The 112,195-nt window shown below is 39.4% G+C and overlaps 13 protein-coding genes and 1 long non-coding RNA gene across 18 annotated transcripts; 5 read left to right on the plus strand and 9 right to left on the minus strand.

Annotated features, from left to right (window-relative positions):
• Window positions 1-1,681: 1,681 nt before the first annotated feature.
• Window positions 1,682-4,431, minus strand: LOC133742131 (uncharacterized). Its single transcript, XR_009862376.1, has 3 exons — window positions 3,886-4,431; window positions 3,255-3,331; window positions 1,682-2,375 (listed from the first exon to the last, which is right to left on the minus strand). It is a non-coding gene; the product is annotated as an uncharacterized LOC133742131 (long non-coding RNA).
• A 20,931-nt stretch (window positions 4,432-25,362) lies between these two features.
• On the plus strand, window positions 25,363-28,430 carry LOC133725569 (O-fucosyltransferase 36-like). Its single transcript, XM_062152859.1, has 3 exons — window positions 25,363-26,746; window positions 27,611-27,860; window positions 27,961-28,430. Exons 1-3 carry the CDS (start codon window positions 25,479-25,481, stop codon window positions 28,135-28,137), a joined length of 1,695 nt encoding a protein of 564 aa, XP_062008843.1. The 5' UTR covers window positions 25,363-25,478; the 3' UTR covers window positions 28,138-28,430.
• A 418-nt stretch (window positions 28,431-28,848) lies between these two features.
• On the plus strand, window positions 28,849-32,533 carry LOC133742148 (uncharacterized protein C23H3.12c). Its single transcript, XM_062169833.1, has 8 exons — window positions 28,849-29,549; window positions 29,660-29,724; window positions 29,813-29,911; window positions 30,305-30,352; window positions 30,962-31,031; window positions 31,177-31,248; window positions 31,440-31,538; window positions 32,268-32,533. Exons 1-8 carry the CDS (start codon window positions 29,313-29,315, stop codon window positions 32,409-32,411), a joined length of 834 nt encoding a protein of 277 aa, XP_062025817.1. The 5' UTR covers window positions 28,849-29,312; the 3' UTR covers window positions 32,412-32,533.
• A 4,704-nt stretch (window positions 32,534-37,237) lies between these two features.
• Window positions 37,238-40,756, plus strand: LOC133725570 (26S proteasome regulatory subunit 7). Its single transcript, XM_062152860.1, has 10 exons — window positions 37,238-37,405; window positions 37,551-37,632; window positions 37,737-37,828; window positions 37,924-38,001; window positions 38,116-38,177; window positions 39,231-39,375; window positions 39,466-39,684; window positions 39,778-39,959; window positions 40,058-40,233; window positions 40,396-40,756. The coding sequence occupies exons 1-10, from the start codon at window positions 37,322-37,324 to the stop codon at window positions 40,551-40,553; spliced, it is 1,278 nt and encodes a 425-aa protein (XP_062008844.1). The 5' UTR covers window positions 37,238-37,321; the 3' UTR covers window positions 40,554-40,756.
• Window positions 40,757-41,429: 673 nt separating this feature from the next.
• LOC133725571 (protein STRUBBELIG-RECEPTOR FAMILY 7) lies at window positions 41,430-48,651 on the minus strand. Its single transcript, XM_062152861.1, has 16 exons — window positions 48,347-48,651; window positions 46,638-46,770; window positions 46,474-46,545; window positions 46,319-46,384; window positions 46,140-46,211; window positions 45,979-46,050; window positions 45,557-45,628; window positions 45,408-45,473; window positions 45,243-45,305; window positions 44,851-45,158; window positions 44,157-44,440; window positions 43,433-43,704; window positions 43,002-43,134; window positions 42,330-42,466; window positions 42,094-42,250; window positions 41,430-41,998 (listed from the first exon to the last, which is right to left on the minus strand). The coding sequence occupies exons 1-16, from the start codon at window positions 48,441-48,443 to the stop codon at window positions 41,846-41,848; spliced, it is 2,157 nt and encodes a 718-aa protein (XP_062008845.1). The 5' UTR covers window positions 48,444-48,651; the 3' UTR covers window positions 41,430-41,845.
• Window positions 48,652-58,020: 9,369 nt separating this feature from the next.
• LOC133725572 (triacylglycerol lipase OBL1-like) lies at window positions 58,021-64,044 on the plus strand. Its single transcript, XM_062152862.1, is given in 7 exon segments — window positions 58,021-58,327; window positions 58,415-61,425; window positions 61,796-61,970; window positions 61,972-62,044; window positions 62,147-62,180; window positions 62,288-63,024; window positions 63,372-64,044. Coding segments are annotated over 6 exon segments (1,647 nt in total). The 5' UTR covers window positions 58,021-58,327; window positions 58,415-61,049; the 3' UTR covers window positions 63,624-64,044.
• LOC133730957 (uncharacterized) lies at window positions 58,118-58,990 on the minus strand. Its single transcript, XM_062158453.1, has 2 exons — window positions 58,972-58,990; window positions 58,118-58,818 (listed from the first exon to the last, which is right to left on the minus strand). Exons 1-2 carry the CDS (start codon window positions 58,988-58,990, stop codon window positions 58,118-58,120), a joined length of 720 nt encoding a protein of 239 aa, XP_062014437.1.
• A 4,497-nt stretch (window positions 64,045-68,541) lies between the features above and the next one.
• LOC133730971 (triacylglycerol lipase OBL1-like) lies at window positions 68,542-69,430 on the plus strand. Its single transcript, XM_062158462.1, has 3 exons — window positions 68,542-68,614; window positions 68,742-69,037; window positions 69,197-69,430. Exons 1-3 carry the CDS (start codon window positions 68,542-68,544, stop codon window positions 69,428-69,430), a joined length of 603 nt encoding a protein of 200 aa, XP_062014446.1.
• A 146-nt stretch (window positions 69,431-69,576) lies between these two features.
• LOC133742157 (uncharacterized) lies at window positions 69,577-70,604 on the minus strand. Its single transcript, XM_062169842.1, has one exon. The coding sequence runs from the start codon at window positions 70,487-70,489 to the stop codon at window positions 69,800-69,802; it is 690 nt and encodes a 229-aa protein (XP_062025826.1). The 5' UTR covers window positions 70,490-70,604; the 3' UTR covers window positions 69,577-69,799.
• A 1,466-nt stretch (window positions 70,605-72,070) lies between these two features.
• Window positions 72,071-79,865, minus strand: LOC133725573 (ATPase 10, plasma membrane-type-like). The gene is made up of 22 exons (XM_062152863.1): window positions 79,706-79,865; window positions 79,163-79,245; window positions 78,960-79,079; window positions 78,027-78,125; window positions 77,800-77,937; window positions 77,579-77,713; window positions 77,194-77,373; window positions 76,841-77,047; window positions 76,452-76,571; window positions 76,163-76,282; window positions 75,947-76,069; window positions 75,707-75,811; window positions 75,295-75,439; window positions 74,924-75,088; window positions 74,378-74,616; window positions 74,222-74,254; window positions 74,045-74,126; window positions 73,531-73,691; window positions 73,234-73,407; window positions 72,875-73,057; window positions 72,580-72,752; window positions 72,071-72,475 (listed from the first exon to the last, which is right to left on the minus strand). Exons 2-22 carry the CDS (start codon window positions 79,226-79,228, stop codon window positions 72,382-72,384), a joined length of 2,862 nt encoding a protein of 953 aa, XP_062008847.1. The 5' UTR covers window positions 79,229-79,245; window positions 79,706-79,865; the 3' UTR covers window positions 72,071-72,381.
• Window positions 79,866-84,596: 4,731 nt separating this feature from the next.
• On the minus strand, window positions 84,597-87,083 carry LOC133725574 (uncharacterized). 2 transcript variants are annotated; one of them, XM_062152864.1, is made up of 6 exons: window positions 86,841-87,083; window positions 86,721-86,768; window positions 86,551-86,630; window positions 86,166-86,204; window positions 85,810-85,904; window positions 84,597-85,483 (listed from the first exon to the last, which is right to left on the minus strand). In XM_062152864.1, the coding sequence occupies exons 1-6, from the start codon at window positions 87,028-87,030 to the stop codon at window positions 84,790-84,792; spliced, it is 1,146 nt and encodes a 381-aa protein (XP_062008848.1). In that variant the 5' UTR covers window positions 87,031-87,083; the 3' UTR covers window positions 84,597-84,789. The 2 variants fall into 2 exon arrangements, with proteins under 2 accessions (XP_062008848.1, XP_062008849.1); XM_062152865.1 differs by lacking the exon at window positions 86,166-86,204.
• A 3,746-nt stretch (window positions 87,084-90,829) lies between these two features.
• Window positions 90,830-91,672, minus strand: LOC133730980 (uncharacterized). Its single transcript, XM_062158469.1, has one exon. It carries the CDS (start codon window positions 91,670-91,672, stop codon window positions 90,830-90,832), a length of 843 nt encoding a protein of 280 aa, XP_062014453.1.
• Window positions 91,673-94,367: 2,695 nt separating this feature from the next.
• On the minus strand, window positions 94,368-97,059 carry LOC133742175 (uncharacterized). Of its 4 annotated transcripts, XM_062169861.1 has the most exons (5): window positions 96,872-97,048; window positions 96,699-96,769; window positions 96,222-96,293; window positions 95,539-95,610; window positions 94,373-95,077 (listed from the first exon to the last, which is right to left on the minus strand). In XM_062169861.1, the coding sequence occupies exons 1-5, from the start codon at window positions 96,949-96,951 to the stop codon at window positions 94,692-94,694; spliced, it is 681 nt and encodes a 226-aa protein (XP_062025845.1). In that variant the 5' UTR covers window positions 96,952-97,048; the 3' UTR covers window positions 94,373-94,691. The 4 variants fall into 4 exon arrangements, with proteins under 4 accessions (XP_062025857.1, XP_062025851.1, XP_062025845.1 ...); XM_062169873.1 differs by lacking the exon at window positions 96,222-96,293 and having other exon boundaries at window positions 94,368-95,077; window positions 96,872-97,059; XM_062169856.1 differs by having other exon boundaries at window positions 94,374-95,077; window positions 96,699-97,008.
• A 5,428-nt stretch (window positions 97,060-102,487) lies between these two features.
• LOC133725575 (uncharacterized protein C630.12) lies at window positions 102,488-107,742 on the minus strand. The gene is made up of 11 exons (XM_062152866.1): window positions 107,346-107,742; window positions 107,088-107,223; window positions 105,679-105,775; window positions 104,910-104,969; window positions 104,725-104,825; window positions 104,515-104,552; window positions 104,339-104,396; window positions 103,794-103,868; window positions 103,563-103,720; window positions 103,213-103,473; window positions 102,488-103,030 (listed from the first exon to the last, which is right to left on the minus strand). Exons 1-11 carry the CDS (start codon window positions 107,690-107,692, stop codon window positions 102,793-102,795), a joined length of 1,569 nt encoding a protein of 522 aa, XP_062008850.1. The 5' UTR covers window positions 107,693-107,742; the 3' UTR covers window positions 102,488-102,792.
• Window positions 107,743-112,195: the final 4,453 nt, after the last annotated feature.

Here is a 112,195-nt window from a genome sequence, read left to right on the forward strand (position 1 = left end):
GATGATGGTAGATCCATTGATCTCAACTTTGGTTCCACCTATTCTACTGGTAATGAAGGATTTCTTGATTTAAATTCTGTTTCATATTCTTCCTCACACTTCAACACTAATACTAGTACAACTCTTTTGGCACAACAGGAGGACAAACATCCCTGCAACAACGAGGAGGAGATCACCAGGAGGTTCAAACTCTTCCTCTGTTCCCCGTGCACGGCGAGGACGTCTTTGGTAACCTGAAGGCTACTTCCGAGGAAGGTAGCGCTTTTGGTTACTATTCTGGTGGCTCAGGCGGTTACCACAGTGGCTCAAACGTTTCTCTTGAGCTCAGCCTCAACCCATCCGGAGCTGCTGACTAGGCTTAGTATAGCATAGTCCTCGTTTCCCTTTTTGTAATATAAAATCAATAAGATTGTGTGCATGTTTTCTTTTTCTTTTTTTGTTTAACCACAACAACACCAAGGATCGAACCTTGGTCACTTAATACTCTTTTCAAAACCATCGAGACTCTGCTGCACACATCTTTCAAAATGATTTATCACAAACAATCATTCAAAACCTAGCAATCAATTAAGTCACACAGAGGTCAAGCTAGTATCCTCTGAGTCAAACCAAACACAATAATTTCGTCGCTAGAATTAGGGATTAATAAAGCTAAACACTTCCTGAGTTAGCTAGGAAAAACCCACATCTTTAGAGTTACACTTACAACTCTAAAAAAAATCTCGATCACTCCATCTATCAATTGCTTCAACAAGCAATATGTACCATCTTAGCATCCACTAATCGATACTGGTACCACACTCAGTATCTCACCCACGAATCACCTCACTGCTCATTTGGTGGTAAGTCAACATCTAGTGGGTCAAAATTCTGTGATTATAGCACTTCACACTAACCACGTCATAATCCATAATCTGTCCTCACAACAGTATCTGGCCTCATAAATTAGTTATACAACCCTAGCACTCCTAGAGTTGAAAACAACGTTATTACCTAAGCTCATACATCAACACAATGTCTCTTCACAGTCAATCCTATCACGAGGTCATATCAATCTTCCCATAAGTCAACCATACACAAAATCCATCATAGTAACAACGAATTATGCATTACTACTCAACAATAGTCAGTGAACCAGCACTCCACAATAATTTCCAATACCATCCGCAGATCTCAAACCACACCCCGACATTTAGCTAATATATAGTAGCTATCCTAAACACCAAACAACTGTGCATGAATGAATGCTCCATTATAACACAATTCCATCACTAAGCAACCAATAACTGCTAAGTATTCTTCAACTCAAAACATCTGCATATCCAACTAATGGAAAGTATCACAACTACTAGTCAAATACTCGTAACGACTTTAGATACAAGCATTGGTCAAACACCATGACCCCAACAACCAACGACTACAATGCACATAAGGATACTGTTTTTCGTGAAAACCATCCTCAATAACTCCACCAGAGTTTAATCCAAAGGTTCCCATTCCTCAAAGGTGATAACTCAAAGAAGCTACACAAGCTCCACCACTTCACTTACAAAGTCAACCCATGCCATGATCACTTGACATACTACCCTTATTAAAGGTAACATAAGTATTTCCCAAATTACATCACTACACTCGAACACCAATATAGTCTTGAGAATTCTGTCTCATAATCTCTCACACTCCTATCATCTTGAGTTGGTGAGATCAATTCTCTTTTCAACTATTCCTAGGGTCTCAATCTCTTTCACCATTTCAACCCAAGAATAACATCCATCACATCAACTACAGGTAGACTAGGCAACTCAACCTCTAATGCCTCCACCTCATCCTCAACTGTCTCCATAGAAAGGTCATGTCCCTACATCAGACTCGACCTCTACCTCACCGACTCATCAGAGTTAAATCCAGAGGTTCCTATTCCTCGAAGATCACAACTCGCGGAAACTAAACTTATTCTAATACGAACTTAGTAGACAACTCTACCGTCCTACGGACTTACACGTTGTCTAGACCCCATACTAAGACATACCCAATGATTTTACCAGTACCGAAGAGTATATGATGGGGATCCGCTGCAGACGGGCCATCACTCGGGAGGTACTGATTATCACCAAATATGTACCTTACGCTCTGATACCAAACTGTCACGCCCCGGATTTTGAATGATAAATTCAAATCCGAAACCTGAATAATTACAATTACAAAAAAACCAAATCTCGAAACTTCGAGTTCATTATTACAATTCACTCTCACAATATATTATAAAGCTCAAATGAGCATAACACACCTCACAACTTACAATTGTTGTAAAACTCTAACAATTGCTCTAACCGCACGATCACCGTCCTGGTTCTCCTGTCCTGTAGGATTACCCGCTACACAATTTGAATAGTGTACCGGGAGTTGCAACAACACAAAACCCGGTAAGCTTTTTACAGCCAGTATGAGTAAACAAGAAAGAATTGTTGATTTATTAGATTTCAAGACTACCACAAACCCACGTTACTTTCTCACTCTCATATATATATATAGACACTTATGAGTTACTCTCAATTTAGCTCATAAGATCACTCACTCTCATATATATATATAGACACTTATGAGTTACTCTCAATTTAGCTCATAAGATCACTCACTCTCATATATATATATAGACACTTATGAGTTACTCTCAAATTTGCTCATAAGATTTCCCAACATTTGGTAGACAGACTCATATATATATATAGACCCTTATGAGTTACTCTCAATTTCCCTCATAAGGTTACCATATATATATTGACAATTATGAGTTACTCTCAATTTCACTCATAAGTTCACTCCACATTTGGCAGACAGACTAGAGCTCTAACTGAACGTAACCACTCGTCCGGCCACAGACGTGATTACGATTTAATACTATTAATAACCACCAGCCCGGTACGAGAGCGTGATTCACTAATAGATGCCATGGTCACCTCGTGACCTAGTGATCTCCACAGATCACAACAATTTATTGTTCCTCAACAATAAAACTCAACACCTCTCACAATATATTGTTTCTCAACAATAAACTCAATATCTCTCACAATATATTGTTTCTCAACAATAACTCAACACAACTCCAACAATACATATTATTTTACGTAATAATATATATACAGACATTCACACAGGAATGTCTAGTAACACCAACAATAGTTCATATGATTGCAACAAAATAAAGCAATTAATTGTATTGGGTTCGTAATATGAACCACGTGAGGTTTACTCACCTCTAATTCCCGTTGCGTCTTCTAAACAGCTCAACAACGATTTTACGAATCGTCCGCCAAATCAATCCGCCAATCACCTAATCAAATGTGACTTGAATTTAGCTAACAATTCCAAAACATACTTAAACGACAATCCAACGGTCGGATTCTAACTTATATAAAAATCCGACGGACGGATTCTCACGAATCGCCTCCCGAATCACTGTTTTGCAATTATACGAAGATCCAACGGTCGGATCTTCGCCCATGACCACACAAGGTCATTGGGACAGTCATACGATCAACATATCAAAACTACAAGTCCATCAGACGGTCCGATCTTCACAGATCATTAATCGAACAATCGAAATCGTTCGAAATCGTAAAATTCATAACTAAATCATACGATATCCGAAAATTGCGTATAATATATCGAAATGATCGTATTGAAATATAGAATCTAAAAATGCACAGAAACTATATTTTTGACCCCCGGAGTTGGCCGGAAAGGGTCGCCGGAGTTAGTGGCAGAGCCGCCGCCGACCACCGCCAATGGTGTCGGGGCCGGGCTGCTCCTCTTCATCTCATCAAGCCCAACCACTTTCCTAACTAGCATGAAGTCTAAAAATGACCGGAAGTGGTCGAAAATTACCTCAAGAAGAAAGAGGCCGAAATCGCCCAAAATCGCTCAAATCTGAAATTCGTCTTCCTCGGGTTGAATCGAGATGTGAAACTTGGTGAGTTTATAGAGCATGGCAAGGCGAACAAAGCCCAGTTGGTCTCCCCTCCTACCTTTGCCGGAGTTGGCTGGAATTTGAAGAAATGCATGAAAAATGGTCTGACCTTCTTTGCTTCGATTCGTTGTCTATGGTGAATGATAGGATGCAAGACATATATGAATGGAAAGCTGGTTTCAAGGCGAAGAGATTGATATCAATTTCATGGCCATAGGTGGCCGGATGAAGTCGTGGCGACGCCGTGAAGCCAAGGCAGCGAGGAGGAGAAAAATCTGGAAATTTTCGGGTTTCCTTATTGAGAAATCTGATTTTTTGTATTTATAGAAAATTCTCAATTTTAAAATATTCATAACTTATTCATACGAACTCCAAATAATGCGTTCCACATGTCCACGAACTCGTATCGACGAGCTCTACAACTTTCATGAAGGAAGTTTTCCCAAATTTTGAACGTATAAAAAGTCAACTTTGTTGACCCCCTAAAAACGTTCGTTTTCGAAAATAAAATCGTTCGAACTAATTCCACAACTTTTCCAAGCTTCGTACATCGCTCCTACTATCGTGAAATCATTTCTAAAAAACCATGGAATTTAATTTGGATTTTTCGGGGTATTACATTAGGTCCTCTAGTATCACACTTCGCCTTAGTAAGAAAAGTCTTAAGGCTGATAAGGCATCTCTATTCCCTACACCTTGCTAAAGTTAGCATCCATTCGTCTCCTAAACCCATAGTCTTGAGAACTCTATCTCATAACCTCTCACACTCCTATCATCTTTGAGTTGTGAGATCAATTCTCTTTCCAACTACTTCTAAATCCTCAACATTTTTCACCATTTCAACCTAAGAATAGAATTCATCACATCAACCACTAGTGGAACAGACAGCTCAACCTCGGCTGCCTACACCTCATCCACAACTGTCTCCATAGAAAGATCCTGTTCCTACATCAGACTAGACCTCTACCTAAGGGTCTACCTCAATCCTTAGTTATGCTTCCCAATTTGTCCATTACTTCGGAAGCATAGCAAAAATTGTTTAAAACTTGTATAACACTCAAACATAGCATCAGTCAATACAAGTACCTAATAACCAATATACTAACACACCAAGGGTATTTCATAACTCCTAATACGACCAAACGTCCTAGATGACTTCTAACACTCTCACATACCAATGACTTGATCAATACTGAAGAGCACACGATGGGGATCCGCTGCAGACGGGCCATCACTCGGAAAGTATTGACAAATCATTAAGTATGCACCTCACGCTCTGATACCAATCTGTCACACCCCGAATTCTGAATTTAAGTAATTCATATTCGAAGCATGAACCTCAAATACCCTGTTTATAATCTCAGAATTTTTTTCTCAAAATCAACAGCACATTACACCTCTCGATAATTACATAAACCAAATCCTCAAGCTACTTATTACAGTACACTCTCACCAAAACAAATTATAAAGCTCAAGAGAGCACAATTCTCCTCACAAAACAAATGCTATAAATCTAATACTAATACTCTAAACCGCACGATCACTGCCCTGATTCTCCTGACCTGTAAGACTACCCGCTACACAATTTGAATAGTGTACCGGGAGTTGCAACAACACAAAACCCGGTGAGCTTTTGACAGCCCGTATGAGCAAACAAGAAAGAACTGTTGATTTATTCAATTATATTTATTATAACTCAAGTAAACAATCGACGCACTCACAATGTAATTCCAAAAATCAAAGAAACATATATAAGCATATTTATTCTCGATACTTCTTTTAAAACTCAGCATTTGACTGATCACCACCAACAAATATTGCAACATTAATATGTGAAATAACATTAAAGCAAAGCATGCTTGATTCTCTTTCCACTAACACCTTCACATATTAACAATATATCACAAATAGATATTTGATCAAAATAATATAAGTACACTTTTCTTTTTAGTGAATTTTCGGATTAACTGGTAACAAATCATAAATACAAGTGCTAGGGTCCAACGTACTATACCCAAAGCACGAGTAAGCCAGGTTGACTGGTAACAAATCACAAATCCACGTACTAGGGTCCAACGTACTATACCCAAAGTACGGGAAAGCCGCAGCATACTAGGGTCCAACGTACTATACCCAAGTATGTATACTCAAAGTAAGCAACCTTCCTAAGAGTATAATAGTGCACTATCTGTAGGGACTAGGGCCCAAGGCTAATTTCCACATAACACCAAAACACATTTACCAGTAATTCACTTAAGCACGGGGTAGTAGATAACACCCGACTTCACAATTGTACTTCTCAGACATAATCAAAATCACCAAAATACAATCTTTATGATTTATAGATCGTATATATGTATATGTACACCCACATAAAGAGACATATTATTTCAAGACAAATCTTTATTTCTTAAAATAATTTCCACATATTCACCATTGGGCATATAAAATAACTTTCACATCACATTATCAACATTTCATTATTCAACAATTAAATGTGAGATTAATATCTTGAATAATATCCAAATCCATTCTCAATCATTTCATCACATCAATCACACGTCAACCAATATATATATTTCACGTAAATATATATATACGTAATCATCCGCTCAGGGATGACCACTAATACCAACTATAGTTCAAGCATAAAAACGGTGAAATTCATTTGTATAATAAAATCATTTTACTTACCTATGGACCGTAGTTGATCAAGTCCATATGATTTAAAACAAATATTTATTCCATAAATATTTTCACACAATTATGACAAAAATAAAGTAATTAAATTTATTCAGTTCGTAATATGAACCACGTGAGGTTTACTCACCTCTAATCCAGCTGCGTCTTCTTAACAGCTAAAACAACAATTTTCCCGAATTGTCCGCCAAATCAATCCGTCGATAACCTAATCCAATAATGATCTTAACTTAGCCAACAACTCATAAATGTAATTAAACGACGATCCAACGCTCAGATTCAAATTAAACGATGATCCAACGGTCGGATCCTCACGGATCGCCTTTAGGATCATCCTCCAAAATTATCACGAAGATCCAACGGTCAGATCTTCCTGAATCGCCTTTACTAACATCTCCACAAAATTATACGAAAATCCGACGGTCGGATTCTCACGAATCGCCTTCCGAATGACTATTTCTCAATTATACGAAGATCCAACGGTCGGATCTTCGCCCGTGACCTCACAAAGTCACCGGGACAGTCATACGATCAACATATTAAAATTTGAAGTAAAACCGATGGTCTGATCTTCGCAGATCGTAAACCGAAGATAAAACGTAAAAACCGTAAATAGTAACGTAAAAACGTAAATCCACTATTTATCAACTTTTTCTAACATGACCAAGTTATATATCAAAACGCTCGTATGGATGCATAGATCATCGCCTAGATAATGAAAACTCGAAATATGGTCTGATACGCCGCCACAAGCGGTGGTCAGTGGGCGGTCAACGCGGAGGTCAACGCCGGTCAACCACCTCCGATGGCAAAGTGACCAACTACAAACTGGTTCAAAATGAAAGGGTGATCGACTTCCATACCTGGAGCTAAGTCTGGTTTGGCCTAGATCGTCCTAGATCAAGCTTTGAAGTTGGATTAATCCGGAGCGTCTGATCTGATTCCAGATTGAATCAGAACCGTCGAAAAAGTCAAACCTTGATCAAGCGCTCTACACCCAAAATCGTCATGCAAGGCTTATATGGGGATGATCAGGGGGAGGAGGAGATCACGAAAATGGGGAGGATCGGCCCGTGCAACGCCGGCACGGCCAAGATCCGGTCGGGTCGAATGCTAGGCTCTGGGGGGCTTCGATCCACGTCTGGGGGCAGCGTCGATGCAAGGCGATGGCACCAGGAGACTGGACGGCTCACGGCGAAGCCAGGGATGGCCGGGTCGTGGCCGGAGAACGCCGGAGGAGGGAGATGGGTCCGGGTCGGGTCAGTCGGGTCGGCTGCGTAGGGAGGAGAGAGAACGGAGAGTTTCAGGGACCAAAATGCAATTTTGAGAAACTTTCGTCCTTCCGAAATAAATCAGATTTTCCACCTATTTATAGAAAAATCCCAATTTTTAAATATTCATAACTTATTCATACGAACTCCGAATATTGCGTTCCACATATGCACGCGATCGTATCGATGAGCTCTACAACTTTCATGAAGGAAGTTTTCCCAAATTCCAAACGTATAAAAAGTCAACTTTCTCGGCCCCCCTAAAAAAACGTTCGTTTTCGAAAATAAAATCGTTCGAACTAATTCCACAACTTCTCCAAGCTTCGTACTCGCTCCTACTATCGTGAAATCATTTCTAAAAATCCATGTAATTTAATTTGGATTTTCGGGGTATTACAAAAATCTAGTAAGATGATACTTGGCAACCCTAGATCTTGAATGACTGAAATGATAACATCAAAACAAATTTATAAGACAAGGATCTTTGAACCATACAGTGATGTCTTCTAATTAACTAGCAAATTTTTCCGTCATTCCTAAACACCAACATATAGGACATTCTCGATCAGTGAAATTGTTTTTTTTTTTTTCCAACCATTTTAATGTTTTATCCATATAGTAGCAATCTATGCCTCTAAATATCAAAGGTTATGCAACGCAAGATAGGTGATTTCAGATTTACACTTGTTTGGCTCCAATTTTGTTGCAGCTGGTCAACAGCCTCTTTTCTGCGCGGGCGTGCCAGCACCGTTCGGGTGCGGTCGTCGGGGGTGTCCCTTGACCTGACTTCTTTCAAGCAATTGTAGACGAGGAGAGCACCAACCTCGTCGTGGGATTCTTTATGCCTCGTGGCGAGGACTTTTACTGAGCTTCTTGAAAATCACAATCGATACTCGATGTTGTAGATCAAGCAGAGCGAGAACCACTGGGAAGTAGAGAGAACTTGCTAAAGCGTGACTTTAGCTTGGCTGGGTTGCTAGGGCGTTACCCATGCTTGGCTGGTTCTGTAACCGTTGTGGTCACGGCACTACCGTCGGCTCCCGAGGAGACTAGGACCGAAGCACGTTGACAGAGGGTTTGGTGGCACTGAAAGTCGGCTCTTGAGGAGACTAGGACTTAAAGTGTGATCACCTATAAGAGAAAGAGAAGGAAAGGAGTTGCTCTTAGAGAGATTGCTCTAGAGAGAACTTAGATCATCTTAGAGATGTTTTGATGTATGAATGAGTCTTTTGGTCGCGGCACTACCGTCGGCTCCCGAGGAGACTAGGACCGAAGTACGTTGACAGAGGGTTTGGTGGCACTGAAAGTCGGCTTCTGAGAAGACTAGGACTAGGAGTGTGATCACCGGTAAGAGAAAGAGAAGGAGAGGAGTTGCTCTTAGAGAGGTTGCTCTAGAGAGAACTTAGATCATCTTAGAGATGTTTTGATGAATGAATTGGTCTTTTGTGGTGTTTTTGGTCGTGGTACTACAATCGGCTCCCAAGGAGACTAGGACCGAAGTACGTTGACAGAGGGTTTGGTGGCACTAATAGTCGGCTCCAAAGGAGACTAGGACTTAGAGTGTGATCACCGATAAGAGAAGGAGAAAGAGAAGAGTTGCTCTTAGAGAGGTTGCTCTAGAGAGAACTTAGATCATCTTAGAGATGTTTTGATGAATGAATTGGTGAATTGTTCTATGTTGTAGCCTCTATTTATAGGCTACCAAGCAACACTATTTGGTCTTAAACAACTCATAATGGGTTAGGTTTTAGCACTTAAACATTAATGGAATGTTAGGTTTGAATACTTAAACACTTAATGGAATTTGTTAGGTTTAAGTCATTTTCTGCTCCCTTATCCCTCAATTTTTATCTCCACTAAGAACTCAGATTCAACCTTCGATTTATTCATATGAAATGATCCACCATGAATGTAGATTATTGAGGTAAAATTTCAGAATTTATTTCCATGTGGTTGGGCCGGAAATGCTGCTGGACCTCTTACAGGTCCAGTTTCCAAGTTTTGCTTCTGCAGAAAATTGGACTGTTTGTTTGAAGGTTTTCCACTCCGAACGAGCTTTGGCACTCTTCATAAGAAATGATCAATGGGATGTCTAGAATTAATCTGGAAAGTTTCAACTCATTTGGAGTTCGGATGGTTAGTCCGCCATCCCTCATTTCTTGTCTAGCTCGCTTTCTCCTAGCCGAAGTAGGAAAATGTGCTAAAGTTGATTTTTCATTTCCATGTTTGGTAGGCCTTATTTAGCCTCTTAATAATATATTTTTGAACTTATCGAAAATATATATGTGAGCCACTGATATTGGCTCAATTTCTCCAAGACGTGCCTTGTCAGGCCAAAATGCTCATTTTGGGTCCAAACATTGCCCCCCAGACCTCGAAGTCAAAGGTCTCCGTCTTGACTGAAGAGGTCTTGAATCAGCACTGCTCTTATAATGTTGTTGCTCCAAAGCCACTTGTATTGGCTTGACTGTTTCCATATAGGCCTCTAAATAGGCCATAAAGCTTGAATGCCACAATCTGGATTGTCTTTGTCATGCCCCGTGGCACCTCTTCCATCTCTTACATCTACAGAGCATCTGCAAGGTCCTACCATTCTAATAACGATCTCTGATGACGACTCCTCGGAGGATGAACTGACGCATCCTTTGCCAACTTTATTGCCCCCCATGGATCTGGCGAAACTTGGGCAGGTTGTAGGAGATCAGAACTTTAGCGTGCCCCCCATGTCTTATGCGAAGAAACTGTCTACGACTCCTCCGAGTCCCAGACATTGGGAAAGTATTTCTTCAAGTATCTGCCATTGATAGGGTTATGATGGACATCTCCATCCAGGTCCTTGAGATGAAAAGCTCCTTTCTCTAAGATTTTATAGATGATGTACGGACCTTCCCATCTTGGAGTCCATTTGCCGCGACAATCTAATTTTTTGCCAAGCGGGAGAACTCCTTTCCAAACTAACTCTCCTTCGCTGTAACTCTTTCCCCGCGTTCGCTTGTCATAGGCGCGAGCGACTCGTTGCTTTTCCATGACCAAACTATCTAAAGCCTCCAAACGCTTTTCGCTAAGGTCTTCATGTTCCTGCCACATAGCCTGAACGTAGTCTTCTCCAATGAGATGCTCTTGAACTCGTAATGATTGGACGTTGACTTCCAACGGCAGGACTGCATCATGGCCAAACATCAAAGCGTAAGGTGTTGTCGCGGTGGGATTCCGCTTAGAGGTGCGGTAGGCCCAAAGAGTTTCATAAAGTGTCTCATGCCACTGTCGTGGATCAGCTTCCAACATTTTCTTCAGCAAATTGATAATGATCTTGTTGCTGGCCTCTGCTTGACCGTTAGACTGAGCATAGTAAGGACTGGAATGGATGAACTGTATTCCCCATTCTCTTGCTAGTTTATCAACTTCACCACCCATGAAAGCTGCCCCCCGGTCCGAAACAAAAACTTCTGGGATCCCAAATCTGCAGATGATGTTTCTGAATAGGAATTGTCGCAACGTGCCACCAGATGCTTCCTTCAAAGGTTCTGCTTCAACCCACTTTGTAAAGAAATCAGTCGCGACGATGATAAACTTGTGTTGAAGTGATGAATGTGGGTGAATCATCCCAATTAAATCCAGCGCCCATCCTCTTGCGGGCCAAGGCTGTATAATGGGCTGCATTGGAATATTAGGAACATGTTGGACTGGCCCATGAGCTTGGCAGTCCAAACAACCTTTAGCGAACGCGATACAATCCTTCAAGATACTGGGCCAAAAATATCCATGTCGTCTGAGCAACCATCGCATCTTTGGACCTGCTTAGTGGGCGCCACAAATGCCAGAATGAACTTCGCGCATGAGTTGTTTCTCTTCGTGGCCATAAACACATCTGAAATCCACGCTATCTTCTCCTCGTCTGCGAAGTTCATCGCCTCTGAGGAAGTAGTTAAGGGCAAGATAGCGAATCCTTCTATCCGTGGTCTGATCAGGATACTTGAGATAATTGATCAAAGGGATGCGCCAATCCATGTCAATGGATTCCAGGGTCGCGACTGAGGTATCGTCTGGAGGATCTCTTCTCGCCATCCATGAAGGAAGCGTGCGACGCTCGACTTTAAGGATTCTCTCCCGCACGCCATATCTCAATGTTACCCCTGTTGCCAGCTGGGCCAACTCGTTTGCGGCAAAATTTCGCTCGCGAGGAATGTACTCAAGATGTACATTATCAAATTGGTCCAATAGTTCTAATGCCCTGTTCCAATAAGGGATCAACGTGAAGCTATTGCATCTGAACTCATTGCACAACTGATTGATAACCAAAAGAGAATCGCCAAGTATTTGTACATCTCTGATTCCCATTTCCAGTAGTACTTCTAGGCCTATGATTAAGGCCTCTTATTCTGCCTGGTTGTTGGTACATTGAAACTCCAACTGGAATGAGTACGAAAAGTGATCTCCAGCCGGATTCTCCAATGCAATTCCTGCTCCTGCTAGCGTATCCGTTCTTGACCCGTCAAAATATAACACCCAGGGCTGGAGTGAGACTGTGGCTTGATACAGTACAGCGTACTCTGGCACGCACGCCAAATCTGGGCGATCTAAAGTTGTGGCAGCGACCTCTAAATCTTTAACCGCGGGGACATCCAGCATAGGGTGATGTGCCAGAAAGTCCGCGATGGCTTGCCCCTTTACTGCTTTCTGTGGGACATACTGTAGTGAGAATTCTGATAATGCGAGCACCCACTTGCCAATACGGCCTCTCAGGATAGGTCGCGATAGCATATACTTTACTAGATCGGTTTGAGCAATGATGCAAGTAGTAAAGGACAACATGTAATGCCGCAACTTGCATGCTGAGAAGTATAATGTCAGACACAGCTTTTCCATTGGAGTGTACCTTGTTTCACAATCTGTGAGTGTCCTACTGAGGTAAAAGATGGCATGTTAGACACCCTTTTCATCATCTTGAGCGAGGAGGCTACCAATGGAAGCCTCAGCTGCTGAAGCATACAACTTTAATGGAAATCCAGCTCTGGGAGGAACAAGCACTGGTGGGCTCGCCAGATAGGCCTTGATTTTGTCGAAAGCCTCTTGATGTTTAGGTTCCCACACAAACTCGTTCTGTCCTTGCAACTTCAGCAGTGGGGAAAACGGCTGGATTTTGCCGGCAGAATTAGAAATGAATCGTCGTAAAAAGTTGATCTTACCCAGTAGTCGCTGTAATTCTTTCTTCGTTCGCAGGGGAGATGCGTTGATGACCGCGTTTGCCTTATCCTCAGGGACCTCAATGCCCCTTTGATGGACAATGAATCCCAGGAAATCGCCTGCCTGAACTCCAAAAACGCACTTGGCGGGATTCATCTTGAGCTTGTGTAGCCGCATGCGCTCGAAAACTTTCCTGAGATCCATGAAGTGATCTTCACTCTTCTTAGACTTCACGACGACGTCATCAATGTAAACTTCTAAGATCTTCCCAAGTATGTCGTGGAAGATCAGGTTCATGGCTCTCTGATATGTTGCTCCGGCATTCTTCAGTCCAAAAGGCATGACCACATATTCAAAAACTCCCGTGAATCCAGGGCAGCGGAATGCGGTCTTGTGTCTATCTTCTTCCACGACCGGAATCTGGTGATATCCCGCTGTGCCGTCCATGAAAGATAACAGTTCGTGCCCTGCAACTGCGTCTACCAACATGTCCGCAACAGGCATGGGGTAGACGTCTTTAGGTGTAGCCAAATTAAGGTCTCTGTAATCCACGCAGATCCTCATCTTGCCATTCTTCTTGCGAACTGGCACTATATTGGACAGCCACTGATTGTACTTGGCTACCCTGATAATGCCCGACTTGTGCATCTTTTCGACTTCCTCTTTGACCAGAACTTGGGTCTCCGAATTCATTCTTCGCGGCTCTTGCTTGAAAGGCCTCTTATCAGGCAGCGTTGGTAGTTGGTGGCATACCAAGTCTGGTGATAGGCCTGGCATGTCCTCGTATTTTTTCGCGAAGCAATCCTTGAATTCCAGCAATAATTCGACGAGCCTCTGTTTCTCGCTAGGCTCTAAGTAAGTGCTGATAGCCACTTCTATAGGCTCATCAGTTGTTCCCAGATTGACCTTTTCAGTAGGGTCCCTAACCTTCGGAGGTGTGTCATCCAATGCCGCTGGAGCAAGCTGAATCTCTTCTTCCTCCTCTTCTTGCTCTGTGAACTCTTCATTAACAATTTCTAAGGTCGCAACTCGATCATAGGCCTCTTTTTCCATCATATATGAGGATAGCCTCTCGTACAAGGAATTGAAAGCCTCTACCTCTTCCTTCATGAGTTCGTTATCCATTAATTAACATTTGGAGATGGCACCGCATATCCAGGCCTTTCGAGGTCGTTTTTTGCGACCGCGAGCCCCCATTGTGCCAATTCAGAGGTCGTCACCCCTGTGGGGCGGCCCTTATCATCAATACCAACGACTTGTAAAGGAGAGATTGGTTCTAGGTAATACCTTGCGTCCACGTAGCTGGCGGACACCGAAAAAGGTCGCGGGTCTGCTTTAACAATTTCCGCCTTGTTCGTGACTCTGTCCCATATGATCAGCTCCTGATGAAGGGTGGATGGGACACAATAACTCCTGTGGATCCAGTCGCAGCCCAGAATTGCGCTATATGCCGCATAGCAATCTGTAACAAAGAAAGCGTAAACCCCTTCTGCTGGACCCACCTTGACTCGTAGGAAAATCAAACCCAATGTTTTGGTCACAGTCCCCGCGAAGTTCTTTAGCGTAAGGGACGTGGATTGGATCTTTTCTTTCTTGATCCCTAGCAGATGCATGGTTCTGGTAGTAATGACATTCACAGCCGCGCCGGTATCAATCATTATCTTGCTGACCTTAGTCCCATTAATTTCTACTGTGATATACAAAGGTCGCATGTGTTGCACCATGGCAGGTGTGGGTCTTGTGAAGCTCATGAAGAAACCCTTGCTGTTAGCATCTTCAATCTCAAGGAACACTGCTTCTTTCACCTGCGTTGTTGCGGCTGAAGTGATCTGCAACTGCTGTTCTTCAATCGCGTCAGTTTCTACGCATTCCTGCGCAGCGACTGGTAACGCATACTTAGCAGGGAGCACATAAACCATATTGCAAGAGGTATCCACCATTTCTGTTTCGTCCATGTCATCATCAAGATTGAGCTTGGGTTCATCTGCTGGGATATCGGCGTTGAACCGTTTAACCATGAAAGCAACCAATGATTCCTCTGCGGGGTTTACCGCCTTGGCTTGTTCGTGCTCCTGTACCATGGGAACTTGGTTCAGCGACTCTGAAATTTGTTTCGCCGCTGGCACTTCCTCTGGGAGAGCGACCACCAAGCTTTGAACTTTCTTACGCCTCCACTGCACAGTCGCGGACCTATTGTCTTTGCCCCCCAACCTGTCAAATATTGAAGGCTCGCTATCTCTTCCTTCGAGAGATATTCTCCGCCAAACACTAGGTTTGCGGGTTGGTGGCGATTCTCGCTTCGCGGGAGCTAGGGACTTCTCCTGACTTTCCTTCTGGCGAGCGCTGGTTTTTGAAGCCTATTGCGACATCTTAGGAAGCTGCTGGAGAACCCGCGGGGCGATGAACCTTTTGGAGGTCAGTGCCTCCACCTGTCTCTGGTATTCTTCTGGAGATCTCACCAACTGCGATGGTTTAATCAACCCCTGATCCAGCGCTTCCAAGGTTCGCTTTGCTTCTCCAAACCTCCGCTGGAGTTTTCTCTTCCTTGAAGAGCTCATTTCCACTGCCTTGCCCTTCTTCTGGGTATACCATCTCCCTTCCTTGATAGTGGACGTCGGCACCGGAGGAATATATGGTCTGGTCATAACGTCTGACCGCTCGTTTGCTCTTTCTTCTTCCCTCGCAACCTTCAATTTCTTGAACAAATTAGAGTCCCTTAGATAAGAAGTTCCTGACCCAGCGTGCATTCTCGGACTACCTGGTTGGAAGCTTCTAGAATGTGCTGGTAACTTTATTGGTGGTAAAGTACCAAAGCGAACGGTCTGTTCTTCCTCTTCGTGCAACGCCTGGATATCACATTCCTCCTTGCACCTTGAACATAGCACGACAGGTGGAGCCGGCTTTGATCTCCGCTTCACGGACTGCTCCATCACCTTTTCTAAGCCCCTAGTGGTACGATTTGGGCTCAGCCTCTGTTGATCCTTTGTGTCCCAAACTACGTCAACCATGTTGACTCCAGTGTCTGGGAAAGGATCCAAATCTACTAGCGCCGCAGCTGTTGCTGGCGCTTCAACCTGTAAGCTACCATTATTCAACCAGATCTGAATCTGATCCTTCAACTTGAGACAGTCGGCTGTGTTGTGATTCCACAAATTGTGGAGCTTACAATATTTTTTCCCCCTTAATTGCTCCGGTTTGGGGAATTGTCCGAAGTCGGTCTTCACCATCTTCGCAGCGATCATCTCATCTAAGATCTCATGAGCTTTATTCGCATCATAAGTGTAATTTGCGAATTCAGGTTTGGTGAAGACCACCGACTTGAGTTTCATTGGCTCTTTACACAGCTTCAGCTGTTTTAGCGTTGACGCCTTCTTCCCAGTGAGCTCAAGCGCTGCTACCTCGTCCTCTTCGGACTCTTCAGCCTCTGCCAGTCCGGATTCCTCACACCTATAGTAAGGATCAAAGGAACCTGAGTAGTGGTTCACTGCTGCCACAGTCCTCCGTTTCCCCGGAATGTATGTCCCTTTGGAGGAGTTCTTCACAGCGTCCATTTCTCTAAGCAAATGCTCAAAGCTTCCTACTTCTGTAATCAGTTCCCCCATAGAGTTGAACATGCTTCCATGCTGCTTCTTGCGTTGGCGAGGCTCTAAGCCTTTGATTGCCAACTTTACCAGCTCTTTCTCCGGAAGAATCACGTTCAGCTTCCCTTTTTGGATCTGGAAACGCTGAAGGTATGCAACAGCGGATTCAGTTGGCTGCTGAGCCATCTGAGTAAGTGAAGCCAGATCTACCTGTTTGGACACAAAATGAGCATTTTGGTTTGACAAAGCGTGTCTTGGAGAAATTGAGCCAATATCAGTGGCTCACATATATATTTTCGATAAGTTCAAAAATATATTATTAAGAGGCTAAATAAGGCCTACCAAACATGGAAATGAAAAATCAACTTTAGCACATTTTCCTACTTCGGCTAGGAGAAAGCGAGCTAGACAAGAAATGAGGGATGGCGGACTAACCATCCGAACTCCAAATGAGTTGAAACTTTCCATATTAATTCTAGACATCCCATTGATCATTTCTTATGAAGAGTGCCAAAGCTCGTTCGGAGTGATAAACCTTCAAACAAACAGTCCAATTTTCTGCAGAAGCAAAACTTGGAAACTGGACCTGTAAGAGGTCCAGCAGCATTTCCGGCCCAACCACATGGAAATAAATTCTGAAATTTTACCACAATAATCTAAATTCATGGTGGATAATTTCATATGAAGAAATCGAAGGTTGAATCTGAGTTCTTAGTGGAGATAAAAATTGAGGGATAAGGGAGCAGAAAATGACTTAAACCTAACAAATTCCATTAAGTGTTTAAGTATTCAAACCTAACATTCCATTAATGTTTAAGTGCTAAAACCTAACCCATTATGAGTTGTTTAAGGCCAAATAGTGTTGCTTGGTAGCCTATAAATAGAGGCTACAACATAGAACAATTCACTCATTCATACATCAAAACATCTCTAAGATGATCTAAGTTCTCTCTAGAGCAAACCTCTCTAAGAGCAACTCCTTTCCTTCTCTTTCTCTTATCGGTGATCACACTCCTAGTCCTAGTCTTCTCAGAAGCCGACTTTCAGTGCCACCAAATCCTCTGTCAACGTGTTTCGGTCCTAGTCTCCTCGGGAGCCGACGGTAGTGCCGCGACCACAACGGTTACAGAACCAGCCAAGCAAGGGTAACGCCCTAGCAACCCAGCCAAGCTAAAGTCACGCTTTAGCAAGTACCAAACCCTCTGTCAACGTGCTTCGGTCCTAGTCTCCTCGGGAGCCGACGGTAGTGCCGCGACCACAACGGTTACAGAACCAGCCAAGCAAGGGTAACGCCCTCGCAAACCAGCTAAGCTAAAGTCACGCTTTAGCAAGTTCTCCCCACTTCCCGGTGATTTTCGCTCTGCTCGATCTACGACGTCGAGTATCGATTGTGTGAACAAGAAGAAACTCAACAAAAGTCCTCACCACGAGGCATCAAGAATCCCGCGACGAGGTTGGTGCTCTCCTCGTCTACAATCGCTTGATAGAAGTCAGGTCAAGGGACACCCCCGACGACCGCACCCGAACGGTGCTGGCACGCCCGCGCAGAAAAGAGATTGTTGACCAGCTGCAACAAAATTGGAAACAAACATTTTGGCACACCCGGTGGGACAACATCAGAAGAGTCTTTTCTCTTGAAGCACATTCAACCACCGGGCTTCAAAACAAACATTTTGGCACGCCCAGTGGGACAACATCAGAAGTTTTTCTCTTGAAGCACATTCAACCACCGGGCTTCAAAACAAACATTTTGGCACGCCCAGTGGGACAACACTAGAGTCTTTTTGTGTTCGCCATCATTGGGATGTCAGGGGAAAATCTTTACCAAAAGAAATTCCTAAAGTGACAAGATGGCCAATGTTGCCACCATTGGCAATATTGACATTGATGACGAGTTCGAACCACTCATCATTCCACCAGATGCTAGCCTGGATGAGAGGCTTCGCATCCTTACAGTGCATAGTGAAAATTATGGGAAGCATCTGGCAGCTTCGATCGTGAAAAGGGAGCAACGAATTCGCGAGTTTGAGCAGCGAATGAATCAGAATGCTCAGAAAGCTAAAGAGCAGTCACAAAAGTTTTTCTCGAGCAGAGACAAACAGACTGCCCAACCTGCCGCGAACATCACATCTGAGTTCACGACCTTACGCGAGGAAGGTTCTACCTTGGCTAATTCGCATCAAGGCGAATTCGAACGTCAAAAACCTGCACGCGAAGAGGTTGTTTCTGAGACTAACTTGCCTATAGGTGGCAATCAACCTAAGGGTCTCACTGGTGAGTCACAGCCTTACACAGAGGTTGCTTTTGGAGAAGATGATCCACAAGATTGTTCTTCTGACAATAAAGTTGTCTCTGAACAAATATCTGAATTCTCCACTGACCCAGCCATATATGTGGCTACTGATCAGATTCTTGGGGGGCAAGATGGAGCTCATGTTCATTCTGTTGATCACCAAAATGAATTTCTTAAAAATTCTAATAGCCAAGCGGTGATTAAATATGATCTAGGCGACCAAATTGTCGTTTTTGAGGCTCTTGATCATGAGAATTCAAACCAACAAGTGGTCGTCTATAATGGCCAATCTGTGGCTAATTCTATGCCAACAAAGATACTTGGGGGGCAAGATTACTCCTCCTACAAGCTAAATTTCTTCCAATTTTGGCACGCGAAGTATCTTTGTTGCTTTCCTTCAAGCTCTCACAAGGGGGGTTTTCATGCTATAAATTTTTACGCATCTGAGCTTGGAGTGAAGCATAGATGGCCTCCCCCGTGGCCTTCTGGAGGTTAGCCAAACATAGTATTGCTAACTTCTTTCTTTGTTTTAAATTTCCTGTCAATTTTCAGTTTTTACTTTTATTTTCGTCATTTGTGAATCATAACGGAATAGGTGAAGTCTCTTTTGTTAATATTGGCCTGAACTCCTTATTGGTGCCTAATTCAGGTCCCTTAAGGTTAAGGGAGGCTTTTATTAACACTTGTTGAACTGTCTTCACACTTATGACCTTTCTCATCTTAGTAAGTATAGCCTATGTGAAATGGTGTCTAGAAATGGGACAACGTTCATGACAGGTTCTTGAATCCAGAAGTGCGTGCAAATGGACCTAAACCACTATGTGGGAGTAGCTCATGCCAAAATGGATTCTGCCTCTCTTGTTCGCCCTCCCCCACCTGGCCATTTCAGTAAGGTTGCCCAAAGGATTTGAAAGAAAATTTGTGTCTAGGCGACTATACTTGGGCCGCATGTCTAAACCTTGATTCACATTGTCTTATTGAATTCAGCTACTTATCAAAAAAAAAAAATTATATATATATATATAAAAGAGTTTCAAATTTGTGCGTCGCGGAGGATGCAAAAAAAAAAAAAAAAAAAAAATTGTATTCTTGCCTAACAGTGGCTTGAACTTGCTAATATACTTAAGAGGCCATTGGTTTTGGTCTGGGCACATATACAAGAGGCATTTAATATGCCTAGTATGGTATTAGCAGTGGAGGAGGTCAAATCAATATTTTTGCCAATAATTATGGCGAAAGCTGGGTTGCTAATTGTTGGCAGCGAAGTGGCTTTAATTACATGGCCTCGCGAAGGAAGACTGACGATTAATATATGTATGCTCACTATTCATATATATATAATTAAGAGGGAGAGAGGCCACTGTTCAAGTAATTTCAATCAAGCCAATAAAAGTGGCTTTGGAGCAACGATGTTATAAGAGCAGTGCTGATTCAAGACCTCTTCAGTCAAGACGAAAACCTTTGACTTCGAGGTCTGGGGGGCAATGTTTGGACCCAAAATGAGCATTTTGGTTTGACAAAGCGTGTCTTGGAGAAATTGAGCCAATATCAGTGGCTCACACATATATTTTCGATAAGTTCAAAAATATATTATTAAGAGGCTAAATAAGGCCTACCAAACATGGAAATGAAAAATCAACTTTAGCACATTTTCCTACTTCGGCTAGGAGAAAGCGAGCTAGACAAGAAATGAGGGATGGCGGACTAACCATCCGAACTCCAAATGAGTTGAAACTTTCCAGATTAATTCTAGACATCCCATTGATCATTTCTTATGAAGAGTGCCAAAGCTCGTTCGGAGTGGAAAACCTTCAAACAAACAGTCCCATTTTCTGCAGAAGCAAAACTTGGAAACTGGACCTGTAAGAGGTCCAGCAGCATTTCCGGCCCAACCACATGGAAATAAATTCTGAAATTTTACCACAATAATCTAAATTCATGGTGGATCATTTCATATGAAGAAATCGAAGGTTGAATCTGAGTTCTTAGTGGAGATAAAAATTGAGGGATAAGGGAGCAGAAAATGACTTAAACCTAACAAATTTCATTAAGTGTTTAAGTATTCAAACCTAACATTCCATTAATGTTTAAGTGCTAAAACCTAACCCATTATGAGTTGTTTAAGGCCAAATAGTGTTGCTTGGTAGCCTATAAATAGAGGCTACAACATAGAACAATTCACTCATTCATACATCAAAACATCTCTAAGATTATCTAAGTTCTCTCTAGAGCAAACCTCTCTAAGAGCAACTCCTTTCCTTCTCTTTCTCTTATCGGTGATCACACTCCTAGTCCTAGTCTTCTCAGAAGCCGACTTTCAGTGCCACCAAACCCTCTGTCAACGTGCTTCGGTCCTAGTCTCCTCGGGAGCCGACGGTAGTGTCGCGACCACAACGGCTACAGAACCAGCCAAGCAAGGGTAACGCCCTCGCAAACCAGCTAAGCTAAAGTCACGCTTTAGCAAGTTCTCCCCACTTCCCGGTGATTTTCGCTCTGCTCAATCTACGACGTCGAGTATCGATTGTGTGAACAAGAAGAAACTCAACAAAAGTCCTCACCACGAGGCATAAAGAATCCCGCGACGAGGTTGGTGCTCTCCTCGTCTACAATCGCTTGATAGAAGTCAGGTCAAGGGACACCCCCGACGACCGCACCCGAACGGTGCTGGCACGCCCGCGCAGAAAAGAGACTGTTGACCAGCTGCAACAAAATTGGAACCAAACACTACCTCCGGCTCGATAGTCCCGAAAGTTTCTTTAAACAACTTTTCCATCGCGGGCCAACTCGCGACAGATCCTGGTTGCAGCTTAGTGAACCAGGTGAAGGCAGACCCTGACAAAGAAGTGGCGAAGATATTACACTTCAGGTTGTCATCGTTCTGGTACTGGCCACACTGTACTCGAAACCTGACCAAATGGGCCGTGGCACTTTCGACTTCCTCTCCCGAGAAAGTAGAGAACGTGATGTTCTTATATCCCCTAGGATAAGGTGATTGCATAATGTGCGGTGGGAAAGGCCCGTGATTGGCCTCCTCCAAGTTAGGCCTCTGGTTCGCGGCCCTAATCATCTCCTCTACCTCTTCTCGTCGCACATAACCTAGGCCAGGAGGAGGAGGTGCAGCCACCGTCTGATGGGCCGTTTGCACAGGAGGCACCGCGTGGCTAGTAGTTGCTGTTCCATCTTCCAGGCGAACGACCCGAGGAATACTGGGTTGTTGAAGAGTAATCGCTGGTGCGGACACATCCTTGGCCAAAGCAGTGATTTTGATTGGAGTGCCCGTCTGATCAATCCCATAGTAATTCCCTGGGAGCTCTTGGTAGACATTCTCTGCCCCATCGCTATCATACTGAGCAAAAACAACAGGATCAGCCAGGGTACCGTCACCGAACTTCAGAGTTTTGCTCTTTTGCCCAATCGATGGTGTTGCTTTGTCTTTGCCACCAATCAACAACGCTTTGTCCTTGGTTTTGGTAGACATTGCGGTGGCAGCTGCAGAGGGTGTGGCAATACTGCTGATAGCCTTCTCGCGGGCATTAGGCGGAATGTACTTACTGGATGCAGAGAGTTGGTCAAGGGAACCGACGATGGCGTTGGGATCTCCCAATGCTTTATTCAGAACCTCCTTGGCATGTCCCAATTCGGCTTGCTGCATGGCAACTTGGGTCGCGAGATTGGACCCCTCTTTGCGCACTGCCGCGATGTCAGCTGCAGTATCTTTGCTTTGTGTGTTAAAGGTGTTAACAGCACTCAGAAGCTCCTTATATTGCGTGAGATTCGTGTCAGCAATCTTATCTGCGTGAATCCTGGCTTCATTGGCAAGATTTTGTGCATGCTCCTCAGCCTTCTGGGCATTCTCGTTCATTTGTCGATTGTAATCACGAAGTCGTTGCTCAGTCCTCGCAATTGACGTGGCCAGGTGCCTCCTATAGTTGTCGCTGTTGACCGTAAGGATGCGGAGTCGTTCATCGATGCTAGCATCCTCTGGGATGACGAGGGGGGTGAACTCATCGCTCTCAATTGTTTCGCTAAACGCAACAACTACTGTGGTAACGGGGACATTGGCCACCTTGCTAGTAACAGAATTCTTGCCCTCAGTAGCGGGCTGTTGACTTTCTCCTCGTTCGGTCGTCATCTCTGTTGATGGCGTGTGGAGAAAAAATCTTTGAATTACTAATTCTTCTGAAAGACCACGACAGTCTGCACGCGAGTGCGGTCTGTAACTGGAGGTCTTGTGTTTCGGGCAATTAACGTAAACCTTTTGATAAGGGTTTGCGCTTGACTTCCCAATGGCTTCTGGATGTCTCAACTTCTTAATAGTGGTGTGGTTTACAGCTCATAGTAAGTCCCACTGGGCGAGCCAAAATGTTTGTTTTGAAGCCCGGTGGTTGAATGTGCTTCAAGAGAAAAGACTCTGATGTAGTCCCACTGGGCGTGCCAAAATGTTTGGCTCCAATTTTGTTGCAGCTGGTCAACAGTCTCTTTTCTGTGCGGGCGTGCCAGCACCGTTCGGGTGCGGTCGTCGGGGGTGTCCCTTGACCTGACTTCTTTCAAGCAATTGTAGACGAGGAGAGCACCAACCTCGTCGTGGGATTCTTTATGCCTCGTGGCGAGGACTTTTACTGAGCTTCTTGAAAATCACAATCGATACTCGATGTTGTAGATCGAGCAGAGCGAGAACCACTGGGAAGTAAAGAGAACTTGCTAAAGCGTGACTTTAGCTTGGCTGGGTTGCTAGGGCGTTACCCTTGCTTGGCTGGTTCTGTAACCGTTGTGGTCGCGGCACTACCGTCGACTCCCGAGGAGACTAGGAACGAAGCACGTTGACAGAGGGTTTGGTGGCACTGAAAGTCGGCTCTTGAGGAGACTAGGACTTAAAGTGTGATCACCTATAAGAGAAAGAGAAGGAAAGGAGTTGCTCTTAGAGAGATTGCTCTAGAGAGAACTTAGATCATCTTAGAGATGTTTTGATGTATGAATGAGTCTTTTGGTCGCGGCACTATCGTCGGCTCCCGAGGAGACTAGGACCGAAGTACGTTGATAGAGGGTTTGGTGGCACTGAAAGTCGGCTTCTGAGAAGACTAGGACTAGGAGTGTGATCACCGGTAAGAGAAAGAGAAGGAGAGGAGTGCTCTTAGAGAGGTTGCTCTAGAGAGAACTTAGATCATCTTAGAGATGTTTTGATGAATGAATTGGTCTTTTGTGGTGTTTTTGGTCGTGGTACTACAATCGGCTCCCAAGGAGACTAGGACCGAAGTACGTTGACAGAGGGTTTGGTGGCACTAATAGTCGGCTCCAAAGGAGACTAGGACTTAGAGTGTGATCACCGATAAGAGAAGGAGAAAGAGAGGAGTTGCTCTTAGAGAAGTTGCTCTAGAGAGAACTTAGATCATCTTAGAGATGTTTTGATGAATGAATTGGTGAATTGTTCTATGTTGTAGCCTCTATTTATAGGCTACCAAGCAACACTATTTGGCCTTAAACAACTCATAATGGGTTAGGTTTTAGCACTTAAACATTAATGGAATGTTAGGTTTGAATACTTAAACACTTAATGGAATTTGTTAGGTTTAAGTCATTTTCTGCTCCCTTATCCCTCAATTTTTATCTCCACTAAGAACTCAGATTCAACCTTCGATTTCTTCATATGAAATGATCCACCATGAATGTAGATTATTGAGGTAAAATTTCAGAATTTATTTCCATGTGGTTGGGCCGGAAATGCTGCTGGACCTCTTACAGGTCCAGTTTCCAAGTTTTGCTTCTGCAGAAAATTGGACTGTTTGTTTGAAGGTTTTCCACTCCGAACGAGCTTTGGCACTCTTCATAAGAAATGATCAATGGGATGTCTAGAATTAATCTGGAAAGTTTCAACTCATTTGGAGTTCGGATGGTTAGTCCGTCATCCCTCATTTCTTGTCTAGCTCGCTTTCTCCTAGCCGAAGTAGGAAAATGTGCTAAAGTTGATTTTTCATTTCCATGTTTGGTAGGCCTTATTTAGCCTCTTAATAATATATTTTTGAACTTATCGAAAATATATATGTGAGCCACTGATATTGGCTCAATTTCTCCAAGACGTGCCTTGTCAGGCCAAAATGCTCATTTTGGGTCCAAACAACAATTTCTCTTCTGCCTTCTCACCTTCATCTCTGTGATTTCAAATTTACGATTTCAACTATTCGAGGATTTTTATGCCATTTTACCCATTTATTCAAAGAGAACTCTAATTTATCATTGGGCTGATCGAATGGGCCAAGCGACCTGAATGGCAGGCCGGTAGAGGGTCATTTTCATCCACCGACAGCCCCATCATGATTGGGCCAATGCGTTTTGTTCACTCCAATTCCCTCCACATCATTTATTTGCTTCTCAAGAATCCCGATCATCTAACCAGAAAGCGCTTTTCCCAACCGCTGCTTTTCACTCCCATCCCAACTGTCACCCCACACACCCACATTGCCAGAAGCACTTTTCACTTCCCACAAATGGACCGGCCGGACTCCTCCTCTTCCGACGACGACGACGATCGCCAGAACCTAATCGACCAGAACGAGCGGAAGCATCAGCAGCTCCCCAGCCCTCGATCCGCCACCACTTTCCAAATCGACGACGGCGACGTCGACCACCACCGCCACCACCGCGAAATACGACGGCGTTTCGCCTCCCTCAAGCTCAGCGACTTGTTCAACAAACGCTTCCTCATCTTCTTCATCTTCATCCCTCTCTTCGTCCTCATCCTCTTCTTCACCACCGACATCAAGAGCCTCTTCTTCTCCCGCCTCTCCGTCCCTCTCTCCGATTCTCTCTCCGATAAGCTCCGCGAGTCCGAACTGCGAGCTCTCTTTTTGCTCCGCCAGCAGCAGCTCGGTCTCTTTGGCCTCTGGAACCAAACGCATCCCAATTCCACTTCGAATCACTCCAATTCCGAACTCCAGGATTTCAAATCCTCGATTTTGAAGCAGATTTCGTTGAATAAGGAGATTCAGCAGGTGTTGTTATCTCCGCACAGCTCCGGGAACTCATCATCGGAATCCGGAGATTTCCGGGATCCGAGCCTCCTCGGCGATCGGTGTGGAGTAGTTGACCAGCGGTTTTCGGAGAGAAGAACAATTGAGTGGAAGCCTAGTTCCGATAAGTACTTGTTGGCGATTTGCGTTTCGGGCCAAATGTCCAACCATTTGATCTGCTTAGAGAAACACATGTTCTTCGCAGCATTGCTGAACCGGGTTTTGGTGATTCCTAGCCCTAAAGTGGATTACCAGTACAGCACTGTGTTGGACATTGAGCACATTAACAAATGCATTGGGAGAAAAGTTGTGGTTACTTTCGAGGAATTGGCCGAGGAGAAGAAGAGTCACATCCACATTGATAGGTTCATTTGCTACTTTTCAAAGCCGACGCTTTGCTATGTGGATGATGAGCATCTCAAGAAGCTGAAGGCATTGGGAATTTCGTTCAAGAGTCGTGAGCCTGCTTGGGGGGAAGATGTGAAGAAGCCGAGCAAGAAGACTGTGCAGGATGTTCAGTCTAAATTTTCGAGTGGTGATGATGTTATTGCCATTGGGGATGTTTTCTTTGCTGATTTGGAGAAAGATTGGGTGATGCAGCCGGGTGGTCCTCTAGCCCACAAATGCAAGACTCTCGTTGAGCCGAGTCGCCTTATAATGCTTACTGCCCAGCGTTTCATTCAGACGTTCCTGGGGAAAAATTTCATTGCACTACATTTCCGGCGGCATGGCTTCTTGAAGTTCTGGTACACTTTCTTTGCTTTGCCTTACCCTGTTTCATTCTTTCGCCTATTTGGTTTCGCTTACTCTTGTTCAAAGTATGTTTAGTTTTTTTTGCATTTGATTACCCTTTACTGTATGCGATAGATAAGGACACATGCAAATGTTAATGGAACATTTTGGCCTCCTTAGATGCAAGTATTTCTGATGTTGCATTAGACATCTCCAAATTCCAATCTTTCCCAATTTATTTCTCAAATTGAGTGAAGAGTAAAAGCTCTGTCCAAATCATTGTATATGTACCTTTTTTAACCTAAAAATGTGAATTGGTTATGTTTCCTTCAAACTTTCATTCCATCCATGAAGTGGTCCTCCAGAATTTAATTTCAACTTGATTTGGGGAAAGTAATGGGAGCTCCAAATATTCAATATAATTGAGGAAAATTTAGACATTCCTCAAAGTTGGGTAAGTTTTAGAGACACATCAGAGCACAATTTCGAATCATGTTTCCCCATCTTTGCGTTTCGGGAAGGATTTAAGGGAGGATTGGAGATACTCTTAGTTAGTAGTCTATCATCGTACGGTTATATAGTCATAGTCTCATAGAGCATCAAGATCCCAACTCCAAATTTTGTGGTGGCAGAGCATCAAAAAAACGCAGGACAATTAATCTTCCTTTATTAATAAATTCCATGTTTGAACAATTAAGCATTTTTAAAAGTGACAGAGTTGGTTCTCATTGGATAGTTCAGATTCTGATGTTAAAGCATCTGTAGATACTCCAAAATGTAGTGCTTTTGTACTATCAGGAGCAAGTGCATGTTATTGGCATCTTTTGGTCTGTATGTCTTTGTGCTGTCGCCATCTAAAATGCTTGTTTATTTTCCAGCAATAATAAGCAGCCAAGTTGCTTTTACCCCATTCCTCAAGCTGCGGATTGCATCACCCGGGTCGCTGAAAGGGCCAATGCACCAGTTGTATATCTTTCAACAGATGCAGCTGAAAGCGAAACTGGTTTGCTGCAGTCACTAGTAGTTATGAATGGGAAGGCTGTACCACTTGTTAAACGGCCTGCACGAAATTCAGCTGAAAAGTGGGATGCTTTGTTATACAGGCATGGAATTGAGGGGGACTCTCAGGTAGGTTATGCTACCATTTTTACATTCTATTATTGCATTAAGGTAGAATGTCCTTGCTGCTTAATACCATGTAAGTTATATGTCCTTATTATGTTTATAGGTAGAAGCTATGCTGGATAAGACAATAAGTGCCATGTCAAGTGTTTTCATCGGAGCATCTGGATCCACTTTCACAGAGGACATCTTGCGGCTCCGGAAGGATTGGGGTTCAGCTTCTCTGTGTGATGAGTACCTCTGCCAAGGTGAAGAGCCTAACTTCATTGCAGAGAATGAATGAAAACACCATACTGATGATTGCTGGGTGATTGTTATTTTTTTGTGGTTTAACCTACCTCTTGTGTATGCACCTCTCAAAAGTGGTTGGTTTACCCTAAAATTCATTGACTGTATATTAGTGTATGATAGCAGGGCCTGCATTTTGAAAATGAGTCTGTTCCTGCCTACCTCATATTCCTTTTTTATTTTAGCTTCAATTTTGCTTGCTCCATTTATAAGTAGGGAGCACATATACATTCTGTGTGTCCATGTATGCAAATTAAAGGTATAACAGGGACAATGACCATTTGGCCTGTTGGAGTTTTGATTCATGTCATGTTGCATCTTATTCAAAGGACCAAGTCACTATCAGGCTTCGTGACTTGTGAGCTAGACTTTTCGAGCTTTTTTTTTTTTTTTAACCCCCTATTATACTATACCAATACGATGAAAAAACGATCTATATTTAAAAGAGTTGCTAATAGTTGATCAATATGGTAAAATCAGCAATGCTTTGTGGATTAACTTCGTCTTCTTTTTGTTGATACACAGATTAAAACATTGGATTCTAGCTCAAATTAGACATTAGGATCAGAATAAGAATCAGAATAGGAATTAGAATCGGATTGAGTTGCCAAATTGGGAAGGTAAAATCAAACCTTAACTAGTCACACCAAGAAAAAACCCAAGTGGATGGTATCAAATCAAATTAACCACTGAGCCGAAGATCTCCAAAATTCTATTTGTACGCCACGTGGACTGAAACTACAAGTCTAAGACGAGCTGAGTCATCGTCTTTGTTACTTCTTCGCTTCTGGCTCGCATTCTCACTCACAAACTCATATTTCTTCAGACCCAACACACGACCGCTACGCCGCCTCTCCTCCTATTACTACGATCTCTCTTTCTATAAATAGCAACTCCCTTTTGTGTGGTTCCCTTTTGCTTTCATGCTTCTGCATCCTTTCTTTCCTTTATTATAAATATATTGGGTTTCTCTTCTTCTACTCGATTGACGTCTTCTAAACACTAGTGTGTGGAGATTCTTGATCGCCATTGATTTGAATATACATTTTTTTGATTGAAAGAACAGAACCCAGATTGAAAGATTCAATTTATACGTTTTTTGAGGCGTGTTTGAGTGCTTTGTGAGCTCGGAGACGAAATTTACAGAGGAAGAAGATTAGGGTTGGTAGAATGAGAGCGAGATTGATAGTGTTTCCTGTTAAAGGGAGGAACTGGTGTTTTAGCAGATCAATTGATCCTCTGGTTTCGGATTCTGGTGCTGGTAATACTCCTTCCACTCTCAAAGATCTATGGAAAAGGATCTCTTTCAATTCAAATCCCAATGTTAATTCTAGTTCCAATGCCAATGCCACTGTCAATCCCTTTGCTGCTAATGCTGAACTGGTAGTCGATTTCGTATCTAACAAGGTTGGTTCTTAACCAAAAAGCCTCCATTTTTATTAGTATTGCTGTTTTGTTTTTGATTGGGTTTTCTTTATTTGTTTGAAATCTTGACACACTCTGTTGTTTTTGAATAGATGAACAAAGCTTGGATTAGTCTGGAGAAGGCACCTGAGGGAACCTTTAAAAGAAAAATTCATGGGTAAATTTTGTGGAGCCTTGGTTGAGTTTTTGTTAGCTCACTCAATGCTGTTGTGGTTTTTAACTTTGTGGAAGTTATGATGGTGTAGGGTGGGATTGAAGCTATTGGCTCGGGTGAAGCCGTCTGAGATTTTCTTGAAATCTATCACTAACGAGGTCTCACATGTTGAAGTTACATACCCTTCAAGGTTTCTTTCTGTCTCTTTCACTTGCACAGCTGCTTTTCTCTTTTGCTTCGAATACACCATCCTTTTCAACATGTGGTCTCATACAAGGTTGATAGATAACAGAATTGTTGCGGTGCTTTGCCTATTACATAGGCTGATAAGCCTGAAAAACTAGCATATCAACTTATAAGCTATTGCATTCTGATTTCTAAATCTGCCCAATCAAAACAAACAATGCACCTTAGTAATTTGCTGTTAGAACTTAGAACAATCATGGTTTTTATTATCTCACTCTGAAAGAATGATTGTGTGAAAGGATTGCATATTCACACATTCTGTACATAGGTGTACTCTTTTTATATTCCACCAAAAAATACTACTTTTGTGTTCTGACCATATATTAGGATTTTGCAGCTTAAATGCACGACTTGTGCGTAGGAGGTTACGACATATTGCCTCGAGGTATTGTTTTTCTTTCAAGTTACATAACTAGATGCTTGAAGCTATGTATTATTGCAAATTATTGGTGGTATCAAACTTTTTCTTTTCTATCCTTGAGAGTTGAGATTGAGCAAGAGCCGAAAGTTTGTCAAACCGAAACCAGGAAGACATTACAAAAGAAGATAAACCAGGAGTATAATTATCTAGGAAAGAAAAACCCTTCATTGATTCGGCTACACTGATTCCCTTTTGTTTCTTCTGAAAGAAAGGGAAAAAAAAAAAGGGCTACATACTGAACCCAGTTGGAATCAAGGAGGGACTTCATTCAGTGTTTATGATTTATGACTCACAATGCTGGAATAGTTTTGAAGGTTCTGTTGAATATGTATGGATATGCTTCACTTTCACTAACACTATAAGTAACTTTGGGCCTTATTTGCTCAAGAATCATGGTACTTTCTGAGAGATTCATGTATTACGAAGTGGAGGGTATTGTAGTAAAGCTTTATGTATTCCTAGTTGCATGAATATGAATGGGCTATCAGATATGCATTAGTTTCCCTTGGATATATTATATTAATCTATCATGGGACCAGAATTTATTGATTTGAAGTTTAATCTGATTATCAGGGGATCTATCATACACAAGAAGTACTTATACGGTTCGGTTACGTTGCTCCCTCTGACATCTGCATTTATGGTACATATGTGTTAACTTGAGTTTCACTCTGAATTTGTACAACCTTTGGGTTCTTTAATGCCTTTTGCACTTCTAAATTTGCATATCTGTTTGTTAGCTCCCTTGGTTCTCATTGTCTCTTGATTTATGTTTTAATTTTATACAGGTTTTGCCTTTGCCTAATATTCCCTTCTTCTGGTGTTTATTCCGTACTTACTCTCATTGGCGAGCTCTCCAGGTGCATACATTGTTTTTTGTGATGGAGACTCTGCAGCTTAAGTTTTTTTTATATAAATAAACCAATTATTGAGTTAAACTTAGCTGGAGAAACTTATTGTTAATGCTGCTAGATTGGTTGCGTATTGCTCCTATTACAATATGTGATATATTAATCTTTCTTCTTCTTATTTGTTTATGTTAATGGTCTAGGGAAGCGAGAAGCTTCTTCAGCTAGTCTCAGATAGCCCGAAGACTCCAGATAGAAATGGAGTTGAGCATGGAATGAAAAAGTTACTTAATTCTCCGTGGGTAAGTAATTTATGGTCCAGCAATTGGAGGCTGGGTTATGATTTTAACGGTCTAGAAAAACCCTGTACCAATAAATCTTGTTGGACTTCTTAGGGTTGTATGTTATCCCTCAGTAGTTTGTGACTTTGTGTGTTAAAAAACCTGATTACTGAGAGCCTTTGTCACTTTGGCCCTCTGGGAATTATGGGGTGGTTTCTTCACCACCAGTAACCTATTTTTCTGTGGATAACCAACTCAAACTATTTCCCTGTGTTCCATCGGTTTCCAAATTCAAAGTCTAGTCAGTTTGATAATTGTTTAAATTGGACCTTTGGTTTTCGTTAGCCAATAGCTGGCCTTTGAATATAAGAAAATATGCATATCCACCCTCTTTGATTAGTGATCAGAATGTCATCATTCCTGGTACTTCAACATATTTATGTGATTGTAGAAACTGTTGTATGCTTTTCTGTTTTCACTTAAGATCATCACTTTTGGTCTTTAATATTTGGGCCAATCTGGCCAATCACCATTTTTCGGTTACCACCATGTAGTTGGTTTGGCAATTGTGAGGATGTATGCTCCTTACACCCTTTTGGGCAAATATGCAAAGCTTGCACACAAACATCGCATGCTGACATGCATGCTTGCCCACACACACCTTTTCTGCGAATGGATAAGACAGAAACGTAGCATCCTATATTTTTCTCTCTTTTCTCTAATTACTTTTTTATTCATGAATGTAAACAGGTTTTGCAGCCATCCAAAGAACTTGAGGAACTTCTTCATCAGGGAGATGAACACGATGATCTGAATAAGCAGGCTATATTAAAAGTCTGCAAAGCCTTTGACTTGAACTCGAATGATGTTCTAAAATACAGAGATACCGTGTAATTAAATTGTCGCAATCTTTCCCATTTCAAATGTAATGTCACATTCTCTTGAAAAAGAAATTGATTATTGAACACTTAAGCTGTATGAAAGGAAATTTTGGAGGGATGCTTACACGAATGCATCAGATTATCAAGTTTTGCTCTTGCACTACCCCAGTAGGAGGGCTTAGTTCAGTAAAAATTTAGGTTCTGATTTCAACTCCCCATGGTATTGTCCAGCTAACTAGCCTGATTACCAAATAACGTTTGCTTATTTTGATCTTGAAAGTTAATTGGTTTGTGAGCAACTGGCTGATCTTATTTGACTTCTCAGGATATTGTTGTATTGACTCCGAGTAGTTTGTTACTGTTAATCATGTTATGAAGGACCTCTTTTATTCTGTGTTCCATTGGTTTCATAATAACTACTGATTACCATTTGTCCTATGTGATTGCTTGATTTTCAATTTTCACTATCATCAAGTATTCTCCTCTTGTTTGGGCCAATCTTCTGCTCTTAAAACATGCAAGACCTTAATCACCATTTGCCTTCTCTTAACTATTAGTTGTTGCAAACCTTCTTTTGAAGTGTTTGCAAAGAAATAAGAAGGGCTGTTGCAGGGTGTTTTGTTTACTTGTCCATCATGGTTCTCAAAAGACAAACGACCTACATTGCACCTTCACAGTCGTGATCATTACTAGGTAAAATTTCCTCAAGTTCCTCAATTTTCCCTGTTTTGGCTATTTTCTTTTTTGGTTTGATTCACAACTCTAATCATTAGTTGGTAAAATTCCAAGATTATTTGCACGAACACTACTAAAATTTTATCTACCATGAAAAAGTAAAAGTTCAATTTTTTCCAAACATTTTATCAAATTCGGAAAATAGGGAAAATCATGTAAAACAAATTCATTTCATAAAATGTGCGGCATAAATTTATCAATTCCATGAGTCATTTGAAATTGACCTCGGTCTTGAGCTCAACATTCATAAAGCATTATTTTAGAATATGGTCCAATTGTCGGAACTACAAAATCTCGAACGAATATTTTGAAAATTTATCGTATTATGACTTTAAAACATTGTAAAACAAAAATATTCGTTGGGATTTATGAGTTCTGTCAGTTTAAGAAGTGTCTAAAAACATTATTTGAGGGCTAATTTTAGGTTTGAGAAAATGAAAACATGCGCTTTTGGCCAAAAATCATATATAGTGCACAGTTTTGAATAGAAATATCAGTCTCGGAGAATTTTCTTTTTTGGTTGTTGAGAAGTTTCATGGGAATGGGACATGGACCATAGTTTTTTTTTTTTTTTTTTTTTTTTTTTTGAGGGAAATGAAATAGATTTCATTGACTTACAAGTCATTACAATCAATAGATATAAGCTCCACCACATTTGGAGGGGGTACAGTAAAGACCTGCATAAAAAACTGCCCATGTCTAGCATCTTGTGCTAAAGTATGAGCCACTATGTTTGCTGCTCGGCGCACATGATGAACTTTCGCAAAGGATGCTAGCTGCAAGACCTCTCGAAGGTCACCTAATAGGTAGCCCAGCTCCGAATGATCAAGGGAGGCATGCACCACAGCTTGTACCAAGTCTTGACAATCAGTCTCCACTATTAGAGGGACAAATTGATGAGAGATAGCTAGTTGGACGCCCACCAGCAGCGCTACCAGTTCCGCATGCCGAGCGGAAGAAGCTGCAGGAAGTGTGTGGCGAAAACCTCCCAAACAAGAACCCTCAAAGTCTCGAAACACACCCCCAACACCTACACTCCCATCCACAGTGCTAAAAGCCGCATCCACATTTAGTTTGATCATACCTATAGGAGGCTTCTTCCATCTAACATTCTGGATTGGAGATGCTAGGCGAGAAGATGAATGAGCAACCTTAAATTCCTCCCACCATCCTAGAGTAAGTGGCACAACTTCCGAAGCTAACTTTGCTTCATCTCCCCACACTTTCGCATTTCGATTACGCCAAGTTGCCCAAATCACCATCAATAAAGTAGCAAAGGTAGTAGGGGACTGAGAATAAGAAGCTACTAACCACTCTATCACGCTTGCAGAAGAGGGAACAGTGGGAATATTTGCCAATTGAAGAAAGGAGCTTGCATGAGAGCAATCTCTTAATGCATGTAGAGGGGACTCAATTTCTTCGTCGCAGAATGGGCATTGGGTATCAATGTCTATACCCCTTTCACTTAGCCGACTCCGAGATGGAAGAATATTGGACGCCGCCTTCCATACACAAATTTTAACCTTCCCCGGGACCGGGGCTTGCCAAATCCTGTTCCAAAGCTCGGCACTAGGGTTAGGCATGCTAGAATTCTCACCCAAAACTCTATCCCGTGCTATATGGTAGGCGGATTTGACGGTGAAGCCTCCCTTCTTATCACTAGACCAAATCCACCGATCATCATGCATACGATTACTAAGCGGTAGCGCCAAGATCTTTTGTGTAATATGTAAAGGGAAGAGCTCCTGTAGTAAAGCCTGGTTCCAAACACCTGGAGATAAAATAAGATCTGAAACCATATTAACTCGAGGAGTATAGAAAGAAGTCAAATCCTCCCCTATCAACCAAGGATCAGTCCACACGTTGGTGGACTTACCATCCCCAATATGACGCCGAATACCGGCCTGCAGAATATCTCTACCATTCAGAATGCTCCGCCAAGCATAGGATGGAGCTGAACCAACCTCAGCGTCCCAAAAAGTACAATGGGGAAAATAGATTGCCTTCAACAGCCTACCAACCAAAGACCCAGGATCTTGAATTAGACGCCATCCTTGTTTAGCTAACATAGCCAGATTAAAAGCAAACAGATGACGAAATCCCATTCCACCCATCACTTTAGGTTTACATAACTCATCCCAAGCTCTCCAATGCATAGCTTTTTTATCTTCTGTTCTCCCCCACCAAAATTGGGCACAAAGTTGGTGGAGTTCATGGATCAAATTCTGCGGTAGAAGGTAGCAATTCATAGTGTACAGGGGCATTGCCTATGCTATGACTTTTATCAGGATCTCCTTACCAGCTGCACTTAATAATTTGGTACGCCAACCTGTAAGCTTCTTTGATAAATTATCTTTGATATAAGCAAAAGTGTCAGCTTTCGATCTACCTACCAGAGTAGGAATGCCAAGATACTTCTCATGCTTGTCCACTACCTGAACGTCAAGAATGTCAGCCAATGAGAGCTGTAGAATGGAAGGCACACTCCCACTAAAAACCACACTACTCTTTTGCAGGTTAATTTTTTGCCCCGAAGCTCTCTCATAGACATTTAATATATTCCGAATCAAAAGGCAATCCTGAGAAGAAGCGTTAGAGTACAACATACTATCATCTGCAAAAAGCAAATGACTAATAACAGGGGCCCCATCACAAACCCGCAACCCTTGCCACTGACCATTAGCCACAGAGTGAGAAATAAGGGCTGACAATCCTTCAGCACATAATAGGAATAAATAAGGAGAGATGGGATCACCTTGCCTCAATCCTCGATGAGGAGTAACAAACCCGCTTGGAATCCCATTAATGAGGAAAGAATACCGGACTGTGGAGAGGCAGAACATGATCAAATCCACCCATTGAACCGCAAATCCCATTTTGAGCATTATTTTCCTGAGGAAATCCCACTCCAAACGGTCGTAGGCTTTAGTAATATCCAATTTGAGAGCCAAAAATCCTTCCTGGCCTCTTCGCAACTTATTCATATAATGAGCAAGTTCAGTTGCCACTAAAGTATTGTCAGAGATTAACCTATCTGGGACAAACGCACTCTGCTGTGGGGAGATAATGGCCGGTAATAGCACTTTCAATCTATTAGCCAACACCTTTGAAGCTATTTTGTAAAGGACATTGCATAAAGAAATAGGTCGTAGTTGTGACATATGCTGTACTTCTTTCACCTTCGGAATCAAAACCACATGAGTAAAGTTCAAATCCGAAGGCATATCCTTAGTTGTCAACAAAGAAATCACCGCTCTACTAACCTCTGACCCCACAAGATCCCAGTACTTCTGGAAAAAGAAGGGAGACATGCCATCCGGTCCAGGTGCTTTGGAGGGATGCATTTGGAAGAGGGCATTGCGAACCTCCTCCATACTATAAGGAGCCAATAACGACTCGTTCATTTCGACAGTAACTCTTGAACCAATTGTCTGCAACACCACTTCTTGAGCTCTAACATCTGGAGCCTGACTAGCATAAACCTGCTGGAAGTATTTCATCACCACGTCTTCAATGTCATTAGAGGAAGTCTGCCATACTCCATTATCATCAAACAAACCTTTAATCTTATTCTTCTGCTTACGATTCGAGGCTCTTTGGTGGAAAAATTTAGAGTTCCTATCTCCATCTTTAAGCCAAATTGCACGTGATCGTTGACGCCAATAAGTTTCATCAATGGACATCAATTCATTCAATCGCCGAGATAACTAGAGCTTTTCAGCTTGGTCACCCGAATCAAAAGGCTTCTGCAGCAGCAAATCCAATCGGCAACGGACCGAATCCAATCGGCATGGACCATAGTTAGTTTATAGTTTGAAAAGAAAAAAAGAAAAAAAATTCATCTTGAGAATAAATAAATAATATTGTATGTACTAATTAGAGCTTAAACAATTAGTATATGACACCGATAGCTCGATGTCATGTAACATCTAATCAAAGAATCCTAAAAATTTTACCTGCCTCTCCTTTTAACTAAAAAAAAATGAAAAGTAAAATTTTATTTCTACTCAAGTCAGGTAACCGACCCGACCCAAGCCCACATTGCCTTCCTTCCAAGAGGTGGATTCTTCCCTATTAAAGCAAATCCAAAACACACAGAGAGAGCTGAACAAGGTGTTGGCTGCTTGAGCAGAAAGAAAGTCGATACCTTTCAAGTCTCTCTCTTCTACCCCAATCTCTACTCTTCCAATGGCGCCAGAACCTGAAGATATCAAGGACGAGAAGAACCCTAGACCCCTCGATGAGGACGACATCGCCCTCCTCAAGACCTATGTAAGTCTCCCCTCAATTTCCAAAGCCCTAGTTTTCTTTTCCCCCAATTCGATCTGCCCTAATGTTATTCGATTTCGCTGATCCGAAACCCCAATTTATGTTAGGGTTTTGTTGAGAAATTACTGAGATTAAATTTAATACGCAGGGATTAGGGCCTTACTCTACTCATATTAAGAAGGCTGAGAAGGAAATTAAGGAGATGGCTAAAAAAGTCAATGATTTATGTGGTATGTAAAATACCCTTTTGCTCAATTTGTACTAGGGTGTGAAATTTTGGAAGTAGGAGGTTGATTTTGTACTGGGTCTAGTTTAAAGTTGAGTTCTTTGGCAGGTATTAAGGAGTCTGATACTGGTCTAGCTGCTCCCAGCCAGTGGGATCTTGTTTCGGATAAGCAGATGATGCAGGAGGAGCAACCTCTGCAGGTTTGTTTCGATTACGCCATTTGGGCCCAACCCTATACTAACTGGGTTTTGGTGTAATGTGTTGGGGAACTAATGATTGGTTTTTGTGACCCCAGGTTGCGAGGTGCACGAAGATTATCAGTCCCAATTCTGAAGATGCTAAATATGTCATCAATGTTAAGCAAATTGCAAAGGTATAACCTTTCTGATGATTATGAATTCCAATTCTGTTCTGTATTGGTCTTTTATTTTTGTTTAGCCTGTTCCGTTTCTTAATGGCCTCTGTATATTTCTTTGAAAATCTGCAGTTTGTAGTCGGCCTGGGTGACAAGGTTTCCCCAACAGATATAGAAGAAGGCATGCGTGTCGGGTATGAATTATATTTGTGTTAACTCTATGAGCATTTTCCAATATTTGAGCTCCTTTTTGAGTAGTTGATGTAGCACTTAGATTTAATTTTATACCTGTGACGTAGCACTTAGGTTAAAGGTTATGCTTATGATAACTACCAGGTGAAACTTCAAAATGAAGTTCAAAATTAAATGATTTGTACATTCGAAGTTTTAGGAGACATAAGGACACAATTTCATCCAGCGAGGTGGTTCTAGACCAATTTCTTTCTTGTATCTCAGACCCTGGCTTCTCACCAAAATTGTTGATATTGTGCTTTAACATTCTATATTTCTTGTTATTGTGGACATACTATAAAATTCCATGCTATGTCATCTGCCTTAGGCAGTAAGCTCGTACTGCCTCCCATTCAACTTGTAAACATAATTATGTAATTACTGAATTGAAGGTCATGCTTATAATAACTAGCAAGTGAAACTTCAAAATTTGCACGTTTAAAGTTTTTGAAGACATATAACTATATAAGGAAACACTTTGATCCAGCTAGGCAGGTCTGTAGCAATTGCTTGCATCTCTGGCTTCTTAATTTAATGTTCTGCTTTAACATTCTACATTTCTTGTATGTGTTGTTTTGACATATTATTCCTAAGCATATTCAATGTGTGTCATCTGCCTTAGGCAGTAAGCTTATACTGTCTTCCCTTTAAACTTTTAAATATTGTGATGCATCTACTGCATGGGTATTCTTGTAGCACTTAGGATTAAAGGTTATGCTTATAATGACTAGTTAGTGAAACTTCATAAAGATTTCAAGAGTTTCTTAATGTATCTGTACATTCAAAGTTATGGAAGAAATATAAAGATAGAATTTGACCAACTGATCACTTGCATCTCAGACCCTGGCTTCTCACCACCATTGTTGATTTTCTGCTTTAACTATATTTCTTGTTTGTGTTCATGGACGTATCATTCATATTTCGCCTTGGAGTAAATTCTATGCTTTGCCCCTGCCTTTAGCAGTAAGCTCATACTTGTTACCACTCAACTGCTGAACATTATCATGTAACTGCAGGGTTGATCGAAACAAATATCAGATTCAGATTCCTTTGCCTCCAAAAATTGATCCAAGTGTGACCATGATGACGGTGGAAGAGAAGCCAGATGTGACGTATAACGATGTCGGTGGATGTAAGGAGCAGATTGAGAAGATGCGAGAAGTATGTGTAGACTATAGCACTACATTAATTTATACTGTTCATTCGATCAAATATGCAATGCTGACTTTTTTTATTTTCTCCTTGTTTTAGGTTGTTGAGCTACCCATGCTTCACCCTGAGAAATTTGTGAAGCTTGGAATTGATCCTCCTAAGGGTGTTCTCTGTTATGGTCCTCCAGGGACTGGTAAAACACTTCTAGCTAGAGCTGTGGCTAACAGAACTGATGCTTGTTTCATTCGTGTTATTGGGAGTGAACTTGTTCAGAAGTATGTTGGTGAGGGGGCTAGGATGGTGCGAGAGCTATTTCAGGTCAGATTTTGTTGCATGTTCAGTGACTTTTAAATTGACTTTGAATTATTTTGCATTAGTGTGTTGATATTTCCTTGATGTTATCTTCTGCAGATGGCGCGCTCAAAAAAGGCGTGTATTGTGTTTTTTGATGAAGTTGATGCCATAGGAGGGGCTAGATTTGATGATGGTGTGGGTGGAGACAATGAGGTCCAGCGCACTATGCTTGAAATCGTGAATCAGCTAGATGGTTTTGATGCGCGTGGAAACATCAAAGTCTTGATGGCAACAAACAGGTCTGTTGTGTATTTCCATTTTGGAATTAAATGGAATATCATTGGAGGCAAGACCTTTTATCTAACCTGCCTTTACCATTGTATTTGACTCTTTTCAGGCCTGACACACTAGACCCAGCATTGTTACGTCCTGGACGATTGGATCGTAAGGTTGAGTTTGGCCTCCCAGATATGGAGAGCAGGACGCAGATATTTAAGATCCATACACGAACAATGAATTGTGAAAGAGATGTTAGGTTTGAACTTCTCGCTCGGCTGTGCCCAAATTCAACTGGTAAGTCCTTTCTATTGCTATTGTTAGTTTGATTAGACCCTTTGGTTACCCTACCTGAATTTAATGGCATGGAAATCCTGTTGCATCTCCTTTGCTCTGTTTTAATCCCATAGTGTTTGTAGATTGGACATCACTTTTCTGACATGGGTTTCTGTTTCCCAGGAGCTGATATAAGAAGTGTATGCACAGAAGCCGGAATGTATGCCATTCGTGCACGAAGGAAGACAGTAACCGAAAAGGACTTCCTTGATGCTGTGAATAAGGTCATTAAGGGTTACCAGAAGTTCAGCGCTACTCCCAAATACATGGTTTACAACTGAGCATATGATGTTCTCTTCTATTTCCTGAAGCCGTGAGACAGTGATACATTCTCAAATGGAGATGAAGATGGTGTGTGCCATGTTTCTCTTTTTAGGGTCATTTTACCAACTTTGTGCCCGTTGTTTGAACGTTGTATTTGTATGTGTTATCAATTTATCTGCACGCATATTTTATAAGATCAAGCCTATTGGTTCTGAACTTAGCTTTTGATTCCCAAAACACATTTGTCTTGATGCTTGTCTATCTCAAATCATTGTGAACTAGTTACTTGCCAAAACCACGGAATTGGGTTGAAATTTTTCAGTTAGGCAAGCGTGACAAATTTTCATACTGCTCCGTTCTGTAACAGAGATTATTCTAGTCGCAAGCTATCAATTTGACATAAAAATCGTCATAGTTTGGGGTATCATGAATTCCGAGAAGTGCTAGTTTATCAATATTCTTCATCATTGCTTTTACTGGTTAAACACACCTTGGACGGCTACTGTTGAACAGTTGAACTTTTACTTGAAATAGAGACTTCGGATGGAACCTATGAATAGGATTTAGACATTGAATTAGTTTACGTTCAGTTTGATTTATAGTGCTAGTGTTTTTGACACGTTGCCACACAAATTTGAGCAACAATTATTCTCCTAACAGTCGTACTTTATTAACTCCAACGTTGCAACCTAATCCCAATTCAACCTAAAAGGCTAAAACACATCTTTTTTTGGCTGAAAAACAAGTAATGAATATGATCCACATGGATAATAACTGTTTCGGTGCTGAAATTCGTCCCTAGTTGAACTAGGTTTCCAGTTCCTGTCTGGATTGTATTCGTATCTGATATGATTTTGATGGAGAGCGCAACTGCCGCAAACTCATTTACTTCATTAGTACAAGAAATTTCAAATTCTAATTTATTTACTTCAATATTGTACACCTACAAGAAAATGTTGAGCACCAAAGGACCAGTGGCACCTGCACCGCAAACTGATATATATTCAGCCTACGTTACAAACTGCCACATGCCCTGGTTTAATGTATACATAATGTCAGGAAAAAAAAAATTGAAACTCCCATTAGAAACAAACTCCAAACTGCTTTAAACAGCACCAAGTTCAATTTTGAAAAGAAAAAAATTAACAATGAAAGAACTACCTCAACTATGTAAATATTAACAAACATATCCTACCAGGCATGTAGACCCGGTAAAATATGGTTTAGCCAAGGTGAATAAACTAAAAATGTACTCTTTGCTTCAGGCATGGCATCATTTTGTATCTGTGTTCCCGCCTCAAGTTTGCGTTTAAGACATTTCCTCCTGTGCACCAGCGCTGTCACCTCTCTGGGATCCTCCTTGATCATTTCCAACTGTTCTCCTGCTCATGTTGGCTCGCTGCACCAACCGAACCAAGGCTTGAACGACTTCCGACATTGGTGGTCGGAACTCAGGCTCGGGCTGCACAAAAGGTGGAAGTTAAGGATCAGATTTTCACTTCAGTATATTTAAAAAAATAATTCTATGTGAAGTTCATAATTCAACTGTTACATTACCTGGACACAGAGGGCAATCACATCAGCAAACCGTGACAAAGATTTAACTGGATAGAGCCCCTTGAGAGCTGGGTCTGCCATTTTTGAAAGAGCATCGATATCATGGAGTTGGGGTGTTGCCCATCGAACCAAAGATTGTTCGGATCTAGACTTTGAGCTGTTAAAGAATTTTCAGATGACAATTAGTTGCGCCAATCTTTATATAACAGCCACACCATATAGTGTGAACACTTTACCTATCAAATGGTTTGCGCCCACTAATAAGCTCCAGCATAACCACTCCAAAACTGTAGACATCACTCTTTAGAGTATATTGACCAGACATCGCAACCTCAGGTGCACTGTACCCAGATCCTGCATTGTGGTCCAATGCCTGCTTGTTTCAAATTTAAAAAATTAGCAATTCCACACAAAATCAATGATCAATTTATCAGTAGCAGAACCATCAATGGCTGGAACTGCAGTTAATAGAGCTATAAAGTGTAGAAATTTGGAAAACAGAAAATGGTCTTTTCAACCAAGGAGTTTCACAAATGAAAGTTCAATGCTAGCTAGTCCAGTTGCGCACTTGGGTCATCAGTAAGTACAAGAGATCTGATCAGGAAGTAGAATTCAAAACTATTATAGAGCATGCTATTACCTTCGTCAGACATCTAGAACCAAAATCAAAATCGTAAACCAAGAAAAACATAGGAAAACTAACTTATCTGCAAAATCACGAAACGGAAAAATAGAGTACTTTAGTTCAACTACATAACCCCTGATTTCTGACACTGGTGGCTCTGAGTTGGCTTAGTGTTGCCAGATGCTGGTAATTACTAACTACAATAATATACAATGTCTCAAGCAGCAAAAGGAGAGTAATTCCACGTCACGTTGTATACAAATAAAGAAAAGAACTCAATTACCTGATCAGCATTAGGGATAGAGCTTGCAAGGCCGGAGTCTGAAAGATGAGGGTTGAGCTCCACATCCAATAATATGTTGCTGGACTTTATATTCTTGTGAATAATTGATGGTGAGCAAACTTCATGCAAGTACCTAAATACCAGTGTGAGTATTGAGTAGCAAATTTGCAAAAGCATAAAGACATTTATAGTAAAGACTAGGGGCCCCAGCTGATATTTTTGATATCCCTAGATGGCCTAGTTAACCCTCATTCAGTATATTAAGATCATAGTATGGCTAGACAAGAGGATCTCAAACTGAATTCAATAATGATATACGACTTCAATTTTTAAGCAGTATGGAAATCAAAGGAAAATACAAAGTTTAAAGCTGAAGGTTCCAATTTCTCCCATTTATCAACCAACTCAATTCATGAGAAAACAAAACTTACTCTAGTGCTCGTGCAGTCCCCAAAGCAATCTTAACCCGAGAGTTCCATGTCAATGGCTTGCTGTATTCATCTGAAAGATGCAAGAAGTCGTGCAACGAACCATTTTTATGGAACTCATAGACTAGCAGGTGCTGTCCATGCTCCGAACAGTAACCCACCAGCTCCGTTACATTTGCGTGATGCAAATGGGAGATGTTTGAAACGATCTCCGTGAAATCCTCAGACAATTCACTTGGAAGAACAGATGAATCTATTTTCTTAACAGCAAGAACCTGCAATATAAGTTTCACAAAATCAATATCATTTATGTCCAGAAGAATTGGAGCATTTAAATAAGAAAAAAAATTAATTAAAAAAAGTTTAACCAACCATATAGGCATGCAGAATTCTAATCTATACTGGCTCTTGAGAGCATTTATTGTGTGAGCACACAAAATTGAGATGGGAAGGACTTTTTTTTTTTTTTTTCACACTACATTTAGTGAAAAGAAATAAAAGAAACCAACTGGCTCCTAGTCTTTTCCAGTTAGTACTTAGCTTACTGATCAGCAAGCAACTCAGTCATCACCAAACAGGAAAAGAAGAAAAAAGAGAAAGCACTACTGCGTTGAAATTGCAGGGTACCAATGTGAAGGGACACGAGTTACGCAACACAGAACTAAAGATAGGTTGTAGTTCTGCAGCCTCAAATGGCAGGAAATAAATCTTTTGGTAAGAAGTATACCTTCCCATCATCAAATTGAGCCCGATAAACACGTCCAAAAGACCCTTCACCAAGAAGGTTTTCAACACTAAAGCTTCCAGTAGCCATCTGCAGGTCTGCTATTGAATATGAGGTCACATTTATAGGAGCTGCGATGGTTTTCTTCACAACAATGGGCTTCTTTGAGAATTCCTCATCATCAAATGATTTATGACGATCAACAGGTGGGGGTCTAAGATTTATTGTGGCAGGAGTTTCAAAGGTCTTCATATCCGATGTGGCAGAGGTTTGTACAGACTTCATTTCTGCATTGGAGTGCCACAGACAAAGCAGTTAACATACGTGCAAATTGCAAAATTGTTTCATAAAGAAATCTGAGCAGACATAATTGAGAGTTTCTAACTTATTACACCATTTTGACATCGGTAACATCAAAAGATTAAGGGTTGGTCTCATTCAAGGATACTTGAAAAATAGATTCCGTATAGCCAGTGGAGAAATTCACTATCAAATTCAATTAAAACAGTATTTGAATAAGCTGAATCTACAGCATCAAAACAATAAAATAAATGGAAGCCAAATCCAACCTAGATAAGTAGAAACTAGAGCATGGGATCAATAAGAAATCAAAGGTAACAACATGAAGAACAAATCAAATAAAATTATAGGTAATTCTGATAATACTAATTTCAATGTCAGGAAACAATATAGCTACCTTTTACTTCATTTGAAGCAAGCGGCGCAAAGGGCCGACTATCAATCTTTTCTATATCGGGAGATGACCTCCTTGATCTTCTCTTTATGAGAATGAATGCTACAATCCCCGTAACAACAAAAATTGATATCACTATTCCTGCTATGCCACCAGCCCCTATTCCCGATTTCTTACCACCATCACTGGCACCATTTTTTGATGGTGTACCATTGCTGCCAGGTGTGCGATTTCCATTGTTCTTGCTGGCTGGAGGGGTACCAGGTGGCGGTGGGGGTGCAGGACCTGAGTTCCATGTGTTTCCATCCTTCCTGTCATGAGATTTCGTAGAATCATATTTGTGAACAAATTCTCTGTGGAATCAAAGCAACAGTAGCTAACAATAAAATGCTTACTTCAGGTTGATGTTTTTCAACGTTTCTGGAACCCAGCCGGTGAAACGGTTATTTTCGATATTCCTAAGAAACAGAAAAAGAGATAACTGTAAAGACAGGATACTTTGGGGAAAAAGCAGGTAGGGGAGACAATGAATATCCTGCTTAGTAGGATGTATATCTCACAGATTTTCGAGGGGGAGATTGGCTAGGACATCAATAGTCCCTGTTAACTGGTTATTCTGCAAATCCCTGGAAGAAGACATTATTCCAGGAAAGAGTCAAAGACTATAAACTACAAAATAATACCACAAGGAAAATTTTTCATTACTTACAATGTCTTTAGACTTGAGAGGGAGCTAAAACTCTCGGGGAGGCTACCTGGCATGGAATTGAAAGAGAGATCCCTGAAGCAAAGAATAGAAATTACCATCACTAGTTTGATTATTAATATGTGCATTATGCCACCCCAACATCTAAGGCGATGTTTGACATCTGTAAATAGATTCTTTAGCAAAACATAATTCAAGACAGAGATCTCCTAAGACTAGAATTTAGATAAAAACTTTCAAAAGTATGTTTTTTTTTTTCCTTTTCGAATATGGAACATGGAATTACTAATAGTATCACAGTTCTCTTTTCTTTTCTTTTTTTTCCCTCCTTTAGAAGAAGATGATCACTGTTTTGCAAACTTGAAGTAAATAGACAGAAAAATAAGCTACAGCTTATTCAGATCAAGGGTGGAAAGAGATCTCACAATGTGGTAAGGGAAGAGAGCTTTCCGAACACATCATCCAGTGTATTCTGAAGCTGATTGTGACTGATGTTTCTGCAGTCCCCAAAAGAAAATGAAAATGGTTGAGTTTAAACCCTCTGGATAAGTTGTGACAAAGAAACTATAAATAACCATATTCTTACAAGTATTTAAGAGAAGTCATCATAGAGACGGAATAAGGGATGCCTTGTGTGAATTGATTCGCGCCAAGGTTTCTGCATACAAAAGAAAAACTTGTGTTAAAAAATATTTAAAAAGTATATAAAATCAAGTGCAGAAACAATAAGAAAAGAAGAGACTATGATGGGTTGAGTAAGCATACAATCGTGTCACGTTTGGAGGAAGGTTATAAGGTATACCGCCTGCAAGATTATTATTGCTCACGTCTCTGCAAAAATTTGTCAAGTGCTCAGATGAAAAGATCAAACTTATGCAGTAAAAATGGATCAACTTGACATATGTGACAATTGATCTTACAGATTGGTCAACGCAGTCAAGCTTTGAAGGTTATACCCAAATGTTCCAGAAAGTCCAAGACCTGATAAATCACTGATGATAAAGAGGAATGACGGAATTGGTCAGAAATCAGCACTAAAGGAGACAAAGGAAATATTCATGGAAACGAATAAGTAGATATTTACATTTCTGTTACTCGTGAGCGCGAACATTTAACACCTTTCCAAGACTGGCCACATGGATCATTACCACTTGCACTCCATTGGGTTAGCTGAGGTGGGGAATTTAAGCTAGTATACATCACCGTGAGAGCAGAAACTGTACATATTACATGCAACAGAAGACATCAGTAGAAGCAATGCAGAAGAATGAAACTTGAATAGATCCAAAATTGCACTATCAGGATACAGATCAAATATGTAGCACATCAGAGAAGATGAACTTTATCAAATCTCCTAGGCATCTTAGACCTAGCTAACAAGAAAACATTTACAGCTAAAATGCTAAAGAGATTGAACAAGCCAAAGTTAATAATATGAACATGCCAACCAATTTGCAGGATGCAGAGTGATTATGTTGCAAATCAGAGAAAACAAATTTGATGAGACCTCCTAAGCATCTTAGAGATAACAAGAAGACCATTACAGCTAAACGCTGACCAGAATGAACTAGCACAAGTAATGATATGAGCATGCCAACCAATTGATAGCAGCTGCGAGATTTCAATCAAAAGTGGCAATTTGGAATGGCGTCTGGAGCTTGTTTTAGGTTGAGACACAAGTACAGTATTCAACAAATTACGTCAACATGAACAAGATACAAATAATTATCATGTCAAACTTTTTCGAACAAGAACACGTTGGTCACTTACTTTAACACATTAAACTTAAAACTGACATCATAAATTTTTCTTTTTTATGTCAAGGACCTACTGGGTCGCAAAACTTCTTGTCATTAGCAGGTTGTATGGCTTCCTCTCTTGAAGAATTTGTAAGACCCTTCATTGTAATTATTATCAAGTACATATGAAGACTACACTAAAGCTACTGCAATTCCAAATCTAAACAAACATAAATGCTGAAGAGCTGTATGATGATTCTCAAGGAAGCTTCTTCTTTAAAAGAAGTAAACTTTTATCTCGAGTTCATGTTGCAATATATAGTTTATCATGACAACTTTTGTTATACACCATTGTTGTCATGTTTACAAATTGATGCATATCAAGAGAAAATTAGAAATTGCAATCAAATCTCAATCATGCTGGCCAGACAGAGACATTAAATCCTGGACTTAGAAGCATGCTTTTCACATCTCATCCTTTTGAAATCCCTTAGTTTCAATTACGAAATTGAAGCAAAGCACGAATTTTTAATGTTAAAATAGTAGCAATTGCAATTGCTTTTCAACGAAGTGCCAATGATAGTCGTAAAGGGACAGCTAATTATCGCTTTGCTAAAGCAAAAAAGAATCAATTCTTTCCTGAAGCATGAATTACATGAATGCTCAAGAGCAATCTCATCAAAACCCAGAATTTTAAAAAATAAAATAAAATAAGGTGAGAGCAAAGTCAAGGTAGCAACTTTAATAGCAGACCAGATGCACATAAACAGTTACTCTGATTAATGCCCCTCTCCAGTCACAGAAACAACTCAAACCCAAACATATGAACACAAATCTGCTCCCCAGAAGCATCTACCAATGCCCACTTCAACAACACTAAAGAAATCAAATCCACAATGCACACACCAATGAGAAAAACCAAACCAACCCAGAAAAGCACCCAAAAAATGCAGATGAGCCATAGATTAACTCATGAAAAAACAACAGAAAAACTCATCTTAACTCAAAGAAACATCAACTAAAGGAGACTAGATAAGTTGGGTAAAGCACTAACCATCAGTTGGATCTGTATCTGCATTAACTGAACTGAGACTCCATCCCCAAATGCAGAAGCTCACCACAACCAAAACCCACCTCCAGCTCTCCACCATCTCTCCTCTCTCTCTCAAAACTCACTCTCTGCCTCTTCTCAACTCCACCCAAAAAGCTATCAAAGCTTGGGCCTTTTTTCCTTTTTGGTGAATTGATTTTGTTTCCCCCAACAGATTAGATTATAATAAGCCTAAGTAGCCACCACGCCCAAGTAAAGCTGGCAGGCACGATTTGCCATAAGAATCCAAAGCCACAGAAAAAAAAAAGCTATTGTTTTTATATCTCTCTCTCTCTCTCCTTATTTCTCTGTCTCTCCTCTCTTTCTAGGTAGAGGTAGACAGGTAGTAGTAGTATGATAATAAAGGAAAATACCCAATACACTCTTGGTTGGTGTGTGTATGTGTATATCAATCAATACATATCCAACTCAAAGCTATGTACATAATTATATTCTGGGACTAAATTTTCAATCTTTTCCTGAATCAAATCTCAAACCATTGAACATTTGAACGGAAAAGCTATAGCTTTCAACAGCTACACACGCTTTTGAGTTCTGTATAGTCAATGACTAATCATGCGGGGTGTTGGGTAGCCGTTTAGCTTTAAACCCATTAAAGCAGATTGGAAATCCATGAGAGATTTACTCTGATTGTAATTCTTTACCAAAAATGGTTACTTTCTTAACTTCAGACTTCAGAGTCACGGGATTTACGTAAAGAACAGATCTTTTCTTTTTTAATCTTTCAGAATTCCTCCGTGAGTCGGTGTCAATTTTTCAAGTTAAACGGAAGTATTTACTGGGGGATTTGGTCTTGGATTTGAACGTAGGTGTCGTAATCAAAGGAGAAAACGGTGGCAAGATTGCCATGTTGGATGAACTGTGTGAGAGTGAATTAGTCAACGTCAGACCCGTGCTTTGTGTTTTTTACTCTCATCTCTCTTTTACTTCACTCTTCATTTTTCTTCGTGCTTTGAATCTACGTACGTTGTGGGGCAAAGTATTATGAGAAACTTAATTAGGGAACCATTTATCCTAGATATGTCTAATTAGCTCATAGTTAGCCTGTAATTAACTAATTACAATTTTTGTAGTTATTGGTGATGACTAAATGAATAGTGTACCGAGTCTCAATCGGGGGATAAGTTTTTCGTATCACCTGATATAAGTTGTATACGTGTTTGCCTAATCGTACCGCAACACAATGAAATATATTAAAAATTGATCTAATTGGATACAATATTAGAAAGAGTGGTGCTATTCACACACTCATTTTCTCTATTCACACACCTCTTTATTTTTCTATTACTTTAATTCAATTTTTTTATAAATTACCCTAACTACCCTCTCTTGTAATTCTGTTTTTTTTTTCTTTCTTTTATCTATTTGGCAAGTCAATCATGAATCAAACATCATGCAATAAATCAATTTTCTTTTACCTATAAATAAAGGAAAAATAATACATTCATTAAGCGGAATGACCTGTATTATTTGACGAGCAATATGCTTCCTAGGTAATTAGGTTCGTGCAATTGAATCAAAATTGCAAAGTTTATCCTCATACAAGTAGGAGGGGTAAGACGCATTGTCTCGGGTTCCAATATTGCACCTAGCTTACTAGAGTTTCTCATCACTTATAGATTGGCAATAAAACCATTTTCAAACACAGTCTGCGAATTTGAGAAGTTTTTAGGTACAAAATAAAAATAAAAATTGGAGTATAGTTCAAAATCAATTGTTTGATAAGACTAACCAGAGGGGCTAGACAAATGTAGACACACGCATAATCAATGGTATGAACTCTTAATATAATGTATTTTAGATAACTGTATTGAAAGAACACTCACCCATAAATAATAAGAATGTATTATGCAAGGCTGAAGAAAAACTTTGCAATTTAGATTCAGTTGGTTGAACGTAATTACCTGGAAGCATATTCCTTGTCTAATAATACAGGTCATTCCACTTAATGAACGTATTATTTTTCCTTCAATACGTAGACATAGCGGGATCCCCTTTTGGTACTACGCCGGAGGTGCTAGAAAGATCCGGCCCTCCCAACCTACTCTTAACCAATAAATCTAGTTGCCTAGAGACCTCAATTGGTGTACAACTAGATCCACTGAGAATTAAGTCGGCAAGACCAGACCAAATGCAAAAACGAGATGCACAAAGGTGTCTAAACTGTCCCAGAAAACGGAACAATAATGTAAAATAGACTATAACTACAATAACATAGTATGGGCCAAGGCCAAAACCCTAGCCCAAAGTCGAAGCCCAGCTGCTCCAAAAGAAAGCCCAAACTCAAGTCCAGTAGGTTGCCTGCAGCAAGCCCAAATCTATCTCCAAAAAATGCGCAGTGGTCGTGGAGCACCTCCGCCTCATCCAACCGCGCCGACCCACGTCCTCGCCGGCTGGAATCCCGCGTCCCACACCTGTCTACGTCGTCGCACAATCCTACAGCCACCAAGTCGACGTCGAATCAGCCAGAAAAACCTCGCCTCCGCAAAGCCCCTGGGAACTAAACCGTCGCTCAGTCCATTCAACCCACGCCGCCGTCACTAGATCTGCAGAACCCACGCCGCCGCTCAAGCCATCCTAGCACAACCCAACCACCACGCATAGAGCCTGCATCTGATGCTCACCCAACCAGACAGCCATCTGTCCCTTGAGCCGAAGCCACTCTCTAGAACAATCTGAGCAAAGTAGCTATCAATACCCGTCCGGCAGCGACTCATCAGCGGCAAGGCAAGCCCGTACCGATTCCGAACGCCACCGGACGAGCCGATTTTTCAAAACCCTAGACCAAGAGACGCCGGGTTTTTTGGAGCCTTTCTCTCGTTCGTCCGTCTTCGAGACTTAGTAACAATAATTTATATTTGTTAGTTATATTTGGGGTGAAGATATTCGAACTTTATATAGCATCTAGCAATACTAAAATAAATAGTACGAGAAATTGAGCGAGTAGACCAAATGTAAACTCCAATTAGTCTCTCAATTTTTCTCTTGGGATATAGTCTAATTATCATTTGGATTTAGGTGGTAAGTGAAATGAAACAAAATGAGCAAGTCATTATCTCAAGGATCTCTCTTTTATTTTTTTTCTTTTTTTTCCTTCAATGATCATTTCAAAATAATTATGTGTAAAACTTTAACAACATATGATTTGGTCTTCTAATACCTAGCAGACTGTGACATATTTGGACAAAACTGATTTCTAAATATCTAAGGATTTGGTTTGGTAACGATTAAACCATATCCGACCTAACATAAACGTAAGATAGACTTGATAAGTTTGAAAATTGTCTTTCCGATCCCTTGCAACAAACACAACTATATATGATTGTGATATAATTTCTTTCCTTCCTACAGAAACCAAAATTATAATTCGCCTCCTTTATCTTGATTGCTTTGGTTATGGTGTGCATGGTCTGATGGTCCTATTGTTGGTTGTTCCACAGTTGTCAAATAGATCGAGGTGAAAATAATCTTTTGAATTACGAGTTTTTTACAACACATAACCATACTCACCGCTCGATCTTAAGTCACCAAAACCAAATACAAAGGAAGCGTTTAAGTAAGAATGGATCAAAATTCTTTTTCAAGACGTGTAACCGAGGGATGTAAGTGTGCTAATAACTAATAAGACATCACAGTTTCTCCTCATGTTGTTTGGTCTATTTTAATTTCCTTATTGAGAGGTTTTTATTGGTGCCTAGTACTTGTTGCCTCTGGGTTTCAGTTTTACTCTTTCCCTTAATAAATAAAAGCTTTCGTTCCTTCAAGAAACAAGCAAAAAAGGACAATGATATTAGGTGGAAATCGCTTTATCAATAAAAACCCTATTAATTATAGAGGTTTCACGTCTCTATGCTTATATGTCATATATCTTGATATAGACTTTATATGATCTATTCATGCTTATAGCATAAAACACATGAATCACATTAATGTATTTCTTAACTATGATTTGTGACAAGTCATATGTGTAAGTCTGATATGATTTAGCAGATTATCGATCATTGTCAATAGTACTAGAAACCACACAGATATATATGAACTCTTAATGACGGCCATTTCCTTTTAAGGATTAAATTCAGTTTACCCCCCTGAGGTTTGGGGGTAATTTCATGTTAGTCTCTGTCCTCTCAATTTAATCAGTTTACCCCTCGAGCTTTTCAATTTTCTTCAACCGTGTCCATTCCGTCCAATTTGGACGTTAAGTTTGACAAAAAAGCCCACTTTAAGGGCTAAAATTGTCATTTCAAAGAAAAAAAACCATGATAAAAAAAAATTTCTTATTTTTTTTTGTCATGGTTTTTTTTATTTTTTATTTCTCTCTCATTGAAGAAGAAGAATTTGTTTTTGGTCATAGTTTTTTTTTTTTTTAATTCTCTCTCATTGAAGAAGAAGAAGAATAATTTTTTTTTAGATTGTCATTTCAAGGAAAAAAAACACCATGACAAAAAAAAATTCTTTTTTTTTTTGTCATGGTTTTTTTTAATTTTTTTATTTCTCTCTCATTGAAGAAGAAGATTTTTTTTTGTCATGGTTTTTTTTGGGTGTTTCTAAATGTACCCAGCAAATTTCTTAATACACCCAGCTACAAAACAATTGCCCACTAATTTCCAATTTTACCCTTATTTGAACCCAGCACCGGTACGCCGACCGTCGCTGACAACTTCCAACTCCTCTCTCTCAATCTCTACGTTCTCACTCCTCTTTCACACTCATTACCCTTTCGTTTTCATTGCCTTCTCTTTTCAAACCCAAATCCAGAATTTTCACCCACCTTTTATTCCGTTGTGTTGAATTGTTGTGGAATTGGGTTTTATGAGATATGAATGCCAGTCGGTTGCAATGGGCATCCTCGCCTGCCCTGAGCACTGGGCTCGAAACGTCGTCGTCTTGTTCGAAGCTGGGTTTTGTGAACTTTCGCGAAGGCGGTTGTGGAGATAGCTTGAAGACGAAGAAGGGTTTGTTTGTGATAAAGGCGATGGATGTGGAGGGTGCGAGAACCGTGAATTTGAATGGGCACGCTGGGGATTCAGGTAGTTTTTGAATTTGGGGTTTTAATTTTTTATTTTATCAAAACCATTGTTTCCCGACAAATTAGAAGACAACTTTTTGTAATCGATCCTCAATTCATCCATGAAGGGCCGTCTGGGTCCTTCAATTCTAACAATTCTGCTTGTGTTCTTCGTGGCTTGAAAAGTTGAAGGCTTTGGACTTTCTCGAGTCAGAGAGAAAGTCTCAAGCTTTGGACTTTAGAGAGAGAAAGGGCTCTCCTTTTTGAAGAGGCAAAAACGTTTTTGTAAGAGAATGAATGAATGACTCAGGTGAGGAGTTGAGGACTGCTGGCTGAGCATTTTTCCAACAATAGGGGTAAAATTGGAAATATAGAAATAATTTTTACTTGCTGGGTCTACATAGAAATTTGCTGGGTACATTTAGAAACACCCCTTTTTTTTTTTAATTCTCTTCTCCTTCTTCTTCAATGAGAGAGAATTAAAAAAATAAAAAAAAACCATGACCAAAAAAAAAAGAAGAAGAATTATTTTTTTGTCATGGTGTCTTTTTTCCTTGAAATGACAATTTAAAAAAAAATTATTCTTCTTCAATGAGAGAGAAAAAAAAAAAGAATTTTTTTTTGTCATGGTGTTTTTTTTCCTTAAAATGACAATTTTAGCCCTTAAAGTGACTTTTTTTTCAGACTTAACGTCCAAATTGGACGGAATGGACACGGTTGAGGAGAATTGAAAAGCTCGAGGGGTAAACTGATTAAATTGAGAGGACAGTGACTAACATGAAATTACCCCCAAACCTCAGGGGGGGGTAAACTGAATTTAATCCTTCTAATGTATGTGTGTTGTATGATGATATAGTTAATTAGCTAGAGTTTATTTTCCACTTTTGGTTAAAGATAAAACTCTATTGCAATGTCTCGATATGACAATATTTTAATTATTATTTTGTTATGAAAATTAGTATTGCGTTTTGCGTTTCACTCCTACCCCCATGGTGACTCGAACCATGACTTCGATTTTAGATAGTGGTGCTCTAACCACTAACCTAACACGGTAACACCACTTCATTTTGCATTGTTTGATCGTACTTGATTCTTGATGTCGTAAAAAAATATAAAATATAACTAAACACGCTCTTCCACATGTAGTAGTATAAATTGAGACAAAAACATAAACAACTTATATCGAGTATTATACAGCAAGTGTAGCTGTTAAATTTACACTTATGCTCTGTGTGTTTCCAACATATTGTTATTGACAATTGATAAAGAGACGGATAACCTTACATGTATTGTACAACATACATGTTAATGTATGCGACATATATATACTCTGTTAATTAGAGATATGATTCTTAGAGATATCTAATTTCTCCAAGGAAAAGCTCTCGTCATAATCACTAAGCTAATTACAATAACACAAATATTAATTTGATTTTGACTTCAGAAGGGTAGCTAGGTTTGCGATATCATAATCAGAATCTACGAATACTAATGATGATAGTGGCAAGCATTTGATACATAAACTTATTGGAAATAAAGACAAGCATAAAGAACGACGAAGGAATTGTGTGTGTTACTGGTGGAGCATGTGTCAATTTTTTGCCTGCCGTCTGCTTCTGTTTGACGCATACAGGCATACCATTAAAGGCATTAATCAAAGTAGTCACTATCCCTTTCCTTAATAAACCACTAATCTAATTCATTTTAGTAATGTGTGACGACTAAAGATAGGGTTTCATTAATCAATGAGTAAGAAATGGAGTTGGAGAATACGACTTTGTGTGTGTTTTACGTAATTAACAGCAGAAAGTCCAAGCTTGCATGGAGACAGGACAGCACTCACTCACACTCACATGGAATATGAAATTATGAAATATGATATATGGCATATAATATGAAATGTGATGTTGGCCTCCTCCTCCAAGGCTCCAATCACTCTTGTCGGTGGTCGGTGTCGCTTTACGTGACTCAGCTCCATTCGACCGACTGGGTTACTGGAATTGTCAATTGTGTGTGAATCATCGTTGGCTCATTGCAATAACTTGGGTGTCGTCTACGTATTGGTGCGAATTCTGAGGCCCACATATGCAAGGGGATGGGAAAAAGGAAAATCACATAGTAGATTAAGGAGGAAGGAGAATGAAAAAGAGATGGTCAAGGAACCCTAACCGTCATGCGGAAGACACTGTTGTTGAAAAAAGTGTACGTTTGGAGGACGCTCGATCCCCTTCTGACTTGATGAAGCTGCAATACTTGCTGTACCCGAACAACTTATACGAGGGTACAAACTCCTGCAACTTGTCGTAGGTAAAGTCAACATCTCCATATATAACCTCCATCAGTTGCGTAATGTTGATTCTTTTGATAACCTAATTGAAATTTAAAATTTTGATTTCAATGACAATTTTGATTAACTTTATGAAAATTTTGATTGAAATTTCCATTGTCTATTCAAAATTTGATTAATATCAATTCAGGTACGCAAATACTAGTTTTGAAGATAATCAAATATTAGTGATGTCAATTACAGAAACTTCAACGAAAATTTCGATAGTTTCGAAGAATTTTGAACCCTTTATCCTAACCAAGCTAGAAACATCAAGCTGAATCCAAACCAAAACTGGTGGAGACTTGGAGTCATGGTTGGGATGCTAAATCTGTCCAACGGAAGAACTTAATTAAGGATTTTGTTGATATTAATCCTTCAACTCACTTGAGTTTCAAAACAGGGAAGGGTTCTTCAGTTGAACTCAAACCTTAAGGGTAAGAATAATGTTACTTTTTTTTTTTTTTTTTTTTTTTTTTTAAATTGGGGTTTGAAATTCAGCCTATCTGGGAGACTCAGCTCCACGCTCATTATTATTTATTATAGCAATAGAAAGACTCGGAGGGGACATAAAACCTAAATCGCGAGCCTCATAAACTAAGTTACAAATATCCTCGTAGAGTCAAATATCATCAAGTACATCACATTTAGCAAGTTGAGCTAACTTATTAACTAAAACATTTGCTTCACTATAAACATGTCGAATATGGATGAATTGAAAAGTAGGCATATGAGCCTTACAATCCTCCAAAATCCGACTTACCTACGATAAATCCTCCACACATCTAGTAAGGGCAGCAACTAATAGGATAGAGTCACTTTCAATTTCAATTTCCGACCAACTTTGGTGAATACCATGAGGCCATTGTATGGCGCAACCACTAGTTACTGACTTACAGCTGTGTCGACGTTGTCAAACGCTACGGTATCCCACACAACATATCATTACGAACAACAATTTGGATCAAAGCGAGGCAACTCAGGCAAGAAACCTCCTAAACAAAGCCTTACGAAATTGAACACCACCGCTGGATCCCCACAATTGTCCCATAGTACCTTGAAAGATTGCCACTTCATTGGTTGTCGAGAGAGCAAATCGCAAAGTCAATACTAGGCACCAGTGCACCACTATATCCAAAACCAATAATTCTCCACAAATCACCAGGTCTATCGTCGTAAAATCAGATAATGCAAGCATGGCAATTGGTGTCACGAAAGATTAAAGAAGGTGCCTCCTCATAAACACTCTGGCATCTTGTTTATTCGATCAGTGGCATGGAAGATCTACATATTAATGGTGTTCAAAAGTTTAGATTTCGGATTTAATGGTGTTCAAAATGTTTGTTTCTGACAAAGAGAAATTATTATATATGCAATCCTCAAGCATCAAGACTTGCCAGGAAGACAATAGTTAATCGAGACCTGATCGAGAGTGGCATATATATCGATACTTGAATCTGTTTAGTTGTTTTATGCATGACTCTGATCGATGAACCCAGCTAGTCAACTGACACACTTGCATGTGCGTAGTAAGAGAGGAATATATCAGAGTTACATTCCATAACTGAATTGAACCAAAAGGAAAAAGAAGAGAAATTTCCATTCGATAAATGTATAAATGTATAATCACCATAATGGGAAATGCATATGGTACTAAGTTACCAACTATTTCGATCTCTAATGTTCTCGTTGTTAATAGATATTCGTTATTGTTTAAGCATATTTCTCTGTAATGTTAATTAGAAAATTGATTTAGTGTTATTCATTAAATAAGTATTGATGATTGTGGTACCACTTCGAGTCACATGATAAATTTTTTTCTTAATTGATACGTATGGTAACTATACAACTAATGATTTCTAATGGATTATTCTATAGTCCAAGATTCAATTTTCATTTTTTGTGTACTTACATCAAAATGAATACACATTGTAGCGCAGAGGAAGTTTCAAACCTTCAAACAGTTTAATATATAACTTTTACTATATATATTAAGCTAAATCAATAATCGAAACATATCAAAGAGATATCAAAATTGAGAGAGAAAGAACATACGTTCTTATTCTCTTTCTTATGATGGAGAATGACTAAAGTTAAGGGAGTTTAGACTCAAATCCATGATTTTGATATTAATCCAATGGGGCACACATCTAATTAACCTTTATATTATTTGAAGTATCTAAAATTTTAAAATATTTCCAGAACTTTTTTTTTTTTTTTTTTTTTTTTGGAGAATGAAAAATATTCATTAAGAGGCAAAGCCCAGCAAAACGCAAAGGCCCAAATACAAACAGAGAAAAGAAAGGTTGAACACCAAGCTAAATCCAACACGGACATAGACAAAGGGAGAACCCGAAAACAGGAAAAGAAAAGGCACAGCTCAAAGGTTGGCCGGAGGGCATGGCAGCCCATCGTTTCTCAGCACACGAGTCAAGGATGGTGGTGGCTGGTTAGCCCATCGCTGTGGACCCACCGTCCTATTGGCAAGCGAGGCTGCAAGGTGAGCAGCTCGGTTCGCTTCACGGGGAACCCAGTCCCAACAACAATCATCAAAGAAGGTGCAGCGTCTTCTGATTTGTTGGATAATCGGGTAAGTTCTCCAATTGCTGCTAGATGAAGTGTTCCTTAAATCAGAAATGATCTCCAATGCATCAGACTCAAATTTAACCAATTTCAGATCCATTGAAATGGCAAGATTGACCCCAGAAAGCACTGCTTCAGATTCCGCAACGGCCGCAGAAGAACACTTTGCCGGAACCGCAGAGCCGCCCAGAAAGGAACCAGTATGATCCCTGATGATCACACCGAGACCTGCTTCAGAAGGGGCTTTCCATGCAGCATCACAGTTCAGCTTAACAAAACTGGGGGGAGGAGCAGTCCAGATTGGGCGACTCAAACTTGTTGGATTTGACTCCAATGATTCAAGCTTGTTGGCTTCCAGGAACTCATAAGCAAGGCTCAGACCGAAACGGAGAGTAAGTGTAGGAGATACTGGTTGGTGTTGATAAACAAAGGAGCAACGGGCTTTCCAGATTGCCCAACACAGGAAACTCACACAGGTAAGAAAGCTTTTCCTAAGTACTGCATTTGTAATCTTTTGCAAACTTGTGAGTATCCAATTGTCAATTGTTGTGAATTGTTGCTTGTCGAATCTGATAGAGTTATAATTTTAGAGGAGCCGGAATTGCGACGAATTCCTTAAAATGCAGGTGTACAATATGGCAGTTGGCATACCATGCATTTCCCAACCCATGTGTCGGTATGTGCACGAGAGACTTGTAAAGCTATATAGTCCATCCAATGATGGTATAACTGTGTTCTTATCCCTAACAGGGAAAAAGGATTTTGAACAACATTATCATTGCATTGTAGGAAATATGTCCCATGCCAGAACCAAACAAACAAACAAAGCAAAGCTTGTACGTACGTGAAAACTTCACCATTTCTAGATCTATCTCATCCTGATCTTTTTGACGTAATTTCAGTATATACGTCCACGCATTCCCAGGGACCCTAATCCCAAAATCTCCAGTATTGAACTTGGATTGTACGCACCCACCACTTTTTACATTAACTTGATAGCAAAGCAACCTTAATTCTCAGTCACCGAGTTTGTTCGATCTCTTTGGTGTGCACTGTGTATATATATGTGCGCCATTAATAATGAATGGCAGCCAATTTCAGTTAAGAGTGTTACGTAGAGACAAAATGCAAACAACCAAAAAGAAGAATGGATCGATCCTTAGTTTGTAATCTTTCTCGTTCGGTTTAAAAGGTTATCCATCACAGTTGTCATCAGTACGTTGATCACTACTTTGCTTATTGCTTGGTTTGAGATCGAAAGTAAACAAGTGAAGAAACACAAAAGTATAGTCTCTAATTAGTCTAAATTTTAGTGTCAATATAATGTTCATCTTTTCTTGTAAATGATGACTCTTTTCATCAAAATTTAACTTTTCAGTTCATGTTACATTAAAATGATTTTCACAAATTGATACAGGATTGGAAACCGGTTCCATACCACAGTTAATTTGAATTGTGCATGGCATTACTTTGAGTTGAGAGATTTTGAATAAGAAATTTATATTTAGGCAGGGACGTAGCCATAGCAAGGGCTACTTGGGCTATAGCTTAAGGGAGATTTAGCCCAAAAAATTGCTAAGTATAGCTATCAGCTCAAATAAAAATAAAAATTATACAAGTCCATCAGTCCATCGAGGAGACTACTCGTCCTTAGAGAGTAGGTCTGATCGTCTGAGAATCACTCCAGTAGACAGTAGTCCCGCTGCCGCGACTCCCTCAGTCCCTGAAACCTCTAAGCACTTCGTGGATTCCACTCTGACTTTTGTAATTTCTAAGATCGACGAAGTCAATTGCAAATTTGTGATGCGGAGATCTCTGAGGTTAGCTTGAATTAATTCAATCCGATTTCAAAATTGATTTTCGCTTTTTCTTTATCATATTATGTTTCGCTAACACTAGACCTATGTATAATTTGTTGCTTCAATTATATTTCCATAAGTGTTGTTGTTGTAAAGTTTCTGATGCATTCATAACCTGCACCTTTTGTTATTGAGAAAACACTAACGGTTCTTTGAAAATTGGAAGGGAGCACTGGAGTAGTTTGGTTGGGGATTTTATCTCTTCAAGTCTTCATCTTGTGGGTTTAATTTGGTCCTAATCTTCTCTTAATACTGCAAAGGCCCTAATGCATTTATGTAATTATATATTGAATTATTGATGCTATGTGACAAATTGAATTCGCAAAATTTTTATACAGCTAAAATTAGCCTAACCCATTTTCAATTCCTGGCTACGTCCCTGTATGTAGGGTGTAAGATGTAATCGAAGCCTAAACTTCATTAAAGTTCTTATTTTCACAAAAAAAAAAAAAAAACTTCATTAGGGCACCATGCCACTCTATACGTGAAAAACATAAACTCTCATTAGGGCACCACTCGTAACGTTTGGGGCATACGCCATCATGATGATGAAAACGACATTTGTTTTACGCCAACATGATGATGAATACGACATTTGTTTTACGCCATCATGATGATGAATACGACATTTGTTAGTTTTAACGAGTAGTCCAAAACCCTCCAAAAACCCACAACGGATATGGACACTAGATGACTAGAACAAGCAAAGCTCTGCCAATTGCCATAGAACTCGCACCTTGCAGCTTCCTTCTATCCCCACGTAGCACCCCTACCCATCTTTTGCTTTTCATCTCCAAATCAACTTACAATAAATACTCGGTCAAGTCGATCACTTCCTTATTCTCAAACAAATAATCAAATCCCTGAGCAATGGCTACAAAGTTTCAAGAGAACCAAAGCAGTAACGGACTCGACCATCAAAACGGCGATCATGATATCGACGGCGATGATCAGTTCAGGTACCTGATCGTACGGCCAGAGAAGGGAGGCCTCCGGGACCTGGCGAAGTACACAGTGTTGGGAGACACGGGGAGTGGGGTTCGGTTTCTGGAGGGCTCCGACGAGCAAGTGTTGGGCGACGTTGCGGAGGCGCAGAGATGGGTGATAGTGGTTTCCATCATTGCTCGGAAGATCCTAGCTCTTTTTGGGAAGCCTATGGAGTGGACTGGCTACGTGGTCGACTTCATCCTCAACCTCCTCTCTCTCAATGGAAACCTCTCTGGCTTACTCTCCAATGTTGTTCATGGTAAGTAAAATTCATATTTGTCATTTTATGAAATTTACCCATTAGATAATTTCTTCATTGTTTTGTTATTTAGTGTGCTTTTGGGTGTCTTGTGTATTGTCCATACTAGTCATTGTGTTGTGCATGCCTCTGTCACTTTGCTTGCTATAGTCGGAGATTGACCATGGTGAATGGAATATTATTTATGTTGAATAAATTATAGGCCTACCTACAAAGGCAATTAGTTACATGGTTCATCTAATGTGTGTCGGTACATTAAGTAGATCAGAGTTTATCCCTAATGTATTGATATGTTAATGCACGGTAGAGGTAGACTTTTTCTTATTACAAGTGTGATACTTGGTTATTGTAATGGTAATTGGGGAAGCAGGGACGGTGGAGGTGCCGCAGAGGGGGACGGAGACTTTCATAAGTACAATTGGTCATTTAGATGGGCGGATAAATCTGTACAAGAAGAGTGAAAGATTAGCAGAAGACATTGTTGCTTTTGTTTATTCTGAAGAAACAAGTATAAAGGGAGAACTAGGGAACAGGGCTCTTATGGACCTGTATCATGGCTTCCAAGTTAGCATATGAGAATGCCAAAGTCGTTAGAGAAATCGTCATTGACCATTGGAAGGCAAGCTATTGTAACAACTCTTCTGATATCTACTTGGAAATAAACTTTCAGTTAATCAGTCATCATACATACTAACTAGTTTAATTTCGATGATGAAAACAGATGCATTTTGTGGACTTTTATGATTGCTGGAATGGTAAGAATTACATCTTGAAATATGACTTTGGTCATCAAAATTTTAAGGTTTTAAGTTTTGGAACTCCAGTTAATCTCTCTTCTCCTTTATTGATGATGATTTGATAGATTTCCAAAAGCAGATGTCCACCCAAGTGTTCATACTTTGTGACAAGCCTAAAGATGCAAATTTCGTATTGGTAAGTTTCCGGGGGACAGAACCTTTTGATGCTGATGATTGGAGTACTGATTTTGACTACTCTTGGTATGAAATTCCAGAATTGGGTAAAGTACACATGGGATTCTTGGAAGCCTTAGGCTTGGGCAACAGAACTGATGTTGTAACCTTCTACAATCGAATTCTCGTATACAATCAACTTCAAGAGAAACACAAGCTCACCCCTCAAAAAGGTGTTGATGGTAGCAAAAGGCCTTCAGAAGGTATTAAAGCACTATCCTCTATTGGCATCAAGATAGTTCCACCAGATATGGTAGAGAAGAGTGCATACTATGCTGTAAGAAAAAAGCTCAAGAGCTTACTAGAGGAGCACAAAAATGCAAAATTCGTTGTTACAGGGCATAGTCTAGGTGGGGCACTTGCGATATTGTTCCCTTGTGTGCTGGTGTTGCATGAGGAGATGGAGTTGATGGATAGGTTGTTGGGCATATATACATTTGGACAGCCAAGGATAGGGAATAGACAGCTGGGGAGGTACATGGAAGTCCATCTGAATAAGCCGGTCCAAAAGTACTTCAGGGTTGTCTACTCCAACGATCTTGTCCCCAGGTTGCCTTATGATGACAGAACCTTCTTGTTTAAACATTTCGGAGTCTGCCTTTACTACGACAGCCTATACAATGAACATGTACGTTTTCAAGTCATTGGCTGTACACTTGGATTAATTAATTTTTTGCTTGCAGTACCCCTTTTCTTACAATTTACATCAAACATTAGCATGCTTATTAATGTGACACTGGCACATCTTTGTCAATCTTTATAGCTGTAAATTGGTTCATTTGGAACATGGTATGATGGTATCATAGAGTATAATAGTTCATTTTCTCCAGGGGATAGTATTAAATCGTTGCAAATTAATGGGGGAATGCATCTCCCATTATGGGTTTGAATCATGTTACGTCTGTTAAACTTTTTCATGTTTCATCATCTTCTAGTACTGACTCATTTTCTTCTTTGACATGTGTATATTTGAAGGTAACTAAGGAGGAGCCAAACAGAAATTTCCTTGGACTGAGATTTCTAATACCATTGTATCTGACTGCTGCTTGGGAGCTACTAAGAAGTTTTACAATGGGGTACGTATATGGACCAGAGTACAAAGAAGGGTGGTTTTCCATTCTGCTAAGGATGGTAGGACTTGTTCTTCCTGGTTTCGCTGCACATTCCCCTACAAATTATGTTAACTCGGTGAGGCTTGGAAAGGAACGGCTCGTCCAAAGTTATTAAAAGAGTGATGATACAAAGTTAAATGTACGAGGCAGCAGAGCATGCATATACACTGCTGCCTGACCCTTGCGGTGTATGTGGTGGGTGTGATCAGAACATTGTGATGGTAGTACTTGGTCATCTTATATTAGATGAAGATGATCCAGAAAATAGACGTAAAGTACGCTGTGCAAATAAAATGGAAATAAAACGTAAGGTGAAAGGAATATGTAGCTGGTTTTCTTCGGGAGAGCCATGCCTAGCTGCGGAATTAAGTGTCTTGGTGAAGTTACATATGTTTGGGAAGTTTCTTGCAAACAAAGAGTGTAGTATAGTTGCAGTTGCTCGCTCTATATATAGTTTGTTTTTATTGTATGGAGACAAGCTAATGTACTGGTGGGTATGAGATATCCTCATTTACAACTATTTGAACAAAAATTTACAAGTATTTGAACCAAAATTACAACATTGAGAACAAAAGTTACCATATTCATTTACACTATTTACATATAGTTAAACAAAAATTACAACATTGACAACGAATTTGTTCAAAAGCTTGTAAGAAACTATTTGCAATAAAAACAACATAATGAATTTGCAACTATACAACATAATTCGTTATCAATGTTTTTATTGCAAACAAATTCGTTATCACTAGTGTAGTATAGAAATGAACAAATTCGTTTTTATTGTAAACTACAATGGGGAAAATAAATAGCTTTCAACAGTTGCCCAATTAACGAATCTGGATTTTGAACTAATCGCCATCCTTGTTTTGCCAACATCGCCAAATTAAAAGCAAATAAATGCCGGAATCCCATGCCGCCCATACTCTTTGGTTTGCATAAATCATCCCATGCACGCCAATGCATGGCCCACTTGTCCTCCGTACTCCCCCACCAAAATTGAGCACATAGTTGATGAAGTTCCTGAATAAGAGATTGAGGAAGGAGGTAACAATTCATAGTGTAGAGAGGCATAGCTTGAGCCACCACCTTTATTAAAATCTCTCGACCTGCACTGCTCAATAACTTAGATCTCCACCCTGTCAGCTTCTTAGATAATTTATCTTTTAAAAAAGCAAAGGTCGCAGTTTTGGATCGACCCACCAAAGTTGGGATACCCAAATACTTCTCATGTTTAGACACCACCTGCACGCCCAAAATTTGAGCCATATTGGCACGTAGATGGGGAAGAACACTACCACTAAACACCACATTACTTTTTTGTAGGTTCACCTGCTGTCCGGACGCTTTCTCATAGATATCAAGCAAATATCGAATCTTAAGACAGTCCTCAGGGCTAGCAAAAGAATAGAGCATACTATCATCAGCAAAAAGTAGATGGCTAATCGTTGGTGCCCCATCACAAATTCGGAGACCCTGCCAATCTCCACTCGAGACCGCATGAGATATAAGAGCAGATAGACCCTCAGCACAAAGTAGGAATAAATAAGGCGAAATAGGATCCCCTTGCCTTAATCCCCGTTGAGGAGCAATGAAACCCTTAGGAGCACCATTAATAAGAAAAGAATAGCGTACCGTGGAAAGGAAGAACATAATCAGATCAACCCATTGCGCCGCAAAGCCCATCTTTAACATGATCCGACGTAGAAAGCTCCACTCTAATCTGTCATAGGCCTTGCTAATATCTAATTTGAGGGCCAAAAAGCCTTCTTGACCCCTCTTGAGCTTATGCATATAATGGGCCACCTCCGAGGCCACCAGAGTATTGTCAGAAATTAACCTGTCAGGCACAAACGCACTCTGTTGGGGAGAGATAATGGCCGGCAAAAAAAGCTTTAACCTGTTAGCCACCACCTTTGAAGCAATCTTATACAACACATTACACAAAGCAATGGGTCTCAAATGTGACATAGTCGTCACTTCCTTGAGTTTTGGTATCAACACTACATGGGTAAAATTTAAGTCCGGAGGCATCTCCAAGTTAGTCAACAACGATATAACCGCATTGCTAACCTCATTCCCAACCAAATCCCAATATTTCTGGAAGAAAAAAGGTGACATGCCATCCGGCCCCGGAGCTTTGGATGGATGCATTTGGAAGAACGCTTCCCGAACTTCCACCATAGTATAAGGGGCCAATAGAGAAACATTCATAGCCTCCGTAACTCTAGGAGAGATAGCCTGGAGAACCAAATCCTGAGCTGCCATGTTAGAAGGTTGGGACCTAAACACCGACTGAAAATACTCCAAAATAACTTTCTCAATCCCTAGGGGAGACTCCTGCCATCGGCCAACTTGATCAAAAAGCCCTTTAATCCTATTCTTCTGACGTCGATTGGAGGCTCGTTTATGAAAATACTTGGTATTCCTGTTGCCCTCCTTGAGCCAAATCGCTCTTGACCTTTGGCGCCAATAAGTTTCATCCATAGACATTAACTCATTCAGCTTCTTAGACAGCTGCAACTTGGCCTCGTGATCAGCCGGATCAAACGGTTTTTGTAACAAGGCATTGAGTTGAGCCCGAATTGCATCCACCTCATTCCTACGGTTCTGGAACACCGTTCGATCCCAAGACAGGAGTTGGTGGCCAACACCCTTAATTTTCCTACAGAGGTACAACATAGGGTCACCGGTATATGGCTCACTCCAGGCTTCCTCCACTTTCTGTGCAAATCCTTCATGAGAACACCACATCTTCTCAAATCGAAACTGCCTTCTTCGTCTCTCATGCATTGGTGGATTACGGCGAACTTCCAATAAAAGAGGGACATGGTCCGATCGGCTAGGGTGCAAATGCACTACTCTTGAAAAACCAAAGTCAGCCGGCCACGCCGAAGAAGCAGTACATCTGTCCAGCCTCTCTTTTGTACCAAAATCACACCAAGTGAACAGACCTCCAGCTGCCCCCATATCTTCCAGATAGCAATCAGTCAATGCTTGCCGGAAAGCCTGCATCTGTCCCATACTCCGTAGCCTGCCACCTGACTTCTCCCCCAACTCCAAAATCTCATTAAAGTCCCCAGCAACAACCCACCTCTCCCGCGGGTTCCGAACTAAAGAACGAAGCAAGTCCCAAGAAAGGTGACGTTGACCGGTCTCCGGGTGCCCATAGAAACCTGTAAAACGCCATTCCACATCGTCGGGACCCTTCACCAAAGCGTCAATGAAGTAGCGATCAACCCTTATGACATTGACTGTGATAGAGGCGTCCCACATCAAAGCCAAACCTCCTGCTCTGTCCACACGATCAAAGTGAGCAATTTGAGAGAGTCCAACTGACCGTAAGAGCGACTGGTGGTGCTGCTTAGTGCAGTGAGTCTCGCTGAGAAAGACTAAGCACGCCTTATGCTTTTGAATCAACGACTTGAGGGCATATCGAGTGCTGTTATTCACGATCCCTTGACAGTTCCAAACCAGACAGTTCATGGTGACGAGAACAAGGTGACAAGCACCCGCTGAAGCCGGCAACTGGCGCTGCAGAAAACCCTAGAGACAGGAGGCGCAAACCCTAGGTCCGAGAAGTTCTCACTTTTTTTTTTCTGATGATATTTAGATATTGATTTAACTCTTAAACGGTTAAATCGTTATATATATTTGAGAGATTTTTCAACCAAAAAAAAAAAACTTTGAGAGATTTTGGATATACATGCATCCCTATATTTTCTATTTTTATCACATATGTTTCCTATAATAAGTTTCTGGTTCCACCCTCGAGGCCTCGACTCAAGGGGCAACATCATCTAGATCATGAAGAAACGCTTGTACTCGAAATCATTAGAAATTAATTACGACTATGGGGACGGTATGATTTGAATGACAGTATGAGTATGTAAATCACATTGTCATCCGTGTCTCATACCCAATCTATACAAATTTATAGATCGAATAGGATATAAAAACTTAATTCTTTCTCTGATTTCGTACATCTGATTCTTATATAGACACAAGGACTTAACAGGTATTCAAGGATAACGGGCAATGGGAACGTGATAGTTAATATTCAGTTTCTCAAAACGGATGTAAGAAGGGGACTATACACCATACGATCGAACCCGATATTTTTTTACAGAAAAATCAAATATCAAGTTCTTTTTCTTTTATATTCGTTGTTATAAGCTGTTTTTGTTGTAGGATCTGATTCACAATGACTTAACGTTCATGCAGAACAATTCTCAGGTTCACCCCTTGGGGTGAAACATCATATTCACCATCTCTTATAATTAACGTGTAATAACTTTTTAATTTTCTAATCCAACCATTCAAGTTGTATAATGTAATACAAAGATTAGTTCTGTAAAAAATCAATCAAATTGAAGACCATTTAATTATTCATTTATATGAAATACATGGACGGTTCATCATAATAGCAGTAAGTGTTGTTAGAACCGTCCATTTATTTGATTCAATTAGATAATTAAACGATTTCCGATTCGATTGATTTTTTACAGAGATGATCTTTAAATGTTAATTTAAGATATGGACCGTTGGATTATAAATTTATTAAGTAAAAGTGAGTTAATCGATAATAGGGGTGAATATGCTTGTTCACCCAGGGGTGAACCTAAGAATTGTTCTAACATGCAGGTCTTCATTGTTGATGCCAAGTTAGCGTGGATAAGTCTCCATCTCGATCATGCCATGTGGATGAGTGTCTTCATAACAAATCAGCTACACACCTAGCTACATGTGCTTGCCGAATCGAATACGTGCGTACTGTCATTACAAGTACCAAGAGACTATATGATCAGATTTATGAATAGAATGTTAGAACAATTGAGGCAGATGTCGATCGGCAGAGTACGTACTACTGCCTTACCTTTGCGGTGTGCAGGCAACACAGGGTTTCTGCAGCCTTTGTACACGTACGTAACAGTTATCTTTGCTTTCTTCGATCTTTCCCTCCTCAGCTAGTACTTATTATATCACCCCATTCATTTCTCTCTCTAGTTCAGACTCTGAGTGTACACAATTCAATGGCTTCCGAGTCCCAAGAGAACTACATCAATGGAGTACTTGAAGATGAAGAAGATGCTGATGATGGTCATGGTAATGACCAGTTCAGTTACCTGCTCTTACTACCAGAGAAGGGAAGCCTCTGGGACTTGTTTAGGTACGCCGTGTTGGGCGACATAGAGACAATGGGGCTCAGTTCCTGAAAATGCAAAGTTCGCAGTTACGGGGCATAGCCTAGGTGGCGCTCTTGCCTCATTGTTCACCTCGGTGCTGGTGTTTCATGGGGAGATGAATGTGATGGAAAGGCTGCTTGGTGTCTACACATTTGCGCAACAAAGGATAGGAGATTGCCAGCTGGGGAGGTACGTTGAGGCACATTTGATTAATCCGGTCCCAAAGTACTTCAGGGTTGTCTACTGCAATGATTTTCTGCCCAGGTTGCCTTATGATGAACGAAACTGCTTCTATAAGCATTTTGGGGTGTGTCTTTACTATGACAGTCTATATATTGAACAAGTATGTCTTCCAAGTCTTTGATATATACTTCGTTGAAATTAATTTTGCCTTGCTATTTAATTGAACTCATACTGAATCCTGTTCACTCTAACAACCAAGATTAGTTTTTTCCTTATCATTTTCTAGTACTGAGAGATCTTGTTTCATATATATTTGAAGAAAATGGAGGAGGAGGAGGGGCCAAACAGAAATTACTTTGGAATGAGACATCTGATGGCAGAAATTCTGAATGTTGCTTGGGAGCTAATGAGAAGTATGACATTGGGTTACATATATGGGCCAGATTATGCAGAAGGGTGGTTCTCCATTTTGGCAAGGATAGCAGGACTTGTGTTTCCTCGCATGACGGCACATTCACTTACGGATTACATCATTCAAGTGTCCTCTTCCTAAGAGACTCTCAAATGATGCTAGATTACCACAGTCAAGTATATGCACCAGTTTTGGGAACGGTTTGTTATAGTTTAGTTTATGATGTTGGAGTCTATTAAATTAAGGGAGAACAAATACTAAAGCTACCACATCTTGAAATATTTCCATTATCAAGTATTGCTACAATAGAAGCAATTCATATCAAACTCCACTGGTAGTTACAATGCAAAACAATCCCAAATTAAATCATCAAAGCCTCTCTGTTTGAACAGATGCAATTCATATCAAACTCATATAGTAGTTAAAAATGTATGCATAGCTTTACAATCTATGGAAAAAAAAAATGAATCAATCCAAACAAAACCTCAATTCAGTAAAGAAGGAAAGAAATCAGAAGTGTCTGTAACCCAAAACATTCTTGGCCGTTGCTCTACCGATCCTCCCACCTGCCCTGTTTTCACCGCCGCCGCAATTAATAGCACTAGCAGCAATGGAAGACAAACCCTTCAGTTCTTCAAGACTCGCATAGCTCTTTCTTGCCATCAACCCTCCTCCATTATTGCCCCTGTTCTTCTCCCCCGCACTCGCCGACTTACTCCCTCTCGAATTCGACAAAACCCCGCCGTGGTTACCCTTCGACCACGGCGGAGTCATCTCAAGCCTCGTCGCCGGCCTACGGTTCTCTTTCTCCTTCCTCAGCACCGCCGAGAAATCAGGCACAGATTGAGCAACAACAGAAGAAGAGGAGGAATTAGCCGCACCCCTTTTCCGGGGCACATTACTCGGAACAGTAACCTGAAACTTGACCTGCTTCTTAACAGGAGTCGGTTTTGATTCTTGCTCTTGTTCAAGTTGCTGATCATCATCTTGGCTCATTTGCTCATACTTCCTTCTTAGCTTGGATTCTCTGAGTTCCGCGTACGCTTTGTATCTTGGCCCTCGCTCCATGTATTCATGTTCAGATCCCGGAACTGGGTTCTGGGAGAGAAGGAGAGAGATGGGGTTGAGGGCGTGGAGGAGAGAATCAAGAACTCTACCCCCTACGGCGGCGCTTTGTTGATGCATAATAGTCTCTGCCATTTTTGTGTTGTTGTTGTTGTTGTTGCTGAGATTTGAGACTGAGAACGTTTACTTTGTGTGGAGATTTAATAAAGGGTAGTGCGGATTCTGTAGCTTTGTCTTGTAAATTGGGAGTTTGATCTGCACTTTGCAATTAAAGGTTTTGGATTGCAACGGTCAAATAAGAGAAAGAGAGAGTGCCCTTTTTCTTTGCTTCCAACGTTCTTATTTTTTTGGTGGGTCCCATCTGAGAGATAGGAAAAGTCAAAAAAAGGTTTATTTGAATTACTTTGGATCCTTTTTGCATAATAATGGGGGTCAAAAATATTGGTACTCTATCACTCTTGGAAGTTCTTCTTGAACGGTGAATGATGAAGATTGCCTAAACAGTAATTTTTTGATCGACTCTTTTCACCAGCCAAACTCAACTTGTTAAGCTTATCAAATTATTGTTGTTGGTTCCAAACATGTTGAGTGAGATCAATTCAATACATGAGTGTGTTGTGTGACCTACAACAATATATGATCTTACTGCCTCTAACTCTCTAAGCAACACAACGCTATTGGTCTAGAGACGTCCACAGACATTGGTGGAGTATCAGTATGGCAGCAATTGCCAAGCGTAGATTTAGGTGTATAGATCCATGTCGAGACTCTGATGAAAGAATGTGAGGGCGGGACGGTGAAAACATAAAAAATTGGGATATAAGATGAGAGGGGGAGTTGTATAAGGATGAGAGATGTAAAAGTAGATATGGGAATTTGGAGAGAAATTGGGTAAGACGAAAGAAAAAGAGAATGAAAATGAAACATAAAGCCTCAGATCGAAGACTAAGCTCAGGAAAAACTCGCCATAGAGGTGGAGAAAGCATTGCCGACTCCCAAATCGGGAGAGTGAAAAAAGCGTCTTTAGAAGCACAAAAAATTTGGTTGTGATGATGCTGCAAATCTTGGTACTAGAAAGAAAAATAAATAAATAAATAAAAAAGCCTTTCAGAAAAAAAAAAACAAAACAAAACTCAGGTGAGGCTACTTCAACAACAACAAAGAGAGAAGGAAGAAAAAACAAAAGAAAAACCTCATGTCTGTTGCATCCATGATTATGGGGTACAATTAATCTTACATTTAAAGCTTTAAGACTCAAAATGTAGAACGCCTAGTGGAGTGGTTGTTCAGTAAATTAATGTCTATACGAGATATAAGAAGTGGACTACATACATTGCGTAAGACATCAATTAATGAAGATATTTGATGTTCTCCTATTCAGTAAATTAATGTCTATACGAGATATAAGAAGTGGACTACATACATTGCGTAAGACATCAATTAATGAAGATATTTGATGTTCTCCTATTTACTCCATAAGAGTTACACTACTTATGAGAGAATATTAGTTGTATGGCACTGGCACATGGTAGTCCGGAGACCAATGAAATTTTGATATTTACACGGAAGGAGCACACCATTCCGATGTCAATTTTCTAACAGAAACTTTGAAACGGTGCTAGATTACCACCATCAAGTAGTGAGCGTGTATTGGCTTTTGAATTCACAAGGTATTGCACCAGTTTTGGCTAATGTTGGAAAATTGATCTTGGGAAATAATAGAGAAAATTCCACTCTATCATGTGGGTTTATTAGTTTCAAGTAGCCTAATTATTACACAAAAACAGAAGGTCCCCTTGTATACATTGAAAATTACGACAAATTAATACTAGGAAAATATACTCCTTACTTTTAGCACCCAAAAAATTGACAACATTACAGAGAGTTACCTATGCCATCCCAAAAAAAATCTGGTAACCAAATGTCAATTTCTTTTGCAGATATACCCAAACATCAATTATGTGAGCAAATGCTGCAGAATTTTCTTTCACCAGAAAATTGAATACTACTGTCTCCATGTATTGGCTTCAGACTGTGTGGGCGGAAATAACGTTCGGGTCCAAATTTTTGAGCCTCATTACTGATTCTACATGTCCTCTCATAGTGTGTAGCTCTCCCAACCTGTGACATTCAAGGGTCATTTAACCAAGTAGTGTATACGAGATTGATGGGATGGAAACCAGTAATCAGACTCTAAAAGCTGAAGAAATGCCAGATTGTCTTACCTGGCTATTTCAGCGCGCCGTCTGGCCTGTTCGGCAATCCAACCAGAATTGTTGGGGCTAGTTCTACCTGCCTTGAACTCCATGTCATGCAACCCCTGTAAAGTTCTCTGAGAAAGTACCCACTTAGCTGCCCTGTCTTCCTTCCCATAATCTTTCTTAGCAGTAAAAGCTGTCTGTTGAGAATCAAAAGTTAATAGTAATTAGGAACAGTCATGTCATTCCAAAGCTAGTCCTCAAAGAGACTAGTGATAGCCAATAGTAGACAATAACAATGGAACTTAGAAGATTGCAATACCTTTCTATCAAACAATAAATTCCAGGCATCTCCACTCAAGGCATAGCGAATTGCGAACTTGATAATGTCCAAGGGGAAGTAGAAAATCAAACTATACAACCATATGACTCCAGCCCATCCCCATCCAATGCCGCTAATGTAAGCAAAGCTGATTTCCGCATAGACGGCAATCAGAGTAGCCACCTAAATATGAGAGAAACAACAATATAACGCTGCTGATTTCTGTGAACTTTATAATCAAGTTTGATGCATATATGTAAAAGTCGGTTTGGAACCAAATTCTCTTAGATGCATTCCTGGAAAGTTAAAATGTGTAAATGAAATATAAAATAAAACATGTTTATTTTCTGAAACCATACCAGTTGAGCCACAACAAATGCAATCATCAAGAGAGCTCCAGGTCTCTCAAGAAATGACCATCCTTGACTTCGGGTAACAAATATGAGAGCTTGACTTATGATGCTAACTTGCAGATATACAGCAGATGAAACTTCCTCACTGTTGTCGGATATAGACATTAAGCCGAAGGTGTCCTGCAGCAGAAGATAATTAATAAGCACTGGAAAAAGTAATCCAAGCTAATATGTCTCCTGATGTTCATTTCACACAGAATCCCAATAAACAAAATCAAGAAGTAGCATTTCTCTGTTTCATACCTCAAAGAAGGTGGTCTCAATGACAGTCCAGTAAAATAACACAGTAACCAAAGCTAGATATGTACCAATGACAATGCCAGTTGCAAATATCTCATTCAACTTCCAACTGTCAGGCTTTGGAGAGGGCTTTACCCGATCTTGGGAAATTGTCATGATGGTCCCTAGATTTGAATACACAGTCAGTGTACTGATTTAGCTTTAAATGTCTAAGGGTCATAATTCTTAATGATGTCATAAACTTCTAATGATGACAACAATAAGAAATATATACAAAGCTAAACTAATACTTGAATTTTCTAATTAATGAAATAATAGTTGAATAAAAAATATTTGCTTCTTTGCTTCCTTCTTTATTTTGATATATGTGCTGGAAATCAATCATTGAGTTTCCTTGACTACAGCTTCCGGTAAATGGGAAAAGAAAAGGTTTGTAGTTCATAGCCTTGGTCATGATGCTTAATCCTATTCAACTAAAAGGAATAAATGTTACAGCTACCGCAGATTGAAAACATACCATCATTCAGTATTGCTATAATCAGAACCATGAAAGGTGGGAAATCATACTCCCATATCAATGCAAGAAGCACGAAACCAAGCTGCAGACAATTGAATGTAAAACGTTATGGGGAGTTGAAACAAAATCAGACGAATGTTGAGTCTAATAAAATAATTTCAAAATTGAGATTCTTACCACAATCCTAATGGTAATGGAAACAGCATATATCTGCGAATTCATGGGGCCTAATCAGTTATACGGTACCATTTAACGAATGTAGAAACCAAATGATAAGTCATGAAACAGAATATACAAGGAATAAGAAAAAAAAATATTCCAACTGAAACGTACAGTATAATTCTTCATTCTCTGGAATATAGCTCGACTGGTCAGGACAGCACTGACAATGACACTTAAGCCAGGTTCCGTTAAGACTATATCAGAAGCACTTCTCGCAGCATCTGTGGAATCTGCCACTGCTATACCAATGTCTGCTTTCTTTAAAGCAGGTGCATCATTAACACCATCTCCAGTCATTCCAACGACATGCTTCTTTTCTTGTAAGATTTTTACAATTTCATACTTGTGTTCTGAAAGTTACAAAGCAGTAATAAGTTATGAGACAAGAGTAATCCACAGATGGAACCATATATGTGAGAGAATGTCACATACAGACATAAACAACACCACCCACCGACACAGTAAGCTGTCTCCTTTTTAAATGTGCATCTAGAATTGACCTTAGTTTTCATACTTATCATGACTTCAGAAAGTTAAGCCCACGTTCTCATCCTAGGAAGATGCCTTTGTCTTCATTTTCTTCTCTAATAAGCAATTTTAATGATATAATTTGATAGAATTAACTGCTTCAGTGGGAAGTTACTCAATTATACATACCAGGGAAGACACCAGCAAAGCCATCTGCCTTCTCAATCAGCTCGTCCACTGGCACGGCTTCGTGGTCTTCTTCTTTTCTGCGGCCCAATAATGAAGAGGAAGGATACATGTTTGTTCCCATACCAAGCCGTCTCCCTGTCTCCTTCGCAATTGCCAACTGGTCACCTAATTTGAGAATAGGACTTCAAGAATCACTATCTGTCTTTGACATTGATGGCCATTTATAATAACCGAAAGACATGATAATCAAAGGTCTTTACAAATCAGTGATGAGTATCACAGAAGAAGCAAGCATGAGTAAAGCATCTTGGGTAAACTACACTGGTTGGCTTTTTGTATGTATGCCCTTGATGTGTCATATGATAGGTTACCTGTAATCATCTTCACAGCGACTCCAAGGTTAAGTGCTCTACGAATGGTCTCAGCACTGTCATGCCTCGGAGGATCAAACAAGGGCAACAACCCACAAAATGTCCAAGGACCACCAGGGCTTTCTTTAGTTTTTTCTGGAACTTCCTGGAAGTATAGCAATATGGGAGGTGAGATATGTCAGAAATGAAAATAGAATAATTGAAAGGACTAAATTCATTTTAACTCCTCCAAAGTTCAGGGACTGAAGTGAAGATCGACCCAAAGTAGGTTGGGTTTTCCAAGTGCTAATCAAGAGGTGGTGTTGCCTAAATTTGTGATTTCTATCTTCAAGTGACATTTAATTCCTCTTTTGTTCATTACAACTCTCACACTAGTATTGAAAGGACTAGAAACATAGCCCATATGGCATACCTGATAAGCAACTCCAAGAGACCGCAAGCCTCTTTCAGCAAATTTGTCAATGGTGCTATGTACTCTTCCAGCAATCTCATTTTTCTCAGGGCAAAGATCTAGAATCTGATATTCATGATGAAAATGGAAAAGGAAAAGGAATAGAAATCAGTATTTGGAAGTGCTACAATTTCAAATCAGCAGATATATTTCATATACCATTATCATGTCCAAAGGGATCCACTATCAACATATCAGTACCTGTTCTGGAGCTCCTTTGCTGGCCCTATACCAATTACCATCAGAGTCGATGTATGTAATGGCAGTACGCTTGTCCACTGGATTGAAGGGCAGAAAATGCACTTCGGTAATATTTGCACGTGCCTATAGATGAAAGGGTACTTTATGCACCAGAATATAATAGAAAAGAAACAGAACAAGTGAACAACAGGATTGAAGTGCACTTTCTATCCCTACCTCCTTTGGATCACCAAGCATATTGGTAATGGCTGCATCAATTGCATCTTGATTCTCCAGTCTTGCTGCTCTGGCTGCAAATAAGATAACTGTGTCTCTGTCTATATTATTGTTAAAAACCTGCAAAAGTACATAATTTGCATATGTTAACTAAGCCATATCCCCAAAAAAATGCCATGTCAAGGACACCTAATATTAAAATTTTGCTCCATGATTTTGAAAATTACTGTAAATTCCAAGTAATGAACTAGTTGAAATTAAGAAATTCTCATGGGGTCAGCTTCCATACCTCAACCAGGTTTTTATCAACAGTGAGGCGGTTCAGGGTAAGAGTTCCAGTTTTGTCACTACAAAGGACATCCATTCCCGCCATTTCTTCAATTGCTGTCATCCTTTTTGTAATAGCACCCTTAATTAAACAACAAAAGTTAAGAAAATAATATCACTATGAATGTCTGGGATTGATGTTATATTGGTTAACAGATCAAAGCATAACATTTTTTTCTCTCTCTAAATATTCAAGCAAATCTTGTAACAAGTGCATAGACTTCTTAGGTAAGACTTATAGCATTATTATCACAAATTAATTTGCAGTTTATAAAAACGTACAGAAACTCTGACCATAAAATTGATGATTTTTCCAGAATAACATGGGGTTAAGATTATAAAGAGATGCACCTGTTGAGATAGTCGATGAGAACCAATTGCAAGTGTCACAGATAACACTGTTGGCATAGCAATTGGAATTCCTCCAATTAAGAGAACAAGAAGGTTGTTGATTCCATCCCTGTAAGAACGTTGCTGTATGGGGAACATGACAATGATTTCAAGAACCATTCCCACAGCTATAGAGCAAATGCAGAAATTCCCAATGGCAGTAAGGACCTGCAGAAAATCATGTTACTGATGTCACAATATGACTTTTAAGATTGTGAAGTGATTATAACTTTCATGAACTATGTCATAGGAGAATTTATTATCAAGGAAAACGTATTAGCCTATTAGGCTATAGATTCAGGTTCAATAATCACCTGCTGGAAATGTCCCACAACGTCAGTGGAGTCGACTAAATGTGCTGCTTTTCCAAAAAATGAGTGAACTCCGGTTGCTATCACTACAGCTTCAATTTCTCCATGCTTACATGTTGAACCAGAAAATACTTCATCACCTGTCCTCTTGGTGACAGCCAGAGACTCTCCTGTAAGAGCAGACTGCCAAAAACAAAACCAATAATATTACTTCATAGTTTATACTATCGATCATATTAACTTCAAGCAGGATAATTACAAGCATCTCTTTTAGATACGGCACGCATGTACATTCCTAAGCCAACAAACGGTCAACCAAGAAAAAGCGAGAGCTATGTAACTGCCCATTGTTAAAGAACAAATTGCACTATGGATTTCTAGCACATGCCTGGTCAACTTTCAGAGGGTCTCCTTCAAGTAGACGAGCATCAGCTGGAATTATATCCCCGAGCTTTATGCTAATTATGTCTCCTGGCACTAAAATACCTGCATCTTGCTCTTGCCACTGCCCATCTCTGAGAACCTGCATTGAAAAAGTGTGAGTTAATGAGCCATAGTGTGCAACAGGTGATACTCTGTGAGCGGAAGGCATCAATCAAAGAGACATACCCTTGTCTTTGGAGATAAACGTTCCATAAGAGCTGATGCAGCATTTCCCGCATTATTCTCCTCTATGAAACTAATTGTTGAATTGATTATTAATAGGACAATAATCCCAACAAAGTCTTGCCAGTCAGGACCCTCACCCTGGAACATCATTTCATTCCAGAATAAGTTACACATCATATTTAATTTGACCTGAATTGAAAGTAAATAGCTAGTTTAAGACTACTTACTCCCCCATTAGCAAGGACAAGTGCCATAACTGCTGCAGCTTCCATAACCCATGACAAGGGGTTCCACATAAAGCTAAGAAACTTCAAAATTTTGTTCTCCTGCAAAAAAGTACGGGATTTTAATAATGTTAGGAATACACTTTAATATAAACTTAATGACCAATCAACATGCATGCTAGAACCGCAAGTTTGTTTTCATTTGGGACAAAGTCCTGCTATATGGTACCAAGGAATTTTCACGATCAATTCACTGTCAATTCAAAAAGAACCTAAAATCTGGATAACCTATTTGAAGACAGTATACTGTATTTTCTGGTTCCTCTAGAAAGCTAGTTCTTTTCAATTGTCGCTTAATCATAATTGTTGTACTTAAGCAGGTTTTGATGGGTAAATAAAACTACGTCTCAAATAAAACCAGCATTTGAATGTTAGCCCATTAGAGAACCACTAAAACTCAAAAGCCTGAATGATTAGGAAATAAGACAGCAATGTACGTCAACCTAATAACTTCTCAACACAGGTAGCCTCTTCTACACATTCAGAGGTGGAAATATGCTGACAAAATAACACATATACATGCAGCCCCACCACACAACCTTGAAATAGTGGAGATGAAGACGATAATTTTCAAACGAACTCCTTGAAAGAAACTCTAATCAGCAAATTCATGAGGAACCTTGTCTTTGACTTTTTGAATTTTCTCATTTGTATATTCTTGGTTCTGGATTACTGCTAGTCTAAAATAATGCTAAATTCCCACCCTGGAGAAACTTGTCCACCAATTCACCCAAAATTTTTCAAGTCTAAAGTAGTACTCAATAACCAAGCTCTTAACTCGGTCAATCTAAGTTTAAGCTGCAATTGACTTTTCTACTTTCTGCAGACACTAGAAATGAATGTATAGAAAGCATATTTCAAAACTGAGGTTCTTACTGTCTTCTCTTCAAGTTTGTTGTGGCCAAAAATGTGCAATCTGGCTTCAGCATCATCGGATGAAAGTCCTCTTGCTGATGTTCTCAGTTGTTCAAAAACTTCTTCCAGGGGTAAGCGTTCCTGTAATACATGAAATGATTCAAAATGCTGTAGGGAATGAATTTCTAAACGTGGTTGCTGCAATGTAGCTCATGAAAACGTACCAAATCGATGCCATCTCTATTGAAATTCTCAGGATCCAACAGCGGTTTGTCCAGATCTTCAGCCATGATTCAAGCTTCCAATCCTGTATTCAAGAAATCAATCAAATGCTTCCCATCAACATCAGGCAAGCATCAGTTCCACAGTTGAAGTAGGTACAGTATCAACATTACGACTAAAACAAGTAACTAATCAATACATCCTCAACATTTGAAAATTCACAACCCACATGCAGCTTAAGTAATCATAAATCCACTCAATCATCCCATCCCGGGTTTTCCTCAAGTTCAAATCTTACCATGTACCCACTTCGTGACTAGTTCTAACTAGTAATTAAATCCTAACAAACACTAAAAAAACTCAATTTCCACTTGAGATATCACATCTTCTGATATAAATCCCAACGGCATTTAAGTCGGCCATTTTCACAAACACTAGTAGTGCATCCCACTTAGTTCACTTGCAAGCACTCAACACCAACATAACAGAATCAAGACATAAATCCTACCCAGTATCAGAACTGTGCATAAAATCAAACCACTTACAGTATCCAAGTATTTAGGAAGCGGAAGAGGTTCCCTTCTTCCTCTTCCTCCTCTGCGACGAAGTGGGTTAAAGAGAAGTGAGGAAGTAGTAGGGTGATGATGTTTGTATAAGAAGTGGGTAAGGTAACTAGAACGAGCCTCAACACATCTAATCGATTCGGTAGTTGACTGATGGTTGGGTGAAAAGCGGGTGATCCTAATGATCCACATTGTTGTATTAATATGGGTCGCGCCATTCTTCAACGGGTTCTCGTCTTTCTTGAATCTTGATTGATTATTTGATTGTGATTTGGATGGAGAGCGAGTAGGTGTAGGAGTCTGAGACCAAAACTGAGGAGGAAGCAAGGAGAAGAGGACCGTTAGGTTCAGCTACAACTACCTTTCAAAAACTGACTCTTCTGAACCTAACGTTCGCTCCCTCCAAAAATTTTAGTAACGGAATTTTTAGCAACTATTTCCCAACGTGGTTACCAGTTATTGCAAATATTTGTTTTGCCTGCATTAGTCACGTCTTACATAAGATTGTGAGAGTGACACCAAAGGATATCCCTAATTAAGATTTTGGACCGCAACTCGAGTTTCTACTTAAAAAACGAGAAATATCGTAAGCAGTAGACTCTCAAATTACTCGTTAAACCTAAAAATCTGTTCTTCCAGCATTTTTTTAGCTGCTCGTTTGTATATCTGAATAACAGAGTATGTGATGACTACTTGTCGAAAGTTTTACATTGCGTTTTAATTGAGTCAAAATTATGTCGATATCTTGTTGAAAATGATTGAAACTTTTAGCCATTCTTTAATTTTATTTTATTTTTTCCCTTTGATCAGATACACACTCGTGCATATTTGATGACGAAATTTGGTGACCACCGTACTTGGACAAAAAAAACACTTGATAAATTTCAAGTTGGATGGATAGATGGACACATTGTTGTATCCTTTGTTGTACTTAACTTTTCTTGTTTTAATTATGGTTGTATATTACAAATCAAATGAAATGGTTCCCTTTGCCCCCACACCCACCAAAGCATTTATGCACATCCACTATTCTCTTTGCTCATACAATCTCAGAAGCCAAACAAGAAGAAGCTAGAGCATGGAAAACCCAGCAGAGCATTCTAACCGTCCTCCAAACTTGAGAAGGTTGGGGTCCCCAATATCTATATAGTATAAGGAAGGAAGATTTGAAAACACTAATATCCTTTTCAATCCCAAAACAGGTAAGAGCTAATTGCTTTGAAGTTTGTATACCTACTAGCTTTTTCCATACCTACCAAAACCACCTACGTATCTCTCTCCAGTTGACACTTGACAGGATCGTATATACAATCTGGTTAAGATCTAATTAAGTATGAACATTGACCACACCTGTATTATTAGGTGTTCCTATTTTTGCTCAGACTATTTCTCAGTAGACTTTTATGCCGTTGATGCAGGAATTTAGGCTTTGTCTATACGCGACAATAATCGTCATTCTTAACTAAAAGTGTGCTAAAAATATGCCTCTCTGATCCGGCTTCTGACTATTTATTGTTGATCAGACCAAGCACAGAGTCTTGCCCAAAAAAAAAAAAAAAAAAAAAAAAAAAAGGATCAAGCACAGAGTGCCATTTCTTTCATTTTTCATTTATGTTTGTTGAATATCCAACAATCAAATCTCACTATATATTGTTTTTAGCTAATAATCTCTCATTTATATAGTATTCTGTCTATCACAATTATTCCAGCTGAAACTGCATTTAGAAAGTAACATGTGACTGTTCTATCTTCATCGAAAAATAATTAATTGCATGGGGTAATGGCACAAAACATGTGAGATCCACTTTTTGGGTCATGGGTGTTCTACATATTTGTATAATCTGTCTCATGTAATTTGGAGGATTTGAAGAAACAAAATGAAAAAAAATTGATTGTAAGAGTAACATGTGATTAGTAGACATCATCATCATTTTAAACTGAGCGATGCTATCAAACAAGGAAAATATTGATAAGCTTGTCCAAACTATTATTTGTATATATTTTGTATTGTATAGCCATTCATTTTTTAAATTAATTAAGAACCATGCGCTCGGTCTATGTTGCGTATGGATGACAATTGGTATTGACAACTAAGTTTCTTCCCTTCTTTCTCTCTTCCCTGTAGGGAGGAGGAAAATGATGATCGATGATACGTGTGGGTATCAACTATCGAGGATACTAATTTGTCTAGGTTTGGGGTTCCCAAAAAGAGGTGTTTGGGCTCTGGGGTTGGGCATGTAATTGAGTTATAATCAAAGTATATGATGGACTGAAATTTTGTGGAGATTGTCTAGTTGTCTTGCCATTCTTGTTGAATGTTGATCGCATAGCAATTTAGAGTTTTTTGGGGTGGAGGAGATACTGGTTTTGGGATCTCCTCTAATCCTTGAAGCCTTCATTACATCTTGGCTCCTTCATGTTTATGTTTTCTATTGGGCAGCTTCGACAATGTTGAGTGGAAGAAGACGTTAGGGAATAAGAACTTAAATAAAGTGAGTGGAATTATGTCAATAGCAACCTAAAATTGAAATGACTCTTGGTTAAATTGTTGATTTAAATTTAATGGTAAAATAGATATTGGAAACATTTGAACTTGAAGAAACTTAAAAACATCATCTCTATTCTTCTTCACTCACATAAGAATGTCAATAGTGTGTGTATGGGGCCTTTCTGGTGAGAAATTATTATTTTTTGGGTCATTTTCAATGGATCCCTTATTAGACCAACTTTTCAATCACATATTGGGATTTCGACCTTATAGTTTTTAGGTCTGTATGAGTAGATGAGTAGATCACTTCTATAAATTTTTTCAGCCAAGTTGATAATCGTTAAGGTATTCATAACTGTGATTTACAATTACAAGCATGAACGGTTCAGGTTGGATAGATTTGGTTCACACATTGATTTAATCTAATTCGCCTTAATGGTTATCAATTTGACTGAAAGTTTGCATAAGCGATCTATTCATAGAGTCCTAAAAACTGAACGATCGAGATGTCAATATGTGGTTGAAAAGTGGGTCCTACAAATGATCTCTTAACCAGAAATGATATACCTCATATAAATTTAAAAACTAAACGGTCGAGATCCAAATATCTTATCAAAAAGTTGCCAAAGAGGTTGGCACGTATCAATTGCCAAAGAGGTAATTTCTCTACGTTGATTCTTTTTCGGTAACAGTTCTTAAATTAGAAAGAAAACTTATTGTTCATCATGGCCCTGCCTACTCGACGGGGTGGGGATGGAAATGCCAATCCCTTTCCTACGGGCCTACCCCACTCGTTGTGAATCCCTTAATTTTCTTTTTTATAAAATTGTTTACCTTCATGCATTTTCTAATAATTTTTTTTTTTTTAAATTTATTGGATCAGATGAAACTATGCCAGCAGTTTTGTGCTTCGCTACCCTATTATGAGGACTGTAAGCTCTAATGAATTTACTTTCATCATTCAAGCCGTATATTTCTTCTATCTCAATTTATTCTTGGTCTACTTTTTTTTTTTTAATTAAATAAGGGATGAGACGATATTAGCTCATTAGAAGTAGATGATTTAGGGAGCAAGTCTCACCCTCAAACCTGAAGGTGAAGGGTCTACCACACTCTGGGAGACCACCGCTCGTCCCTTTATTTATTTTTTTATTAATAGAAAATTAAAATACAAAATAGAGAAGGGAAGATAAAAGCCAAACTCCAAAAGTACATACATGAGAAAGAAATAAAAGATGGAAAAAATAAAATTCCATCTTTGGAACAGAGAAAAAAAGAAGAAGAAATAAACTCCAGGTATATGGAGTTTTCTTCTGCAGCCAGTACCTTGGTATATGAGTTTCTTCACGATGAGTTGAGTGAGCGATTCCCCACATGTAACAGTCTACGAGTTCCTCCTTGATCCTAAGGTGTGGTGTTATATTCCAGTCCTTCGTTAAGTTGGATCATTTTTTGTGGGAACCGTTTACTTTTATGGTGGATTAGATCCCATGCCAAGTGTAAGGTAAAAAGAACCCTAGTGTTGTCGATTCTCAAGTGTGGATTAGTTTGGGATTGGTTTATTTTTACAAAAATCTGCTGCTTTTATCTTGTATTTGTATATTTTTTTTTGTTTATAAAATTGTGTGTTTCAAATGAAAAGAAAAAAGAGAACACAATTTACAAATAGAAGTTGAAGAAGATGCTAAAACATCAATTTACTATGGAGGAAAAGTCAGAGAATTAAGTATATTAAGAGGCGACACATTGATCCTTACACTTGCATCTTAAACTCTATGCAAATAAATATTGTATCTTCTTAAATTCCACTTGATGCTTATAATTTGAGCTTAAATAAAATCTCTGAGACGCATGCTTTTATATGCAGTTGCATTTCATAGTCTTCATTTGTTTACATGAAGGGTTTTTTCCGATGCCTGTCTTTTTTATATGAGCAAGAGCTCATTTCTGGGTAAAACATGAACTTATTGGTAAGCATAAACAACTTAGTTCACACATTTATTATTACACCCCTACTTAATTTCACATATTCCTTGTCATCGAAAAAAAAAAATTCACATATTCGTATTACAGCACAAAGATAACACGAAATACAGACTCTAATTATGGAACAAGAACAAGGTAAAAGGCTTCCTGTGACGCTAATAGGTGAAAGCCGAGTCTTGAATGAGACATAACCACATCTGTTGGCCATTTTGCAGTTTTTCATTTATTTAACCCGACCAAATTTCAACTGACCAGCCAAGTGAGCCAGTGAATAGAACACTTAACCTGAAAAACCCGGATCCCACAACATTTGCTGTAGAGCAATGAAACATATTATCAGAGACAAAGGAAGGATGGAGTCCTCTTTCTCCTTGGCCAGTAAAGATGAAGAATCCTATATCTATTTTGAAGAAGATGAAGCCTTTCACTAGGTGAGGTGAGGACCAGTTGAAGAAGCTGAACATTTAAAGTTTTAAACAGATGAAAAAAATCCAAAAACAAAGCATACAACCATCATGCAATCCTAACAAAGGATCGGTTGTTGAAACAAATTCATCTTGACAAAAATAAGTTCTTGTTGGATCTGCTGCTGTTAGAACACAACAATATTAGGCCTTTTGCGGTTAATGCTCTCAATGGTGAATCGACCATTCGATATCGCTATTTTTCGGCGGATTGGAAGAAAAGTAACGAAACCCCCGATGCCTACTAAATAACCTCCCTTGACTTTCTGAAGAATAAAGCCCTTTACCTTTCTATTCCTTTGCCAAATCTTGTTCAGTTCCATCCAAGCTCGCCTCTGTCTGAATCTTCGTGGAAGAAGAAGATGCGGTTCACCAGCCACTACATCTGTGGATCCCACCAAAGACTGAAACCTGGCGGCTGCTCGCTCTTTGATCTTTGATTCACCAGCCACTACATCGATGAAGAATCTCTCCAACATCTGCTCTTTGATCACTGATTCACCGGCCACTCCCCCCTTAGAAATGTATCCCACCTTAGTCTTAAACCTGATGGCTCGGTTTGGCACTCCTGTAGTCTCATCTTGCATGCAAATTCTGGGGGTCCCAAGTCCTGCATCTACCAAGAACTTATCTTCCCTTAAGCGTACAACTTCAGCTTCTAAGGCATTCCCACTAGATAACTTAAAACTGGAATTAGATCTTGGAAATAATTGATTCATATAAATGCTCATCATAGGCTTTTTTCTTTCCTCCTCGTTCCGTCTTCGAACTACGCCTTCATGCATCACATTTTCCTTGGCTTTTGTGCCAACTTCTTGAGGGCTACAAGATGAGAAATATATGATAAGGATCAGTGCACAATGTAGCATTATTTCTTATTAACTACAGGGGTCCTAGCCCCTTATACAATTAGTCCATATATCAGAAGGAATTTAAAGAAGAAGAAAAAAGCGAGAATATATGATCATGTTCCAAACCATACAAATTTTTAAATCTTAAATGATGCGACAACATTTCATTTATATCAAGAAGCCGCTGTTTTATGTGCCACATCAGTTAGTATCCGAAAGTTGGGATAAGAGTTGATGCCTGCAAGAGTACTAACTCAAAAAAGGACGCAAATGTAAAGTAACCAAGAATTTAATTACTTGTAAAGTTTTTCAAGAACTGTCTTGAAGCGTTTGATATAATCACCAGCTAGCTCCTCTACCTTTTCCCCATTTTGATAGAAATGATACATTGGCTGCAAAGAAAACATGCACGCAAAAATTAAACAAATCTTCTATTTTCCAGAAGAAAGCAAAAGCCAAAATATTACTCAGCTTGAACAAGCTAATTTCAACCCGTGGTAAGTATAGGTAGGTTAGCTTTTCTGAATTCAGATTGGTGCAACATACGGCTCAAATTTTAATTGTATATCCTAAAACCAAAGATTAAGCAAAAGAGCACTTAGATATGACATTGCATCCAAACAAAATAAAAAAAAAATAAAAAAGTCTTTTACCAGACTTGAAATGTTCAACGCTCTCATTGAAGACGAATCCTACAGAGAGAGCGAAAATATTGTTAAATATTGAAAAGAAAGAACATCATAACTCTTGTGCAAGCAGGCAGTGTGGGAGATAGCAAATTAAGGCACTAATGAAGAGTACATTTACCAACCACACCGAGTTATCTTATTCATAACACACAGTTTGATCAACTAAACCAATAAGTTATCTTCACCGAGTTATCATAACACACAGTTTTATCAACATAACCCATAAGCTATCCTTACCCTGGAACATATCTGAACAAAAACATTGGGTTCCCTCATACTCCAACTTATACCCAAGTTCGAACAAACAATGATCCAAAGTAACAAAAGATGAGATTACAATGGCATTTACCTTATCATTGTCGTCAAGGACAAAATGAAATGCTTTTACAGGAGGGAATTTGTCCACCAGCCTTTGAATGTACTTAAAGCCTGCAGGAGAAGAGAAGCATATATAATAAACCAGATACCTTGGTTTACAAAATATATCATGAATGTAAAAGTAGTTAGGAGAGAACTCACTGAAGTCATTAGTGCCATAGAAGCAGCAGACTGCTTGCAAAGATGTATCTAAATCCAAAAACAATTTTATCAGTGCTTAAACATTTCAATCACCAAAGTAATTTTAGGGAAATTACTTACCTCGAATATTGCCTCGAATTTTATCGAATGTCAAAACCCCTGAGTGTCCGGAAATGGGTTGCAATGGAACCACTGAGGAGGAGAGGCCATCGACGGCTAAAGTGGAGAATTGGGAGGTTGGGATTGAGGCTTTGTAACATGATCTTCCAACAAGCAGCTTACGAATGCCAACCAAAACCCTCGAAGCCATTTCCCTCTCACTCTCTCTCGCTCGCTCGCTTCGATCTCTTCCCCGCCGTCGACGGCTCTGCTTTTAACTTTTAATGGAAATATGAAATGGGCCGATTCAATCACTGGGCCTGCTAATCCATCCATCCATTCATCATAGACTCGGGGTATCATTTCATGTAAACCAACAACCCAATAGGTGTGTTTTAAAAAGTATTTTAGTCTGCATGGGTGTGTGTGTTGGTTCTATTGACGTGTTCCACTTAGAGATGGCAAAAATCCCCATCGGGTAGGGTACCCATCGGGTATTCGACCCTAACGGGGAGAAATTCTGGGGAAATCGGGTAACGGGGATGGGGATCCCCAGTATTCGAATTCTGAAATCAGGTACGGGGCGGGGATGATATTTTGATCCCCATCCCCATACCCACCCAATAAGAATTATCTGAAATATATATAGGGTTTAGGGTTTAGAATTATCATCCCCATCCCCTAAACCCTAAATAAGAATTATCAAAATATATTTTTGATATTATTTATAAATAAATATTTATGTAAACTTCATCTTTTTGTCAATATTTAAATTCTGTTAATAAATATGTTCAAAAAAATGAAGATTCTTTTAATAAAAAATCTTTATCAACATGTCAATTTTTCTTGATTGAAATAAGAAATTTATTTGAATTCAAAAAAAAAAAAAATTATTTTATTTTGATGTTTGATTTTAACTTCATATTTTACAATCCATAATTATTTGTATGAATTTTTATATAATAAATTAGTAATATTATTAACGGGGATTGGGGCTGGTACAGGGACCTAATCCCCAATGGGGACCGGGACCGGGAATCCCCAATATCTTATTACGGGGATTGGGGCGGATAAGGGGATGAGAAATGAAGTCGGGTATGGGGATGATAATTTAATCCCCTTACCCTACCCTCCCCATTGCCATCCCTACTTCCACTCGAAAAAAAAAAAGTATTTTAGTATTTCGTATCTTTAAAATGGATTCCTTAATTCCAATTAAAAAAAGAAAACATAGATTCCTTAAATTTTTCGTACTTTTACATTTTTTTCTTCGTATTTTAATCATGACAAATTATATATACACATGTCTATTTTCTTAATACACATCCATAAAGTTTTTTGCCACATTTTTCCTGATCATTCCTCTGTGGAAGCAAGAGCTGTAACAGGATGAAAAACATGGACAGAGTCATTTGTGTCATCTCTCCTGGTTTACAATATTGCATAGTCTGTCGCAGTCGGCACAGTGGAAGAAATAGGGGACTTGTATGTAGAGGCAGAATCTGATCGCAGATATGTACCCACGCCGGTGCCACTTTTGTAAGATGATCTGTTTCTTCTTTCCTGAAAGAAATGGGTATCAAATACACGCGTCTCCGCCACAAATTCAAGGTAGTCATCGGTGATGTTGGTCATGCTTCCTTCTCGACTGCTTCTCTCTCTGTTCGGTTCCCTTGCATGATTCATTCATTGATTCTAGTGTAATACATCAATTTTATACACTGTGGAATACGAATTTACAGATTCTTGAAATTTATTAGCAGCTAACTTCAATGTTGTAGCAGCCTTATTACATCTCTACTCTCTCTTCATCAAACAACAATAATAAACCAATTAAGATGGCCATTGCCCAGAATTGAACAAATTATACTATATACTAATTTAAGACCAAGTGCACAACATCCATACTTTCTCTCAGGAGTAATTCTTTTATATATTGTCACGGACTATCACGTGATATTGTCATGTAGTGGTCCGAGCCAATAATATCACTCGAATTTAATAGAGACCATTGCAAGGGTGAAAAAAAAAATTAAATTAAGAGAACCAATCAGCAACAAGTACATGTCATATAAATCAATGATATTAACTCAGATCACCACATGTACCATGATTTGGGACCTTATAATAAGTTTTCATGTCTCACAGTCACACACTTAAACGGATGTTCCACAAATTTTGTAAATGACACTCTATATTGGTCTAGAGGATCAATGCTCTTTTTACTAGGAGAGAATTTTAAGAACAGTACATGAACTTAAGGCCACTCCGAATTTTGGTGCCCAACGTTTATATAACCCAAAATAAGTACATGAACTTTTAATCCCGACCCAGTTTTCATACATGCCGTCACTAACACCGTTAACACCTATGCCTTATTAATATGCCACGTGGCATAGGTGTTAACGGTGTTAGTGACGGCATGTATGAAAACTGGGTCGGGATTAAAAGTTCATGTACTTATTTTGGGTTATATAAAAGTTAGGCACCAAAATTCGGAGTGGCCTTAAGTTCATGCACTGTTCTTAAAAATTTCCCTTTTACTAGTGAAAATTCAACCGTCAACCAATTATATTTTTCACTAGTACGTGCTGGGCTCCATTTTAGAGAGTTTTCAGTTTTATCAGGAGCGAGTCAAAACGGATGGTGGCAGCTTAATCTCATTCGAGAGTCTCTTTGTAAAGAACTGCTGTGCTGTTACATAGGCCTCGCAACAACTAGTCCCCTGCATGTTGAACTATATGACCATGTGCCCTGAAGTATCTCTTTGAAAAGCCAGCCCTCACGAGGTGTACAACAAGGTGGCAGATGTTACTCTCAGAGTTCCATCTGTATTAGGTTGTTTACTACCCCCAAAACAAAAAGTACCACATTGTATATGTAACCCAGAAGCTCCAAATGAGAAAGGTAAAGGGCAAGCGGGCTAAAGCCTCATTCCTATGAAATTTCACTAGAAGAAAATTAATGCAATGAAGGGACACTTTCCGGGGTTTTGATTCTACATCACCTTATTATTGTATTCCATGATTTGGTTCTACATTTCTTTAAGTCAACTTTGTCGTTCCCTCTAACCAAATTCAAGGTGAGAATTCAACATGAGGCCAAATCATTACATGAAGAAAACTTCTTGCTTTGGATGACTAATGCGCTAATTAGCATTCAGCATGAATTATCTCCAGTGGACCGATTTCATTATCAAAAATCTTTTAATGGGATTATGAATGGGCTTCCCGGCCAATTTCCATAACGATATCTCTCCATCTTTTTTTTTTTTTTTGAACGCGGGGGGTGTCAGTCCATTGAAGTAAAGTAGGAAACATTACAAGAGATGACTCACCCGGACTCCGGGCAACGACAGAAAGAGTCATGAATGAAAAACCTAAGACAAACCTAGACTAATCAAACATAATGAATCCATGAGATGAAGCTCAAGTGCTGTAAAAACATAGTTCAACACTACTAGAATGGTCCCCGACCAAAGACAAGAGACCATTCCAATTTATTCATGTTCCCATCGACTTCCCCTATTCGAGGGCACCCATGGGAGTGCATTCCTCAGACTCAGAACCTTTGCCAGAAGACATGTGAACCTCCCTATCAGTAAGGGTGGGTGTTCCTGCAGCCAAAACCGAGCTGCCTTCACCAGAGGAAGGATTGTCCACTGCCTTAAAACTCCTCTTCCTGCGAGGTTTTGGATCCTCAGAAATCAGCTTCTTAGGTTTCAAACCCACAGGTTTTGGATTATTCTTACGCCCAGGAGGACGTCCCAATTTAACCTTCTTTGCCGGAGAAACTAAGATAACCCCGTGCTTACTCTTCAGGGCCAATTCAGGTTCAAAACCAAGATCAACGGCCTCCACCTGAGGAGCCTGCTCAACTGTCTTCGTACGCTTAGAATATTGCATGAGGGCCGTAGAGGCCGTTCTCTTCTTCCCACTGAGAGATGGGACCACTGCAGCAGCTTGCATGGGCGCACTGGCCCCCTGAACCGGAGATGGGATTTTGGCCAGTTAGGCCGCCAGAGCGGAGACAGAGAAACCCTGGAGTGAAGTCGACTTTGCCACGGAAGTAAACAGATTAGGCGCTGTGGACTGAGCCAAAACCTCTGCAAGACTAGGAGCAGCAGACCCCACCAAGCTAGGGTTAGGGTTGGCGCCAAAGGAGACCTGCAGCGCTGCCGGAGGGCCACCGCAACCCGACCGCTGATGTTCCATCATACCACAGACCCGGCAGAATCCAACGAGCCTCTCATAGCGAAACCTTACCGTCGCAGATGCCGCAGAGGTGAAATCAAAGGTGGATGGAGGGAAAACCTGTTTCACCGGAGACGACAAAACATGACGGATACGAACCCTAGCCGCCGTGCCCTTACGAATCCCAGCTTTATCCAGATGCACGATCTCCCCTAAGGTAGCGCCAATGAGCGCCACAGCGCCCTCAGTAACTAGGGCCGGCGGTAGACCCATAATCTCCACCCATACTGGAAAAGAAGAGGTCAGCACTTGCGCCGGATCTTTCAAACCATCGAACTCAGCCATAGCCAGCGCCCACTTTCCAAAAAACCACGGCCCTCCCTCAACCGTCCTTTGACGATCCTCTGGGTTTGAAAATTGAAAGACAAATCGGTCCTTGACTGCTCGTGCAGAGAGACGATTGCCAAGCCCCCATAAGGAGGTCATAGTCCCCAAGAAAGCCTTGGGATCAGCCCGACGATTGGCCGTAACGGAGAGCAGTCTCCCCACCGCGAAGTGATGAGAAGACACAGCAGCAGCACCAGCCGGACCAAAGGATGTCCGGCCATCTTCAGAGATCGCCAAAGCGGCTGCCAGACGAGCGGTAACGTGATCAACCATGGTGGAAGAGAGGAGGATGCCAAGAGAAGAAGATGCGAAGAAGCCCTAGCCAGAAACCCTAGCAGAGCAAACCCTAGCACCGTAAAACTCTCCTAAGATTACTATAAGTTGTTGTCAATGTGTACTATATATATCTCTCCATCTTTTGAGATTGCCTAGAACATATATCTTCTTGAAAAGTTGGGAAATTAGGTCAAACTCATCAGTATTAATTAGGGTTAATTACATATAAGTGGATATTTGAATATTTTTAGCCATAAGGCCACCAACGTTTTTTTGTACACATAAGGCCACTAGAATAAAAAATGTGTTAAATTTTGGATATAAAAATTAATATATTTACATAAATGTCACTAGAGTAAAAAGTTAACAATCATCCTCTCTCTCCTCTCCTGTGAGGTCTCCAGCCAACTCCGGCGGGTCTCCGGTCAACTTCCGGCCAACTCCAGCGAGTCTCTGGTCGACCTCTGGCCAATTTCCGGCGAACTCCGGCGACCACAAAAGCTACTGTCACTAATACCAAAAGCTATTGTCGCAAGCAATAAAAACTACTGTGGTGAGATTTTCGACAACCTCCGGCGAGGTCACAAAAGCTACTGTCATCAGCAAACAGTAGCTTGTCACTAGCAACAAAAGTTACTCTGGTGAGATTTCCGGCAACTTCCGGCGAGGTAACAAAAGCTACTATCACTAACAACAAAAGCTACTCCTTACCAAAAAGACCTATGCTCCCTAAAACTAAAAGCTACTATCCCCACCAACAAAAGCTATTGTCACCAACACCAAAAGTTACTCTCACCAGCAACAAACGCTACTCTCACCAGCAACAAAAAACTACTCTCACCAGTAACAGAAAACTACTCTCACGAACAGCAAGAGTTGCTCTCACTAACACTAAAAGCTACTTTCACCAACAATAAAAGTTACTGTCACCAATACTAGCGACCCACTCTCACTAATACTAGAAAGCTACTCCAGTATCAAAAACTACTCTCACCATAAACAAAAGTTACTCTCACCAACGCAAAAAGCTACTATCACCACCGCAAAAAAACTACATTCACCACCAACAAAAGCTACTCTTACCAATGTCAAAAACTACTATCACCACCGCAAAAAGCTACAATCATCACCACCAAAAGTTACTCTCACCAACAACAAAAGATACTATCATCAACATCAAAAACTCTTCTCACCAACAATAAAAAACTACTTTCACCAACTCCGAAAGTTACTCTTACCAACATTGAAAACCGCATTTTAGATAAATAGAGAGAGTTTTGGGGCTTCTTTACTCAAATTGTGAGAACAAATGCATTAAAACAAAGCAGGCCCAACTGCCAACAGAGGCTATCGGAAGTTCAGAACATTAAAACTAGTCTGTGCAGAATCAAAGAGAATCAAAGGGACAGAGGAACTTGACACAAGAAAATGGTAGGCAATATATGAAGGGTTTTACCAGCAGGGTGACAGAAGCACAAAATGAGAAACCAAACAGGCTTTGAATTGATTAAGCTTATCCAGGTCTCAGAGCTAGTACTTTGAATTGATGACTAGTATATGAATTACAGCCACTCGGTAATTCTACGACATCGAATACACATCACAAATTCACTTAAATCTTGAACATCAAACTTAACTATTCCAATCGCTCTAAACAATTTGTAATCATGTAGAGGTTTCTCAATTCTTACAGCAAATCAAACTCAAGAAATTCAGAATCCAAATACTCAGTAAATCAAACTTAAGAATTCCATAAGCTCTGAATGTTCAAAAATCATATAATCCTAGGCTGAATTAGCTCGGAGATGCGATCTGGAAATAGAAGGTAAACCTGAAGCTCGACGACGATGACGAATTAGGGCCGATTGCGCTCAGGCCCGACGACGAAGAACGCGATATGGAATCCGCTCAGGCTGAATTAGAGGACATCGACGACCTCGTATCTCGACGAGGAGCGTAAGGTCGCCGGAGTTGAACGACGCGACGGTACGAAGACGCCGATCAGATCAGATCTACTTCACCTTCATCCTTCTCGCCTTGCGCTGCGGGATCGTGAGATAGCCGGATTGGTGTTAGAGGCGGTGGATTTAAGGACCTCGATGATCCATTTTCCGGCGACGTTATCCTCATGCGCGGAGATGATGAGAATCTACTCCGGCTCGTTTCCGTTCAGGTCCGCTTCGACTGAGAAAGGTAATGGAGATGGAATCGGCGATGGAGTTGAGGAAGGGTGCCGCCGGAGCCAAGCAAGATGGTGAGGAAGGGAGCTGCCGGAGCTGAGCAAGGGTTTTCTCGTCGGGGAGAGAGAGAGAGAGAGAGAGAGAGAGAGAGAGGAGAGAGTGAATTTCTTTCGTTTTGGTGAGAGACTGATCGATGGAGTCAGTTTAATTTCTTCCACGAAGGGCAAAATCGTCAGTAAGGAAATAATTTTAAGATAAAAGTCGTCTTATGTGTACAAAAAAACTTTGGTGGCCTTATGGCTAATTTAAGTTTCAAAATGACACTTGTGTGTAATTTTCTATATTAATTAAGCCAATAAGGCTTATGGTTAAATTTTCAAAAACCCACAATTTACCCTTCTTTGATTATAGTCTCAAAATCTATAATTCAACACATGAAGGATAAAATAGTAAACATAACAGCAAACTGAATTGAAGAAATTACAAAAAAAAAAAAATCTTACACGTTTTGAATGGCAGTTTCTATTTTTTTTTTTTTTTTGGAGTTGGCAGTTTAAATAAAAAAAATTGCTTATTAAACAAATAAACATTTTCTCAGTTATTGTGCTACTATAATTCTTTAACGCCAATTAACCTGGCGGAATTCAAACCCGTGAGAATTCCACACCTAAAACCTCTTATCAACTCAACCACCAGTGGTGGTTAATTTTTCACCTTTGATCTCGTTTCTTCGCTTTCTGGCTGCCTGGCCCAAAACACCACCTATACTTAGGGGACCTAGCAAATGAGACAATTAGGGGATCTGAAGATGGATTTGGTGAGTTGCCTTTGGTATATTATAGTCCCCATGGAGCACGATTACGGGGTCGAAATGCATCCTCATCCTCATCCTCAGACTCTGAGGAAATCCCATCCCCATCTAAGTATTCAGGTTTCTCATAGACGACGTCCTTGGGTCTAGGACAATCTTCACAGTCCTCCCACTCCCAGTGACCAATACATAAACAATGAGCACACCTCTTCAGCATAGCATATCCTCCCACAGACTTCCCCCTCTTAACACAGCACACCTTTCCAATATGGTGACAACCCCGGCACATTGTCTCAAAGCAACGGCCAATTTTAGCGCCTTCAGGAATATATTTTAGGAATGGGCAGGTTACATTAAGGTGATCATACTCGCCACAACAGGCACAACCCGTTAATTTCCTTCTACGTGACACTACAAAATTGAAAAAAAAAAAAAAACATTAAGTAAAATAATGATGACAATAATAATACCACTTTCAAATTTGGCATTCTTTACCAAGGATCATGTGTGCATTCTTTACCCATTATCTTTCTCAAGGCTATGCAATAAGCAGTGTGCATTACAATTTGCAGGCAACAACTGAAGGATCATTCAGTTCATTTTAAACATATTTCTGAGCCACTCAACAAAAATTAAAAGAGAGTTCACAAAAAGCTAAAAAGAAAGGGAATGGAGGGTAAATCTGTTAAAGCAAACAAACAAGAAAACAATAGAATAATATGAAAATAAAGGAATGACATTTTAATGGTGCAAATGTGCAAATATCACCTATTTAATCAAAAACAGGCACTACTTATTTTCGCTCAAAACACAATGAGAAGCTTAATTAAGCAAATTTCATGCATCCATACTTAAATAAACAAATAACAAACCTGGAATATCTATGCCCAAAAAGTCATCACGGGCAGTTTCTAGATGATCCTTTGATTCTTTCCCCTTGCTACCTGTTTTGACGTTACACTGGTGTTAGATACACAAACAAAAGGAAGTAATGATGAAGAGAAACCCAAAAAACTCGACCTTACGCAAAATTTTAGATGTTTGTTCTTCTCCATCTGGGAGTTATATATATATATATGTGAGAGAGAGAGAGAGACATAAGCCCACTAGGAACCAAAACATAACAAGGCTAGGAAGAGGAAACTCTAGATAACAGAATCAAACTAGGAAACATAACCAACAGAAAAGTAGGAAATAACTGTTCTAGGCCTAACAACACCTAGAATGGGGGCTAAAAGCCCAAAAGAAAAGCAGAGAAAGAAAACTAACTACTATTCTAGGCCTAACAACACCTAGAATATCATCAAGTACAGCCTCATGAACTCAAGACTCAGGAGGAACATGCAATTCATTTTAAACATACTTCTAAGCCTCTTCAAAGCCTAAAAAGAAAACAAAGAAAGAGTCGAGAAAAAGCTTCGAAGAAAGAGAATGGGGGGGGGGGGGGTAATTTTTTTAATAGTAAACAAACAAAAATAGAGAAAACAATCTCAAAATACAATGAGAAGCATAGTTAAGCAAATTCCATGCATCCTTCCATAAACAAATAACAAACCTGACACATCCTCTCCCAAATAGTCATCACCTTTAATGTCTCCAGAACCCTCTGATTCTTGCCCCTTGCTACCTGAGGTTACACTGGTGTTAGATACACAAACAAAAGAAAGTGATGATGAAGACACCCAAAAGACTCAATACGTACTGCTGCAAAATTTTGGATGTTTCCATCGGGGAGTTCTAGAGGACAAACTAGGAAACATATATATAAGACACAAAAACAACAACTAACTTTCAAGAATACCAAAAGATGGATGCATACAAAGAATTCCTCTCAGAACTACAGTTTTAATATAAAGCTGCAAAATAATTCCTATCTAAACCTTAAATTCTAATACAACGCTTGATTACGATACAGTTTCAATAAAAAAAGATAACTTCCAAAACAAAATTAAATTTAAATTCTAAACTCACACAAAATACTGAAAATTCAGAGATCGATAATCTTCCTTCCTCAGAAATACTACAAGCATACCATGAGTCTTGCTCTTGTCGCCCAGATTCAGATTCGCAATCTCACGCTCCGAGGCCTCAACTTGTTTTTGTCTAAAATAGCGCGATAAAAGTAACATTGTACCTCGATCACCAAATAAATATCCCGTACTGCAAGACAAAATTAAAATTTTCATAAGGAGCGTGAAGACTCACTCCTCCTTGTTGATCTTGATGGTAAAACCAGCCCTCGCCTTTCTCCTCTGCTTCGTCCTCTTCCTCCTTGTCGGAGCCATATATCCTTTGATTCTAATTGTGTTTATTTCATCTTTTGTTCTTTTTTTGTGTGTGAAAAAATATATTTAGAGTTTGTTTTTTATTAATTGATAATTTTTGTTCTTATCTTTTAATACCTCAAAAAAAAAAAAAAAAAACTTCAAAAACAGTTTGAGAGAAATTCTTCCACGTTCAAGGAAGAACAACTCCCATGTTCATTGCTTTATTTTTTAAATTACGATTTTATCCTTTATATATGAAATTAATTATTGTTAGAGCCTTAATAAATCAAGGGCAATTGCAAGGTTTTTGAAAATTTCACCATAAGCACTATTTGCTTAATTAATACTGATAGACACATAAAATATATAAATTAAAAAAATAAAAAACACCAATTGACACACGCTAAGAGTGGATGCAGGAATGACAACAAAAGAATAAAGTGATAAAGGAATTGTTGAGGTAAGGCAGTACGTAAAAATAGCTGTGTGCGGAAGGACTGCGCTCACGACTATTCATAAGCTAACTTGGTGTCAATTCAACTACAGCTTACAAACTTCTCTTAGTGCAGTCCTTGTCTTACTCCTAACCATCTTCTGAGTACTTATACTGTATAGTTATATTGCATAAAGTGATAAAACTCTCAACCTCACTAAGAAACATATACATTTTTAGATTTCTTACCTATCTACTATACATCTTTTTTCCTTTTTTCTGAAAGAGGGTTAGCTAGCTAGAACCTAGCTAGTTGAATCAGAAAATAAAAATAAAAACGTTAATAAAGATTATTGAAAAAGCTATTAACCTTAAACTGCAAAATGACATTCTGGAGTATCAATAACCGCTTTCCTAAAGATTCATGTCTCATCTTAATCATAAAAGGAAGAGGTCAATTTTGTTTAGGGTGTACATAAAACAACCATTAAGTGATTGTTAAGGATGTGTACGGGTGCTCGTACAAGATACTTACAGGCTGGGGAAGATGGAAGCTTGCAATATACATCAACCAGCTGCTTTATGATATACATTGCATAAGGATCGATATAATATCCATGGAGAATCCACCACTTATCAAGTTACGAAGGCATGTTCTTCGAAGAGACAGTCGAGGCTCTTTGGATCTTCTAATTCATACCATGTATTCATCAAAATTGCTACTTAAGTTACCAGTAGTTCGATCTAGCTAGCCTCCATCTTTGTGGGAACTCTCTATATGATTGTTCCATGTTAATGCATAATATACACGCACAAAATCTCTTTAAGATCATCTACAAATAAGTTGAATTGAAGTAGGTTGCGGCAGTTCCACTTTAAATCCGAATACATGATTTTATAGGATTATGCTTTGCATATATGAGTGCTTTAAAGCTAACCGGTAACTAACCATTTGTTTAGATCGGTCACACGAATTATATTGATCACATAATCTGAACTGTCTATTTTTAAGTCGCTTTTTAATTTTTATACATCATTCTCAAAAATTATATAAGAAAAAGTAAAACATATACAATAGCAATCAATGCTAAATGATAAGAGCCAGACATGTGGAAAGGGCGCCTTTGTAATGACCACCTCATGTTTGTAGTAGTCAAAATTGAAAATAAGTTCAATTTTTTTTTTTTTTGTGTTAAAATTGTCAAATTAACTTTTAAGTACTATTACTAATATGCATGAGAATGACATGTAATGTGAGATCAACGTACATATCATTTATAGAAAATCTAAAAAATGAGCGATTTGTATATTTGATCCCCACATATATTGTGTGGTGAGCTCAAAAATCGAGTTGGTTCTATGGTAAAACGAAATCCTGCAAAAGTCCTTTGAGCCAAATTAAAGGGATCGGACTTTGAATACCCTATGCAGTATCAACTTGGAAAAAATTTAAGAGTTAAATTATCACGAAGAGATCGTTGAACAACCATAGAATCTATAGTGATAGGAGCTGTCCTCATTGACCAGATAGTCATAGCTCATTGTGATACTTCAAGAGATACAGATTCGGATTTCCAGCACCAAAGACACCCCTACAGGTAAGATTTGCCACTTCAACTGAAGTAAATGATTGTAAAATGTGATTTGATTCACAAATAATTAGAAGCCCTTAATTAAATATATAGCAAAGTCGACCATGGCCCATGAAGCCTCCAATCCATATATAATCTTAGCCAGTAGTCAGTAGTCACAGACTCATATTATATAGATGAATGCAAACTGGCAACACTGTTTGGACATATGACTGAACAATCTCATATAAGATTTCCTCGTTAACAGTTGGCATTGTGGCACATTACATTTAGCTAGGTATAATTTACAATAAGATGTCTTAGCAATTTGAGTTAAACTAATTGGATTGTTTTCTAGTTTTTAGGGTATTGGAGTATTGGGAGACGTGATGATGACCTAGGAGATCCAACAAAACCAATGAACTGCCTCAGAATTGAGGTCAGATTGCCGGGTTACTGTTCCCATACCAAATACTTCTGCCTTGTCTTGATTGAGCAACTCTCCTCTTTTCAAGTTCTCGTGCCCACCTTTGCCAGCTTTCTAATCCATGACTCAATACTTGGTTCCTAGAGATTATTTGGTGTCTTTATTACATCGGTGATGTAGTTTAATACTTTATTAGTTATTACTGCGAAACTCTTAGCTAGGGTTAAGTCAAGAATTCGATTCATTTATAGTGTTTCTGAACTGAAGCCTACACTCAACTAGTCAATTTACGGGGGAGGATTCAGTATACCGACGTGCACTTGCACCGACATAAATGGATGGTTAGATTATATTAAATACACTTTTAGGTTATTAATAAAAATATTACTTATAAATATCAAGGGTTGAGATCATCTTATAAGTGTTTGGTCATTTGCACCGTCGGTGCATAGAATAATTTCCAGTCAATTTACTCGGTGGTGCATTATTGCACTTAAATGTCGTATTATCTACTATTATTAAAAGAAAAGAACTTGCTATCCAAAACTAAAATTTATTATCAATTTAACTTTTATATATTAATTTTTTTTAAAATATAATTAATCAATAGGGATAGTATAGTAAATTGTAAAATAAAAACAAAAGAATAAAAATAAAAGAAATAGTAGAAAACGTGTTAGTTGTATGAAAAGTTTCACCACTATCTTTAATTTCTTTCAAAACACATAGTGAGTGGATCCTACTAATTTCTAATAATTGAAAAATAATTGTACATGATGCATTATCTTAAAAATGATGCATCAACCCTTGAATCTAACTTTTAATTTACAATTAAAGATGTGCGATTTAATGTTTTCATTTCTTGAGAGAGAGAAACGACAATATATTATGATCAAGTTAAATAAATGCTACATGATCGATACTACTTAGGAAGCTCTATCTAACCATGAGAAAATAAACGTGGACAAAAAGAAGACTTACAATTTAACCCTGGAAAAATAGGCTGAAAACAGAATAGACTGATCACAATTGAGACCATTTCATACTAAAATGAGGCATATATAATGTGCAAAGAATAAGCTTAAGAAATATAAGACATGTAAAGTCCTAAAGACTAGTAATGAAAGCCTTCAGCCTCCTTCCTTCAGTTTGTTTTTGTTTTCTGTTTTTTGTTTTTCATTTAGGGTTGCTGTTTTCTTCTTAGAAATTCTATTTCACAGTACTTTTCACCTAAAACTTAGTCGAAATGCTCATTGCCGCCTGTTTCTTTTAACACATACATTTGAAAGTAGACCAACACACTAATATTAAATACATAAAGGAACCGTTTAATTTCCACTCCAAACTCCCATAAATCTTACGTTACATTGGTAAATTGAAGGGGTAGTTTCCATGTAGTATTATATTACTTAGACCCCCACGTTCACTCCCCCTTCCTGCATAGAAAACTATGCTGAGCTGCTGATGAGGCTGCAAATCCCTCAGTTTCCGAACCTGACCATGTTCACTCCCTTCCTTCAAAACTCAGTTACCCTTTCGCTTTCTCAAATTGTATAAATACTTCACCTCCCTCACCCCATACTCTTCCTCGAGCTCTTCTCTGAGCATCTATTCCTTTTTTTCCATTCTCTTTTGGTTATTCCTTTAACATCATTTCACCTATTCGCCATGGATGTCGTTCAAGTTCAACACTGCAAGAAGACAAAGAGAAGCAGGCGTGGCTTCAGTGGCAAATGTGCTGCCCTAGTGAAGGAGCAACGTGCCCGCATTTACATCCTTCGCCGCTGCGCCACCATGCTTCTCTGCTGGTACATTCAAGGAGATGACTAGAAACCCTAACATTCATCATCACTATATTAGTCTCTCTTTTTTGACTTTTTTCGTTATACCTACACTACACTACTACTTCACGAAGGACGCTGTTTCTGATGGTCTGGCTGGTTAATTTTGATGTGTGGGTTATCTTCTACTTGATCCTCTGGAGTACTGCTACTCTTTTTTTTGACCTAATTTGGGGCAAACCCTTAAGGTTTTCGGGGAACAAGAGAGGTTTATGCCAACACTCTTACTTTTTAACCAGCTGTGATTTTCAAGCATGGACACTTGTAGCTTCACATATATGGAGGAGCCTCTGTATCTGAAAGGCTAGGCTTTTGCAGCGTTGCTGCTTCAAGGCTCAAATAGTACTGCTACTGCTGCTATGTATGATTTTTATCTTTGTTGTTTCTCTTACTCGTTTTTCCTTTTCCCCCTCACTTCTTTGGAGTGAAGGGGACAAAATGTTTTCACCCTTGTCAATGTGGGGGTATATAAAGCTTGTATCGGCTGGAATGCCAATGTAATACTAATACAGGCAAGTAATTGCTATGTAATAATTTCTAGTACGTGGCCAAAAACAGAAGAACTTGTAAGTTGTAACTTGGATTATGCAATAATTGGTATCAATAAAATGTTTAATTGTTTGTATCAGAAGAGATACTTGTGTCTGCTAGGTGCACTGCGCCCAACTTTTAACACAGTGCAAAATCCAGTTTAAATATACATACGGTAAGTTCCGTATCTAATTTCGTAGATGAGTCCGGTGCAGTACGATAATATTATGTAGAATTCACTCTGAAGAGAATACTGCTGCCCACCCACCATGGATGAGCTCTAAGAAAGTCGGGACAGCAAACTCAAATAAGATGCAGACAAGCTGAGAATAATCTTAGAAGTTCATCTTATAAGTTTTTCTTATCAGTGTATGTCTATGTCGTTCCAGTTGCACTAAAATAATGTGTGGGAGCTTTAAACTGGCTGACAATATATAGAGGGAATCTAAAGAAGGATTTTCTGTTTCTCATCTGATTTTTATTACCTGTGAGGTTCAAGTTAGTTGGACTTAAATCATCAAATTAGATATCAAACCAAACCCAGTGTAGTTGATCTTGTGCTTATTTAAATCATTCTTAGCAATAATCATACAAAATTTTCCTATTACTAGCTTCTAGTAAGTACTAACTTATTTATTATCAATTCTCTGCCAGTCGGATCTACAGGTCTGCTGTTCTTAGCTTTCTAAGAGATTGCTCTGAAACTTGGTAAACCGAAATTTGCTGAAAGCCTGAAACTGTTAGAAGCATATGCCAGTAAAAGCAAAACATGTTCCTTTTACAAACTACAGTCAAATTACACCAATACAGATCGATTTACATGACTTTTATGAAACACTTTCAGCTGCTACAGATTACAAGATTTAAGATTCTCTATAAGATCACAAGAACATGAAGATGCTATCAGACAAAGTAATAGAATTCATTCACCTGATGAATGAGGAACTTCAAGATGGGAGCTATACTTTGAAATGGTGTCCTTTTACTTCATGGAGCAGAGCACATTGAATCTTCTTTTTTTAGCCATAATCCATTGAATTTTCAAATTGGATGCAATTAGTCAATCCAATCCTTGAAAAGTAACAACATATAAATGGGCACATTTACAGCAGCGATGATTGTGACCATTCGAAATGTCCGGACCAATCTTTGGATTACCAACTTTGTCCAAGATTTACTTGCTCTAGAAAGTGTCTTTGCCATAGGATCAAACGCATCGGCATCGGCATTCACAGAAACCTCTAACTCCTGAGAAATATTCTTTATAGCTGTCGGCCGCATCACAGCAGTACCTCTGCTAAGAAGGAATAAAAACAAAGAAAGCAAGCAATGGATGAATAAAAAGCTAATAAAATTGACTACACATAATAGATCCAACTCCCATCGACTCAACACAACTGATGCACAATTCAATACAGACCTGCACAGCCGTTTACAAAAATAAATGGGATATGCAAATGCAGTGCAGAAGCAAACCTTTCAACTGAGCTTGTCTCACTTATGCAGGTAACAGCAACGTTTAAAATTTTCTTGACAAGTTGCATTGATCCTTCTGCATCCCACATCATCTCATACTCACAGTTTAGATCTTCATCTTTCTCTTTTGGTCTACTTGTAATGCTACTTATTAGTTGTTTGCCAAACACCATTAGATCACTAAAATGATGCCAAAAACTCACACCACCAGTTGGCCAAAGCAGGAGGGCAAGAAGGGTAAAAACAAATAGTGACAGATACCTGACAATTTCAGAAAAGATAAGTAGGAAGTCACAAGTGCTAGCCAATATTATCTGTAAAATCATCACTACTCATCTGTGAAGAGTTACCATATATAAATGTGTAGTTGCACAGGAAGAAAGCACAGTTGAGTTAAGACTGCCTCTTCAGAACTGGCTGTATTTGAAGGTACAAAATTACTAGCAGACAATAACATGAAAGATGGATACACATTTCCCTGCTGCCAGCTTATTGTCCCCACAGTGTGCTGAAAAATAATTCTCAACAATATATCATATGCCCTGATAAGAGTTAGATATGCCAAAACATTGGGTGCTTACCTCCTTCACAGGCCCATATTTTGACTTGTGGACAACATCACACTGATCATGATCATGACCAGATAAAACAAGTACCTGCAAGAAACAAATTATTATTGCAGGTAAAAGGTAACTTTACAGTCCTTTTTCTTTAAATACCTTCTTTCTCAACAATTTTTGCTTATCTCATTACTTCAAAAGCTTAGAAAACTGTATGAACCACATAATTGTCAAACACCACATCTACTTTGGTATGAATGGCAACATTACTGAAACAGTTTCTACAGCTAATACTCAGCTAGAAAAGATGCATAACAAGGACGGAGAGTGACAGAGTGCAGAACCACACATTGCTTACGAAAAAACATCTTACAAATGTCTATGAAAACTATGAGCTCGAAGGATCCGCTTCAAAATAGCTAAATAGCCTGAGCTTTTGGGATAAGGATGGGGACGGCATAGATGGTATCAGACACAGTCATATAGTTTTGGATTCCTTGACCCATGTCTGTCATTCAGGGTGACGAAATGGATAACATGCATCCCAGAGATGAAACAGAACTTACTGGTTGAATGGAGTCCAATAAATAGTTTGAAGATTCCTTGGTAACGTAATTCTGGTACCTGTACAATGTACAGTTGTAATAACTATTCAACCAAACCCTTAACTAACAGCCACCAGATTCCAATTTAACGTAATTTCATGACATCAATAGTCGAAAACACAAGAGAAGACACTTACACTATTTCTTGAATATCAGGAGAATGCACATGAATCCGCTGAACATGCAAGTAAAATAGAAAACTTTACGAGTTAGGTGCTGAGAGTAAACTCAATAATTAGAACCCATTACAATATAGTGACATACCATATGATCACTATTATGCCTTTAAGAAATGCACAAGGATAAACTTTGTTTAAGATTTAAATCAAATGACAATTGTATATTACCTGGTTGATAATTTCTGACTTACGATTGGGACCACAATCTGTTCCATCCTGTCGATATAATGGAATATGGGACAATAAAACCCTTGGATAAGCTTGAACATCTACAGCAATGCAACTAATTAGATGAATTACTTCAACATACTGAGTGCAAAGTTAACATAACTGAGCATAGATTATATATGTACCGAGAGAGACATTCTTCACAAAAGCACGCGTAGAGGAAGCCAGATATCCTTGAGGATTTCCTGCGGATACATGAGATGAATTGATTTAAGTGATCAGTATCAAAACTCAACATTAACCAATTTAAATGCTCCTGCAATCATAGTGAACCATGTTGCACCAAGCATAGATGATGCTGCAGTCTTTGAGATCCAATGCCCCATTAGACGTTTTATATAGGCAAAATTTAATTTTCACGTAGGAATGAAAACAAAATATCGCTGTTCGGGCATTTCAATAAGGGTTAAGAAGCTATTAGGCTGGGGGGACGTGTAAAAGGGTACTTGGGGATTTGGTATAAGAAAAGATAGGAATAGATTAGGAAGTTTGATATTTCCATCAAGGAAACAAGCGCTTTCTGTATTTTCTCTAGGCACCTTCCCTAGAAGAAGCACCTCCCCTCTGCTTTTTCCAAAACCACTCCAGATGCTTTTAAACTTCACCGAAAGCGCTTTAAATTTTTGCCAACCAGTACATTTTAGAACTATGAAATCAAATAATTGTCTGATAGCAAGAAAACCAATTGAGAATGACCTGTCTTGGAAAGAGTTATATGTTTGGCCCGAATTGAAGAAAAGGGTTTAGTCATTACCTAAAAATCAAAACAAAAAAGAAAGGATAGGGGCAGGGGAAACAGCAGTGTTGCTAAGATAATTTCCACCAACACAAACTAAAAAATAAAAAAAAGCAAAAAAAAATATTTTAAAAAAAGTAGAGTTTTTTAATGCATACCATCAATAGCTTGGGAATCAATGGCAATGAACTCCACTTTTCCAACCGTAAATTGATAATTTCGGCTACCAAATTCCTTTTCATATCGTCTGATTGCCTGGTTTACATATAGAAGATACTACTTAATAACGAAACACATAAGATGATTAAGAGACAAACATACCCATCTTGACAAGATTTCGTTGCAACAAATTTCCAAAAGAAATCTACACAGTTCACAAAGTCTTGGAAACCAGATACATGGGGTTGCATTCGGGAAAAAAATTCAGACAGCCTTAAATATATCTTATATTATAAAGATGCTTAACAGAATGACCTTCCAGAAAAATAAAACTACAATAAAATAGTGGTTCTGCATAAGATTTGATAGTGGGAAAGTTATATATCATGAATGGAAAAAAAATAAAAATTAAAAAAACTGCATCTCGGGTTGGTCAAGATGAATTGAATACATGGACTGAAATGTTTCTTCAGGAGAAGGAACTTGATGGAAACTGAAAAAAATGTACGATGCTAAAATTCAAATATGGACTAGGCTACTTCGAAGCTTTTTCATGAGAATGAATTTAGAAAGGTGACACACATTACGTTTGAAATCCAGTGGAATTTTTTCTGTAGTAAACAAGCCTCTTGAACTTTTTCCAATTGTTGACCACACCATTCTTATCCCCAGCCATTCGATTAACTGTTGTCACAACAAGTATATGTCTTGTGGGTGAAGAAAGCGGGAGGAAAGAAGTCAGTACTCTTGCCTTTCTTCTAAAAGGGATTCCAGGATACAGCACCCCCAATCAAATCAGCTCAATGTAGGAATTGCAGCCCTAGTTTTTTTCCCTTGCTAAGTAATTTTAGCAAAGAAACAGTTGTAATATTGAAATAGTGCCACTAACTGACCAGAGACATAGACTATAAACAGCCTTGTCATCTTATTTTTAAGGATTCATTCAGGCATTGACTCCTAATTATTCTGGGGCATTTCTCCTGTGGCCAAAAAATCAACTCGGTTCAAATTATTATCTCACTTGCAACCAAGATGAACTTAAAAGCTGCATTTTTGCCTTGAAAAGTCGCTAATGAATTTGAGAACCCAATCAGCTAGCTAACACCTGCACTAAGCCCTCTCTGAAAGAGAGCTTTAAATTCTCTCTGCCGCAAATTGAAGTTGTTCATATCAACTCTACAGCTTCAGCGACAATATTACAGACTGTACATAGGCTTTCTCCAAGACTTATCGAGTGAATGTCTGGAGCCAGTATTCGACCCCATTTGGCCGATTTTCAGAGCAAATTTCTAGAATTATTCATCGATCCCTTTATAAACCGATGCACATTACTCATTTAAATCTGTCTACTGATACACACAGGTGCAAAAGAAAATGCATTTACTTTACACATATCAAATTTAAATACCTGTGGCCTACGAGAGTGGAGAAACTCATATCCGATGTCATGGTTTCCCGGAATGCGGTAAACCGGTATAGTTGAATGTCGTTCTTGGCTGCTCAGTGAAAAAATATGTTTGAGACGGCTCAACGATTCCTTCCACCTAATTTCCATCCATCAAAAACCGCTTTAGAATTGTTGAATGAAATGAAGGCGAAACAAAGATATGATATAATGCAGAGATAGATTGATGATCGGTTTGGGGAATTTGCAGAGCTGACTTACTCATGATCAGAGAGATAAGGACCGCCGTCGAAATAATCACCTAAGAAGAGAATGACATCGGGATCGAAGGGGAGCACGGAGGAAAGGAAAGCTCGGCGCATGTAGAGGTCGGAGTAGAATTGAACCAATTCGAGAGCGAGAGATTTTGGAGGGAGAGGGAGGGAGGTTCTGTCCGTCAGCTGCGGGTCTGTGAGGACGGCCACCTTGACATAGTCGAGAGATTGAGAGTGATGATGAGGCCATCGACAAGTGGAGAGAGACGGCAGCCGGAAGGCGAGCATTTCGCCGTAGAGGAGCGTTAGCGCCCATATCAGGCACAGTACCGCAGTCAATTCCCAAAGCTTCATCGCTCTTTGGCCTTGGCTTTTACTCCCATCTCTTTCCTTTTTCTCTTCCTATTATAGCACTTTTTTTTTTTTTTTTTTGGTCTGATTCCTATTATAGCACAAACTCGTGTAATTTTTTTTTTTTTCAAAAATGATGCAATAAGTAAATAAATTGAGTGATTTTCACTCGAAAGAAAATTAGATTTTTAATCTAAAAAAAAAAAGTTGAGAGATTGGTTTGGGATGTTTGTGATTCGGGTTAATGTGATTGTTTCACAAGTCGTACAAATGTCACCAAATGTGATTGGCGTTGGTCAAATCCTCGAAGCTGAGATGTGGGGTTTATACCTTGGTTTACAAATTGCTTCGGGAATAGGCATTAAAAATCTTATCGTTGAGTGCGACTCTGAAACTTTGATTAACTTGCTCCATAGTACCAGCTGCGATTTTCACCCTCTTGGAGCTTTTACTTGCAGTTGCAAACTCCTCTTAGATTCTTTTGATGAATCAAGGATTACACACATTTATAGAGAGAAGAATATGCTCGCTGATTGCCTTGCAAAGTTTAGTCTCTCTTTGGACCTCGGATATCATCTTTTTGCTGAAGTGCCGCCTGCTGCCATCTCTTCCATGTTAGATGATCTGAGTGGTACTTCCTGGCCACGTGCTATTTGTATTCGCCCTTTGGGCTAGCTAGCTTTCTTCTTTTTCCTTGTTGCTGGGTTTTTTGCCCCCTTTTCACCAAAAAAAAAAAAAAAATTGGTTAATTTATTTTTTTATTTGTCTAATTTATTAAATGTTGTTAGAGAAATTTTAAATACACACCCCATTCTCACTACACCACCCATTTAATTTATCATTCTAATATTTTACTAAATACACAACCCAAAGTATCTAAAATACCCTTAATCTCAAAAACCATGAAATATTCTATTATTGGACTATATTAAGGCTACTATTTAGCATGATTAGTATAGGTTGGCGTTTTGTAAATGCTCATATTGATTACTTGTGTTAGATATTGGGAAATCCTTAAATATGAACAATTCTTAGGTTCACCCCTAGGGTGAATGAGCATATTCACCCATATTGTCGATTAACATACTTTTATTTTATTTAATAAATTTATAATCCAACGGTCCATATCTTAAATTAGTCTTTAAAGATCATCTCTGTAAAAAATCAATCGAATCAGAAATCGTTTAATTATCTAATTGAATCAAACAAATGGATGGTTCTAACAACACTTACTACTATTATGATGAACCGTCCATGTATTTCATAGAAATGAATAACTGAAAGGTCTTCAATTTGATTGATTTTTTACAAACCTAATCTTTGTATTACGTTATACAAAATGAATGGTTGAATTAGAAAATTATAAAGTTATTATGCGTTAATCGACAATAGGGGTGAATATGCTCATTCGCCCTAGGGGTGAACCTAAGAATTGTTCCTTAAATATTTATTATTGTTCCCTTCAAATCTTTAAACATGAAAATAATAAACAAGATTAAGAACACACACCTCAACGGTGTGTTTGAATGAAGGAAAAAGAGATGATATTTGAATGAAAATAAGCAATTCATAACTTCTTACATGAATTATCTCGTTTGACATTCTATTCTTGGAAATTATGAATTTCTATGTGGAAAGAAATGAATGAATTTATTGTCCGAATTCTTCATTTCAATTTCTATCAACATGTGTAATTTTGAATTTCTTTACACAATTCAAATTCTAAATAGATACAACCAAACAATGAAAATTTCGATACTAATTGATAGAGTGGTTGATTCCATCATTTTAAAATTTCTCAAGAATTTATAATTATCTCATCGAAACACGACGTATTGAAGATTGTTGAACAAGGTCTTAAGAATTCATGTCAATTATTGAGATTGATATGATGAAGTGTGGATAAGAAAGATGTATTGCAGCATCTATGATTTAGAAGAAGAGACGTAAAAAAGAATATAGGCGTGATTCAATTTTTCTTCTTCTAATACGTAGATGTCTGTTATGGACATTTAACCTACCTATAAAATTTGATTTGAAATATAAAATAATAGGGATGTGTATTAAGTAGTTAGGGGTGTGTATTTAAAATTTCTCATGTTGTTATTATGGATGAGTTGTTTGGAATGCTAACATACTTATTGTTCGAAAAATAAAAATATTAAATATACCATGAGGATACATAATCAAGATCATCACTAGTTATGTATATGGTATATACGTACATAATCATAAACTTATTCTCGTCTCCCGAACCTAGCACACCGAGAGCATTCTAGGCATGCTACTGCTCTTGTTCGACGACGGTCGACAGTAGTGCAGGCTTTGCCGCATTTTTGTTTGAGTTGTTGTTGGACGGGTATTGCTTTCTAACCCTGGTCTTTGCGATCGATTGGTTTGGTGGTCAGTGTCGATCTCTGGTTCGACGCTCCTTGGTGGCAAGGGCGGTCATGGGTATTGAAGCAAGAGATGGTGACTGACGGAGGGAACTGGGCTTGTTCTAATCCAACTCTGCCTCAAGCCATGAAGGCGTGGACGACATCGAGGAAGATGACAGGGATCTAGTGGGCGAGGTTTCTAGTTTAGTTCTAGGTCTGCGCTTGTTGCACGAGGTTTTGTAGATGGCTGGCTTCGGTGGGATGGTCCCTTGTGGTGTGGCAGAAGTGGCTGGTGAGTTGCAGTAATGGTAGCGGTGCGTGCGGCGGACTTGCGATGAGTGGTGTTGGTTGGATTTGGATTGGGCCACCCCCATCTGGTCTTGGACCTTTTTGGGCTGTTTTTTTCTTTGTTTTTCCTATTCTTTTAGGTTTTTTGCTAGGTCTACTTACGAGCTTAGGGCATTTTATCTTAGTTTTTGGCATTTGACCTCAAGCTAGGGTTATAAGTGCTCATGGGAAAGCCCTCTATGTAGGGAGGTCCTGGAAGTGGAATATTAAGTTGGGTTGGGAATTTGGCCTGGTCCAATACTCTTCCTCATTGTGTCATGGTTACTTGGTTATTTATTTTTTGGTTGCTATGAAAGGCAGCATTACATAGGGTTCTAGTATTAGGGCTCTTAGCAATTGCTAAATTCTATCGGGCCCTTCATAGGGCAGGTTATTGTGTAATGTTTGCCTCTTTCTGTCTATTAATGGACTGCCACCCCAATTTGATAAAAAACAATTGTATATGATATACACGCAATTACTACATTTATTTTTAGGACTAAATACTTGTTACTCCTCATACTTTTGCATGAAAAACAGTTTAGTCCAAAATTTTAAAATTAAACAGTTTAGTCCTTATTCTTTCTAATTCTCACACAACAGGTCCTAAAATGACTATTATACCCCTCACTTTTTATTTTTTTTTAATTTTCTCTCTTTTTATTTTACACACATATATGTGTGTGTGTGTGTGTGTGTGTATATATATATATATATATATATATATACGAAAATGTTTTGAAGAGGATGTCCGCAACCCAGAAAAAGTGCGGACGTCGCTCCTCCGGCCTCGATCGAGCGGCGACGGCGCGGTGTGGCTTGCCTGAGGGATGCTGGGGGTCGTGCGGAGGGGTCTGCGGTCCGGTGGAGTCGCCGGCGACGGTTCTGCTGTGCTGCACAGAACCTGCAACTGCAGGTGAGGTGGCTGCCCAGAAACCGGCAAGCCCGACCTTCTCCGACCTCGAACGTCGCCCAGAAGAGGTCTGGGACGCCTCCGGCCTCCCTCCGGCCAGCCCCGCGCCGCTGCCGCCGCTTGGAAGCCGCCTGTTGCATCGACGTCCGCACTTCGCTAAAGTGCGGACGTCCGCTTCAGAACCGGCCTCTATATATATATATGTAGAGAGAGAGAAAAAGACAAAAAATAAAAAGTGAGGGGTATAATAGTCATTTTAGGACCTGTTGTGTGAGAATTAGAAAGAATAATGACTAAACTGTTTAATTTAAAAAATTTGGACTAAACTGTTTTTCATGCAAAAGTATGAGGAGTAACGAATATTTAATCCTTATTTTTAAGTATGAAAACATTCATCTTGATGAAAAATTATAAAAATATGTGCAAAATATGATATAAATACAATTGTCACTTTAAAATACCGTACATTTTTACTTAAATGAGAACATATTTTATGTAATTAGGACCTTAATTACTTTTAAAATACTGTTTATATAGCTATACATGAGTGGTCGAAATGGTAACATGTGTTGCACAAAATATCATAACACAGTGTATAATTATCGTGGACATGTAATCTCTCGTGTTATAAAAATATAATAGCTATAAAATACTTCAAAATCATTAAAAGCATGACATGTTCATGGTAATATATGTGACATGTTTCATCAATTTAACTCGTGCAGTAGTGCGACACATTCTAACCTTAGTTGGGGTTGTGATGACCTTCCCTTATGCTTCATGCTAGAGTACAACAATATGTTATTAGGCAACTACATTTAGCATTTGGGACAATGGGTATGGTTTAGGTTATTTTTTATTTTTACTTTTTAGTTTTAACTTATTTCA

This window comes from Rosa rugosa, chromosome 1 (assembly GCF_958449725.1).
Source record: "Rosa rugosa chromosome 1, drRosRugo1.1, whole genome shotgun sequence".
Classification (NCBI taxonomy): Eukaryota; Viridiplantae; Streptophyta; class Magnoliopsida; order Rosales; family Rosaceae; genus Rosa; species Rosa rugosa.

Excerpts from the sequence above, each read along its gene's own strand:
- LOC133725574 (XM_062152864.1), bottom strand. The coding sequence starts at position 87,030 with ATGGCTTCGAGGGTTTTGGTTGGCATTCGTAAGCTGCTTGTTGGAAGA. Across the intron at positions 86,205-86,550 it reads TCCTTGACGACAATGATAAG|GATTCGTCTTCAATGAGAGC; the intron begins GTAAATGCCATT and ends CTCTCTCTGTAG. Across the intron at positions 85,484-85,809 it reads GTTCTTGAAAAACTTTACAA|CCCTCAAGAAGTTGGCACAA; the intron begins GTAATTAAATTC and ends CTCATCTTGTAG.
- LOC133730971 (XM_062158462.1), top strand. The coding sequence starts at position 68,542 with ATGGCTTCCGAGTCCCAAGAGAACTACATCAATGGAGTACTTGAAGAT. Across the intron at positions 68,615-68,741 it reads AGATGCTGATGATGGTCATG|TTACGGGGCATAGCCTAGGT; the intron begins GTAATGACCAGT and ends CAAAGTTCGCAG. Across the intron at positions 69,038-69,196 it reads ACAGTCTATATATTGAACAA|AAAATGGAGGAGGAGGAGGG; the intron begins GTATGTCTTCCA and ends ATATATTTGAAG.
- LOC133742157 (XM_062169842.1), bottom strand. The coding sequence starts at position 70,489 with ATGGCAGAGACTATTATGCATCAACAAAGCGCCGCCGTAGGGGGTAGA.
- LOC133725575 (XM_062152866.1), bottom strand. The coding sequence starts at position 107,692 with ATGAAGCTTTGGGAATTGACTGCGGTACTGTGCCTGATATGGGCGCTA. Across the intron at positions 103,869-104,338 it reads TATTGGACTCCATTCAACCA|GTACTTGTTTTATCTGGTCA; the intron begins GTAAGTTCTGTT and ends TGTTTCTTGCAG. Across the intron at positions 103,474-103,562 it reads CAACTACACATTTATATATG|GTATCTGTCACTATTTGTTT; the intron begins GTAACTCTTCAC and ends TGAAATTGTCAG.
- LOC133725570 (XM_062152860.1), top strand. The coding sequence starts at position 37,322 with ATGGCGCCAGAACCTGAAGATATCAAGGACGAGAAGAACCCTAGACCC. Across the intron at positions 37,406-37,550 it reads TCGCCCTCCTCAAGACCTAT|GGATTAGGGCCTTACTCTAC; the intron begins GTAAGTCTCCCC and ends TTTAATACGCAG. Across the intron at positions 37,633-37,736 it reads AAAAGTCAATGATTTATGTG|GTATTAAGGAGTCTGATACT; the intron begins GTATGTAAAATA and ends GTTCTTTGGCAG.
- LOC133725571 (XM_062152861.1), bottom strand. The coding sequence starts at position 48,443 with ATGGTGGAGAGCTGGAGGTGGGTTTTGGTTGTGGTGAGCTTCTGCATT. Across the intron at positions 46,771-48,346 it reads AGATACAGATCCAACTGATG|TTTCTGCTCTCACGGTGATG; the intron begins GTTAGTGCTTTA and ends TAATATGTACAG. Across the intron at positions 45,629-45,978 it reads CTCTCTTCCCTTACCACATT|GGATCTCTCTTTCAATTCCA; the intron begins GTGAGATCTCTT and ends TCTTTGCTTCAG.
- LOC133730980 (XM_062158469.1), bottom strand. The coding sequence starts at position 91,672 with ATGGTTGATCACGTTACCGCTCGTCTGGCAGCCGCTTTGGCGATCTCT.
- LOC133725573 (XM_062152863.1), bottom strand. The coding sequence starts at position 79,228 with ATGGCTGAAGATCTGGACAAACCGCTGTTGGATCCTGAGAATTTCAAT. Across the intron at positions 79,080-79,162 it reads ATAGAGATGGCATCGATTTG|GAACGCTTACCCCTGGAAGA; the intron begins GTACGTTTTCAT and ends CATGTATTACAG. Across the intron at positions 76,283-76,451 it reads TTGATAAAAACCTGGTTGAG|GTTTTTAACAATAATATAGA; the intron begins GTATGGAAGCTG and ends GTACTTTTGCAG.
- LOC133725569 (XM_062152859.1), top strand. The coding sequence starts at position 25,479 with ATGGACCGGCCGGACTCCTCCTCTTCCGACGACGACGACGATCGCCAG. Across the intron at positions 26,747-27,610 it reads CATGGCTTCTTGAAGTTCTG|CAATAATAAGCAGCCAAGTT; the intron begins GTACACTTTCTT and ends TTTATTTTCCAG. Across the intron at positions 27,861-27,960 it reads GAATTGAGGGGGACTCTCAG|GTAGAAGCTATGCTGGATAA; the intron begins GTAGGTTATGCT and ends TTATGTTTATAG.
- LOC133742148 (XM_062169833.1), top strand. The coding sequence starts at position 29,313 with ATGAGAGCGAGATTGATAGTGTTTCCTGTTAAAGGGAGGAACTGGTGT. Across the intron at positions 29,550-29,659 it reads TCGATTTCGTATCTAACAAG|ATGAACAAAGCTTGGATTAG; the intron begins GTTGGTTCTTAA and ends GTTTTTGAATAG. Across the intron at positions 29,725-29,812 it reads TTTAAAAGAAAAATTCATGG|GGTGGGATTGAAGCTATTGG; the intron begins GTAAATTTTGTG and ends ATGATGGTGTAG.
- LOC133742175 (XM_062169856.1), bottom strand. The coding sequence starts at position 96,852 with ATGAAAATTTTAATTTTGTCTTGCAGTACGGGATATTTATTTGGTGAT. Across the intron at positions 96,294-96,698 it reads CGACAAGAGCAAGACTCATG|GTAGCAAGGGGCAAGAATCA; the intron begins GTATGCTTGTAG and ends GTGTAACCTCAG. Across the intron at positions 95,078-95,538 it reads TTTGGGCATAGATATTCCAG|TGTCACGTAGAAGGAAATTA; the intron begins GTTTGTTATTTG and ends TCAATTTTGTAG.